The sequence below is a fragment of the Hylobates moloch genome, unplaced genomic scaffold (genome assembly GCF_009828535.3).
Source record: "Hylobates moloch isolate HMO894 unplaced genomic scaffold, HMol_V3 SCAFFOLD_6, whole genome shotgun sequence".
NCBI classification, from domain to species: Eukaryota; Metazoa; Chordata; class Mammalia; order Primates; family Hylobatidae; genus Hylobates; species Hylobates moloch.
The window spans coordinates 97,954,780-98,098,958 of record NW_026652281.1 but is presented as its reverse complement, the minus strand read 5'-3'; positions in this window follow the sequence as shown (position 1 = coordinate 98,098,958).

Sequence of the window (144,179 nt, the reverse complement as noted above, 5' to 3'; positions counted from 1 at the left end):
TTCTTCTGCCTCAGCCTCCCGAGTAGCTGGGACTACAGGCACGCACCACCATGCCCAGCTAATTTTTGTGTTTTTAGTAGAGACGGGATTTCACCATGTTGGCCAGGATGGTCTTGATCTCCTGACCTTGTGATCTGCTCACCTCAGCCTTCCAAAGTGCTGGGATTACAGGCATAAGCCACTGCGCCTGGCCAATTATGTGTCTTTTTGGTGTTATGTCAATAATAACAATAATATAACAATTATCACTATTTGCCATTTTTTAATTTGGCACAAAACTGACAGAGAATTTTTAGTTGCTGAGAATGTCTCAGATGCTGAGCTTTGTATAGACATAGAGACTAACAGATTATATAGTGAGAAATCTGGATATGGCTTGAACTGCTTTGGTTTCAACTCTCACTCTACCAAACACTAACTGTAGGTTGTTTCTTAAAGAATGGCAAGAACTGGAAAACCTGGTAAAGCCGATAGAAAAGGAGCAAGAGATAATAAAGTATCCACCTCATAGAACTTTTCTGAGAATTAAAGTAAACAATACATGGAATATACATAAAATAGTATTTAATATAGAAAGCACTCAATACAGGTTGACTTTCATGATTATTATTATTTAGTTATAACAATTTCATAAAAATTCTCTCACTATTCATATTCTGTAGAAAAGAAAACTGGAGCATAGAGAAAAAATAACTCATGTAAACACAATTTATTTGTAATTATGGCAAGATTAGAATCTGAATCTCTCTAAAATCCATACTTCTCCCAACACACTGACAGTTTCCAAATTGTGTTCTGTACTATTTCATACATTGGAGAATGAGCTTATACATGGAAGAATGAGCTTCAGCTGTCCTCTATGTGTGGGATTCAAAGGAGGTGGATGGGAGGATTCAAAGGAGGTTGAAAGAGAGGGGCTCTTGTGTTGCTTATTCGAAGTTTCCATTTTCTGTTATATAAATTAGGTTCCTACGTAAGATTTCCCATAAGAAGCATTCTGTCGCTAAAAATAAGTTTGTTCATGTAAATACTAACAATAAGCTATATACCCTAAGCCCTTCTTTACCTTCCCCCTCAAAAAATAATTTAAAGTTCAATTAGATGATATTGCCAACTTATCAGTTGAATAGTGTCAGGGTTCTCAGATAAAAATGATGCAAAATCTGCTACAATTTTATCCTCTCTGGGCTATCCTATGACTTCCCTTAAAAAGAAGGAACCCCTCAGCATGTAAAGGGCTAGTTCGGACTCTTACAGTGTAAACAAAGCAAACCCTTTTGAAAATCTAGCCACACGGTGGCCTTCATTGATTTCTCCCTGGTACCATTAGCCAGTCTAGAAATAATATTAAGTGATTTTTGCAAAGCTTTTGGGAAAAAAAAACTGTTAAAATTAGGCTAGATATGTCTCTTTTGTGTGTGTGTTTTGTTTTGAGACAGTGTCTTACTCTGTTGCTCAGGCTGGAGTACGGTGGTTAATTTATTGCAGCCTTGAACCCTGGGCTCAAGTGATTCTCCCACCTCTGCCTCCTGAGTAGCTGGGACTGCAAGCATGTGTAATTACTCCTGCCTAATTGAAAAAAAAAAAAAGATTGTAGAGATAGGGTCTTACTATGTTGCCCAGTCTGGTCTTGAATTCCTGATTCTCAAGCAGTCTTCACACCTCGGCCTCCCAAAGTGCTGGGATTATAGCTGTGAGCCATCATGTCCAGCCAGAATTAGGCTAGATATATCCCCTTAATTTCAATTCTTGTTCACAAGAAATGAGAAATGGTTATAAGGATTAATATGCTGCTCCTTTGTACTCCCAAGCATATTTCTTTTACAATAAGCCTTTTTGTGGTACCTTTTGTGTACAAGGTCCTATGCTACTCAACGAAGTACTTCTTTTAATTCATACTTTGCAAAGTCAGAAAGTTTAGAAATGAACCCCAGAAATCAAAAGCTAATGTGGCATTCAAAACCAGATCTTTTACATCTAAGGTCATTGCTAAGAATCTCCATTCTTGTCATACACTTCCTTCCAGCCCTCTCTCTACTTTCTTCCATGTGGCACTACATTTAGTTCAAGTGCCAGAAAAGCCCAGTATATTTACACATTGTCTTAATTTGAAGCATTACATGTTAAGAATGTTTGTGTAGGTTCATACAAGTTTTCCCGTATGTTAAGCCTCTCCCTACATAGGTGTTTGTGATACCTTGAGTCAGATGAGGGACAGGAGAAGCCACAATGCTATGTATGCCCAACTCTGAGCAGCCGCTTTGCTTAAGATTCTGTATCCTTGTAAAAAGGTAAACAAACAAGCAAACAGGCAACAACAACAAAACCTTGATGTGTATCACTTGTCTCTTCCTTGAATTCTATAACCCACCAAAAGTGCTTCAGGAAGACAAATAAGTAAATAGGTCATCTCAAAAAACTATGATTAAGGAGGTAATAGAGATATTGACAAAGTGAAATAAGAAAAAAAAAAAAAAAAAAGGAGTAACTACAGAATAACCAAGAAGCTCTTCAGAGGAGATGACGTTTAAAACAGGTCTTAAAATTTTAAACTAGTAATTTCCAGAAACGAAAAAAAATGGAGGGAATTTCAGATGGAGAAAAAGCTTATGAAAACCAGCGAGGTACATGTTAGCATATTTTGCTGGGGAACAAATGAGCAATTCTGGAAGAAAAGCAGAGTGGCCTCAAGGTAGGTATGGCAAAAGATAAAGCTGAAAGTATAGCTTAGAATCAAATTTTGAAGAGTCTTAAATGCCGAGTTAAGATGTTTGCACTTCATTCTGTAGGAAGTAGACAACTCTCCTAGTGTTTCAAGCATAAGCCAGCCATGAGTAGATTGATTTGTAAAGATAAATCTGCCTGTGCCTGGAGGATGGAACAGAATAGAAAGAGAAAAGAAGGAAGAGAAAAATGATCAAGTTTTCCTCTTGAAAGTGAAGTGCCATATTCATTGGGTAAAATATTGATTTATCTCCTTTGAGCCCTATCCTATAGCTCTCAACACTCCTCATGTTAGCTTAAATGTGAGCACTTCTTTGAAAATGAAAGGCTTTTAGATTGCTTATGTGTCTTAAAGAAATAAAAGCTAATTTTTAAAAATAAACAGTCTTTAGAATACTTGAAAATTCAAATGCTTTGATGAGACCGATGGATAAATTCATAAACAATGCACAGGAAATTAAAACTGTTAATATCCATAGAGGAGCTTCACAAGCAAACTGTTCCACAATTAAAGTTAAGGATTGATCTGTGTGGGACTGCTAATATAATTTAGCCGCAAGGCAAAGTTATCTACCCAGTATTTTGTATCCAAGCTTCTACTAAATTAAGGCCAAAGATAGACAAAAATGTCAAGAACAGACTTCATAATTATAAATTAGAAGATCCATTAGAAGATAAGCAGCGTTGTCTTTAAAATAGAAGGAATCTGCTGCACATGGTGGCTTACACTTATGATCCTAGCCGCTGGGAGACCAAAACTGGAGCATCATTTGTGGCCAAGAGTTTGAGACCAGCCTGGGCAACATAGCGAGACAGCATTTCTACAAAAAATTTAAAAAGTTAGCTGGGGATGGTGGCGTGTAACTGTAATCCAACCTACTTAGAAGGCTGAGGAGGGAGGATTGCTTAAGCCCAGGAGTTCAAGGCTGCAGTGAGCTATGATAGTGCCAATGTACTCCAGCCTGGGCAACAGAGCAAGGCCTTGTCAATAGAATAGAATAGAATAGAATAGAATAGAATAGAATAGAATAGAATAGAATAGAATAGAATAGAATAGAATAGAATAGAATAGAATAGAATAGAATAGCATAGAATAGGAGTAGAGTAGAGTAGAGTAGAGTAGAGTAGAGTAGAGTAGAGTAGAGTAGAGCAGAGCAGAGCAGAGTAGAGTAGAATAGAATCTTTAAGGTATTAAAATACTCACATGCTATAAGAAGTTATGAGCATGTTTTATTCTGGACCAGAAGGGATATGTATAGGTGTTACCACTTCCCCAGCTTGCTAATTTGTCTGAATTCACTGCTTTCTGTCTGTATAAGGTTTGTGAATATAGGGCTTATTAGCTTAGATTTCTTCTTCGTTCTAGCATTTGCATTGTTTTCACTCCATTCAGCTGAAACATCAAGGGTTTTTGTTTGCATTACTAAAATCGTTCAATTGCATATTGATAACTTTCATGTGTTATGTTTCATGTATGACATGAAGTACCCACCTTTCTCCATGTTATCCCCTTTTGCTGTCTACCTTCTCTATCCATTTTAAGTTCCTGACATCTCTTGGACTTTCTAGAAGACCTCTCACATTCATTCAAGCCCTCTCCAATGAGGCTTTTCTTTGCACCAAAAATAACAACAAATTGATGACCACACAATCCAAATCTGTTTATAATTATTTGATATCTTCTCATCACTCTTAAAAATAATAAATGTAAATGCCCCTTACTTTGAGGAATATTTGTAGGAATTTGCCCCACAAATACATCTTTCTAATTCGACTTTAGTTCTCTCTTCTATGTGATCCAGTTTCATGGATTCTCTTTTTTTAACCATGATACCTTCTGTTACAGGAGCTTTATACATCCTATTTTCTGTCTTAAACATTCTTTTCTTGTTTTTTTTTTTTACCTTACTTGCCTTTTGATATCAGATGAAATGTTATTTTTTTTTCACTAAAAGTATTCTATAATCTCCTGCCATTGTTCAAAGCTCCCTCTATAGATTATACTGACTACATATGCCTCTTCTGGGATGCAACATGTAATTCCTGAAATGTGGTGAATTGGGAAATGTTTGATTTCTCCTCGAGACCATAAATTTCACAAGGGCAGGGAGAGGCTCTGCTTCTGCTCTCATGACATTTTTCCTGTTCATCTACTCAGGGCTAGTACAGTATCTGACATAAATTAAACGTTCATGAAGTCATCGTTGAGTTTTTTAGAAAAAAAAGAATAAATAAATGACTCTAAGGCTGCTAGATTTGAACTCTTAACTGTATTCTGGCTTTACAACTTACCAATTGTGTAACTTTGACCAAGTAAGTGATTTTCTCTGATTTTCACTATCCTTAGATATAAAATAGGAATATAATGCCAATATTTAGTGTAAATGACTAACTATACAGAATAAGATAAAACAAACCAAGAGTAGGGAAGAAAACCAACAACCTAGCTAGCACCTGCAACCCAGTAGTTACTCAGGATGACAGCTCAGGCTCCTCAGAAGAAGGTGTTCCGATGCATTGGGCAAGCAAAATGTTTATTAGGGATTATTACATGTGAAAGGAAGGGGAAGAAAGCAGGATTGGGCAGCAAAAGAAGTCAAACTGTAATGCAAGTCTGACAAAACCTAAACCAACCCAGTGCTGTAATGCAAGAAACTAAAATTGCTTGACTTTTATACCCTGATTCACTCAGTCACTGGACATGGGCAGCCCAGGAAGGGTGTAAGCTCAGTGGATCAGCTTCCAGGAGTGGGGGCTGACCCGGATGGAGCTAAGCATACAGCCGGCTGCTAAGCAGCAAATCCTTCGTTGAAGTAAGGTCTGCCCAGCTCATCTCAGCGTCCACACTCTCACTCAGCACTTTCACTCATGATTCTTGAGTCAGTCAATCAGTCACTCTTATGAAAGGCCCACATGGGCTCCCACAGATCCTGTATTTTACAAGGGCTCAAAATGAGCAATCACAAGTACTGTTATTAAATCTTTCCTGACCAACCTTACAAGTGCCCAGGAGACACGGGAAAAAAAAATGATGGATGCTGAGAAGAAGAAATTAGAGACAAAAGTGTCAATTAATCTCAGGCTGGGACTCACATAGCCTAGTGGGAAATGAATGGGTCTGCTTTTGAGGAGACTGGGAGGCCAATTCAACTGAACTATCACACATGATTTTTTACATTTACCAGGTACTTTCTACAGGTCTGTGCTTCTGAAATTTGACCAATGTATAAATGAACTCATTTAAAAAGAGGGAATAAATACAGAACCCATACTGATTTAAATTAACTTACTATAACTTTACACAATCACATAGAACTAGTGAGAAACTTCACAGGCTTATATCTAATAAGCAACTATAAAACACAACTTTATAATTAAATACACAAAAACTTTACATTAATAAAATTCACATTAACATTCATGAATTTTTCTTGATAAATGATATTGTTTTGTGGAAGTAGAGTCTCTTCTTGCCGTGTGATTGCTACAGCACAGGAGCTTTTGCAATTGAAATTGTCAGTTCTGCCACGTATGCTGTGGGAATTAAATCTGTGATCATTTCTCTCTGAAGGATGTAATTTGACCTTCATTTGGCACATGCATGTTACTAATGTACTATAGAATTTCCACAGTTCTTTCTTCATTAATGATTAACAATTAAAACAGTGTTGTTCCTGACAGTTGTATAAACTGTAATGCAAATGTGAGTCCTAAAGTTTTATGGAAATATTTTGTTTATAACTAGCCGTCCAGATGATCAATAATATACAGACATTAATATTTTCCAAGTTGTCTTTTGAAATGAAAATAATTTTGAATTAATTTCTTGGAATAGTTTCTTTAGAATCTGTGGCATCTATTGCTGGTGGTATATAGTAGCTATTCTCTCTTTCAGCTTTGATTATGGCCATACTTTTCAACTTGGTGCATTGCTGTCCATATAACAGGGTATGTTTCCCAATGGTTCTTGCAGGTAGGTGAGGCCATGTGCTCCCAAGAAAGAGATCTCCAGAAGTTTTGTGAGACACAGCCATCAAGAATATTCAAAAATAAGATGATAGGTATTTCTTTATATTTTTTCCTCCACCTTGCTATCGGGACCTGGAATCTGGTGGCTGGTGTGCTGGAAGCTATTTTGGATTGTAAGGCCAAGAGGTAATGAGAGATGTCTGAGTTGAAAGCTGTGATTCTAATGAACTCTCATGACCATGGAGCATCATGCAAGTCTTGGCTTTAATTTACATGAGAAACAAACACTAATTTATCTCACTAGGCAAATATTTTTCATGTCTCTTTAAGAGCCATAGTTCAGATACAAAAGGATGATATTGACTTGTTCAACTTACATCATATTCTCCATGGTATTCCTCAACACCTGTATTTTCTTCACTTTATTCACATGAAATATGAGGACTTAACGCTATAGACTTGGGGTCAAAAGCCAGGTTTTTGTCATCTATTAGCTGTGAAACCTTGAGGAAACTGCTTAATTTTTCTAAGTATTAGTGTCTTGATCTGTAATATGTGTATAAAGATATCATAGGAATGTTGTGAGGATTAAGTACAATCATGCAAATGAAATGGTCATCAGACCAACTGGCATAAATTAAGTAAATAATGACTTGAAATTCATAATAATATTGATGATGCTGGTGATGATTTCTGATTTCTGAATAAACAGAGTTAATTACCACTCATCACACTTTACATCTATCCCAAAGAAGATGGACAAAATGTGTAAGAAACAAGGTTGACCATTTTTCTTTTTTTGGTGGGGGAGGTAGGGAGTGGAGTTTTGCTCTTGTTGCCCAGGGTGGAGTGCAATGGCATGATCTTGGCTCACCGCAATCTCCGCCTCCCAGGTTCAAGCAATTCTCCTGCCTCAGCCTCTCGAGTAGCTGGGATTACAGGCATGCGCCACTATGCCCGGCTAATTTTGTATTTTTAGTAGAGATGGGAGTTCCAGGTCTCAAACTTCTGACCTCAGGTGATCCACCCGCCTTGGTCTCCCAAAGTGCTGGGATTACAGGCGTGAGCCACCATGCCCGGCCAAGATTGACAATTTTTCAAAGATTTCTAAAGGAATGCTGCAGAAACTCTATACATATTTCAAGAATAAGCCGTTTGAGGTTTTAGTAAATGTTAATACAAACCTATGATCTTTCCATTTGTACAAAAGAAGATATAAATTCCTTTCGGACTATGATGTTCCCATATTATTCCCGCCAAAAGCATGTGTGTTATGAAGCCATCCAATACATATGTTGTTGACGGCCTGGCATGTCCTTAACAAGCACACAAGCCCCTCTCACTGCACCTTGAGGAATTCAGCATATGGCCATCAACATCTCTGGATTGTCCAGAGTGCAATTCGACATGAATCTCTGTTAAATTGAGACCAATTAAACATTATGCTGCAGAATATTGCATCTAATGGAATTAGGATGTTATTTTGTTTTATAGATTTGTGCCTGTTCCTGATCATCATATGACAATCTTTTTTCTTCAACAAAATCCTGTCACTCATTCCTGCCAACATACTGAGTTTTGGAAGCAAGACAAACAGACTTCATTAGGCTTCCAATACACATCTGCTAAAGAAAACACATTGCAAAACTCAATTGAATTTTGTCATTTTGCATCTCTGGTAGTAACAGATTACAGCATGCACTCATTCAAAGTGTTTGTCACTTAACATACAGAGATCAGATGACTTCAGATATTGCCTCAAAACATGCATGTGACAAATTACTTATTTCTACAGTTACAAAAGTTTAAAATTGGAGGGAAAGAGAACTAACCTTTTTTTTTAGATCTTTTAAAGTGCTAAGTGATTTACAAAGGAAATATTGTCCCTTTTGCTATTTAAAATATTTGTGAGGGAAGCCTTATCTTTCAGCTTTGTAAGAAGGCTTACAACTAGTAATTGTGCAGGACGTCACAACTAGTAAATGATACAGGCACAAGTCAAATATATGTTGCTTACATTCAAAATTTTATTTTGTGAACTACGTGCTGGAATAATAACTGAGAGATTACACAGAGTAAACGAAAGTTTTATATTTACTACATTCTATTGAAAATTTGTCATTAAAGTAATAGAAGGTAGATGGGTCTAACAGACCAGTCATGTTACATGTAAGAGTCTGTTAAATATTTTCAGAGGCATTTTCACATATGAATCCCAGTAATCCCCAAACAATGATGTCACTGCCATCCTCAGTTGAAAGAGGAAAACATTGAGATGACATCGCAGTGATACCAGCACATCTATTAACAAATTTGTCCACCTGCAAAAAGTTTCAGGACTAAGTATTCCCCATGTTAGGAAATGGATCACTGGCTATTGTAGGACAGACCTTTGCCATCTCCTGTCTTCCTATGCCTCTTTCATGTCATGAAAAGCATACGCTCTATGTTGTCCATGGTCCCAGAAAGATAAAGCATAACTACAGTCAAACTTTAGCCTGGAGGCCAACTTAGCCAAACTTAGTCTAGATTTGCTGACCCACATTTGATTTACTGACTTCAATTAGATTGCAGAAAAGTGAGCAGAAATCCAGGATTGTGTTTTAAGCTATGTGTTTGAAGCTAAAAACTACTATGAATATGTTTGTGTGTGTGTGTGTGTGTGCGTGTGTGTGTGTGTGTGTGTGTGTATTTCTATCACTAAGTTAGAATTCCCTTCATTCATTGGAATTGCGGAGTTTTGTGGAGGAGAGAATACAACACCTGATATTACCTCTTTCAAGACAAAATGTCTTTCTAGAAATAGAGTTGGCCTTGTGAAAACAAATCACATCCTGAATCCAAGGCATTGAATTGTCAGAGGAAGCCTTAAAAAATCTCTCACTGTTCCCCTTACTAAGGGGAAAGCCAGAGGCTACAGAATTCAGGCCACAACAATCCATTCCTTTAAAATAATGTAATCACTCTTTCTCACAAAACATATTTAATCCCGTGGTGAGCCAAGTAAAATTGTGTTGTTTTATTGTTAGATTACCTAATTACCACCTTCTCTTTTGCTTTTTTTTATTTTAAAGTACATGCTTACACACATACACACAAAATAATAACAATAAAAAAGCCTTATCTTCTGTAACAGTCAAAAAGCCTTGATGAAACACAGCAGTGTTTTCAAAGTCCCCTGCAAGCTTTTGTCGTTGTTAAAAGCCTTACAAAAAAATCGTATTTTTAATTTTTTTTTTCTTTAGCAAAGGAGTTTGAATAATTCAGACAGCTGTTATATGCTGAGTGCCTTTTTTTTGTTTGGTCACTTTTCTTTGTGCCGGCAAAGGTTTGGAGACTTGTAGTTGTTCTTTCTCCCTTTGTTTTGTGATTTATGTGGGACTCTTGTCAACAATAGTAATCCAAGTCTTGGATTTAACTACTTCAAGGGATCAGAGTTTATGCAGCACATGAAGAAAAGGATATCTGGCATACGTGGTCACCCAGATCACAGCTAATGGGTCTCCAGTCAGTCACCATCCCCAGCACAGAGAATAAGACCCCTGTACATTCATTTAAATAGGCCAATTGATTGACTGATTGATCTTATATTTGTTAAGTGATTTTTTTTTTACACATCACTTATGTATCAACAAAGAATCTTGTAAAAATGCCAACTAGGAGTTAACAAATGGAGGGCAGGACCTAAATTTCTGTATTTCTGAGATAATATCAAGGCTGCCTGTCGACAGCCCACATTCTGATAGAATGACCTCAGGCCCCTCCTGCCATTGAGAATTGAAAAGGAGATTCATATTGTCATCCTAAAGACCACCAGGATGATTGAATGGCAGGAAAGAGAGCTTGACTGGTGTTATCGGTTTGCAAACCAGGAAGAGATAGTCTGTGGTGTGAACCAAAGGTGCACTCTCTTTGAAGATGAAAAGGGACAAGTTGGGTTTTATGCCTCACAGGGAGGGCCTATATCACACCACAGAGTCATGCATATTCACCAGGTTTGGGGGGAAAGCTACACTTATTCATGAAGGGGAGTTGGACACATGCACAATAGGTAAACATACATGTAACATACATCGCATGTTTACTTTGGGGCAGACTTTAAGCATTAAAATGGAGATGGAATTTGGCCCTTTACACAAAAAAGTGAAGTATATTACCTGAAGGTAGTAGCACACGCCTGTAATCTTAGCTACTCAGGAAGCTGAGTCTGGGAGGCATAGTTGCAATGAGCTGAGATTATGCCACTGCACTCCAGCCTGGGCAACAGAGTGAGACTCTGCCTCAAAAAATAAAAAAAATAAAAAATAAAAAGTAAACTACGGGACACAGTTTGGGTGCAACCTCTATATGCCAGCTAAAACTGGTCTCCAAAGATAACATAAGTGCTGGGATTTTTCTACATAGGTGTTTATGGAGGACATCCATGAGTCTCTATATCTGTAAATTGAGGATGTCATTTTGTGTTCCATGAGCTAATTATTAAATACCATAACGTATGAAGAGTGATTATTTAACTCGTAAGGCGCATGGCAAGGTCACAAAATCACTAATCTGATTTGGAAATACCCCATATACTACTTATGTTTTTCTTTTGCTTTCTTTTCTTACTCTTTGCTCTTCTTTCTCTTCTTTCTTTCTCTCTCTATTCACATGTCACAGAACTTTAATGGAGTTGTTCTTGTTTGGAAACTGAATATTTCAAAAATTAATCCCCCAGTTGACTTGAAAACAGTCAGGCATATATTTGTCTGTGGCTCATTTTCTCCAAGGCATGGATGGCAGGAATTGTGAGACAGAGTTGCTGCTCAGCGAATATTAGACCCAATTGTATGACACTGTTCTATATGGTCACTTCTGAAAATGATTCTGATTGGAGAACTGCTTCCCAAAACATTATAGCAAAACTGTCTCACCAGAGACTTCAGACTCATTCTACAGTATAACATGAAATTTCCTTCAGTTGCTGTCTTGATTCTAGTCCTTAAGATTAGCTTAATCTTCTCTTTATAGAAATGCAATGAATAGATTCTGCAGTATAATCATTTCGCATGTAGGTATAAAATGTTACTACGGTAATGAGATAAATTTTACAATTCACATACCTTACTCTTACATTAGTAATCCTTTTTTAAAACAAAACTAGAACAAAATAGCTGTGTAATTTAATCATATCCCATACGAATTACTAAAGTTTTTTTGAGCTTTGTTTATTTTCAAATTAGGTACATACACACACCAAACACACACACAGGAACACATACAAACACTGGTATATTTTAAATATTTGAAAAAAATTTCTTTCCTGTTTTCTCCTCCTGCATTTCCTTCTCCTCTTTCTTCCTCTCTTCCCCTTCTTCTTTTCTTTTTTTTTTTGAGACGGAGTCTCGCTCTGTCGCCCAGGCTGGAGTGCAGTGGCGCAATCTCGGCTCACTGCAAGCTCTGCCACCGGGGTTCACGCCATTCTCCTGCCTCAGCCTCCCGAGTAGCTGGGACTACAGGCGCCCGCCACCACGCTCGGCTAATTTTTTGTATTTTTAGTAGAGACGGGGTTTCACAGTGTTAGCCAGGATGGTCTCGATCTCCTGACCTCATGATCCACCTGCCTCGGCCTCCCAAAGTGCTGGGATTACAGGTGTGAGCCACTGCGCCCGGCCTCTTCCCTTCTTCTTCATCTACCTCTTCATCTTCCACATCTTCCTCCTTTATCTGTCTTTCTGCTCCTTCCTTTTAACAGTAGTTTTGGAGAAGTTCTATGTTCGAGGGCTAATAGCAGATGTGCAATGGATGGGAAGCCATTCTTAAACTCTTCACTGTCCAGGAGAAATTAGACCCAAGTCCAGTAACAACCTGCATCTCAAAGAGATTAATGCCATAAGGTAGGCCATGGAAGCTTAAAGGGGTAAGCAATTCCTTCTGACTCAGATAAATGATACAGAATATTTGAGGATTTTAGTAAGCTCTTTGTAATGTGGTGGCAAAAATGCTACTTTTGCTAACTCTGTTACATTTTAATCCACTGCACCCAGGAACACTACATTTTTCCAATCTCCCTTGTAGTTAATAGGATCATTTGACAATATGTGGCCGTTGAAATGTGGCTGGAAGTGTTTTGTGACACCACCTAGACAATAAAACTTCCATGTGATCCTCCAGCCTTTTTGTCTTTCATGTTGGCTGTATTCTGACTCGCTGGGCCATATGTGCACAGCTTTTATTACATGAGACAGTTAGATTTTGAGCTATTCTTTGTTTTTTTACAGAAATCAGATTGTATTGAATAACAGATTGTCCCTTCTAAGCCTTGAAGGTGTTTAACAAGCAGAAAAGAAGAAGGAGTTAAAAGGTTTGGGGGGAAGGAGACCAATTCTTATGTTAAAGTATAAGGCACAGAGAATATCTGGGGGTGTATATTGTCTTGGGGGTATACCCTGAGTGTTGTTGGAGTGTGCTTTACAGAGAGCTAAATCTACAGGGTGAAGATGGCAACCAGAGTGTGGAGAGCCTTGAATGGCAAAAGAAGAAAGACTTTGGGGGACCTAACCAGTGTTTGACCAGGCAAGTAAAAAGATTCCCACTGAAATTGAGAAATATTGGGTTGACACCAGTTCAGAGAGAGAGATCAAAGGAAGGAAAAGCTAAAGAGAACCAAACTGTAGGAATAAGCAATCTGAAAGTTAATAATTGATGAGTGGTGGCAATCCTGATAATTATCAAAATAGCTGTCATTTATTAAATGCTTTCTATGGGCCTATCTTGGCTCTAAGCACTTTAAAGTATCATTTTATCTTCATAACATACCAATGAGATTAATCCTAGTATTTTCTATTTTACAAGGTATTTTAAATGAAATTTTCTGAAAGTTTCCATGAGGTAAGATAACAAAATACAAGCACCAGTCATTGACAGCTTTTCAAAACTTTAAAGAAAACAAAAAAAAATTGATATTCAATTTTGTGATTTTTATATATAGATGCACAATACATATTTTATATATTAACATATGATAATATATTAGATATACATACAACATTATAAGCTCCTACAAAGCATCTCATAATTATTCTATTCAGTTTTCCTACAGATATCTTTTCATCCTCAATTGATAGATGAGAAAAAATGAGAATTTTTGATAAGTTAAGAAAATTTAATAAAAGTTCATGAGGATACAGGAATAAAGTGGGAGTTATATGACGCTAAGATTTCTCACTCTATATTTGTGCTCCTTTGACTACATGAAAAGACGTAAGCATAAGAGAACAATGATAGATGGAGGTTGGGTGAATAGGTAAGGAGAAAATAGACTCTAAGAAACATTTTATATAATTAAATACCTTACGTATTTAACGATGACTGTTTCAATTATATATTATTAGTTTTGTTTTCTTATTTTAAAAGACCTGTGCTTACATTCTTCTGTGAATATTCTTAAGCTGCTTAAGGCACATAGTCTAATTATATTTTTTTAAAATACGTATATGCCTGCCAGCCAAAGTAAAAACATTTCAGTACGTATTTTCCACAATTTTATTTAATAAATCTTGTAAAGTCTAATGCTGTTTCCTCCTTAGAGAAAGGTGAAACTTTGAGAAAGCTTTTTTTTTTTTTTGAGATGGACTTTTGCTCTTGTTGTTGTCCAGGCTGGAGTGCAGTGGTGCGATCTTGGCTCACCAGAAAGTCTGCCTCCTGGGTTCAAGTGATTCTCCTGCCTCAGCCTCCCGAGTAGCTGGGATTACAGGCATGCACCACCACACCTGGCTAATTTTGTATTTTTAGTAGAGATGGGGTTTCTGCATGTTTATCAGTCTGGTCTCGAACTCCCAACCCCAGGTGATCCGCCTGCCTCGGCCTGCCAAAGTGCTGAGATTACAGATGTGAGCCACCGTACCCAGCCGGGAAAGCTTTTAGCCGTTAGGATAATGACCTCTGTAATCTCAGCACTCTGGGAGGCCAAGGTGGGCGGATCACGAAGTCAAGAGATCGAGATAATCCTGACCAACATGGTGAAACCCTGTCTCTACTAAAAATACAAAAATTAGCTGGGCGTGCTGGCACACGCCTGTTGTCCCAGCTACTCGGGAGGCTGAGGCAGGAGAATCGTTTGAACCCAGGAGGCGGAGATTGCAGTGAGTCGAAATCACTCCATTGCACTCCAGTCTGGTGACAGCGAGACTCTGTCTCAAGAAAAAATAAAAATAAAAAAATAATGACCTAAGTTATATCATCACAAGTAACTTACTTTAAACCAATCATCATTAAAGTTTATACAATAGGTCAGATTGTACTTACAACTGTATAATATTAATCACCTGTAAAGTTGCCTAATGACTTACCTACTTGAATGGAAGACAACAGGAGAGGTATTAAATGCAGGATGTGGAAAAATGCCTATAATTTACAGGTCTGGCAAGTCCACAGTGCTTAGAGAACAAGTGTTATACTGTTAATGGCTATTGAAATTTCTAACTGAAGAATTTATTTCCTTGCAAAACTATTTATTAATCATGAGGACTTCATCATGTTTGAAAAGGCAGAAATAATTTTTAAGAGTCTCTGGAACAATTTACCTTCTGTTTCAGAAATCTTCATTTCTATAAGTAAAATGACTTTTTCAAATGTATAGGCCTTATTTTAGTATATTGACATTTTAACGTTAAAGTTTTGTCTAAAAAGACAGAACAATATAAAATCAGAGAAAGATCTAACAGGTACCTTATTTCTTAACCATAAAGCCTCTGTCTGAATGTTTTTCTCATTTAGAAACTGGGGTAACAGATTTTCGAGGCTGGTCCAGTTTATTTCAAGACTGACATCCTACTTTGAAAACGGGGGTTAACATGCCTTTTTTCTTAATCCTTGCATGTCGTTGCATAGATAGCTATGACAAATTACCTTCTCTTTTCTTTACATTTCTATACTTTAGCATGTCTTAAATTATTTTCATTGTGAATTAGGAAATCTTCCTATGTGGCCATCCTGAAGGCCAAGAATGACAACTTATGTTATTCTTGTATAGTAGACTGTTTGTCTACTATGGTACCAATCATGCATGCAGTTTCTCTTAATTAATTTACTCCCCTCCTTCCTCATGGGTTCTTCGAAGTCCTCAAACTTAACCTCAGTTTGCATGGTCAGCAGCACATGCTTTGTCACTGTCACAAACTTTTTCTTTTTTTCCTGATTATATTAATACTCTACTTCTCAAATTATCTCTTCTCCCAAGCTTATCACAGTTCCTTTTTTCTCCATGCATTTATGGCTTTTCACTGGTCTTGATTTAATCTTGTTCTTTGCACCGAATGTGCACTCTGTAATTTGTTTCTCATTTTCTTAAAGTTTGTTAGTAGAATTAAGTCTCAGTCCTTCTTCCATACCTAGCCCACTATACCAGTTCCATGGATGGTATTATAGCTCAATTTGCATCAGCACCAGATGTGGCTGTTAGGTACTCTTTGTTAGTAAAATAAAATAGAATATTTATTCATTAAACAAACATATATCTAGCACATGCTTTCTGTCAAACACCCACACTCTAGCAGCAACAGATTCCCCACTTGTCTTTAATCATAAATTCCCTACTCAGCTCTCAAAACCTCACGTCGTTAAGTTCAAATAAAATCTAACTTTCTAAAATCATGTCTTCTCATTTATGTACTTTAGCCATTGATTCAAGAAATATGCCAATATGAATGAATGCAACTATGAGGTATTAGTTATTTCCCATTGGTTTAAACTTGACAATAAAACTTAGCAATGTCTTATTTATGATATCACCTGATTTTGACACAAGACTTAGTATATGTTCAATATAGCTATGGATGCACAAATTATGGGGGCTTATGAAAAATCAATTTACACAAATTGACTCTACACAGTAGAAAACCCTCTTTTTCACTATCTGAACTATTCTATAATACATATGCATGTACAAAGACATTTAAAGATTTTTTTTCCAACCCCACTTTTCAAGGCACTCAACCGTTGCACTCCAAGACAGCTCCTGGTTTCTTGGGTCTACACAGGTATCATATTTGTAACTATTAATATGCAGACAGGAGATGATTAAGTGCAGGCATGATAAAATGTGACACCCCATAATAAATGAGAATAAAAAATGAATTTGTAACCATAAATCATGTATTAAAATTTATGTCATTGGCTTACATTGATGAAGACAATGTAGAAATAAGAAAATATGAGCTAGAACTATTTTAAAAATTATAATGAAAGATATTTCAATTTTTTTATTTTTTTCAACTCTTTATCTTAGGTTGAAAATTTGACTTCTCGCCCCTGAAGGTAGAATGCTTGAACTTTGTGGTTTAGAATAAGACATCGGACAGTTACCAGTTTCATTGTAATGCAAATTTTTAACTTTAGCATTTTAAATATGAGTGCTCTTACGCATTCAAGGCAATGAGATACTACCATTTTTTTTTAAAAAAAGTAAAATATCTATTTTAAAAGACATAAGATATTGAAGTGTAGTCTTGCCACATACTTTACCTAAAAAGAATTCGACTAAACTATTCTATGCCATTTTGTGTAACGTTTTATAATGATTATAACACTTTAAGTTTGGAGAAAAAATGGAGAGAGAGCAGTACCTCACAAATTAAATAATATGAAATCCTTAATGGAAAAATTACTTGTAAAATCGGAAATTTCCAAGAATCTAAAACATAACCAGAAACCTGATTTGGAAAGCCACAGCATGGCTGGCATTATTATAAAATAGCAGACCCTACATTTCAATAAAGTCACCATAACTTAAATTTCAGATTGTTCTTGTTCCTTCAAAGGTACCCCATTTGGCAGAAAATAAAATTATTCTAATGCTACTGAAACAATTTTAGGAAGTCAGTTCTATAAGTAATACCTGGGTTGTGTTAAGAAAATGAATTTTAGAAAAAATGATTGCCTTGTGATTTGGGGAACATAATTTCTTATCTATTAATACCTGGCCACATCTTCATTGTTTTCAACATTTGCTATTTTAATGGCAGCCTTATGCAGTGAAATAAATGTGGGATTTTTCTAAGAGGCTTTCATAATGTATAGAAATTTTCTGAAGTCATATTTTTTACCTAGTATTAAGAGTTGAAATGTATCCCCCCAAAGATTATATTTAAGTCTTAACCCCCAAAATCTCAGAGTGTGACCTTATTCTCTCCAAATAGAGAAGGTATTTACAAGGCTAATCAAGTTAAAATGCCATAGATTCGTAAGGACTATTGTTTTTATTAGGTGAAAATTTAGACACAGAGACAGACATATAGAGGGAAAATGATGTGAAGAGACAGAAAGAAGACTGTCATCCACAAGCCATGATGAGAGTCCTGGAACAGGTTCTTCCCTCACTGGCCTATGAAGGAACCTACCCTGCAACACCTTGATTTTGGACCTGTACCCTCCAGAACTGTGAGACAATAGATTTCTGTGTTTTAAGCCAGGCAGCATGGTGGCCCCAGGAAACAAATGCACTCACTATCGTGCAGTTATGGTAAACTCTCTCATCATCAAGAAATGGAAGGTAAAAAAATAAAAATAATTAAAAAAATAAACTCCTTTCCCTTGAGTTTTCTGAAATAGTCACAGGCTTAAATGATATCTCTCTGAATGTTATTCACTAGGTCTTATGCACCATACTAGGAAACTAGAAGATGCTCAACAAATAGTGGTTAAACCCAAATGTCAACTAAGTTCAATGCTCTTTGAAAGTCAAATGAATACTATGGTACACAGTATAAACTCCATTCTATTCCTACTGACTATCCAAAGATTTAGGGGTTAGGCTAAAAGAGTGTGGGGGATAGGGGATCTATTCTAACACCCACTTTGCTCCTGAGCTCCCATTTCTGCAAAATTAGCATATCTCCATAGTTAGATTCTATTCCACTTGGTATTGCCAACAACATAACTTCTTTTCCTACAAATATGCTCATGATCTCACTGGAGAGTCAGATGTAATCTTAAGAGTTTGATGTAAAAGAGTTGAGTAGTGTTTTAACATTCCACCATAAAGAGCCCAAAACTGGATATTGGGCATCCCAACCTTTAGAAGATTTTGTTCATTTTAGCCAAGGGGATTATCTTGATTTATCCCTCTCTTTTTTTTTTAATAGATTTCAGGCCCCCATCATCTTGTTAGCCTTCCAATTTCTCCACAGTCCAATGGCTTCTCCTTATTTTTATCCTCGGTCCCCATCTGGTATGGACTAAATGGTGCCCCCCTTCCAATTCACATGTTGAAATTCTGACACCTAATGTAATTATATTTGAAGATGAGGGCTTTGAGGTATAAGTAAGTTTAGGTGAGATAATAAGGGTGGGGGTCACATGGTGGGGTTACTGCCCTTATAAGACACCAGGGAGCACTGTTGCTCACTCACTCTTTCTTTCTCTCTCTCTCCCCCCATGTACACACACTGAGGCAAGTCTGTGTGCACATGCAGTGAGATGGTGGCCATCTACAAGTCAGGAAGAGGGCTCTCTCCAGAACCCACCATGATGGTACCCTGATTTCAGACTTCCAGTCCTGAACTGTGAGAAAATAAGATTTCTGTTGTTTATAAGCAACTCACTCTATGGCATTTTGTTACAGCAACCAGAGTTGACTGAGACAGTTTACCAGCAATTCGATCCTCTTTATTTTGCTAATAGACTTAGCTCTTTCCCCATCGTTATACCAGCCTGTTCAAATTCAGAGGGCCCCAAAATAACAAAGATATCTAAATTTTTGTATCAATTTCTAATATTTTTGCAGGAAAGTTAACTTAGGACAGCATTAAATGTATATCATAATTAATGATATACATTATACCACTCAGAAGTCAAGATGTTACTGTCAAGTGTGGGAAACCTCAGTTTTTGTCCAAGTTGCAAGAAAGAATTCAGCCAAGTGACACATAGCAAGGGTAAAGCAGCAGAGTTTATTAGGAAGATAAAGTACATTCTTACAGAGGAGTGAAAAAACAGCTCCAGGCTGTTCTGGCTGGGAAAATGGTAGTAGCAGTGTTTATTTAAAGAGACAGCACACTCTGAAAGATGAGGCAGAGTGGGCTGCTTAAAAGAATGAACCAGCAGCCACTAGTGCTGGGGAACTCCATGACAATCTTATATACTTATTCATGAGGGGGCATGAGGGGTTGTCACATGCAAGCATGTTTCAGGAGGTCCCTTTGGGCATGAATGTTCCGTGGCTGTACATGCTAGGATACATGTCCCATGTCTCATTAGCATCTAAAATCTCCACTTGGGGGTATGTTTTTTACTATTATAATGAGCAGCAGGCTATGCTCAGGTGAGTTTCTGCTTTCCCTGCTTGTCAGTGGGGAAATTCCCTACCATGTTTATCTCTGGCTAGAGGAGCCCAACCACAAGGCCAGATGTAGCCAATGCAGCCATTGTCATTTTTGCTGTCAGTGGGCAGTGCTGACTATCGATGGGCAGTGTCTCCAGGACTTTTTTCCCCAGGGGGCTTCTTTGCCTGCTCATTTCTGGCTATCTGCCTATTCTAACAAAGAGTGACTAGAGTTAATTTGGATTTTAAATAAAAACTCTATGTTTGCTTATCAAATACACAAAAATGTTACCTTCTCATGAAAAGTCAGAGCCTTGCCAAACTCATTTAGATTTACTTTTAGTGTTAATGCATGCACAGATGTGCACACCCATACACACACACACACACACACACACTGTTTTCTGTCACTATTTTTATGTTTATGCAAGATAAAATGCATTAACTTAAGAGAGATGAAAACTTTAGGAATAATTCAGAACTATGGGCTCATGCTTCAGACTGGTGTGAGGCTCTGGGTGAGCACACATTCATGGAAGTTTGTGAAATAAAAAAAAAACAACAACAAGAAGTCATTATTGTTCTACTGTGCTTACACTTATACTTTCAAAAACAAGATGCTAAAGGTGATATTAGTTGAGCAAAACACTGTTATTTTAGCTACTCTGGAAACTAGTTGACAATAAGTAGTCCCTTGAGGCAAGATCCTTCCCTGCATTGTTCACTACAATATTTGTTCAAAACTGAGGAGTGATTTGTAAGATCTGTCCCTTCAGGAAAAAAAAGTGATATTGATGCCATGTAGCTAATGCAGAACAAAAACAAAAGAAATCAAAAAACCTCAAGCCAGCAAAATGATGAACATAACACCACTTTTCATTTTCCATTTCAGTGAAAGATTCATTTCATAGCATTTGAGGTAATCCCTGGTGTGATCTAGCTGAAATAGAAAAAAAAAAAAGAGAGAAAGAGAATAAGTTTTTAGGTTTTGATAGAAAGAGCTCTGGAGTCTTAGTGACTATTTATTGTTATGTCTTCGGCATTTTGAGTTCTCTTGAGTTCAATCAAACAAATAACTTTATTAAGCACCCACGGCAAGCTGCATGTTAAACAACAAAGAAGCCGTGCCCAACAGTATTTTCTGAGCATCCACAGTACACAATGCCCCTTGGACACTTTGGTGCCATTGTTATTCCTAGGTTACAGAAAGGAGGCCAAGAGTCAGGTCACTTAAATGATCTTCCAATACTAAAACTTCTCATAAGCAGCAGAATTTGGTCTAAAATCTCATCAATGTGTCGCAAGGACCAGAGAGAAGCAGCTAGTGCCTATTTTAAGTATACATGGGCCAAGCTGGGAAGCACAGAAAGATGTTTGTCCTCAGGGTCTCTTAGAGAACCTCACTGAAGGTGCCATAGCATGCTTACCCTGTCCAAGTCACTCTAGGACAAGCAATGCTGTGGGATAGGTAAAAGTGGACAGCCTGGATTAAGACTGTCTGTGCTCACAGCCACTCTTCCACGTATTCACTCTTTAAACTTGAGAATATTTAACCTGCCTGTATTTCTTTTTTTTTTTTTTGAGACGGAGTCTCGCTCTGTCGCCCAGGCTGGAGTGCAGTGGCGCAATCTCGGCTCACTGCAAGCTCCGCCTCCCAGGTTCACGCCATTCTCCTGCCTCAGCCTCTCCGAGTAGCTGGGACTACAGGCGCCCACCACCACGCCCCGGCTAATTTTTTGTATTTTTAGTAGAGACAGGGTTTCACCATGGTCTCGATCTCCTGACCTCATGATCTGCCCGCCTCGGCCTCCCAAAGTGCTGGGATTACAAGTGTGAGCCACCGCGCCCGGCCTAATCTGCCTGTATTTCTACTGCACTGCAGGTAAACTTGGAATAATGAGATAATAATGCAAGCTTGATAGGTATGTGATAAAGCTGATGTAATTTTTTTCTCCTGCCTCAGCCTCCCGAGTAGCTGGAACTACAGGCGCCCGCCACCACGCCTGGCTAATTTTTTGTATTTTTAGTAAAGACAGGGTTTCACAGTGTTCGCCAGGATGGTCTCGATCTCCTGGTCTCGTGATCTGCCCGCCTGGGCCTCCCAAAGTGCTGGGATTACAGGCGTAAGCCACTGTGCCCGGCCACGCTGATGTAATTTTAATAAGTGTTCATGACAGTGCCTGGCACATTGTACATTTTCCAAAAATGTTTCTATTATTTTGAATTATTAATATATTATTTTCATTATTATTTTGAGACAGGGACGACTCACTCTGTTGCCCAGGGTATGGTACAGTCATAGCTCACCACAGCCTTGAACTCTTAGGATCAAGCAGTCCTCCTGCCTCAGACTCCTGAGTAGCTGGGATTACAGGTGTGTGACACTGTGCCTAGTTATTATTTTTTTTTTTTTGGTATAGATGGGGGTCTCACTATGTTGCCTGGGCTGGTCTTGAGTTCCTGGCCTCAAGTGATCCTACTGCTTGGCCTCCCAAAGCTCTAGAATTGCAGGAGTGAGCCACCACACCTGGTCTATTAACTAACATTATTAATATTGTTACTTGAGTCTTCCCTTTCACTCCTGTCTCATGGTGTTAGCTTACTTATGGGTTTTGCTCCCTTATGGCTTTTGCTTATTTCCTTCCCCCTTGTGTCTCTCTGCTTCTGTGGATGTTCTGCATCTCTCTAAATGATTTGTATTCTAATTCCTAAAGAAAAGGAATATGATAGGATTGGCTAATCACTACCCTACATAAACTGTCCTGTTAGAGCAGACTACTTTACTTCTGTAAAACTACATCAGATCCTCGGGTGTCAATCACAGGATAATCAGCTCCCACTAGAATTATGTTGCTTTATGTTAACATTTAGGTGCATAAAGTCAGCAGAAGATGTGTTCCGCCACAGACAGTTTGAGCTTTGATGCTTATCCAGAATATTCTGTCTCCCTGCGCTTTTGCTCTATGGGGCACACTGCAATTAATGTTCTCTCCTGATGGAAATCAGAAGGAGCCAAAGACCTGTTATATTTCAAACCCAACATCAAATAGAAAATTAATAACATAAAGAGAAAAACATCTTACGCCACATAGATACTACATTTCTAAAGCAAGAAGTGAGATACATATATTTGCAGATTAGTGATTGAATTTATCCCATATGGTATTTTAATCCGGAGTAGAGATGGTGGGGATGGTGATTTTATGTATCAGGAATGTTGATGTATTTAGCTTGTCTATGGCAGTGTGGATGACTGTGATGATAAAACAGAGACGTGCCTAATTTCTCTTTCCAAACTGAGAAGGCATTTCTCAAATCTCCTTTTACACATTGGTGTTGCATAAACTCAATCTAGTCCACAAATTAAATGCAACTCCTAACCAAAGCTCACTGCCTGCCCCCCACAGACCCCATGAACATAGAGTTCTGTGTCTCATGCTTCTCAATCTGCGGCTTCTTGAATAACTTTCAAGGTCTCATGACAAAGAGTTGTGTCTTTTATCACTCTCTAGCAGCTCTGAGAGTACTCAGTTGATGTTTTGTTTTGTTTTTGTTCTTTTTGCTTTGTTTGTTTGTTTTGCTCTGCTTATACTTAAATTGCTTGACCAATGTTATATGTTGGAAACAAACTGTGTGTGATTGTTAATATTAAACAGGGATAAAGCTATATGATTCTGTTAAAAGTATTTTCAAAGTAATCGTACATTTTTTATTTTAAAAAATGTATACGTATTTGGAGGGTACAAATGCAGGCTTCTCACATGCGTAGTGGTGAAGTCTGGGCTTTTAGTGTACCCATCACCTAACTAGTGAACATTCACCCAATGGGCAATCTTTCTTGGAGTGGCTCCAACAAAAAGTGGTTTATTTTCTGATTTAACAAAACGTCTGATGGTTTGGACTTTAAATTAAAACTCCATTTGTGTTTGCTTAACAGAGATATAGAGCATTACATGAATGAATGAACAAATAATAATAAAGAAATGCAGATAACCAAATTACACAAGCCTGAATACAAACTTTAATAATGATATTTATCACCTATGTGACCTTTGCAGTGATTTTTATTGACATTTTCCTCATTTGTAAAATTATGTTTAAAGTATTTCTTTCCAAAAGTTGCTGAATGAAATAAAATGTTGCATGAAACACTGTGGCCTGGCTAATTATAGATTCTCAAGAACAAAGAATCAACGTGTTGATATGTTCATTATTTTGCTAGTTTGAGGTCTGGGGTGTTTTTTGTTTTTTTTGGTCTGCTTTAGTTATATGGTTTCAATACCATTTTTTTCTTCCTGAAGGGTCAAATCTTACAAATTACTCCTCAGTTTTGAATTGCTGATAGCAATTGAGAGGTTTACTGATTTATGGGCTGGAAATTCTGGTTTTCTTTGCCTTCCCTTTTGTATTTCATAGTAATAACATGACTCTGGAAGTTCATAGTCAAAGCTAAAAACTTTGAGGAGATGTAGTGATATCAGCCACACGTTACCCATTTTTAGGAAAAGAAAATGACTTTCTAGAAACCCCAACTGATTTCTGCTTACATCTCATTGATAAGGACCGTGTCTTGTGGCTTCTTTCTTATCTGCAAGAGAAACTGAGGAAGTCAGAATCTCTGCTGGAGCTTAGTATGTCATATTCTTGAATCAGATAGGTTTCTGTTTTCAAGAATGTAAATCATAATGGTCGGTGAGTATACAATTAACAATGTCTGCTATGTTATGGTGGAACTTTGTGTAAGAATAACTCATATTTGGCAAAAGTTTAGTGCATAATAAATGCTCAGATTTTCAGTTGCAACTGAAAACACGCTAGAACTTCAGAGAAGGAGTTCATTTGTGATGCCTGAATCATGCAATGAAAACTGTGTTTAAAACATCAAGCTTATACAAATCTATACAGGTGATAAAATTGTCTAGACATTGTGTGTGTTTGTGTGTGTATGGGTGTGCCAGTGTTCATCAATTAGTAGAAGTTGCATGGATCAGTGCATTAATGAGTGTCCTGAATCTCTGTTTGGGCTCAGGGAGAAAGGATGTTGCTATTCATTATCAATGGCAGCCATTGGTGGAGGAGTAATGAGGGATAGATATGTGCACTGTGTCTATGTAATTGAAGAGTTTTTTTTTTGTTTTTTTTAACCTGTCAGGTAACTATTGGCAATGCACTAACTCAACTCTTATGGCCATTTCACTATCCAAGTACCACCATAAAGAATATATTGCATCACAACACAACATAGGACAAATACAATACTGCCATTATCTTGCTCTGGATTGATCTCTTTGATTTGGAAAATGCTGAACATTTTCTCCTCAGGCAAAGATTCAAGGAAAACTACTATTTTCCTGCTTGTGGAAACTGATAGCAAAGGACAAGAGAAGCACCTAGTAACCTTAGTAGACAAAATTTGCAATGCATAGCTATGAAAACTGTTTCGGAACCCTGGAAATACCTTGGAACTTTAAGGAAAGCTGAGAAAGAAGGCATTAGTGTAGGAACATGACTAATTACCATTCTCAAATATTTTTGCTCAAAATTCTACCTTAAAATATGAAAAGATGCTAACCAAATGCTCTTATCTTTGTTCTGCTGATGTTGCAGCTCCGAAGCCCTATTCTGTGATGTTAGTTTCACTTGGTCTGTTCACTGAAATTTGTAATCATCTCTGCAACAAGTGCTTCCTGCCAGGAATGCTGCAAAACAGCCACAAAGCCTGAATCTTTTATGCTGCTGCTATTGTCTTCAATTTGAAGATATCAACATTTATTTAGTACTCAAGGTATACTAGGCTCTGTGCAACACATTTTATAAAGCCTTGCCCGTCTTCAAGCACGAATCTGAATCAAGAACTCTCTGAATCCAAAGCATGTGCTCTTTCTGTTTGACATGAGATTTCAAAACTACACCACACACACACACACACACACACACTCACACAAAATTTTATATCTGTTTACATCTAGGTCTTATTCTCATCTTATTTTCAAACTTTATGACCTATTCATGTTCTCATGTCCTAAAATGCCTAAAAACATGCTCAAAAAATGATCAGTCTTAAAAAATAACTCAATTCTAATGTATTCCAATATGTAATGTAAAAGATCCAAACTCTGTTTGGTTACATGAGTGTTTTGTTTGTAAAAATATATGGTATTATGTCCTTAGGAGGGGTGTGTGTGTGTGTGTGTGTGTGTGTGTGTGTATAGATATATATCTCTTTAAAGGCATTCACTTTCTGAAGTGATTTGTATATTAACAATATAACACACATTGCAAAAAAGACAAATTTCAGATTAAGAAACAAACTTGATATCTACAATGACATATATAGAGAAAAATGACATTGTATACTTCTTAAAATAACACGCTATAAAGCATAACCAAATCTGTACAGTTAGGGGAAATTCACATTCTACAAAAACTGCTGGAGTTGTTTTGCCATAAATATCTATGAATATCTTTAGTAAGACTAATGTAAATATGTCAATGTATCTATTTTTGATTGATATGCCACCTACCGCCTTGGAGAATTTAAGACCATTTACAATATTAATAATTCATCTCTGAGAATCTTAATTGTACTTAGCTTACACTTTAATCAGCAGATTTCAATTTTTTACCATGACCCAGAGTAAATCAAATTTACAACTAAACTCAACACATACACACATGCACACAACAAAAACAAATATGTTCCAAGAATAATGGCTAACACTATGTGATGCACTGTTTTTTTTTTTTTCTCATCTCATCTATGTGTTTCACTTCTTTTTTCCCTAATTCTTTTCTTTATTTTTGAAGATTGCTGATCCAAACCACAAAATTGATTTTATGGCTCACATAATCAAGGGTGAGCAAACATTTTTCTGTAAACAGACAATAAATATTATAAGTTTTGCATGCCATAGAATTGTGTGTGTGTGTGTGTGTGTGTGTGTTTGTCACAACTGCTTAACTTTGCTTCAACTATTCAACTCTGCTATTGTAGTGTGAAAGTAGCCATAAGTCATATGTGACTAAATGGGCATGTTTGTGTTCCAATAAAATTTCATTTATAGAACAGAGGGTTGCCTAGATTGGACCCACAAACTGTAGTTGTCCCAGTCAGAGATCATAGTGACTAATCATAAGACTCATTTTGAGAAATACTGCTCTCAAATAGCTATTATCAAGCATTTTGGCCTCATGACCACTTCATACTCTTAACATTATTAAAGCAAGAAGTAAAATTTTTATGTGGGTTATATCCATCAGTATTTATCTTAATAGAAATTTATACTAAAAAAAGTTTATTCATTTTTCACAATAATTTAATTGCACATTAATGTCAATGCCATATTTATTAAAAAATTGTTTTATAGAACAAAGAAATAATTACCATTGAGAATCATATGCTTTTATATTTTAGCATTTCTCTTAATGTCTGGCTTAACAAAAAAGAGCTAGGTTTTCATTTCTATTTTTCATTTAATCTGGTATATTTCAAAGTTATTGAAAGAGAAGAAAATAACTTTAAAACATCTGGTATAGTACATTATTTAGGTTAAAGTGTATGAAGAGAATCCAGACTATGTATTAAAAAAAGAGGTATTTTACAGACTTATCAGATAATAATGGATATCCCTTTTTGATACTACATCTAAATGTTTTGACTGTGTTCCTACCCAAATCTCATGTTGAATTGTAATTCCCAGTGTCTTGGGAGAGGCCTGGTGGGAGGTGATTGAATCATGGGGGCTGAATTCCCACTTGCTGTTCTCATGATAGGGTTCTCATGAGATCTAGTTCTTAGAAAGTATCTAGCACCTTCTCCTTTCTCTCTCTCTCCTGCTCCGGCCATGTAAAGACCGTGCCTGCTTCCCCTTTACCGTCCACCATGGTTTTAAGTTTACTAAGGCCTCCACAGCCATGCTTCCTGTACAGCCTGAGGAACCATGAGCCAATTAAACCTCTTTTCTTTATAAATTACCTCGTCTCAGGTAGTTCTTTATAGCAATGGGAGAACAAACTAATACAACATCAAAACTTGATAAGTGATAGTTTCTTAAATGTTAATTGTAAATCACAATCTGAAAACCGTATCAGTGAACTTTGTGCTCTCTGTTTTATTAAAATCCATTAATCTTTCTTACACTTCGAATGGATCTCTTACCATTGCATGATGACTTTATAACATCATATATTAGTCATCTGGAAAATATTGATTCATTGAGTTAAGCAGATATTCCATATGTTGACACATTTGGAAATATTTTTTAAATCATGTTTCTAATATTATCACTGATCTTGTTACCAAACAAGGCTTCTTTCCCCAATGCACAGCAAGCCAGTCACTGAGACATTGAGATTTGTGGCAGAAAAAGGATTCATTCATAAGGCAGCCAAGTGAGGAGACATGAGAGCAAGCCTCAAATCCACCTCCCCAGTGAGTCTTGAGTGGGGTGACTTTAAGGATCAAACTAAGGGGGTGGGGAATTGAGTAACGAGGGGTCATCAGTTGATTGGCTGAGATGAAGGAAATTCCAGAGTCCATGGATCAGGCACTGAGTTGCAACTATTTAAGGTACCCCTCATTTCAGAAATGGGTCCATGAGGACATGGTCCTAGCAATTGAGTTTTTAACTTTTTTTTTTTTTTTGGTTCTAGGAGTTAGGTTGGTTGATGATCTTGAGCATTTTGAGCTGGATTCAGGACTGACTTTTGAGTCTCTGAAAACAATTTAGCCAACATCTTATAATCCATACATCAGTGTAAGAGGCTATGTATAGGAAGACTGCAGAAACTATGGTTAGGCTATATGACATTTTAAGAGTAAGAAGGATAGCTAACAATGGGTAAGTGAACAGCTGAAAGTTATAGTTAATAACTACCTAGAGGAACTTCAGTTACTGTCTCTCTAATCTTTAAGGGCTACTTGGCCACCAGTTTCAATCTCTGCAGATAAGTCTTTAAATATTAGAAATATATAACTCATGGTAGTCGATAACATTTTCCAAAATCTAACATTTACTTGTAAGTTGATTTTTTTTCTTCAGTAACACATACTGTCAGTTGTTTACCTTGACGTGACAGAATCATTTTACTCACTTTTGAGAAAAGATTTGCCAAATATCTATGTCTGGTTAATCGTAACTGATTTAGGTGTAGTAAAGAATTTGGGTCCAGCATGGTGGCTCACAGCTGTAATCCAAGCATTTTGGAGGCTGATATGGGAGGATCACTTGAGTTCAGGAATTTGAGACCTGCCTGGGCAACATAGTGAGACCCTGTCTCTACATTAGAACAAAATAGTAGAGTGTGGTGGCATGTGCTTGTAGTCCCAGCTACTCAGGATGCTGAGGTGGAAGGATGACTTGTGCCTGAGAGGTCAAGGCTGCGTTAAGCCAATGATTACACTACTGCACTCCAGAATGGGTGACAGAGCAAGACCTGGGTTCCAAAAAAAAAAGAAGTTGATCTTTCCCAAAAGAGGTTTTAAAAAATTAACCTATGTCCTTAGCTTCTTGGAAGTAATTTCTAGGTTTTTTTAAACATCCTGCCTGAGAGGTGTTTGTTCACCTGGGAGCTTTGGAAGGTGCCAAATAGTTACAATGTGATTTCGAGTGAAGGCTTTCGGCCACACCAGTAATGTGATTCATGGGCTTTGAGTCATGTCCTATCACTTGACTTTCAGAGAAGTTGGAGAAGGAGATTAGCCATGGTGGGGAGCCAATCAAGTTTTCATGATCAAGCCCCAATAAAGGCTCTGGACACTAAGGCTGTGTGAGATTCCCTGGTTGGAAATTTCTTGTGCATATTGTCACACATTGATGCCAGGAAAGCAATGCTGTCCACAGCTCCACAAACAAAAGACAATAGGAAGCTTTTTTTGGTATGGAATTTTCCTATACTCTGTTGCATGTGCCCCTTCTCTTGGCTGATTTCAATCTGTATCTTTCAGCTCTCCTTAACTATAATAGCTTTCAGTGAGTTTTTAGAGTCCTTCTAGTAAATTATTGAACCTAAAAGCGGTCTTAGGGAACCTTGAACCAGAAATCAGTATTAGAAGATGGAGTGGTCTTGGGAACATTGTTTTTTCCAAACTTCACAATTTGTTAACCATTCTTTCAAGCAACAATAGTGTTCCATGACAAAGGCAGCTAGTTCAGCTCACAGACAATTGCAGAATAGTTTTTTCCCTGGGGCAATCACTACACTTCAGGATGTGGCAGAAGTGTTTTATACATCACACAATGTACTAAAAAAGACCTATGTCAAGAGCTATTCTTAAGTGACACTGGCTTTTTTTTTTTTTTTTTGACAGAGTCTCACTCTGTCACCCAGGCTGGAGTGCAGTGGTGCGATCTCGACTCACTGCAAGCTCTGCCTGCCGGGTTCATGCCATTCTCCTGCCTCAGCCTCCCAAGTAGGTGGGACTACAGGCACCTGCCATCACGCCTGGCTAATTTTTTGTATTTTTTAGTAGAGACGGGGTTTCATCATGTTAGCCAAGTTGGTCTCGATCTCCTGACCTCGTTATCCACCTGCCTTGGCCTCCCAAAGTGCTGGGATTACAGGCATGAGCCACCGCGCCCGGCTGACATTGGCTTTTTAAACTGTAAATGCATGAAAATAAAAAAAATACGGTGACTACTGCTATAGTTTGATATTACTGGCTTGATTTTGCTAAGGCTCCAGCAGTGTTACTATTACTTTTGCACCATCACTGCAAGTATCAATGTGTAAAAAAAAAAAAAAAAAGACTAATGTCTCAATTTTATTATGAGTAAAATTCTGAACTCACAGACCTCCTAAAGTATTGCCAGGCACATCTAAGTATCTGTATACTATTTCCATAAAAGTAATTCTACATATATCACATCTTAACACGTCTGAAGAATCCTCTACTTAATAGCCAGGCTTCCATTTAGTTATAAGAGAGAAGCTTAATTGCAAGCTTAATTGGAAGTTCTTTGACTAATTTCATGTTTCTGAATTTCACTGTTGGCCTAGTTCTTTCATTGTCTTTCATTTTAATATTTTTCATTTTACAGAATTTCCTCTCCTGCCCCAAGACTTTGCACTACTGCTTGCAAAACATCCTCTTACCTCCCACACCACACATATTTATTCATTCATGTATAATCTCACATTTACACACATTCATTCATACACAAACACACTTCACATAGCATATCCTCTCACCCTTCCTGACTCCTCTTCATCCTTTAAGTCACTTCTTTAGATACTTCCTCCTCAAAGAGGCCTTCTGTAATTATCCTAATTTCTTTTTTCTTTTATTCTTTGCTGTATTCTCCATTGCCTAGCATAATGTCTGATAGGTAGAATGCATAATATCAAGTGAGCTGAAAAAAGTTAATGATTGAAGGCAAAAATATCTGATAAATTTAGTTATCAATTATCATTTTGCAAGCCGGGTGAAGGATTCTAAGATGGAGCATGCTACCCTCTGATTGAAGCTGTATGTCTTTACTTATCTATATGTATGTGCCGGCTGGCACAAGTGAGTATGCATTACAAACTTGTTCAATGTGTGTGGAAAGAAATGTTACCAATATATTAAAGTATATTCAGCTTTATGCTTCAGCAGAGTTGAACTGTTCTTCTAGAACATTCTTCAGTGCTCCTTGATCTTCTATCTTATAGAAGTACATTTTTCTTAATACACTTTCCTCTTTAAAATAATATTTAGGGTTCTACCTTCTCGCGTAGACTATAGACTTCTTAGACCTAGAGAATTAACTCCTGGTTAGTTAGCAAAGTTTTTGTCTTTATTCTCTCTTGTAATGGGTGTGAGAGGGAGGAGGTGTGGGAAAGTGTGGATTGTTGAAGTGGAAGAGACAAACGAGTGAGATGGTCAAACATTAGATGTCATCAAATCTAGGAAAATAAAAGGGAAAATCAAGGGGGAGTGTCACACAGTACACAGAGGTGGTGATACATGCACAGATGATTTAATCTAAGTCCCCAAATTTACAAAATTTGCAGATGAGGACACTGAGGTCCAAGAGAAAGCAAGTCCCCTACAAAGATCTAGAATCCATTTTCTTGACTCTTATGTAGGGCTAATGCTTAGTATTTACAGACTGTGCTGCATTTGCTATGTAGATTGAATTTAGACATTAATGTTATATCTTTGCTGTGACCGATATTTTTTTTTTTCCTGAGGCCCTCAGTCTCAGTCACTTTGCATTGTTGCACATGAAGACATCTGCTATCCATCTCCTAAGCTTCTTCCTAACCTGACTGCAGTGGAGAAATCTCTCACCATTTGAGATTTGGCATGTGACATAAGGCTTGGCATGTGGCATAAGGCTGCCGTAGGCCCTGTATTTTGTCTGATATTTTGATATAGGACAAAAAGTGGTTAGTACTAAAAGTTAGGATTCCTCTAATAGATCTCAATTTACTCTTGGGGATCTCCTGACATGAAAATAAAATTTAAATCTCCTCTTAAAAAGCAGAAGGAGAGAAGGAAACATAAGAAGTTCCAAGAATCCTGGATAAAGTTAGAAAATATTTCATCCACTCCAAATTTTACTTGCAGATAAGTCATCCAAAGCCCCAAATTATACAGCAGACCCTCTTCACCTGCTCCAAGACTCCATTAACTTTCAGAGTATGATCATTAACTTTCAGAGTATGGTCAAAGACTCTTTCTTCTGCGGAAAAAGAATTTTCCTCAAGTTATTTTCTACTTTTTAAATCTTTAAATGCCTCTGTTAACCAGAAGAGACAGAACCCTGTATTTTGGATAAGGATATTTTAAGTTTAAATAAAACTTTTCATTCTTATCTCAATTTAAAAATTTTAAAAGTATACTTTAAAAATACTTACATGATGATCTACAGCCCTTTGCTTTGTCTATTCCTATCTTGGTTGTGTATGCTGTGGGATTTAGTTATGAACAAATAATACAAATAAGGAAAATATTCTGGCCTGTTTGGAACATTTTTATTTATTTATTTATTTATTTATTTATTTATTTATTTATTTATTTGAGTTCAAGTCTCGCTCTGTCACCCAGTCTGGAATGCAGTGGCACAATCATGGCTTACTGTAGCCTCAAACTCCTGGGCTCAAGTGATCCTCCCACCTCAGCCTCCAAGAAGCCGGGACTACAGGTGTGTGTGTTACCAGGACTAATTTCATGTAGTTTTTTGATTGTTCGGTTTTTTTCTAGAAACAGAGTCTGGCTATGTTGCCTAGGCTGGTTTTGAGCTCCTTACCTCAGGCAATCATTCCACCTTGTCCTCCCAAACCACTGGGATTACAGGTGAGATTCACTGCATTCAGCCCAACTTTTTTTTAGTCTCACATTGCTTCTTTCTCTCTCTCTTGCAATTCAAGTTAGTATCTCTATTCCCCATTGGTTTTACTTGTTTGTAACATTCCTCATCCTCAGCACATTTTCTCAGTAGTGCCTGAAGAGTCTGGGCTTCACCTCCCTGAAAACAAATAAATAAATAAAAACTTAACCTAACACAACCTTCAAATCCTACTTCTTAACTACACTAGAAACTTAAGAGAAATTTCAATGGTCATTTATCTCCTCGAAGGAAAAAATACAAATAATTATCAGGTCTGAGAAAAACAGTGCCAGAAGTAGATGCTGCAATTTGACAAAGATAGTCTCCCTTTTTTAAAGTTAGTTATCTGTTTCTTGAAGAATGACCTCTCAATGTTCTACGTGATTTCTACTTGGCAGGTAAGCATTCTTTCTACAAGTGGTGAGGATTGGGGTTTTTCTCCATAAATAATAACTTGATTAAAACTAATATGTAGAAAGATATTCATTTTATTTTTGCCATGTCTACTTTCAACTTTCATTGTGGATTTGAGACCATTAACAGTATATAACATTTACTCTGTGACCAGGAGAAGACCAAGAAGTCACACATTCACACACACACACACATACTCACAAACACACACACACACTCTCCTCTACCAGCCCCCAGGAAAGCCTGATGCAGCAAAAGGAAAACCCAGGCTATAGTTTGAAAGGCGCCAACAACATTGGCAGAGAGACATCTGAACACCAAGTTTGCAAGTTGGGGTGATATCTACCTCCCAATCCAGTGTCAGGGTTTGCCGACAAGCAGGAGAGGATGAGGTGGAAGAAATAATCCAGGGAGAGTGGCTCAGAACTACATCTATGAACAACACCAAAGGGCTGGTATTCTCCATTGTAATGCATTGCTCGAAGAGGCCAGAAAATTATGTGGGATGGCTGAAAGCCCCTCATTCTGCCTGGGCAAATTATCTGTGAAGGAGTGTTTATGACAAATTATGAAGGAAATGTTAAAAGGATCTCTGATTTCTTTCTTCTTCTTTTTTTTTTTTTTTTTTTTGAGAGGGAGTTTCGCTCTTGTTGCCCAAGCTGGAGTGCAATGGCACAATCTCTGCTCACTGCAACCTCCACCTCCCGGGTTCAAGTGATTCTCCTGTCTCAGCCTCCTGAGTAGCTGGGATTACAGGTGCCTGCCAGCACTCCTGGCTAATTTTGTATTTTCAGTAGAGACAGGGTTTCTCCATGTTGGTCAGGCTGGTCTCAACCTCCCGACCTCAGGTGATCCGCCCTCCTCAGCCTCCCAACGTGCTGAGATTACAGGTGTGAGCCACTGCGCCTGGCCGATCTCTAGCTTCTAAGAACTTGCTGTTATTAAGCCAGCAGGGGATACAATCCTATGGCTTGGCCATCTCTGCTCCTTGTTAAGTGGATTTTTTCTTTGCTTTTTTTTTTATTTTCTTTACTATTGAGCAGCTATTTCACACGGGTTCTATGTGGCTTACAGTCCTTTTCTTCAGCGTTGGCCCACAGATAGACCATGTGACCAGACAGCTTCTCAACTAGTTATCTCCAAATGCTGCTCCACTCTGGTGGGGTATTAATTCTCGTCATGCCTGCTTAGCATACCTTGGGGCCTTCCCAAATCTGTCCACCCATCTGAGCTCTGTGTGGCATAGATCTGGACTGCTGGAAAAGGATGGCTCCTTCGGCAGGCAGACAATTATGTAATATACTGAAATGCAGCTTTGGGGTGGAGGAACTTCTATAACAGTTAATGTGATCATAGAGGGAACAATAAACTGAGCGGTTTAGACTGGATGGTGCATTGTATTGGATCATCTATTCTCTGTTCTCCCACAAGGCCTGTCCCATTAGCTGTGGCCATGAAAGTATAGGGAGTCCTCAATAGTATTATGGTTTTGCATTTATTGCAGCTTGTCTTTATGAATGGCAGTTTGGCAGTTTGCTTGCTAAAAGTGAAAAAAAAAAAAAGCCATTCTAAATGTAAACAAGGTTTACAGTGATCACCTCTGGGGGGTAACATTATAAGTCTTTGTATATTTCCATATTACCTGCCTTTCAAAATTTCTAAAGTGAAAACACATTAACAATCACAAATAAAAGGAATGGAATTCAAAATAAAACTACCTAAGACCATTCTAAACAAAATTCGTGAACTTGATTGGTATTTGAGTAAATTCATCCTTGTCACCTCATTCACCACTTTTCAAACAAATACACCCACAGAGAACATTTGTCTGTTTAACTGGTTTTTAAAGCAGTATCTCACACTATTGTGGGGCTTTTATTAAGTTGTATTGTGTCCTTGTACATGTGCCTTAGCTAACTGCTTATTTTATTGGTTTTTATTTTTTTGAGAGGGTGACTCGCCTTCCCAGTGGTGCCCATTAAGGTCAGGCTGGTCAGGGCTGCCAAGGGGCCTCACATAGGCTTTACATTTGTGTCAAGTCAATTGTCTTGAACTTCCTGTTCATCTTACTTATCAACCCCATATTTTTCAAAGCCTTCTTAATCTCCTTCCACATCAAATTTATCACTTAAAATGGGAAAAAGTATTTGTAATACATATAGCATAAAATTAACACATTTTGGGCCAGGCACAATGTCTCACACCTGTAATCCCAGCACTTTGGGAGGCCAAGGCGGACGGACCATGAGATCAGGAGATCAAGATCACCCTGGCCAACATGGTGAAATCCCATCTCTAGTAAAAATAGAAAAAGTGGCTGTGCGTGGTGGCGGGCGCCTGTAGACCCAGCTACTTGGGAGGCTGAGGCAGGAGAATCATTTGAACCTGGGAGGCGGAGGTTACAGTGAGTTGAGATGGTACCACTGCACTCCCGCCTGGTGACAGAGTGAGACTCTGCCCCCCGCCCCCCCAAAAAAAAACACATTTCCTATATATATCTCTATACAAACATGTATATGTGTATATGTACATATAGACAATTTTAAAAGATGTATCCCTTACTGCCAAAATTTATGAATAAGCAATTCTCAGAAAAAGTAAAACAAAGGTTAACTAAACTGAAAGGATGTTAACTTCCTTGGTATAGATTTCCATGCCACGAAATCCCTCTGCTTCATCCACAAGTAGGACAGATGAGAAATTTGTTGTAACAACTAGATAATTCATTTCTATGACCTTAGAATAATACCTAACATTTAAAAGTGGCTTGAATAAATGATCTGTGATTTTTAGAAGCCTTTGAAAAGAGGCTTCCAAATAGTATTTAGGGGTCGAGGAATTACAAATAGTATTTAGGGGTCCAGGAATTACAGATAGTATTTAGGGGTCCAGGAACTGGGGCCTGACTCCTAAGAAGAGAAGATTAGCAGGGCATAGCCTGGTGGGAGAATATTCCATATTCTGGTTTTCAGGACAAAACTCCTAAGGAAAAAATCACACTCTGAAACCAAAGCAGAAGTCCAGCTTATACAATGATTGATCAAAGTATGAGAACAGTTCCTAGCACCACTTTAGCAAACACTCATTTTCCCTTCAAATCTTTTCTTTTCCTTCATCTTTCCCGATGTCACCCATTATCAATATATTTTTATTATAATTACCATTAATTGACTACCTTATTCTTTGACTTGTACTGCATTAGACGCTTTGCATATTTCAGCTAGTCCTTGCACCAATCTTGCAAGAAATAAAATATCCTAATTTGGGGTAGTTAATAAAATCACAGTCCAGAGTGGCTAATCGGCCTTCTTGAGTTTACCCAGTAAAAAATGTCAGAAAGCCATAATGAAAACATAATTTTTCTGATATCAAAGCAAATTATTTTAGGTTGGGGGAAAATGTGGCTCACCCCAGGAACCCAGTATTTCTACAACATGGCTGTGGGACTCACTGCAGAACTCATAGGTAAGAACAGACCTTTTATTACAGAGGGTTTATTTCAGGAATGGGTTGAGTCAAAGGCAGTCCCTGGGGCAGGGGTACAGAGCAATGGGACCTCTTCAGGCTCAGTGGGGATCTTAGCCCTTCACAAACTGAAGACTTTCCCAGCTTCTGGGGGGAGGTAGGATTTTATTACGTTCTCTTTCAGAGACTTTCCAAATCTTTTTATTCTTTCTTGGCCATATGTAAACTGATTCTTCAAACCTGTAAGCGAGCTGGGTAAATATGGGCAGAGTAGCAAGCAGAAAGTAAAGAAAAGGGGGCAAATGTCAATCCCTTACATATGAAAAATAAATTTTAAAAAATCTTTTAAGACATTCTAAAATGTTGCTGTATTAGCAGCTCTCAAAACTGTGTAGTAATGTTAACCTATGCACGCAGAATTTATACCATGTTTCTTATGGTGCCTTCCTGCTGTACAACAGCAGGTGGAAAGAGGAGAGAGCATCTCACTTGTAAGCTTGCAGAAGGAATTATTTTTAACTTAAAAAAGTATGTTATTGATAAAATTCTAAGTTTTCTTTCATTTTATGCACTCCCCCCACGCACCCTCTGCTGTAGCCACAGACTATTTCTTCCTGTTCCCCAAACACTCCGACTCTTTCATATGCCATGATTTTGCATATGTTTTTTTTTTCTAACGGGGATACCCTTAAAATGAGTTCTGACTGCTCCAAAATTAAGAAGCAGATGACATGTCACTTTCTCTGTAAGGCCTTCCCAAATGGCTTCAGGGAAATGGACACCCTATTTCACTCTGTCTCTACCTTGCCTACAGCACACATCTGTTCATTTTTATACCAGACATATTTCAATAAAATTGTGCCTGTTAATTTGCGTTTCCTGAGTCTAAGAACTGTATCTCCTACAGTACCTCTTTTATGAGGTTGACATTTTACTGCAAACTCAGTATATTTAAGTGCACACGTGCATGCACACACACACACAAATACACAATGTTGAATGCATTTCAACTCCTTTACTGGATCCCCGTTGCTTTCTGTTTAGGAGACTATCACATTTTATGAGGTTTTTATTGCATGGTAAGTTTCTCTATAAAAATTGGGAGGACTCCAAAGTAATGACAAAAAAACTAAGTGATTTCCATATGTTTTCCATCTCACAAAGAGCAGACTCTTGCCATCTATGAAGTGTAATCATTCCATCCTGACACCAAACATTTTTTTTGTATTACTCACAGCCTACAGTTTCAATCCTACCTCTGGTCTTACTGGCTCTAATAGCCTGGCTAATTCACTTCCCTTGTCTGACATCTAATATCTTCATTTATAAATTGAGAATGATTGTACTTATATCACAGGGGTTAATTGAGGATTGATGGGTGCTTGATACATGGCAGTAGCTAGATGTATTGTAGCTCAGACCTTTGCCTCACATAAAAACCTTGGCTTCACCAATGGGTCTTGGAATTGGACATCAGCTGATGAATCCACTCATTAGTGTACCTGGAGAAGAGCAACATTCTCTGCTGCCAATCAAACAACACAGTGGTATAGTTAAAAGAACACTGGATTAGAAGTCAAAAGGTGACTCACTTGATGTGAGGTTGTAACCAGAAAACATGAGTAGAAGGGTCTTGCACAGAGTTTTGCACATATGAGCTTTAGGTTCTTTTAGCTTTTAGGCTTAGCTTTGAGGTCCAACCTCAAAAGTTGTATTTGTGATCTTCAGCAAATGATCTCTTTTTAATGAATGTATTTTCCCAGTTGTTAAATGAGGATTACATATTAAATGTACAGAAATTTTGTGGTCATTAAGATTACAATAGTATTGTTTACTGAATGTTTTCTGTATGTCAGGCACAGGCTTAAACACTATGCACAAATCCTTTCTTTTAATATTGCAAAAATTGTATGAGGTAGATGCTATTTACAAATGTGGAAAGTAAAGCTAGTGGGAAAATGTCCAAAGAAACACAATTAATTTTTTCCTTTTTAAAACTCATACTTGCAGCTGGTTAACTGTGTTGCTTCCTTTTAAATGTAGTTTGTTAAAGAAATATTGACTCTGAGCTTATTAAGTGAAAGATATGAAAGTGAACAGGGACAAAGCAGCTCTGCTTTCTAATACAGAAATGTGTGTGTATGTGACTGTGTATATATAATTTTAGATAATAATACATTATTTTAAAAGACATAGAACAGAATGATGTGATGACCTCATGAGAGGAATAGCCATTTTAGATATTATGGTCAAGGAAGACCTTTCTGAAAAGGTAACATTTACTGAAACCTAAAGAATGAGGACTCTGTATGTTAAAGGCACTCAAAGGCATCTGGGGCATAATTCAGCAAATATATGCTGAGTGTAAGTAGAAATCAATCATGAATCAATCAGTTAGGCTGCCAGTCAGTCTACCGTTAAACTAGGTCTTTTCACCAATTGGCTGTGAAACCTATGCAGTGATCCTTAACCCTCACTGCATCGGAGAAGTTATAAAATCACAGATTTCCCCAGGGATTCTGGTTTTACTGGTCTAGAGTGAGACCTCAGTCTCTTATGTTTCAAACACTCTTCAGGTGATTCTAATAAATAGCCATGGTGAAGAATCACATATAGAAAGATATTGTGTATCTCTTTGAGCTTCATTTTCTTCATTTGAAAAATGAAGAGAAGAACATGAATCATCTTTAGTATGTACTAGACACTTGTTACTCCAAATGTGGTCTTCCAACCGGCAGCATCAGCCTCATTTATTAGAAATTCAGATTTGAGCATCCCACCCCAGACCTACTGAATTAGAATCTGGATTTTGACAAGATTCCCAAGTGATTTTTAAACACATGCAAATTTGAGACTTGCTGGACTAGATAGTGCCATGAATTAAAGCTGCTAGATAGCCAATGAGAGGAAATAAACTATCATAAACTATCATTCTTCAGCCAAGGACAAGCATGGAACACTTCCTTATTGTCAACAGGGAATTCTTCCATGTTAAAGCAAGAATAATTTCAATGAGATATTCTGAGAATCAAATAAGCCCCTTCTTGTTTTCAGAATTCATTCTAAAATGTCTTTAAGAAAAGCTTGGTATAGATTTTTTTTTTTCATGCTTCAAGATACTGCATTGAACTTTAACCAAAACTTTTCCAACTTAAAAAATAAATTATGAGTAAGGTCATAAATCTCATCAAAATCTAATATTCAGTAAAGCTGCCTAGTGTGTATACTATGGAAAATTGGATTTTACTGTAACTGGAGCCTTATGTATAATATTGCAAGTTAATTACAGAAGTTAGTTTTTTTCACATGTAATAATAATTTATACAGACTCAATCTCTGTGCTACCATCAGGATGTAAGTGCTCTTAAGAGACTAAATTTAATAACGGTTCACCTATTCAGGTTCACAAGACTAAATATTTCCTGAGTAAATAGTAAATTTACATCTTTTTGGTACAGATAAAATTAACAGATTAATAAGTCTTACACACACACACACACACACACACACACACACAAACACAGTTATTCCAATACATGTTAAAATTGTCTTGGTTTTAAAATTCTCTCCTATCAAGGTTAGTTGTTGATTTAAAGGGTTGGAAAAATTGCTGTTATTTAGGGACCCAGGTGGTCTTGCAGGGTGTTTGTACACTCTGACTTGCCAATGGTTAGTCAATTCTTATTATTTGATTTCATGATGTAATCACAATACTTTTATCGTTTATGCAGAGTACAATCAAAATGCAAGGGGCCAGGTAGGAAGTATTAACTGACTGTGCTTCTTTTGTCTGTTTCTGAATAGAAGTGAACAGTGTTTTTCTCTTATAAAACAGTACCTGTAATATGATGAACACAGAGAACTACACACAAACACACATTCACAACACAACACATATGTACACATCCTCACACATGCATTCTTTCCTCAGTAGAAAAAGGAGTCACCAAAGCGACAGAGTGCTGTGTCTGTGTTTTGTTTCCTTAGCCAAATAAGTTTTTGGTTCCTGTTAAATCAATATACTAAAGGATAATTTAATGAAAAGAAGACACAAATTACGTTTCCTTGTTTTTCTGAAATAAATTAATTCACAGGGTGCTTTATCTTGTTTAGAAGTTGTCTTACCCCAGGAGATATCACTGAATAATCTTTAATGTAGAAAAATAAACTCAGCACAGTGCAGATATACATTTAAATAGCATTGATAAATCAAATTTAAACATCAATACTTGTTAGCATTCCTTTAAATGTGCTCTCCTTCCAGCTAATGAAAACCAAGGAGAGATTCCAAAAGCCCAGTTGTTATTGATTACAAAGTGTTGTAATTTTCCTCCTGAGAGTGCACTTTGGCTAAAACTTTCACATGCATATTTTCCAACTAAAGAAAGTGATAATTATACATTAATGACATCAATTCTATTGAAATGCAATTATTACAGTCTCTCTGAGGGCGGAAAAAAATCTCAGCTTTAGCAAAGTTTCCATCAACATCTTGATTTCACAAAGCCATTTGTATTCATGCCGAAAATGTACATTGAGCTATTGGAATGGTGCACCTGGCTTTTCTAGTCCACCTGTAGCTTTGCTTATTGGTGGTAGAAATATTAATGGCTTCTTTCTGAAGTCATAACGAGAGATTAGGCAGTTGTTGGCATATATAATAAAGAGCCCAATTTAATGTCATATCCTTAGGCAACTGTGAAAGAAGAGCCAATAATGTATGTGTGTGGGGGGGGGGGTGGGGGAGGGAGGGTGGGTGTGTTTTTAAGATAGGAGGCAGCCAGCTTTGGGACAGAGTACAAGCATCAGGTGTTCTGTTAGAGTCTGGGCTCCATGCATTCTGGCTGTGTCCACTATGCACTTCCCTTTTACAGGAAATGGTAAGCAGTCCTGCAGTGTTTCTAGATCTTTCATATATGCATTCTAAATGGACATTATGAAAAGTCAACACCACTATTTTCAAATCCAAAATTTCATCTGCCATGCTCTTCAGGTACAATTCAAGTTCCTTCCAGCATTTTTAATCTACAAAGAAATTCACTTTATTTAGCCTCAAATCCAATTTTTAAGGATCCTCTAAAGTCGAGATGAATATGCTAATTGAGCTTTATCATCATAACCACATAAGTGCTTATAAATATCTGCAGGATCCACGTGTAAGTATACATATTTTAACATTATCGAAAGCCTTATGAAATTGTCAAGTTCTTAGAATTGATTATAGTTTCCAAAGAACTCCAAATTATCCACAGAAAATACATACTAACAATACATTAAAATCCAACATTATCCAAACTGTGTTTATTATGTTATTAGTTGCAGTTTCTCCATTTAATGTGTGAGGCTAATAATTGTATGAAAATGACACTATATATTATTATAGTATTGTAGATGGCAAATGTTTTATATGATAGCATTTTTCTGAGTGTCAGAAATTTTTTACACCCATTTTAGAATAATTTAGCTTTTTGGATGCATCTGTTATTCAAAGTTTATCTTTTAACAATTTTCCTCATTGAAATAATCAATGTCTTTGAAAATTAAAAGACATTTTAAAACCATCACAGAGGAACTATTTTGCTTTTAAGCAAACCTTATGAAAATTGAGCTAAGAAAACCCAACTCATGCATTTCACTTACACTTTAAAGCATTCTGACTTTCATAACATATGTTTACACTTTAAAATACCATAGCATATCAACTAGAAAACATGCTTATAAAAATGTCCATTTAAAGGAACATTCTTACAATGTACATTGGCTTGTAAATCCCAAGATGCTGACAACATGATATGCCAGATGTAGACAGAGAAACTGATGAAAATGCAGTAATTCTGAATTTTAATATAATATAAACCATGTCAGCAACATTTTTGAAGAGCAGCTGCCAAGATTTCAATCCAACTGAATGGATAATGTTATTTTTATACTCTGTTCTCTTCTAGCAAATTAGACTTTTCCCCCTTTTTCCTAATGATAAGCTTTGCCTTATCAACAACAACAAAACTTCTGACTGAATGTCATGCAATGAATTATCACTCTGTTTAAGATGAAAGACTAATTATAGTGACGAAAAATATATAGACCACAACACTGCCAAAGAGAGAAACTGCAACAAAATATTATTTGTTATTTGAAATCTGATACATTCCATTGCAGAGATAAGTAACATTAAAAGAAAATCTATTCATCGTTCAAATTCAAATTGCAATACATGGCATGTTGCTAACTAACCCAATTTCTTATAAACCCAAGTGAAAAACAAACTGACGGTATATTTTGTGTTAAGTCAGATTTCCCTCGTGTTAAGACAGTCTCCTGGGAATGTCTAAAAATTGCAAAATAAATGGACGATGGCACCATAGTTCTGGCTAAAATGATTTTCTCAAGATATCAGGACACCCTGCGGCTCAGGGATTCTACAAGCTGATCTGAACTTAGGACTTTCAGCAGTTCTCCACCTCATTCCCCACAAGCAGAGCTGACAAGCCCTGCTAGGTGGTGATTATTTATGATGATTATGTTCATCCTTATGCCCCCACTCTACCTTCTATGCTGCTGCTAGTATGATCTCCCTAAAACACAGAAAGAGGCAACATACCTGTATAAAGCTATTCAATAACTTTTATAGACTTTGGAATAAAATAAGAATCACATAGCTCTTCATAGTCTGGCCTCAACCCACCCTTCATTTCATTTTTTGCTACACTCCCATGAATTTCCCACAAACTTTACTCTTATCATAAGGATTAGTTTTAAATTCCTGAAATTCGCTTTTTTTTTCACTTGCTTCTCTATATCCTTGCACACACCTCTCTCCAAAAACAAAACAAAGCAAAAAAAATTCTTCTTTTGGTTGCTTAGGCAGCCTCTCCTCTAGCAAGACTGCCTGGGATCCCAGGCTTGGTCAATTTGTCTTTCCCATGGAATCCCACAGGCTCCTTAATTATGGCGCCGCCACACTGTGTCGTTCCTATTGGTTACTATAATCAGTAATTGGTTATACTATAGGATAATAAGTGATTATTATACTATAATTGGTTTTACTATGTGGAAGATCTATGGTTTAAAACAGAGGTCAGCGTTTCAAATTGTCTGTACTGCATTCCAGACCTGTAGCTTTGGGTAACTTACTTAAACTCTCTAAGCCATAGTTTCCTTATTAGCAAAAAAGATAAAAAAAAAAAAAAAAGAGGTTAAAACTAACTTGCTGTGCTTGATAGAATTATTGGAAGCAAAGATTGAGGTAATTCCTGTAAAGCCTCGCACCAACTGGAAGACTGTGCAATCCATAATTTTGGTTCAGAATGGCCTTTTTAAATAAAGTCTTCAATTCCATCTAAGAATAATTTTGTACATCTTAAAAATCAGATCAATTCAAGAGAATATTTTTCTTGAAATTGGCATGAATTGAAAATACAAAGAATAATTATATGTGGCGGGCATACAGATACAATTACCCACAGTCAAACACACAAACAAAAACGCAATACCAGCATGAAGTTTAAGTAATGACTAATATATGGGCCACGTGACTTCAGGCAAATTATTTTACTTTATGAACTTCAGTGTTATCATCTTTAAATGAATGGTCAATCTACTGATAATTTAGCTCTGTTTCAACTCTGTTATGAGACCAGAAACATGAATTCAATAATATTTCTCTACAGACTTTCCAGCTACTGAGCTTAAAAACTGTAAATTTCTTCCTATTTAATTTGTAAAGGGGAAAAAATATTGTGAAGGGGAAAAAAATCTTCAGCTTTTGCCATGGGAAAATTTATTTGACAAAAATAAAGCATTCTTTCTATCCTTAAGAAGGGTGCATTTGAGCAGAGCAACAAAAATCTGTTAAGTGGAATCATGAGAACAGCAACATGTTGGATCTATAAGCGGGCAGTTTTCAGAATCCATGGAATTGTGTCTCTCAACAGCTTTCATCTTGGCTGTTTTGCCCTTCAGAAAACTGGTTTTCAATGTAATTCAAGCCAACTTAGAATAACAGATTGGGTGTTTTGAAGGACATTTATTGTGCCTGTAGCACCGAGCAGGAAGGCCAATTTTGAAGAGCCTTGTATTATGCTCCAGATCCATATGCCCTTAAAGAGACTCAGACTCTCTTCTGTGTATCCAACATTCGCCTTAAGAGACAAATCGTTCAAAATAGCATTTTAAGATGCAGTACGAGCTTCTACTGATAGGTGTTTTTCCTGTGGAGCCCATGCTCTCTAATTTCACTCTCTGATGTTCAGTCACACATCAATCACTTACAATGAACAACTTAAACAGGGCTGGCTTTGAGTCTCCTTCAACCTGAGGAGTTGCCTCTATATCAAGCTCAAATCAAGCCTTTCAATGAGTGAATTAGGGGGTTTAAAGGTTTTGAATTGAGATACTTTCACTTAATTGACAAGAAAAGGATCATATTTTATCTTTTTCTCTTTGGAAAACAGATAACACACATTACCTACAAAGAAAATAACATACACATATAATTTGATTACACTACGACATTTTAATATAAAGTTTTTATAATAGATTCTGTAAGAAAATACAGAGATGAGAAATTAATGCGAACTGACATTTCCATATATTCAAATGGGGACTTAAAGCAAGCAGAATTTGCTTCAGTAAAGATGCCATGAGATGGCACTTGCCTACCTTTTCATCCTCATCTCCTGCCCTGACTTGCACTCTGTGCTGTTGTCATTAGAAAACTTTTAGAGTTCTCTGAAGTTGCCATATTTTTAATACCATGAAGTCTTTGTAACTATCTCTTCCTCTAATGGAATACATACTGTTAGTCATATATTAGACATACTCCTACACAAACTCCAAAACCCAGTTTAGATATCTTTTTAGTTGATACACAGGTATGCCTCCCACTAAACTTAAGAGTCATATTTTATTCATTTCTATGATTCTGATGCCCAATATATTGCCAGGGATAAGGTATGTATACATGTAATTTAAAAATGAATGAATGAATGGATGAATGGCACTGCTTAAAGGAAAGAAGGCAAGGACATTCAATAAAGGTGTGATAGTTGTAGGAAGTGGCTTAGGAGTAGGTTGATTTTATGTTCAGAAATATGTGGAGACATGGTTGAAAGAATTAGTGTGCAAAGTTAAAACACAGTGGATGATACATCTGCATGGGTCTTTGAAGTAATGAAGTTGCATCCAGGATTAATGTGTCAGGTTCTAGATAGTCAAAGATCATGAGCAGATAAAAGAAATAGTAAAAAACCAAAATTTCTGAATAATTCATTTTTCTTCTTTAATAAAGGCTTTGCCCCTACAAAGTAAATCAGTCTTGTTTAATAAAATCTGAAATGGGACAATAAGAAAATGGTAGGGTTGCTATCACATGACACCTCAGTTCTACTGCATACAGATGGTGACTCCTGCTTTGAAGTGGTAATTTATAAAATGCTGACCTTGAGGCCTGGGCAAGTGAATGTCATTTGCAGGGCAGGGAGGCTGCACTCTGAAACTCTGTCTCATTATGGCAAATAACAGAGCAAAGAAGGAAACAGAGACATTCGACTAGCAGAGGTCAAAGTACACAAGCAAATTGCCTCCATGTGTTTGTCACTACACATTTGCATATTATATATCATTTTATTTTCCACTGTGCTTTAATAATCATTTTAGCTATTTACCTTTACACATGCAAAATTCTCAATTTGCATCTGCAAATATCTACTCCTAGATACATCTGCCCACCTGCAGCATAATTAACTAACTGAAATTCTTTGACATTCTAAGATGTAAACAGTTTTCTAGCCCTGATATTGGTAAGTCTGCAAATATTAAAAGTTGATGCATGATTCTTTCTTTCTTTACTTTCTTTTTTTAAGATACAGCATTAGTTCTGCCACTTGTATATTCCAGAACAATCTCTTCTGGTTGTGCAAATCTAGAAATATTTTGGAAGTGCATCGGGTGCTCTGATGCTTAGCCCAGATCTTCCCCTCATCAGGAGAGCGCGCATTCCATCAGCTGATGACAGTGTTGCTGACTGAAGTCTTGTAGCTCGGTCTCCTCTGAAGACTCCTCCCAGCTGAGGAAAGAAGACTCACCCAAGTTCATGACATCTTGTCAAAGTCATGCTTCTTTCTTGGGATCACCCTGCATCCTTCATGCAGTGGATAAAGGCTTTGCTCCCTTTGCCCCAATTCAGGATAATTCTACAAGGCCACCCAGCTCCAGAGCTTCCCATAGGATACACTGAGGCCTTTTGTAACTTGGCATTGCCATTGAAATTCTTGCTTTGCCCAATCCTCGTTACCTTACTCTCACATTTGTAGGGAAATGAGAAAGCACTCCCTAAAATGTTCTGTATACTAATCTCTGTCTCAGAGTTTGTGTCCAAATAGACTTGAACTCCTACAAAAAATCAGTAGAAATATGGTAAGTTAACCTAAGGATCTTTGAATTTTAAAAATCTTGAAGGCAATTTTAATATCATTTGAAATTGGAAGGGAAGATGGTCCAATAGAAGCCTCCAGCAATTGTCTCCCTATAGGAACATTAAATTGAACAACTATCCACACAAAAAAGCACCTACATAAGTACCAAAAAAATTAGGTGAATAAAGCACCAAGTTTTAACACTATATTAAGAAAAGAGGAACTGCAGAGGTAGGAAAGACAGTCTTGAATTGCCTACACCACCACCCACCCTCATCCCCCCAGCAGCAGCCACGTGGCACAGAGAGAGAATCTGTGCACTTGTGTGAGGGAGAGTGCAGTAGTGATTGTGGGACTTTGCCAGGGAACTCAGCACTTCCCTGTCACAGTGGAAAGTAACAAGGGGCAGAACTCAGCTGGCACTCATGAGGGAGCATTTAGACCATCCCTAGCCAGAGGCAAATCACCAACCCTAGTGGTCAGAACCTGAGTTTCAGCAAGCCCCACCATCACAGGCTAATGTGCTCTGAGGTCCTAAATAAACTTGAAAGCCAGTATAGGACACAAGGATTACAATTTCTGGGAAAGTCCTGGTGCTGTCTGGGCTTGGTGCCAGTGGACTTGGGGTACATACAACCTACAGAGACACTAACCAGGGCAGGCAAGGGAGTGCTTATGCTACCCTTCCCTCAACCACAGATAGCACAGTTTGCAGATCAGAGAAACATCATTCCCTCTGCTTAAGGAGAGAAGAGGGGAGAGTAAAGAGGGTTTTGTCTTGCAACTTAGTTACCAGCTCAGCCACAGTAGAATGGGAAACCAGGCAGAGAACAGAGGCCCTCATTGCAGGCCCTAGATCCTGAATGACATTTCTAGACACATCCTGGGCCAGAGGGCACCTACTGCCTTGAAGGAGAGGACCCAGTCCTGGAAGGATTCATCACCTGCTGACTAAAGAGTGCTTGGGGCTTGAATAATCAGCGATGGTAGCCAGGCAATACTCACCATGGGCCTCAGGTGAGACTCAGAAATGTACTGGCTTCAAGTGAGACCCAGTACATTCCCAGGTGTGGTAGCTAAGGGGAGAGAATCCTGAGGAAAGGAGAGAGAAGAGTAATGTGGACTTTGTCTTGCAGCTTAGGTATCATTTTGTCCACAGTATATAGAGCACCAAGTGAGCTCCTGGGGTCCCCAGTTCCAGACCTAAGCTCCGGGGTGGCATATATGGACCTACTCTGGGACAGAGGGAAGCCCATTTCCCTGAAAGGACAGACTGAGAACTGACGGCACTAACCACAAGCTGAATGAAGAGCGCTTAGGCCTTGAGCCTTGAGTGAACATTGGCAGTAGCCAGGTAGTACATACCACAGGCCTGGGGCAGTGGTAGTGACAGGGAGAAATCCCTCTGTTTGAGAAAAGGGGAGAGAAGGGTGGCAAGAATTTTGTCTTGGAGCTTGGGTATGAGCTCAGCAGCAGTAACATAAAGAACCAGGTTGATTTCTAAGGTTTCTGACTCTAGGCCCTGGCTCCCAGATGGCATCTCTGGACCCACTTGGGGCCAAAGGAAATCACTGCCCTGAAAGGAACAACACAAGCCTTCCTGGACTTGGTACTGCTGATTTTAGATCCCCTGGGCCTCGAGTGAACATAGATGTTATCCAGGCAGTGGTCACAGCAGGCCTTATACGAGAGCCAGTGCTGTGCTGGCTTCAGATCTGACCTGGTGCAGACCCAGGGGTGGTCTTAGGGATGCTTGTGTCACCCCCAGCTTCATGCAGCTCAGGACACAGAGAGAGATTCCATTTCTTTGGGGGAAATTAAGGAAAGAAAACAAGAATCTCTGCCTGATATTCCAAGGGATTCTTCAGAATCTTACCCAAGACCACCAGGGTGGTACCTCTACCAGTCTGCAAGAGCCACAGCATTATTGGGGTTGGGTTGCCCCCTAAAGCAGTTATGGCTGCAGTGACTAAGGACTTAGATCACAAAACCCAAGTACCTTTGAATAACTGGAAAGCCTTCCGAAGAAGGATGGGTGTAAACAATCTCAGACTGTGAAGACTACAATAAATACCTAACACTTCAATGCCAAGACACTGATGAACACCCACAAGCATCACAACAATTCAGGAAAACATGACATCACCAAACAAACTAAGTAAGGCACCAGTGACCAATCTTGGGGAGATAGGGATATGAGACCTTTCAGAGAGAATTCAAAATATCTGCTTTGAGGAAGTCAATGAAATTCAAGACAACACAGAAAAAGAATTCAGAATATTATCAAACAAATCTAACAAAGAGGTTAAAATCATTAAAAAGAATCAAGCAGAAATTCTGGAGCTGAAAAATGCAGTTGACATACTGAAGAATGCATCAGAGTCTTAATAGCAGAATTGATCCAGCAGAAGAAAGAATCAGTGAGTTGAAGACAGGCTATTTGAAAACACAGTCAGAGGAGACAAAAGAAAAAAGAATTAAAAAGCATGAAACATGTCTAAATAATCTAGAAAATAGCCCCCAAAAGGGTAACTGTAGGAGTTATTGACATTAAAGAGGAGTAGAGACAGAGAGCAGGGTAGAAAGTTTATTCAATGAGATAATAACAGAAAACTTACAAACCTAGAGAACGATATAAATATTCAAGTACAAGAAGGTTATAGCATGCCAAGCAGATTTAATCAAAACACGACTACCTTAACATATTTAATAATCAAAACTCCAAAGGTAAAAGATAAAGAAAAGATCTTAATAGCAGCAAAAGGAATAAATAACATAGAAAGGAGTTCCAATACATCTGGCAGCAGACTTCTCTGTGGAAATCTTAAAGGCCAAGAGAGAGTGGCATGATATGTTTAAAGTGCTAAGGAAACAAAACTTTTATCCTAGAATAGTATATCCAGTGAAAATATCTTTCAAATCTAAAGGATAAATAGATATTGTAAGACAAACAAAACCTGAGGGTTTTTATGAACACAAGACCTGTTATATAATAAATGCTAAAGGGAGTTTTTCAATCTAAGAAAAAAGGATGATAATGAGCAATAAAAAATTATCTGATGGTACAAAACTTGCTGGCAATAGTAAGTGCACAGAAAAATAGAATATTATAACACTGTAACTGCAGTTTGTAAACTACTCACACTTTGAGTAGAAAGAATAAAAATAAACCTATAAAAATAGCTATTAATACAATAACTTTTCAAGACATGGATAGTATAATCATCAGTTTAAAATAGCAGTTTATAAGATATTATTGGCAAGCGTCGTGGTAACTTCAAATCAAAAATCATACAAAAAATACACAAAAAAATAGGAAGCAAGAAATTAAAATATACTACCTGAGAAAATTGCCTTCACTAAAAGAAAGGCAAGAAGGAGGGAGAAAAAAAAGAGAAGACCAAAAAGTAACCAGAAAATAGAAAACAAAATGACAGGAATAAGTCCTTGCTTATCAATAATAACATTGAATTTACATACACTAAATGCACCAATTGAAAGACACAGAGTGGCTGAATGACTCAACAATCTGTTACCTACAAGAAATACACTTCATGTATGAAGACATAGATAGACTAAAAATAAAAGGATGTAAAAAATATTCTATGCAAATGGAAACTGAATAAACAGGAGTAGTTATATCAGACAAATTAGACTTCAAGACAAAAACTATAAAAAGTTACAAAGAATGTTATTAGATAATGACAAAGTGGTCAATTCGGCAAGAGAATATAAAAAATTGTAAATACATATGTACCCAACACTGGAGCACCCAGATACATAAAGCAAATATTATTAGGCTAAAGGGATAGATAGATTCCAATACAATAATAGACGGAGACTTCAACACCCCACTTTCAGCATTGCATATATCATCCATATGAAAAATCAACAAAGAAACATCAGATTTGGTCTGCACTATAGACCAAATGGGCCTAATAAATATTTACAAAACATTTCATCCAACAGCTACACAATATGCATTCTTTTTCTCAGCAAATGAATTTTTCTTAAGGATAGACCAATGAAAACTATAAATCATTGCTGAAAGAAATTGAAGGGAACACATAAAAATGTAAAGATATTTTATGTTCATGGATTGAAAGAATCAATATTGTTAAAATGTCCATGCCATCCAAAGCAATCTATAGATTAAATGCAATCTCTATCAAAATACTATTGGCATTCTTCATAGAAATAGAAAAATAATTTGAAAATTTTTATGGAACCATGAAAGACCCAGAATAGCCAAAACCATCCTAAGCAGAAAGAACACAACCAAAGAAATCACATTACCTGACATCAAATTATACCACAGAGCTTTCTACATATGGCTAGCCAGTTTTCCCAGCACCATTTATTAAATAGGGAATACTTTCCCCATTTCTTGTTTTTGTTGGGTTTGTCAAAGATCAGATGGTTGTAGATGTGTGGTATTATTTTGGAGGGCTCTGTTCTGTTCCATTGGTCTATATCTCTGTTTTGGAACCAGTACCATGCTGTTTTGATTACTGTAGCCTTGTAGTATAGTTTGAAGTCAGGTAGTGTGATGCCTCCAGCTTTGTTCTTTTGGCTTGGGATTGACTTGGCAATGTGGGCTCTTCTTTGGTTCCATATGAACTTTAAAATAGTTTTTTCCAATTCTGTGAAGAAAGTCATTGTTAGCTTGATGGGGATGGCATTGAATCTATAAATTACCTGGGGCAGTATGGCCATTTTCACGATATTGATTCTTCCCATCCATGTGCATGGAATGTTCTTCCATTTGTGTCCTCTTTTATTTCGTTGAGCAGTGGTTTGTAGTTCTCCTTGAAGAGGTCCTTCACATCCCTTGTAAGTTGGATTCCTAGGTATTTTATTCTCTTTGAAGCAATTGTGAATGGGAGTTCACTCATGATTTGGCTCTCCGTTTGTCTGTTATTGGTGTATAAGAATGCTTGTGATTTTTGCACATTGATTTTGTATCCTGAGACTTTGCTGAAGTTGCTTATCAGCTTAAGGAGATTTTGGGCTGAGACGATGGGGTTTTCTAAATATACAATTGTGTCGTCTGCAAACAGGGACAATTTGACTTCCTCTTTTCCTAATTGAATACCCTTTATTTCTTTCTCCTGCCTGATTGCCCTGGCCAGAACTTCCAACACTATTTTGAATAGGAGTGGTGAGAGAGGGCACCCCTGCCTCGTGCCAGTTTTCAAAGGGAATGCTTCCAGTTTTTGCCCATTCAGTATGATATTGGCTGTGGGTTTGAAATAGCTCTTATTATTTTGAGATACGTCCCATCAATACCTAATTTATTGAGAGTTTTTAGCATGAAGGCTGCTGAATTTTTTCAAAGGCCTTTTCTGCATCTATTGAAATAATCATGTGGTTTTTGTCTTTGGTTCTGTTTATATGCTGGATTACGTTTATTGATTTGCATATGTTGAACTAGCCATGCATCCCAGGGATGAAGCCCACTTGATCATGGTGGATAAGCTTTTATATGTGCTGCTGGATTCGGTGTGCCAGTATTTTATTGAGGATTTTTGCATTGTTGTTCATCAGGGATATTGGTCTAAATTTCTCTTTTTTTGTTGTGTCTCTGCCAGGCTTTGGTATCAGGATGATGCTGGCCTCACAAAATGAGTTAGGGAGGATTCCCTCTTTTTCTACTGATTGGAATAGTTTCAGAAGGAATGGTACCAGCTCCTCCTTGTACCTCTGGTAGAATTAGGCTGTGAATCCGTCTGGTCCTGGACTTTTTTTGGTTGGCAGGCTATTAATTATTGCCTCAATTTCAGAGCCTGTTGTTGGTCTATTCAGGGATTCAATTTCTTCCTGGTTTAGTCTTGGGAGGGTGTATGTGTCGAGGAATTTATCCATTTCTTCTAGATTTTCTAGTTTATTTGTGTAGAGGTGTTTGTAGTATTCTCTGATGGTAGTTTGTATTTCTGTGGGATTGGTGGTGATATTCCTTTTACCATTTTTTTATTGTGTCTTTTTGATTCTTCTCTCTTTTCTTCTTTATTAGTCTTGCTAGCAGTCTATCAATTTTGTTGATCTTTTAAAAAAAAAACCAGCTCCTGGATTCATTGATTTTTTGAAGGGGTTTTTGTGTCTCTATTTCCTTCAGTTCTGCTCTGATCTTAGTTATTTCTTGTCTTCTGCTAGCTTTTGAATGTGTTTGCTCTTGCTTCTCTAGTTCTTTTAATTGTGATGTTAAGGTGTCAATTTGGGATCTTTCCTGCTTTCTCTTGTGGGCATTTAGTGCTATAAATTTCCCTCTACACACTGCCTTCCTTACACGTTATACAAAAATTAATTCAAGATGGATTAAAGACATACATGTTAGACCTAAAACCATAAAAACCCTAGAAGAAAACCTAGGCAATACCATTCAGGACATAGGCATGGGCAAAGACTTCATGTCTAAAATACCAAAAGCAATGGCAACAAAACCCAAAATTGACAAATGGGATCTAATTAAACTAAAGAGCTTCTGCACAGCAAAAGAAACTACTGTCAGAGTGAACAGGCAACCTACAGAAGGGAGAAAATTTTTGCAATCTACTCATCTGACAAAGGGCTAATATCCAGAATCTACAAAGAACTCAAACAAACTTATAAGAAAAAACAACCCCATCAAAAAGTGGGCAAAGGACATGAACAGACACTTCTCAAAAGAAGACATTTATGCAGCCAACAGACACATGAAAAAATGCTCATCATCACTGGCCATCAGAGAAATGCAAATCAAAACCACAATGAGATACCATCTCACATCAGTTAGAATGGCGATCATTAAAAAGTCAGGAAACAACAGGTGCTGGAGAGGATGTGGAGAAATAGGAACACTTTTGCACTGTTGATGGGACTGTAAACTAGTTCAACCATTGTGGAAGACAGTGTGGCGATTCCTCAAGGATCTAGAACTAGAAATACCATTTGACCCAGCCATCCCATTACTGGGTATATACCCAAAGGATTATAAACCATGCTGCTATAAAGACACATGCGCACGTATGTTTAGTGCGGTACTATTCACAATAGCAAAGACTTGGAACCAACCCAAATATGCATCAATGATAGACTGGATTAAGAAAGTGTGGCACTTATACACCATGGAATACCATGCAGCCATAAAAAATGATGAGTTCATGTCCTTTGTAGGGACGCGGATGAAGCTGGAAACCATCATTCTCAGCAAACTATCACACGGACAAAAAACCAAATACCGCATATTCTCACTCATAGCTGGGAATTGAACAGTGAGAACACTTGGACACAGGAAGTGGAATATCACACACCGGGGCCTGTCATGGGGTCGGGGGAGGGGGTAGGGACAGCATTAGGAGATATATCTAATGTAAATGATGAGTTAATGGGTGCAGCACACCAACATGGCACATGTATACATATGTAACAAACCTGCATGTTGTGCACATGTACCCTAGAACTTAAAGTATAATAATAAAAAAAATTATACCACAGAGCTACAGTAACCAAAACAGCATGGTACTGGCATAAAAACAGACACATAGACAAATGAAACAGAATAGAGAACCTATAAATAAATCCATACATCTACAGTAAACTTATTTTTAACAAAGTTGCCAAGAACACATATTAAGGAAAATACAGCCTCTTCAATAAATGGTGCTGGCAAAACTGGATATCCACATACAGAAGAATGAAACTAGATTCGTATCTCTCTTCATATGCAAAATTTAAACAAAAATGTATTAAATACTTAAATTTAAGTCGTCAAACTATGAAACTACTTAAAGAAAACATTGAGGAAACTCTACAGGACATGGAACTGGGCAAAGATCTCTTGAGTACTACCCCACAAACACAGGCAATCAAAGCAAAAACTGGCAAATGAGATCACATCAAATTTAAAGGCTTCTAAATAGCAAAGAAAACAATCAACAAAGTGAAGGCACAACCCACAGAATGTAAAAAAAATTTTCAAACTATTAATCTGACAAGGGATTAATAAACAATTCAGGATTTCTAACAACTCAATATGAAAAAATCTAATAATCTGATTAAAAATGGGCAAAATATCTGAATAGACATTTCTCAAAAGAAGATGTACAAATTGGAAAGAGATATATGAAAAGTGTTCAATATCACTGATAATCAGAGAAGTGTAAATCAAAAGGAAATGGAAGATGAAGGGAAGTGAAGGGAAGGGGAGAAGAAGGGAGGGGAGGGGATGGCAGGGGAAGGAAGGGAAAGGAGTGGAGTGGAGGAAATTGAAGGAGAAAAAGGAAAGGGAAGTAAAAATGAACGAGGAAAGGAAAGGGAGAAGGGAAGGGGGAAGGGAAGGAAAAGGAAAGAAAGGGAAGGGGAGGGGAAGGGAAGGGAGGGGAGGGAAGGGAAGGGAATGGAGGGGAGGGAAGGCAAGGGAAGGGACAGGAGAAGAGAAGAAAAAAGGGGAGGGGAGGGGAGGGAAGGACAGGGGAGGGAAGGACAGGGAGGGAGAAGGAGAGGAGGGGAGAGAAGGGTAGGGTAAGAGAGGGAGAAAGAAAGAGAAGAAAAGAAATAAAAGATAAGAAAAGAAAAGAAAAAGGGAGGAAGAGAAGGAAGGAAGGAAGGAAGGAAGGAAGGAAGGAAGGGAGGGAGGGAGGGATGGAGGGAGGGGAAGGAGGGGAAGGGAGGGAGGGGAGGGAGGAAGGGGGAGGAAGGGAGGAAGGGGGAGGAAGGGAGGGAGGGGGAGGAAGGGAGGGAGGGAGGAAGGAAGAGAAAGAAGCTGGTTAAGAGTGAGGTAACCACTTTTGTGTTATGGTACCAAGTTTTCCAAAGATTAAAAAGGCACCGTACATGTTTGAAGAAAAAAAATAGAAAAGCAGAATGAACAGACTGCAGTCCCTCTAACTCTCTCACATTTTACTATAGACATTTCTCATACAGAGAAATAGAGGTTAAATTATACAACCTCTCTAATTATTGATTTTTCTTTCTATTTCATGGGGGCAAAATTACTACATATCAGCTTAGTCATGGTCAGCCAGGAAAAGACTAACCACAGTTAAGTATTTTAAACAGAAAAATTTAATCCAGAAAGATGAATAGAGGAAACCCTAAGACTATGAGAGACCCAGGACTTGCTGGACATTTGGATTATTTCATTTTTCTTCTCTTTTATAAAGCATGTTATTGTAGATATAGAGGTTCACAGAATATGTTTTGTTCTGGTTTTATTTTTTTTTAACTCTAAAGAAGTATTATTTAGAACGTTTGAAATTGTATTAGTTCTAGTGTCAGCTTTTCCTGCATAGAAAACAACCAAAGAATCTCTGTGGCATACAATAATATGCACTTATTTCTCACTCATGGTCTAAAGATTGGCAGGAACTTTCTTTCAGGCTGTTGGTTGAGTTCAGGTTGGCTGCACCTGTCTGATTTTGGGGTCTGCACTAGAGAGTCTGCAGCTACTTGGTGCATATTATTCTCCTGATAAAGCAAGCAGCACCCAGAGGGGCAAGCAGAAACAAGCAAGCAGGGAGGGAAGAAGGAAGGAAGGGAGGGTGAGAGGGAGAGAGGGAGAGAGGGAGGGAGGGAGAGGGAGGGAGGGAGGGAGGGAGGAAGGAAGGAAGGAAGGAAGGGCGAGAGGGAGGAAGGGAAGGAGAGAAAAGAGAGGAAGAGAGCCAAAAGGGAGGGAGAAAGGGATGTAGAAAGGAAGGAAAGGAAAAAGGAAGGAAGGAAGTGTTGGGGCTGAAAATGTCTGCTATAACCTACCTTCCCTATTTAATTCAATGCTACTCCAATCAATCTCTCTCTTTCTTACTTCTCCTGGACACACATTTGCATAAAATACATTTCTTTTGGGGTCCCCTCCGATATTTGAGCACCTTCAAGGAAAGACAGGTTCGAACTTCAAAGGATCCCACATGTTTAGACAAAATATTGTCAATGGAATCAGAAATCCTCAGCTTAGGCCTTTCTCCAAACAATTGCTGCCTTTCCATTGCCTGTTTTTTTCTAACAATTCCTTTCAGTTCTTAACTAAGAACACCCTTATTGTTTCTCTCAGTGACTATTTGGCCCTGTAATTCCAATTCTTGGTCCAACATTGAGTTCCATTTTCTCTGCATTTTTAGAATCCTGTAGCTCCTTTTTAGATCTGTCCATCTGCCCCAGAAGCAACTGTTAGGCTCCATATGCTACCTTGTAGGGCTTAAAGTGAACACCAGAAATAAGAATAAACAAAATCAAAATTAGTGCTATTGAACAATAAACAAGATGTTTGTGAGTGTTCTATTTTATTTAGTTGAAAATTCTAGGAGCTAACTCATTTGCAATAAATGAATTGCCAAAAATGTTCTAAATTTAAACAAATATTATCTGTAAAATATTATACTCAAAGTAATAAGAACAATAAGAAGTATACATTATTGGTGGAACTCTACTTATACCTTAGGTACATAAGCATAGTTAATCTTTAGAGTTATATCTTCTTGTGTGGTGGTGATTACAATCTTTATTTAAATGATACCGTAACTTAACTCTAGGGTAAGTTAAACAACCTATCCAATCTAGTAGGCAGCAGAGACAAGAACACATGGGTGCTTAATAATTGCTTGGGTTTAGCAGATGCTTGAATAAATGAACAGATGAGTACTTGAGACTGGATGAAATAAAAGGCTTAAATGGGCAAGTACTGGCATGCATAAATGAAGATACTGGGGGTCTTGAATGCCATGCTAAAAAGTTTAAATCTATTATAATTGATAGAGGTTATACTTAGAGGTCTTTTGAGCAGTCAAATGACACTCCCAATATTTATTACTGAGTAATCAGAGAGTATCATGTTTTTTGTGCTGAGAAAGAGAGAGACTAGTCAGCGAAGTCAGCCTTCAGAATTTTGCAAAAATGTATATGTGGGTAAAGGATCTGAATTGCAATGGCATGAGTGGGACTAGAAAGAATAGAATTAACATGAGAAATTGTGCACAACATCACTCATTTCCAGAACTGAGAAACTGATTGGACACAGCCTCTAAGGGTGACGAAGGAGTTAACAGCACTAAAACTGCCTGTAGTTTACAAGGCATTTTGAGATATTCAGTTGCTTTAGGGCCATAATTTTAAATATTAATTGTATTTGTCAAACTGTAAGGCATTTGCTTATCAGGAAAGAAAATAATCCAAATGCCTGTAAACTCTTGATTTGACTAGGGCTAACTTTTTTTAAATACAGTTTTTGGGGAAAAAAAAAAGTCGTCTTAATTATAGTGCTATATAAGCATTAGTTATTTTCACTACTCTGTACCACAACCTAGTGAATTTCCTGACAGGGTATACTCAATAAATAATTCTTAAGTGAATGAATGAGGAAATGTCATCAGGCACACAGAATAGCTCTTTGAGGTAGGTAGAAACTTGAATTTCCTTTTATAGGTAAGGAAATAGCTGGAACAACTTGCTTCGGTTTTCCCATCCAGCATGTGACCTGCGAAGACTTGAACTCTGGTAGGTTTCTCTGAGTTAAAAGCTCATTTAACTATACCATGATGCTTGATTTAACATAATGGATACCTCCACCAACCCCCCAATAAAGATTAACTATGTTTATAAAAGCTAGGGTAAAATGAGGAAGAAAGAAAGTAATACTCTCATGGCTCAATATTGCAAGTATTCATCTCGGGTAGATGTGAAATACGCTGCTCTATCTCCTGCTATCAGGTTGGAATGAGAACGGTGGGAGATGCGCCCCCCCTTAACTATGACATACCACAGCAGATGTTCAGCTGAGTGCTCTCCAGGTGAGAACCTTAATCACCTGCAGGCTGAGTAAGAGGCAGAGCCCCCAGCTGAGAATTACAACTGCTTCTCCAGTCTGAGGGAACTACTGCCTACATATCGGATCAGAAGCACATAGGCAACACAGAAGCCACTGTTGGAGAGGTAGCTGCCCAAAGCAAAGGATCTTTTCTGGAAAGTAAAATTATTAGAATTAATAGGTACGCCCATAATCCACAGCCTGTACTAAATGCTGTTTTTAACTACTGTTTGAAATTGATATGCTACCAAAAAAAAAAAGAAAAAAAAAGAGAGAGAGAAAGAGAGAGAAAGAAACTGGCATTTCTAGAGCCATAGAGATAGAGTACAAAGTAGATGCAAACCCTGTAGACCTGGATTTAGAGCTGATTATTTCTGCCACCAACAGCCCTGCAGTTTGGTCATATCTCAATATTTCTGAGCCACAACATCCGTATTTGTAAATTGAGGGGAGTGAAACAAGATTACTTCTACTCATTCCATTTCTAAGATACTCAGATTCTGATTTAAGTATTAACTAATTATTTACTGTATCTTATCAAGAGCTCGGCACTGCATACAAGGGGAGAAAGGATGCTGTGCAGAGAAAGTGCTAATTCTGTTTGTGGAATTGAAATAAATTGAATGAGCATTATCTCAAGGTCAACTAGGGATTAAAGAGGTGTTGCTTCTTTAAATATCTCATTTTCTTGCTGGTCCCCACCTAGTAGACACCACACACACACACACACACACACACACACACACACACACACACACTCACCATGGCTGGGTCAGGCTTAGAGGAGGAAGAAGAGCAACAATACAACTACAAAGTCATCAAATTGCCTGTTTATACTAGAGTGTAAATAAGTATTTATTGCACAACTTGGAAGAATATTAACAGAATCAAAACACAGTCTCTACCCTCAAGTTGTTCCCAAACCAGAAAGATATAAAAAGATGTGAGCAATGCTGACAGGAAAGGTAAGGCCTGAAAATTTAGAAATCATGTCATTCTAGAATCAGTTTCATTATAACACCAAAATGAAGGAGCTCCATTGCCCGGCCAATTATAATTGTCCTTTTGTAGTTAGATAGATTCTAATTTACTTGAAAAGTAGTCAATATGGTCATACTAGCCAGAAGAAAGAATACAGGAAATCAGAGAATTTTAGTTAACTAGTGCAGCTTGTAACTAACAGAGTCAAACTCCAAACCCCATGCTTGTCACCATTAGACACAACTGTCACAGACTCAGCTGTTCCAAGAGTTAGCATATATCACAGAGCATCTCTGACCTTACCACTTTAAAATTGGTACCATTTAACCAATGTGGTGTGAAAACACCACAGTGCTGAAATTTTCAAATACAATACTAGCATTGCCTGGGCTGTTGTTGCTTTAGAAAATGCTCTGCAATCAAGGCAATTAAGCAGATAGCCCAACTGGCATGGCTGGCCACCCTGGAGTGCTTCTCCTATGGAGCTTATAATAAAATCAGAATCACTTAACTAAACTCCAACATGCTTGGACACTTTTAAATAGAGAAAAGTAATTAGGCCAACCTTTCTAACAGCTTGTTAGATAAAAGATTTGAAAGTGTAGACCTATATTGTTCCCAGTGCATATCAACTTTTTCTAATTTACCAATTGGTGAATTGTAAAGAAAAAGAAAACATGAGCTTTTAATAAACTCCACAAACGCTGAACTTCTGTAATGTTCCTTACTTGGAATATATCAGTTAGTATTAAGCTGGGGCACTTTCTGAAACATAATCCTTTGAATATGTATGAGTTTTGTATAAGTGGATAAAGGCTTTGTTAGAAACAATATCCCTGGAAAATTTGTCTAATTGTTGTGATTTTAATAATCCCCCCAAATCTTAAGCATGCCATTTAGGTATAATAATAAGCCTGTTGTAAGAAAATAAAATGAGAGTTTGAAAGACTTCACTCAAGGTCACCTGGTTCTAAGTATTGCATAATGAATCTCACAGCTTTAAGGGAAGATGTGATTTCTAGATTAAAATTAAGGCTTTGTCTTCTTGGCCTGAAACTATAATAAAGGGAATTTGGAATACAATATAGAAGGTTCAGGGATAAAGTAGAGTCAGATAGAATATTACAGGGTAAACAAATGTTCAGATTATAATTTCATTCCTCTATATTTCTAATTGAATATATTCATCAAAGCTTTCTTCTCAAGTTCCAACAGACTCTTTTTAAAATAGTACTGTGGATGTTTTTTACCAGTAATAATAGTTCTTGCATTTACTGAATATTTACTATGTAACAGGAACGTGCTCAGATCTGTGATCATATTGTCCTATCTATGACAATATTGAGTGGATATTCTGATTTTATTGGCTTTATAGTTTTGAGGGATTAAATTTCCCGAAGTCTTAGTTCCAGTAAATGGTGAAGTGAGTGACTGAAATTCATTCTGGTCTCCTTCAAATACCATGCAGTTATTCACAATCCTGCCTATCACAACCTCATAATTAAATTATGTTTTGCGTTTCCCTCCTAGAAGGAATTGATTTGGTGTTGATCTCTACCATCAGAGAAAGCTTAACTTGTTTTTCTGACCTAATAAATCACTTTACACGCGAAGGTATGAGTGAGGTAAAGAGCCACCAAAATGCCCCAATACGTCTTCAGGCCATTGCAAAGTCCTTAGGGCTCTAAGATAACTACCTCTCCTCCACTGTGCTGTTGCACCCCCTTGTCAAGAGTTAGATTTTCTTTAGTAGAACAATGCGAAGAATGAGACTGAACATGCAAATATTTCTCTGTGAAATGGGCTCTGGTTTAGCATTCAGGCTACCTGGGTTCTAATTCCAGACTAATAACCAGATGATCTTGAACATTTCCATTTTTTCTCAGGCTTTCAGTGGTGTTCTGGAAAAGGCTTTTAATGCTCTTCAGTGCCAATTAGGTTGCACTTCTCAGCTCTGCATTCAAAGATGTCATGTTACTAGCTTAGGATCTGCCACCATGGGAGTATTTTAACACCACAAAAATAGCTAAATGATACAAATCAGAGCCCACCATCCCTGACCAGGACCAGGTAGCAGAGGAGGTAAGTCATCAAATTCTGGATATATTTTGAAGCTAGAGCAGCAGGAAAGTAAGAAAGAAAGGAATCAAGGATGACTCTACCTCCTAACACTGAGGCCTTCATTCTTTTTATAACCATAAAGCATTTATCATAAAGCTACTGATAGAGCCAAAGTTCTATGACCAAATAAAAAAAAAAAACACTTTTTGCATATGATGTTCTTGCTGCTAAAGTAGTTGGCATCATTTCCTTCTGATGTCTACTGAAACTAAGCTTCCTATCTTGCTACTTCATCAGAGTGGAAGACACTGATCTGAACTGTGCAAACATCTATGTTTATTCTGTGCTCCAACAAATCTGTCAAATGATAGTGTCCATTATCCATCCTCAACAAGTAGCACAGTGCTACCCAAACCACGATATTGTTTCTTTAAAAAAGAAGGCTTCAACATCTGAGATATCTTGGTTCAGATTCTGATGCTATTACTTACTATGAATTTGAGCCTGGACAATTTAATTAACATTTATAAACCTCAATTCATTACTCGCTCATAGCTTGAAAATGATATTATTGACTCTATGTGTATCTGGGGAATATTAAATAAAGTAATTCCTGAGGATGCTTAGCAATGTCTGCTACTCTAAAATTATTTTTGTAATTATTATTTTGTTATGAAATTTTTATTTTTCACATTTCATGAAAATATATTCATAGTAAAGAGGAATTTATGAAGGTGAAAATGGATGAGAGAGTTCATAACATACATGTCTAAAATTCAGTATCAAGGTTTCACCTGGTTTTATTTTTATCCTGTAATCTCCATTGTTACACCAAACCTTTAGCAAAGTTCTTCTACCTACCACAATTTATGTTAATGCCATATTAGAAAATAAAGGAGGAGATTTTGGAATATTTTTGGAGGGCAAAGTGGTCAGAAAGTAGATAGGCAACCACTAGAGGTGAGCCATGTGTGTGATGACATCAGAAGAAACCCTTAAAATGCATTCGTCACACTGAGAGACCCTTAGAAATCTTGATTAGTAAATAGACTTCCCACAGCAAATGGCATGGAGTTATGAGCCATTTTAACTGACGATTAAAGCAAATGCTGATTGCCAAAAGCTGAAGTACTTAGGGTAACCCACACACCAGCCACCTTGGCTAAAAAGCTCTCTACATAAATGCCAGAATTGTACAGTCAATACAGATGAGACCTTACTTCACATGAAGAATAGAGCACACATTTTTTCCAGATCACAGACTTCAATAGTGGGAAAGAAAGAAAGAAGTAGGAGCAATAAAGCTGGACTTCAAACTTTTGCCCAGAGTTCACCCTGTTTGTTTTCTTAATAATATTTGACCATTTGCTATTTCTTTTCCTTCCTGTCCCAAATTGGGTCAATAGTTCTTGATGATTAGTTTTTCTGAGAAATGGCAAAAGGACAAAATGACCTAGATGACCAGAGTGAGGCTGGGCAGTGAGTTAGTGGCTTTTTGATAAGATAAAGATAATTATAGAAGCTTAATGATTTGTTCAGGTTGTAAGTGTGGGGGATGCACTTTGCTGACCTTGCCATTTTATTTTGGATTTATGAATAATGAATAATTTGTTTTAGGGCATTCAAAGGGTTTAAATGTCACATCCAAGACTCTGACCTTGTCATTTTTAAGTGCCTGGTTAGATAGAATAATCATTGTCAAGACCAATGGGTGCTTTCCCTAAATTAAAAGGTTTTTAGAATGTGGTTGAACTTGATAATATTTCCATAATTGTCTTGCGAAAAATATGTTAAAGAATTATTACTTTAATAAATGTGTAAAATGTGTGTTATTATGCAAAATGAGCACTGTGGTAAACTTTGTCTTATAAATGTCACCTTTAATGGACTCTTCTGTTGAAAAAATCGTAATTTTTTTATTACATAAGTACTCTAGTTGCAAAGGTATTACATTTATCCATATTTGCTTCATGCCATTGGATTAATAGATTTCCCTATTTTTGGTTGTTTACTATTTATGTAGTCTACTTACAGAAAGAATTTGAAATGACTCACAACAAAACAAAACAAAAAAGTAAACTCAAACCTTTGAAATAATGATAAAAGAGCAAAAGACATATACTTGGAGAACTGGAAAATTGAGGAGAATAATTGTACCCCAAACCTTTTCTAAAGAAGGCTGCAGCTAAGAAAATAGCAAAAAAAAAAAAAAAAGGGCAGTCTTTGCAAAAAGAGAGATGTGATAAGTATCATATTTTGTTCTTATATTCTAGTAATAAAAAGACATAATTATCAAACAGGACTTTTCCATGTTCTGAGCACTGAAAGTTTTTATTACAGAAATTCTTATTTAAGGCATATATTGGTTAATGTTGACATCCCATCTAGATCCCATTTACTTACTAGGCTGGTGCACCCAAGCCAGAGCTCCTTTCATCTTCACCTTTCTCTGGAGGAGTTCCCTTGACTAATAGGAACCACCTAGCTGAGAGTTGCATGAGAGCTTGCTAACCTCTTCCTAGGATGGCTTGTGGAAAATGACAGACTGACATAATACATAAAAGCCAGGTCCCCTTCCTCTTAGTGGGCAACCTTGTAGAACAATTCACACTCCTGAGGCCCTCATGAAACCCAGCTGAGGCTGGGACTACTTCTGCTGAAACTACATTTTTGCTTACCTCCTTTCCTCTGTCCAGTCCTATTTTACTTACTTTCTCTGCAGATTTCTCTTGCGAATATGCCCCCAATAAATCATTTGCTCAAGAATCGTCCCACAACAAGGCAAAATACATTAAAAAAAAGGTAAATCACTTTTAATCAAATGTTTTGTACAAAATTTATAGAGGCATTGTCTTTAGACAGCTATGCCTTAACTCTTTCCTTAGTTAAACCTGAGGAAATAAGATTAATTCATTTTTTTAAAGTATGGTGTCAAATGCCATTTATCTTGTTTTTAATTCTTCTTTAGATTTGCTCTAAAAACAAGTAGATTTACTTCATTTTCTTTTTTTTTTTTTTCATTGTGTGGACCCCAGATGACACTTTCTGTCTTTGAACAATGGGAAGATTGTTTTGTATTTGGCCAGGAGGAAAAAACAGTCTAAATACAGATATCCAATCAAAGTGAGAAAGAATGAGACTAAAACAGTTTGGTAGCCAGTTTGAGGCAGGAAGGGGATTCTGATCAGAAAACGTACACTCTAAACCTGTGTTTAATCATAGGAATCACCTCCATGTGACCCATGATTTTCAGCAAGTAAAATAATCTTCATGTATATCACTTTCTTCGTCATAAAATGAAGTGATAATAGTATCTGCCTGCTAGGATTGCAGTAAAGATTCAGATGTATTTGGACACTCTCATAAAGTGAGCACTAAAATGGCTGATTAATAAATATTAGCTTTGGCTGGGTGTGGTGGTGCATGCCTATAATCCCAGCATAGGAGGCTGAAGTGAAAGGATCACTTGAATCCAAGAGTTGAAGACCAGCCTGGGCAACAGAGCAAGACCCCATTGCTACTAAAGCAAAACAAAAAAATTCAGCCAGGCATGGTGGTATGCACCTGTGATCCCAGCTATTTGGGAGGCTGGGGTGGGAGAATCATTTAAGCCCAGGAGGTTGAGGCCACAGTGAGCTGTAATTGCACTACTGCACTTCAGCTTGGGCAATAGAACAAGACAATGTTTCAAAATAAACAAATAAATAAACATGAATAAATAGATATTAGCTTAATCATTTTCTAACACACCTCCTCTTCAAGTAAACACTTGTAATATTAAAGAATATAGGGGCCATTACAGGAGTGCTTTTGAAATGAAAACCTGTACATGGGAGATATGTCTTTGAGGAAGGAAAAGTGTGTGTGTGTGTGTGTGTGTGTGTATGTGTGTGTGTGTGCATCTACCTTGCACCTGTGTGAAATATATATTTGGTCTTCATTCCTGTTTTTTGGAAAAAAACTCTCGCAATTTCCAGAATAAGTGTTTTCTTTATGCTAATTATATGACTGGTGGATAGGGTTTCCTCGGTAGCTTCAAGATGGGTGCTGGTCACCACAAAGACCAAGAGAGGACTAGAAGGTTGGGACTGTCAGCTCCATCTCCCTAATCTTTGGGGAGAAGACAGTGTCTGAAAGTTATGTGGACCACCAATGGTCAATGATTGAATCAATCATGCCTACACAATGAAGCCTCCATAGAAACCTAAAAGGACTGAGTTTAGGGAGCTTCCTTGTTGGCTACCAAAAACATGCAGCTGCCAGGAGGTGGTGTGCCTCAACTCCTGGGGACAGAAGTTCCCATGCCCAGAACCCTTCCAGACCTTGCCTTGTGTATTTTCTCATCCGGATGTTCATTTGCATCCTTTAAAATATATTTTGTAATAAATGAGTAAATATGAGTAAAGTGTTACCCTGAGTTCTTTAGCAAATTAAACTCCAGAAGGGAGTCAATGGAGCCCCAATTTATAGCCAGTCAGTCAGAAGTTCTGGAAGCACAGACTTGCAACTGATATCTGAAGTGGGGAACAGTCTCGTGGGACTGAGCTTTCAACCTGTGGGATCTGGTGCTATGCCCATGTAGATACTGTCAGAATTGAATTGAATTAGACACTCACCCAGTGCTCACTGCTGAACTAGTTGCTTGCATCATGAATAGGGAAAAAAAATCCCCACACATTTGGTCACAGAAGTATTCTGTTATGATAGTATACCAGGAAAGATGCCAAGATTTTTTCCTAGAGAGAGAGAGAGAGAAGAGGGAGACAGAGATAGAGAGAGAGAGAGAGTGTGTGTGAGAGAGAGAGAGAGGAAGAGAGAAAGGAAAGAAGGAGGAGGAGGAAGAAGAGGAAGAGAAGGAGGAGACATTTGGTCTAGAATAAGTTGATAAGATCCCTGAATTATATGTGCCTAAGAATTCAGAAATAGGAGCAACTAATCCAATAAGGTAAGTATTTTTCCCTATCCCTTCTGTATTATTTAATAAAAATATTCCACATAGAAGGGAGAAGGTCATGTTCTCTCCCTATAAAATATACCCAAGGGACACAGAAGTTAACTAATATGGGTCTCTAAAATGCATGTTGTTGGTTTTAAAAGCTGTTTCCTAAGTTAACAATTGAAACAATTCTCTTATGAGCTGTTTTTAGTGAGATAGTTGCTAAACTGTTCAGCAAAGGAAACTATTTCTATCTAGTTCTAAGTGAAAAGGTTATGGAGAAAGGAACCTCAGTAATTTAATATCAATGAGAAAGATGGGGAACGAATAGATTTTAGTTTAAACCACAGCAGCAGCCCAGACAATCGCTGTGGGTAAAAATACTTCACAGCCTCACCAATGGCTTATGGAGAAAGAATTATGAATTCATCACTTCTCAAAGTGTGTTTCATGTAATGCTTTTTTTTTTTTTTTAAAAAAAAAAAAACAAGGCCTCTATGATGAAATACTTGGAAATACGGCATACTTTATATTTGGATATTTGCAATGTATGTTAGCATATGTAAAGCTCTGAAAAACATCCCTGTATTAAAGATAAATTCTAACTGGAGGCTTTTTGTTTGTTTAGGTTATAGTTTGGGGTGAAAGTGATATATTATCATCAGTCTTAAATTGGCAGTGATGGCAGATTACTTCCTTTTTCATTGTGTGCCTAAGATTTTTGAAAGCCTATGAATTCCCAATAAGGAGAAGAATTCAGTGTGGCTCATTTCAATCACACTATAAAATCTATAATGAGATTGAAGACACTGTAGACTTTATAATGAGATTGAAGACACTATATTGAGACACTATAGACTCTATAGACGCTGAAGGGAGTCTTCTTGGAAAGTAGAGCCCAAAGGTAAGAAAATGAGTGAATTTCTGGCTCCCATAGCAGCCACGGTGTTTGTTAAGGGTAGGTAGCCTATTCTCATAAAGGCTGGTAGCATCATCCACTGAGGTTTAAAAACTTGTCAACTAACCACTATAGAGGCCAAGGTAAAAACTTCCCCTTTGACCCCTGAGGATGTGCTAAAAAATCAACTCAGTAAACTCAGGTTAATTGGAGAAAAGGCATACACATTTATTAATATTACACAGGGAGAATCACAGAGTGATTGCCCTGTATCCCAAAGGGGTGTAAATGCTTATTTACCCTCCTTCTTAGGGAAAGGGTAATGGGGAAGTGTAGATGATTTTTAGGGGAATTCAATGGGCTTGGAGAACATACAAGGGCCTGGGACAAAGTCTGTTGGGTCAGCAGAGTGGACAACAGTTTGTGACAAAAGTCTGTCCAGGTGTGTTGACAGATTTTAAAATTTCTTCCTGTAACATGAGTTCAATTAATGAAAACTCGAGGAAGGAACTTGATGTAATTATTTTCTTCTTTGTCAGGTTTGGATTTGAAGTGGATAAGGAACTACAGAGAACTTAATCCTGTGTTTTGTGAGACACAGGGGATTGAGACAAGAGGTTGGGGAGAAGGTCAGAGAGAACTTGTGGCTTCTTCATTTCAGCATGTCAAAGTGCCATATTTTGGGGTATTAATTTCTGAGCCCTAACACTGCTTAAGCTCTTTCAACTCCCTTCATCAGTATTTCCAAAGGTCTATTTGCTGGCCTGTCATAATACAGCCAGTTTTATGTCTGTTGTCCTCTAGATTATGATGTTATGGGAATGTTTGTTGCATCAGGTCAGTACTGTAGAGTGCTGAAATCCTCACTATGGGATCGGGGTGACCTCAGAAAGCCAGGGGCAGTTGAATATTTCTGTTGGAACAGACAGAGCTACTTGGTCAAGTGGCAATGAACAGACTCCAGTATAAATTACAGTCCATTAAGAACTGAAGATCTGACCATACCTATGAAGTCATTTCTGAATAGCTGGCTGAAGGGAGGAGACAGAGGCTGAGTGCTTCTTTGGGTACCATAGTGGAGCCCTTTCAGTGGTAATTAGAGGAAGATGGCAACATCACTTAAAGGGGCTTTGTGCACAAAGGGCTGAACTCTAAAAGTATAGTTCTTTGCACTCAGCACATTGAGTTCTCATGTCAAACTACTACTTCGGGTGCCAGTCAACCCTGGTACCACCACTCCATCTGGTAACTTACACACCCAAAACATCCCCACCCCACCATCATATACACACATATGCACATTTCTTGTTCCCTGATGACCAAGCTCCGTAAGGTTAGAGTTATGCTTTAATTGTGTTGTTTATTGTCTTAAAAAATTAGGTTTGGGCATGTTAATCTCAAGTAACTGAAGCCAGCTAAACTTATGCTTAAATATTAAAGAAAAGCCATTCAACTTTTTATTTGCAAAAGCAGGAAAACAGGAAATATATTTCAAGGTTATTTTCTGTTCTTGCCTCTCTGTGATGCTTTGCCAACTCCTCTAGCTAAGAAAGATAAAAAGCAATTCAGTCTAGCATATCATTTCAGGACCCCCATATTAGAGTTTAATTATATTTAAACTGGAGTTTTCCAAACTTATTTGGCCCGTTTAATATCACCTCAAAATGGGGTTCTGCAGAGCAGAATCTTTTAAGTGCAGGTGCGTTATTTGGTATTTGCATCTTATAAAACTATGTAAAGTAGAAAAATGAGAACAGATAACTAAACTTTCCCATGCCTCATTTCCCCCATCTCCTAAATTGAATTAATAGGATCTGTCATGGTCCTTTCTGTCTGTGACCTTGGGGAGTTTCAAGTAGAGATGACCTGTAAAAAAGTTTTTATATTTTGTATATTCAGTTACTGCTTCAGACAGGGAAGTTAAGTTAAAGAAAAAAAAAGGTATATTCTCTTTGTAAAGTTTTATTTAATCCTTATCAAATCCTGAGTAATTATTCAGCTTTCTATCAGCATGATTTTGTCAGGGAAATTGAGGTAGAGTGTATTTGCATGCTCAACCCAAACTCATAGTCATTAAAGGACAAATTGATATAAGAAATTAGATGATCTCCTAAGGCTATTAGTGAATTCCAAGAGTCGGTATAATTTGAAGTATGTCCAAAACTGAAAACAAAAACAAAAATGAACAGATTTGTCAAAGCAATCCTTTAAGAATTTTTTTGTTTACCTAGTTTTACCGCCACCCCACCCCACTCCCTTTAAGTAGCAGAATTGTCACCACAAAAACATTTATTTATCCAGATCTCTACACATAAAGTAGCTTGGTGAACTCAAATCTTTATGTGTATCATACACACATCCTATTTTGTCTCAAGGAATAAGGAGGGCTGAGAAGAGGAAGAGAGAAAGGGGAATGACCGGTTAGTGGAGCAGTCAGAACACACATAATGTTTATTGATTAACCTTGCCATCTTATATGGGAGCAGCTCATGGTGCCCCAAAACTAGTACAATAGTAACATCAAAGATCATGTGTATGATCTATGCTGCATGCCCTAAAACATTGCTCTTCCTTCAAAGTTCCTAATAGTATTGGGGAGGATATGAATGTATTTTCCTTGCAGTAGAATAAATAATTTCTTGATTGAAATTAATAATCATGTTATTATTTAATAATCATAATATTTTTCTCTTCAGAATGCAGCCTGAGTACTGAAACACAGCTTTGAGTAATCAAACTTTCTGACAACAAATTCAAGTCGCAGGGGCATTTCTGTTACTCAAATGAGTGCTTGCTTACATGGACCTCTGTACATATTTTATTAAGACTCAATGCATCACCCTTTGGCTCACATTTCAACAAACCAACTTTAAGTTGGCAGTTGTTGCTTTTAAAGGATAGAACACAATGGATTTTAAATAAATATTTGCTTAATCTGAAGTTTTATCCAGTTGCTTTTCTAGAGGAGAACAAGAAAAGAAAAAATGTGGAGGAGAAAGAGCTCTGAAGATAAAGATTTTCTGATTTAGAATAAAGCTCCTCCAAAGGCCTGAACTTAGTTAAGATTATGGAAGATGCCCACCATGAGGACCTCGTCTACCCATTCAGTTCATAACAAGCACCATCCTCTGTATTCACTTTCAAAATTGTAGATAACTCTAAGTTCAAAACTTGAAAAATTGTGGAAACCATTTAAGGCAGTGACAACATGCTGATTCCTCACAACTGCAGCATCACCCGGGAAGGTTAGGTTCTGGAATCATACATGGGCATACCTTGTTTCATTGTGCTTCACAGACATTGTGTTTTTAACAAATTGAAGTTGGGTGGCAACTCTGCATCAAGCAGGTCAATTAGCACGATTTTCCTAACAGCGAGTGTTCACTTCATGTCTCTGTGTCACATTTTGGTAATTCTTGCAACATTTCAGACTTTTTCATTATTATTTCATCTGTTTTGGTGAACTGTGACCAGTGATATTTGATGTTACTATTGTACTAGTTTTGGGGCACCATGAGCTGCTCCCATATAAGACGGCAAGGTTAATCAATAAACATTATGTGTGTTCTGACTGCTCCACTAACCAGTCATTCCTCTTTCTCTCTGCCTCTTCTCAGTCCTCCTTATTCCTTGAGACAAAATAGGATTAAAATTAGTCCAATTAATAATTTTGTAGTGGCCTGTACATATACAAGTGTAAGGAAGGGTCACATGTCTCTCACTTTAAATCAAAAACTAGAAATGATTTAGCTTGGTGAAGAAGGCACCTAAAGCTGAAATAGGCTGAAAGCTAGGCTTCTTGTGCCAAAGAGTTAGCCAAGTTGTGTATGCAAAGGAAAAGATCTTAAAGGAAATTAAAAGTGCTACTGCAGTGAATACACAAATGACAGAAAAGCAAAACAGACTCATTGCTAATATTGATAAAGTGAGTGGTCTGGATGAAAGATCGAACTGGCCACAACATTCCCTGAAAAAGTTAACCTTATACCTACAAATAAGATCGTGAAGTGAATTTTAGCTCAAGTTGAGTTTAGTAAGCCAAGTCCTAACTTCCTGTAATTCTCTAAGGGCTGAGAGAGGTGAGGATGCTGAAGAAGTAAAGTTTGAAGCTAGCAAAGGTTGGTTCATTCGATTTAAGAAAATGAGTCATCTGCATAGCATAAAAGTGCAAGGTGAAGCACCAAGTGCTGAGATAGAAGCAACAACAAGTTTTCCAGAAGATCTAGCTAAGATTTAGCAAGAGACTTTCCATCAAAATAAAACAGCCTTCCGTTGAAAGAAGACACCATCTTCTTTCAGTTCTAGAGGGAAGAAGTCAATGCTTGGCTTTAAAGCTTCAAAGGACAGGCTGAATCTCTTGTTACATATCAGTCAGTACAGCTGGCGACTTTAGGTTGAAGCCAATGACCGTTTATCATTTTGAAAATTTGAGGACCCTTAAGAATTATACTAAATTTACTCTGCCTGTGCTCTATAAATAGAACAATAAAACCTGCATGACAGCACATCTGTTTGCAGGATGGTTTACTGAATATTTGAAGCCGACTGTAGAGACCTACTGCTCAGGAAAAAAAATATCCTTCAAAATATTATTGTACATTGACAATGCACCTGGTCACCCAAGAGCTCTGATGGGGATATACAAGATTAATGCCGTCTTCATATTTGATAACACAACTTCCATTTTGCAGCTCATGAATTAAAGAGTAATTCAGTTTTCAAGTCTCATTATTAAAGAAAGACATTTCTTAAGGCTGTAGTCACCACAGAGAGTGCTTCCTCTGATGGATCTGAGCAAAGTCAATTGAAAATCTCGTGGTAAGGATTCTCTATTCTAAATTCTATTAGGAGCACTTGTGATTCATGGAAGAAAGTTATTATACCAACAATAAGAGGTGTTTGGAAAAAGTTGATTCCAATCCTCATGGATGACTTTAAGGGGTTCAAGACTTCAGTGGAAGAAGTAACTGCACATGTGTGGAAATATTAAGAGAACTAGAATCAGAGGTGGACTCTGAAGATGTGACTAAATTGCTGCAAGCTCATGATCAATCCAATATGAATAGATAAGGAATTGCTGCTTACGAATGAGCTGAGAAAGTGGTTTCTTGAAATGGAAGCTACTCCTAGTGAAGATGTTGTGAACATTGTTGAAAAGATAACAAAGTAGAATATTACATAAACTTAGTTCATAATGTAGTGGCAGGGTTTTGAAAAAATTGATTTTGATTTTTAAAGAAGTTATATCAAGGTAACATGCTATCAAACAGCATCACACACTGCAAATAAATCTTGTGTGAAAGGAAGAGTCAATCAATGTGGCAAGCATCATTGCAGTCTTATTTTAAGAAATTGCCACAGCCACCCCAACCTTCAGCAACCACCACCCTGATTAGTCACCAGCCATCAACATTTAGGTGATAACTTCTACCAGCAAAAAGATATGACTTGCTGAAGGCTCAGATAATTATTAACATTTTTTTAGTAACCACATATCTTTACATTAAGGTATGTACTTTGTTTTTTAAACGTGATGCTATTATGCTATTGCACACCCAATAGACTACAGTAAACATAACTTTTATATGCACTGGGAAACCAAAAAAAATTGGTGAGTTGTGTTATTGTAGGATTTGCTTTATTGTGGTGGTCTGGAACCAAAGCTACAATATCTCCAAGATCTGCCTATAATCTTGAGTTTGTATTTTAACTGCATTACCTCTTAGCTGTGTAACATTGAAGTTTGTAGGTGCTGACTACTTTTTCCACTCTCCTCATTTATAATGTGGAAAATAATAGACCACATACAGTTATTTTACATTCAAATGATATATTGTACATAATGAAATTAGCACAGTGCCCAGTAAAGTGTAGGTATGATTATCCTCCTTGGGTTTTCGACCTCATTAAAATGTCACTTTCTGTGTAATTGTACATGAAAGAAAAAACATTTTACAAAATTCAGATTTTGAGCAAGTCACACTCTACATAAATTTTCTAAATACTCTGTTATATTCTCCTGAAAATATGAAATTTTAGGGTCTGAATTTACTGTTTACATTTTTTCAGCCTTAACTTGTTATTGATGAGTTTCTTTAATTGAAATAGCTATTTTAATTTCAAAATGGCAAAGCATTTGCTTTTTGCCAAAATAGAAGATGCAAGAGTATTTTTTAAGTTCATGAAATGAGAAGCAATATGAAAAACATTCCATTTTTCTCTTATTCTCTGACTTTAAGGTATAGATCATTCAGTTTATAATAAATGTCATCCTGTGGTGGGATTTATGACAAGTAGTTCCCCACTTATAAGGGAACTACTGTTATCTTCAGACAAAGCTTTAAAAGGTGAAACTCCAGCAATTTGTCTGACTTGATGCATTTTCATTCTTTGGAAATGTATGCTGAAAGTTATGGTCCTTTACTTGAAAATTCCCATTTTCCTAGAGATTATTCTTATTTTACTTCAAGAATGACACCTCACCCCACAGAATTCTATCCTCCTTAAGAAAAAATTCTGTCTCCTTCTGAGTTTCTTGAAATTTGTAACTCAAATTTCTCTAATTATCTCTGCCTATTGACTTATATAAACTCTACCGGGAAGCATAGCATCTGTTAAAAGGAAGTGATCAGTGGGCTGGGCTAGAGCACTATTCAGGCTATTGTATTGATTTCCCAAATGTTGAGTATATTTGACATTAACATGGTAGAGTCCTTTCTTCTGAAGTCCCTATCTCTGTGTTCAATCAATCCAGGAGGAGACATGAAAGATCTGAGCAGGGTCAATTCTCTCATTTGGGTGTTTGGCAGCAAAATGGTTCTGAGACTCCTCACTGTTTCAAAGACCATAGTTTTGTTAACAAGTAAAGATTAAACAACAATTTGAGATTCTAGTCAAGAGGTTTGGACTCAAGTCAGAACCTTGGGGAAAGAAAAAGAAATAAGGGTACCTGGATTGCAAGGAGTAAACAAAGGCAAATACAACTGCAAAGAAAGGAAAGATGATAGAGGATAGGTAGCAGCTTATTGTGTAAATACTCCTTTTAACCAGAAATATTTTACCCCATGGTTGAGACACAGATCCAACCTACGGATTTTCCACTGTTGATCAGGAATAACTCAAGTTCTGTATGGAAGTGAGGTTCATAGTACTTGTAATTATTTAGAATTCAGGCATCAATTCTTATCATTGCAAAGAGTCATTTTAGTAACATACAAACATTCTAATAACATACAATTATTAAAGCAATGTGAATAAACTCTTTCTTTTCATAATAGTTTTTCGCTACTTATTTTTTCTATGCTTCTGCAAGGCTATCTTGTTGAGAAAGAATAAAGAGTATAGTATTTAAATGATTGATTAAACTTTTATTGCCTTAAAAGTTTAATATTTTGGTTGTTATTTTCCTCGGTTGTTACCATTTGTGTTGAGTAGTACAAGTTAGTCTGTATCAAAATGAGGAACACAACTCATTCTCTGTATCTACACAAAATATAGTGAATATCTTAGAGATGGTGCATGGATCATGTTTTTAAATAGTAAGATTCTTTGAACAGTATACATAACTATCATGTCTTTGGACCTCTTAATTTTAGTCTTTATTCTCTTTTGCCTTGTCCTTAAGCACTTATAACCCCCTAGTAATTAAGATATCTATGTTAATGACTTTTATGTTCCTACATCTCCAAGCTAAAATTCCTATTACCACCCACAATTGTTTCCTTTCCTAACTCAGCACAGACAGGTAAGGCTACAATCAGCAGTTTGGCTCTGAAATAAGGCTTTTCCCTGTGATGCAGTGTCTGGTGTGGTGGGAGAGATCCTTGTACACCTGCATGCCTTCCAATCATGACTTTTCTGTTTATTTCCCCAACATTCATTTGATTAAACCTAGCATTCCCCTTTTTGGTTTGAACATTCTTTATTCTGGGCCATGCTCAGCTGCTTTGAATGGGAGTCTAACTTTGGATTTGCCATTAAAAGTTTCTGGAGTGAACTCTCTGCATCTTCTTTCACTATTCTTTGGCTGAGACATTACAAATCATCTTAGATCTTCTGCTGCACAGATGGATCTTATAAACAGTCTGAGCTGGAGAAATAGGTAGAGACAAGACTACGCTATCTTTAAAGAATTTGCTAAAGGGACAATCCATAAGAAAGCAGTCACATGGTTTGGATGTCATATTAGACCAAACTACTACTGTTATGAATAAAAAAGACTGTTACATAAGAAAAAGCCTCAGTGGGCATCTACAGTCCTGCACACTCAGCACTCCTCCCTCAGTCTCTGGAAATAGTATTCCATTTTAATAAAACTGTCACCCTTCCCATCCCATATTTGAGAATCTGCAGCTATAGTTTAATCTTGGAGTAATTGTATTGATTTGTTTTTTAGCAAGTAGAGTTCTGGTTCCACAAAAATAATAAAGGGGAACTTATTATTATTTCACTCATAAAAGAGTATCCTGTGTCCACTGAGTTCTCCAAGGACCCCTCTAGACAGGGGTCCCCATCCATCCCGACTCAAAAATAAATGTTCCCCTATTTAGTAAAAATGTATCATATTCTATTTTTCAGTATGTATAAATGCATCTTCCTTGGGCACAAGTCCCCAAGAAATGGCAAATATTTGAGAGCAAAGATTGGGAGGCACAACTTTATATTTTTCTATAGCATTATATGTATAGCCAGGCTCCATTATATTATTAACAATATGAATTTAAGGAAAAGCTTACTTTTACTTTAGGTCTCCAAATTAGATTTGTAATTGTCACGTAAATTATGCTTCCTACTGGAAAACATTACATTTTCTTTTCTTTTTCAGAAAACAATTAGTCATTAAGAATATCAAACCCCCAAGGGCAGGAAAAAATTATTTAAACCTCACCACATGTGGTTTGAAACAGGATTTTCTGACTGAGGAGACTAATCAGGCACACTGAATGCTCTAAATGTATTTTTTATTAAACAGGGACTGCTGTAAGGCCAACTGCTTCACATCCGTGTCTTTAGGCTCATTAATTAACTAGCTGCTGTGCAAAATTCATTCTAAAGAAATAAGTTAACTCATGATAATCCAAAAATAAATTACCTTTAGGACTACAGCCTGTCCCCTTATCATATGTCTACATTGTAAACTGGTAGTAAAACTGTAAAGTTAGTGTTTTGTAAAGGGAATAATAATGAAAGAGAATGTGTGTCTTCTAGAATGTTGACTTCATGTACATAGATTTTGCCTTCTTGCTTGAACTGTCTGGTTACTTCAATCAAATTTTCCAATTTTTTTCATTTCAATTGATGACTAAATCATTTAGAATTTTGAATTTAATTAGGTAATATGAACTTGAGTAATTTCAAAGAAAAATATAAACAGAACCTGAGATTTTCTTTATATTTCTCCTTGTAAAATATTCTAGTTCTTAGTTTTCTAACCCTTTTCATTATAAAACTGCAGTTGGGTTTGCTAGCAAACATTCCTTCTCACACAGACATATACATACAGAAACCAATTCTTATGTCAAATCTGATCAGAATAGGACATTCAGCAGTAGTCTTTTTTTTTTACCATCTAGAGTATTTGAAAACTAAGGTTACTATACCCATCTGCCCATTGGCAGAACTGGGATACTTTGCCCCAGGGGATCTGTCTTACTGCTTGTGTGATTCGAAAGTCACAGCATCTATTCTCTTTCTTTCTCCACCCTCCATATTATTTTAATCTATAATGTTTCTTGATCCTGGGATCATGCCCTAAACTCTCTTGTCTGACTTTGGTAACTGAAATTTTAATAGCTCTTATTAGAGTCCTATTCTCGCATGTTCATTTGTGTGTGGGTGTGTGTGTGTGAAAGAGAGAGAGAGAGAGATTGATTGATTGATTGATTGATTAGGAGATCAGAGACTGAATTTGACTCCTTTTTGTTCAGCCATTCCTGGAGTCTTACTGGGAGAGAATCTAAGACCTATATGCTGGAACTTCGTGTTGGTATGTTCTGATGATATCTGTAATAAAGCAAGCAGCATGTTGGTGCTATTTCTGTGAACTCAAACAGCTGCCAACATGCATGGCTGCCTTTACCAGGCTACTACCTACAATTGTGTGTATTATATATCTACGAGAATCAATGTGTCAGCTAGCCTTGAAATCACCATATTTCCTTTCCTTGGACCACAGTTGCTAATACTGAGGCCATTTAAAATCATACTATTGAACAGAAAGAAAAGCAAAAGTCACAACAGCACATGTAGATGCAATAGCTGATGGAATGCACCTTCCAGGCTGGTGGGATTTTTTTCTCATTCTTTGTCTCTACAGTGGCATTTAACTCTCCTAGACACAGAGGTATGAATCACCATCACCGTGTGTTATCTGCCCAAGAAATGTCTGAGCTGCTTTACATACATTAATTCCTTTATATTAGACTCTACAAAGCATTATGCTGGATGTTTTTGCATTATTATCTCATTTATCTGGAAATGTACAAAGCCTGAATGGTAGAAAATCTTGCTCCCCAGACTTATCTGTTTATTTTAAATGTGTCACTACCACTGTGGAGAGTACCAAAATGGAGTTGGAATGACAGAAAGGCAAAGGTTCACTCATACACCATATACAATGACATTTTGTGCAGCAAAAGACTGCTTATATGATGGTGGTCCCATAAAAGCACAATGGAGCTGAAAAATGTCCATTGCCTAGTGATGTTGTGGCCTTCCTGTCATAGCACAATGCATTGTTCACATGTTTCTGGTGATGCTGGTGTAAACAAACCTACTGCATTGCCAGACATATAAAAGTCTAGCACATGCAGTTATGTACAGTACATAACACTTGATAATGATAATAAATTGCTGTGTCATTCATTTTTGTATTTACTATATGTTTCATCATTATTTTAGGGTGTATTCTTTCTACTTATAAAAAAATGTTAACCGTGAAACAGCCTTAGGCAGGTCTTTCAGGAGGTATTCCAGAAGAAGACATTGTTATCATAGGAGATAACGGCTCCATGCATGATATTGTCCCTGAAGACCTTCCAGTGGGACAAGATGTGGGGGTGAAAGACAGTGATATGGATGATCCTGATCCTGTGGAGACCTAGGCTCATGTTGTCTTAGTTTTTCAGAAAAACTTTGAAAATTAAAAAAAAAAGAAGAAGAAGAAGAAAGCTTTTAGAGTAAGGATATAAAGAAAGAAAATATTTTTGTACAGCTGTACAATGTGTGTTACGCTGTGTCATTATAAAAGAGTCAAAAAAGTTAAAGCACAGTTTATAAAGTGAAAAAGTTACAGTAAGCTAAGGTTAATTTATTATTAAAGAAAAAAATATATATATACATATATATGTATATATACATATTTGTGTATATATATGTATATATACATATTTGTGTATATATATGTATATATACATATTTGTGTATATATATGTATATATACATATTTGTGTATATATATGTATATATACATATTTGTGTGTATATATATGTATATATACATATTTGTGTGTATATATATTTTTTTCAGACAGAGTTTCGCTCTTGTTGCCCAGGCTGGAGTGCAGTGGCATGATCTCAGCTCACCGCAACATCTGCCTTCCAGGTTCAAGCAATTCTCCTACCTCAGCCTCCTGAGTAGCTGGGATTACAGGCATGCCCCGACAGCCAGCTAATTTTTTGTATCTTTAGTAGAGATGGAGTTTCTCCACGTTGGTCAGGCTTGTCTCGAACTCCCAACCTCAGGTAATCCACCTGCCTCGGCCTCCCAAACTGCTGGGATTACAGGCGTGAGCCACAGCGTCCGGCCCCAGAAATAAAAATATTTTAAAATAAATGTTACGTTGCCGAAGCGTACAGTGTTTATAATGCCTACAGTCATGTACCATGAATGTCTTAGGTCTTCACATTCACCCACCATTCACTCACTGACTCACCTGGAGCAACTTCCAGTCCTGCAAGCTCCATTTGTGGTTAGTGTCCTATGCGAGTCTATCATTTTTTATCTTTTATTTCCTATTTTTGCTGCACTTTTTCTATGTTTAGATACACAAATACCATTGTGTTATAATTACTTACAATATTCAATGCAGTAGCATGCTGTACAGGTTTGTAGCCTAGAAGCAATAGACTATACCAGATAGCCTAGGTGTGCAGTAAGCTGTACCCTCTCTGGATAAGTACACTCCGTGATGCTTGCACATTGACAAAATTGCCTAACAATGCATTTTTCAGAATGTATTTTCATCAAGTGATATATGACTGTATTTGGGGTAAAGGAAAGAGCCAGAAAGCTTGAGAATAAGTGGGAGAAAAAGATAAGTGATTTTGGAAGCAAGTGCTAATTTTTTCTTACTTTTCCAGATAGGGTTAAACAAAGCTAAGATTAATATGCTTAGATCAAAATGTTTTATTCATATGAAGAATATATGAAAATTTACTCTTTATTGTTGCTCATCTAAATAATCTAAGACAAAAGTAAGTAAAATCAAGAAAATAATATATTCCATATGAATATCAGCCTAACTCCTGGTCATATAAGTGTGTGTGTGCATGTGTATGTGTACCTGTGTGTACACACAATATGTGCTACATATAAATAATTTAGTTTTTATATTCAAGATATTTTACAAGTCTATTATAGAAAGATTTCAATGGCAGCTTTTATATATTTGGAGAGTGATAATGTCCCCTTTTTTACCCCGAACTCTTCAGTGGCTACCAACTGAAAGTATTTAAGCTTCAAAATCCGTCCTACCGAGTTTTTCTTGATCTGCTCTCTCGCTATTTATCCAGCCTCATCTTCTTCTCGTGGACCTCATCTCAAACACCAGTATTTGGCAATGCTGATCCATTTCTAGGTAATTAAACATACTGAAGTCCACCCATCTACCCACACATACACTTTTAATATTTTTTCTCTGCCTAAAATTACTTCTTCTTTCTTGCACAATTGGAAAATTTCTTCAAATTTTTCAATACTCAAAATACTACTTCTACTTGAAATCTTTCCTTGATACCATCAAAATGATTGAGGTTATTCTATGTTTATAGTGCACAACAGGTCCATTTCGATCAATTACCTGGTGTGCAGTGGTTATAATATTTGTAAGTCTTTCTATTAAAGCTCAATTGTGAAGCATGAATACCACCTTCCTACCTTCGCATCTCTAGTGCCTAATTCTGTCCCTGGTATAAGTGCTTCCTGACTTATTAATTATCTAAACAAATGAAGAATGTATGTATGTATGTATGTATGTATGTATGGTGGATGGAGGGATGGATGGATGGGAGATGGGTGAATGGATAGATTGATGGATGGGTGCATACATAAATCAAGAAAAAAGTGGATGGATGAGTGGGTAGATGGAGGGTTTGCATTTATAAAGCAAATTAATCTTTCTAGTAAGAGAGTTTTTTATGTAAGATAATTATATTTATCAAGAATACATGAACCTTTAGTATAGTAATAAAATTTATGTTTGTTCATATTGCAAAAATCATAGATTTCATAATTATGAGAAAAAGAAGAAGAAACAAGGATGAGAGTATTTTCTGTCATAACAGTCCCTTGTAATTAAACTTAATGCTAGAAAATTCCATCATCCTGGAAGAGAAGCTATTGGACACAAATTTTAATTTTAAATTATTTTAAATTATTTTTTTCTATAACTGAACTGACAGCAAGTCTCCTCACCAAAAGTCTTTTTAAAGCAGTATCCTAAAAACTGTTAAATAACATATGGTTCTTTTCTTGGAATTGGTAATAGATCTTAAAAATGCAATTGGTAAGTGAAAATTGTGGTAGAGATGTTCATTTCAATAATGCAAATATACACTGCAAATAGTTTTCTCATGCACTTTTTTCTCTCTCAAAAAATAGTTTTATTGCCTCTTAAAAAAGTGCTCATTTTTCCCATGATTCTTAATGAATTTGCTTTGAAAAATCTTTTTAAAAAAAAAAATTTTAGCTGTTTGCAATAATTACACACAGAAAACTGATGTGAAGGTCATTCTCTAACATCTGGAAATGGAAACAGAGTTTCCTGTTAATTAGGATAACAGAGATGAAGCAAAATCTACTTTGTAAGCAGGTATTTGATGGTAGTGAGGGAGCAGGGGAAGATTAGAATGCAGAAACAGGGCAGGATATGAGGGCATAGGCAAAAAGGGAAGAAGAGTTTCTAAATCTGAATGCCTTACCAAAAATAAAAACAAGGCAATCTCCAACACCACTGCTGTGGACAAAGCAGAAAATGCTTGCTAAATATGCTATCCTCCAAAATGACTCTTTCCTTTAAAATAGATGAGCTACATCTGCAGTGATAGCAATGAATATCCAGGAGGATTTGGGTTGGCTGCAGACTGTCATGCTGATGTGTAGAGCATCAGTCAACCCTTTCGCAGCAGATTTGAAGTAACATCCCACCCGTTTTTCTTCTTCGGTCCATGACTTTGTCCAAGGTCCGAGGCAAGCCCACATTCCCAGTCACTAACAGAGGTGTTTGTCACTCCTGGGGTGCACTCTGTCTCTAGCCCAGCAGCTGTTGTTTAGTGATAGATCAGTGAAGCAAAACATTATGCAGCAATGAAAAATAGATCTTGAGCCATCACTTGCGTTCTTACCCCTTTGTTCTACATTAGTGGCAAACCTCTGGGATTCATTTAACGGTGATCATTTGTTACTGAGGGGCAACTGTCTTTCAGACAATGGTGATGGAGTCACCTTTGAAATGAGTGCAAATGAGGAGAAATCATTTTCCAATATACCCTCTTAGGATTGCTTTTGATAAAACGGTGCTTGCTCAGAGAGGCTGCCCAGAATGCAGATTATATTCATCAATAACAAATGAGGAGCTTCTTTTTTATTTTATTTTATTTTTCTCCACAGGAAGTTAATTGGTTTATCTTCTGGAATTTCTAATAGGATTCAATTCAGGAGATAAAGGGGTTTGAAATAAAAAACAAATGCTTAAAGTTTCAAGGGGTTCTCTGTGTAATTATATCCCAATATATTTTATCACATCTTATTTTATGTTGTGTTACTTTAGTTATATTAGGAAAATGTACTCATTAAATCTTATGCACTCTCCTGAAAATACAAGTTTGGACTGCAGATTTCTAATTCCCTAAGGTAAATTGTTTGCACATTTAATAGGATTATTTTTTCTATGCTCACTCAACTCCCTCTGAAGTCAATGACTTTGGTACAGTCTTTCAGATCTCAATATAGGTAATTTCCATCTCAACCTTGGAATGACGATCAATACTTTGTGATTTCTTCCACATAATTTAATCCATTAAATTTATTGGCAATGCCAATGCCAAACATCAAATCGTTAATGAAAATGAAGATTAATATTTGGCCAAGTAACCTCAAATCAGCAAATGTCTGAAGCATTTGTGTTGCTTACATTGAACATTGATTTCTTTCTCCTGGAAAGCAATCTCTCACAGTGGAGAATATTTGCCTGATCATACTCCTTTCCACAAGAGTAAGAGCAAAGTGCTTTGCAACGGGCATCAGGGAACAGGGTCTCTTTTAATCTCAGCTATGTCTTTGCCTAACAAAGCAAGCCCATGTAAAAAAGATACTTTGCATTTCATATACATAGTCCATTTTTCTCTCATATCATCTTATTGAGTTACAGCAGGCATTTTGTTTTAATTTACTTTATTGCGGTGATATATATATATATATAGAGAGAGAGAGAGAGAGAGAGAGAGAGCAAATTTCACCAATTTAAAGTATAGAATTAGAAGAGTTTTGATAAACGTATATAGTGGTATAACCACCACAAAAACCAAGATACAGAGATTATTTCCATCATTTCAAAATGTTTCATACTATCTCTTTGTAGTCAGTTCCTCTCACCATCCCCTGAGCTGACAAATATCACTATTCTTTATATCATTATAGTTTCACCCTTTTTAGAATTTCATAGAAATGGATTCATATGGTATTTAGTATTTGTGCCTGGCTTCTTCCTCTTAGTATGATACCCTTGAGATTTATCCATATAGTTGCACACATCACTAGTTCCTTGTTTTTTTATCACTCAGTAGAATTCCTTTGTATAGATATACCACAGTATTTTTATGCATTTACCAGTTGATACAAATTTACATTTTATCCAGGCTTTAGCTATTATAAAGAAAGCTGCCATGAATATTTGAAAACAAATCTTCATAGATTTTTACTTCTCTTGGGTAACTACCTAGGTGTGAAATTGCTGATTATAGTTAGGTGAATATTCAGCTTTATAATAAAAAAAATTGAATTCCAAACTTGTTGCAGTTTTTCATTACCATCAGCAATGCATGGAGCAGATGTTCACTTACTCTACAGTTTTGCCAAAACTCCATTAGTCTTTAATTTTAGGTATCTATTGGATATATATTACTATCTTATTTTAGTCTTTGTTTGCATTTCACAAATAACAAATATACTTTTCTGTGTTTAATTGGTTTGCTATTTGATATATCCTTTGGTAAAATGTCTCTAAGTCTTTGCCATTAAAAAAAAACAGATGTTTTGCTATTAGTAAGTTGTAAGAATTTTTACAAATTCTGGATACACATTCTTTATCAGATTTCTTCCTGTCTATAGTTTGCATTTACATTTTCCTAACAATGTTTTCTGAAGAACTAAATTTTTAATGAAGTTTAATATATGATTTTGTATTCTTCATGCTTTTTCTCATTTTAAAGTGTTTTCCCTAATTCAAGGTCACTTGTATTTTCTCCTATATTTTCTTTTTTGAAGTTTCATAGTTTTCAAAATAACAATTAGGTTTATGATCAATTTTGAGATAATTTTTATGTGAAAGAAGTAAGGGTTGAGGTTCACTTCTTCTGCATAAAAAGATCCAAATGTTACAGCAACATTGTTGAAACAATTATTCTTTCCCATTAAATTGCCTCTGTGTCTTTGTTGAAAGTCAATTAACTATAAATGCATGGGTCTGTTTTTGAACTCTCTATCCTGTTACATCATCTGCATGTCTCTATTAATGCAAACAGTACACTGCCTATACTAACTTCATGTATGCCATCATATTAGATAGTGAAAACCCTGAAGTATGAGAATCAACTGGTTAATCAGATTTAACTTATAAACTCTCTTTTGGGCTTAAGCTGGGGCAACTTTAGGGTGTGTCTTTTTGACAAGAATATTGTCTTTATCTCAACATCCTGCTAGGATATTGAGTGTGATTCAGTTGAATCTATAGCTTAGTTTGGGAATAATAGGCATCTTAAGATATTGAAACTTCTTATCGTGAATCTTCTGATTTATTCATGTGTATTTTAATTTTTACCCTAACATTTTGTAGTGTTCAGTGTACAAGACTTGCACATATTTTGGTAAATTTTCCTTTAATATTTCATAAATCTTAAGTCATTATAAATAGCATTGTTTTAATTTAAATTTCTATTTGTTCATTGCTAGTATATTGAAATACAATTGACTTTTTTCAAAACTTTCTATATAGGCTTGCTAAATTATAAATTCTAGTACAATTTTTAGATTATTTAGGATTTTTGACATAAACATATTATTTGTAAATAAAAATAGTTTTTATGCTGGATTTTCAGTCTTTATACTTTTTAATTTTGTGCTTTCTAAGAAATCCAATGCAATGTTAAACAGAATTTATATAAAGGCACACCCACCATGTTTGTGATCATAGAAGAAAACAATGAAGCCTTCCACCATTAAGATGACATTAGCTTTTGATTTTTTATGGATACCTTTAACACCTTTTGAAGAATGCTCCTATTTTTATGTTGAACTTTGTCTAATCTTTTTTAATTTATTAAGATAATCATATTTTAGCATATGAATGTGGTGAATTATATTAATTTTGAATATTAACCAACTTTTCTTTCTAGGATAGAATTCACTTGGTCATGATTTATCTTTATACATTGTTAGATTTGGTTTGCTTATATCTTATTAAATAATTCTTGTTTTATATTCATCTGAGACATTGATCTGAAGTTTTTTTGAACTGGCTTTGCCTAATTTAGACTTCAGAGTGATGCTGGTGTCATAAAAGGAGTGGAGAACTGTTTTTTCCTCTTCCATATTCTGGAAGAGTTTGTGTAGAATCAGTATTATTCATTGCTTATATGCATAGCAGAATTTATCAATAAAACCATGTGAACCACGTATTTTATTTGTGAAAAAGGTATAAGTAGAAATTTAATTTATTATTTGCCTTATTTGAACACAGTTTGAACATTTAGCAGTCTATGAGTGGTTGGAGGATGGCCTCTGGGATTGGCCAACTTTCAGCTGTTATTACAGATGCATATTACTAAGTTAGATTTTCAATTTTGTCTGCCTCTTAAGCTAGGTTACAGTTCATCCATCCACAAGGACTCAAATATAGAAATACAGAGTCCTTCTCAGGCCATATTTAGTTCGCTTTAACAATTCCTCCTTTTGGTCAGCCCCTCAATTTAGAGAGATTGGCCAAAACTTTAGGCATTGACACTGCTCTCTGTCACTATCATTAAGACTTATTTGGTCTCTGTGGAATTCACAAGTCGTGTTTAGTTTCATTATGGAGTCTCGCAAGTCTTCTTTGGTGTTTATATGGAATTCACAAGTTGCAGCTTTGTACCAGCTAAATGATTCTTTATGTTCTTGCTGATCCAGTTGGAGTGACACCATTCAACTCTCAATGTATAGCTGCATACAAAACATTTAAGACTTGAGAGGATATATCGTGTCAAGGGGACTATTATTATGACTATCAAGAGGATACCATCAAAATGCCAAGGCATACTCCTTAATAAAAGTTCTTATGAAACGAACCAAACCAAATTAGCCAAGTTCAGGTTCAGACAATATAAGCAGTTCAACAGTATTAGAGTCTAATTGGTCAGAGTCTTCGTTTGGATTATGATAGTGATTAAGCACCACAGTTCGCTGTAAAGTAGCTTGACTTAAAGAAGCACTCATTTTCATTGTCACCCTGGTAATACAAGTCATAATAACTTGGAAATTTACTAGAAGAAATTTCTCTACAATTTTTTTACACTTGTTCTCTTTCTTTTGTTTGCAAAAGAAAGAAGAAAATTAAGAGACTGTTTCTCTTCCTTCTTCGGATCAATGCAAACAGAATCTTTTAAATTCTGTTTTATCTCTGCTAGTGACTTTTTAGCTATAATGTTTTGTTTATTTTAATGGTTTCTCTAGGCTTCGTAAGATATATCTGAACACAAACAGTTTTCCCTCAGACATTATTGTGCCACTTGGTAGTAGCATAAAAACCTACTTGAGCATAATTCAGGGTTTACTCACAAGCATGTAAAGATGAATGCTCAGCCAAAACCTCCTCGGCTCCCTTCTCATGGGTCTCACGGGCTTTCATTCTGGTCAGGGCTCTCCTAGTCTATATTTTGCCTTCCCACAGCACTCACCTCTGCATCCTCAACTCAATGAAGTCTCTTAACTTTGACCATGTTTACCATCGCTGTCCTTTGACCTATAAACTCTCCTTTGTACTTAAGCTGGAACAACTGTAGGGCTTACCTTTTTGTTTCCCTTCTCTGAGTGATCATTGTCCAATGCTACGTGTTATACAGTGTCTAAAATCTTTGTTCCATGTTATGTTAACTATGTTTCTAGCTTCTATAAATCTGATGCTTTAACATTTGCCCTACATGCATATGCTGGGCATGCCTTATTATCGACAACCTGATAGTATACCTGAGTCAACTTGCCTTGACCTCCTGCACCCTTTGTCACTCCTTACCCTCTTGAGAAGATTCTCCTCCTAAGGGACAAACTTCTCAAATACAAACTAACCAATCCATAGACCACACTCCAACTACCTTCTAGGTCCAGCTTTCACTCTCTGGTATTATCCACTTGCCCTAGTCACCCAGGGCCAGGTACTAGAAAACTAGGGACAGTTCCTGTACCTGAGAGACCACAGTAATTATTCAAAATGGCTAATCCTAAGCCTGCTTACCTCACCTGGCTCATGCCTTCCTGCAGAAACCACAAGGCTCTTGCCTGCAGTTTTCTGCCCCTGAGCAGACCCCACTGCTTCCCCATGTGCCTCCTTCTATAATAGTGAAGCACTTAATTTTGTTATTTACCCAGTCATCATTCAGGAGCAGGTTGTTCAATTTCCATGTAGTTGTTCAGCTTTGAGTGAGTTTCTTAATCCTAAGTTCTAATTTGATTGCACTGTGGTCTGAGAGACTGTTATGATTTCCATTCTTTTGCATTTGCTGAGGAGTGTTTTACTGCCAATTATGTGGTTGATTTTAGAATAAGTGCTATGTGGTACTGAGAAGAATGTATATTCTGTTGATTTGGGGTGCAGAGTTCTGTATATGTCTATTAGGTCTGCTTGGTCCAGAGCTGAGTTCAAGTCCTGAATGTCCTTGTTAATTTTCTGTCTCGTTGATCTAATATTGACAGTGGGGTATTAAAGTCTCCCACTACTATTGTGTGGGAGCGTAAGTCTCTTTGTAGGTCTCTAAGAACTTGTTTTATGAATCTGGGTGCGCCTGTATTGGGTGCATATGTATTTAGGATCGTTAGCTCTTCTCGTTGCATTGATCCCTTTACCATTATGTAATGCCCCTCTTTGTCTTTTTTTATCTTTGTTTTTTAAAGTCTGTTTTATCAGAGACTAGGATTGTAACCCCTGCTTTTTGAAGCTGAAAGCCATCATTCTCAGCAAACTAACACGGGAAGAGAAAACCAAACACTGCATGTTCTCACTTACAAGTGGGAGTTGAACAATGAGAACACATGGACACAGGGAGGGGAACATCATACACAGGAGCCTGTCGGGGACTGGGGTCAAGGTGAGGGAGAGCGTTAGGACCAATACCTAATGCATGTGGGGCTTAAAACCTAGATGATGGGTTGATCGGTGCAGCAAACCACCATGGCACATGTATACCTATGTAACAAACCTGCACGTTCTACACATGTATCCCAGAATTTAAAGTAAAAAAAAAAAAATAGTGAGGCACACCCCCTACTCTTGGAAAATGTAATAAATTATCTTTTCAATGAGAATTGTCTACTAATGTGTTGGCTTTACTATACTTCAAGTTTTCTATTAAAACATTATATTGTAAAATACGTATATTTGGAGTTTTCTAGTTTCTAAGGTGAGAATGTAAAGCCAGTTCTCCCTCATGGCTGAAAGGAAGAAAAAGTACTACATCACCAGCATTTTAAAGTTAAAGAAAGGAATGCTCAAGAATTTGTCAACTATCAAAGTCACAGACTTCTAGCCAATCACCAATTAACTCCGTGTGTTTTCTCAGTGTTCTTATTAAAAGGAAATTTATCTAACACAGGTTAGGTCATATTACTGTATTAATTTTCTGAGGCTGCTCTAACAAAATACCACAACCTTGTGATGTAAAATAACGCACATTGTTCTCTTGCAGTTCTGGATGCCAGAAGTATGAAATTAACATCACTGGACCAACATCAAGGTGTGGCAGGGCCCAGCACACTCCAACTGGAGGCTCTAGGGGAAAATCTATTTATTGCCTCTTTCGGGTTCTGGTGGCTGCTGACATTTTCTTGGTTGTGGTTGCTTCACCCTCATCTTCAAGGTTAGCACTTTCAATTTTCTGTCTACTCTGTCTCCTCTGTACATCTATCAAATATCCTTCTGCCTCATTTTTATAACAATATTTGTGATTAAAGTTAAGGCTCACCCTGTAATCCAGGATAATCTCTTCACTTAAAGTTCTTTAACTTAATTACACTTACAAAGACTCTATTTAAAAGATAACAATTCACAGGTTCCAGGCCCTAGGACACGGATATCTTTTGGGGAGGCCATTTTCAATCTAACACAATTGCCTTGTTTTTACGTTTTGTTATTCTTTGTTTCTGTCAACACTTCACCTTGCCCAATGTTACCATTAACTGCAGAATAAAACTTATCGTCCCTCTGAAAAGGCATAATACTCAGTAGGTAAATCTCTAGAGATTTGAGAAAGACATGGTAATGACTGAAAATATTAATAATTTCCCAATTGACTAGAATGAAATGCAATTCAAATCCCTTTGGCATTAATTTCTGTTTTCTGTGGTTCAAATTTGCTGCTTCCTACCTTCAGCACTCTAAGTTGTGAGGGAAAGGGCCAAGGGGAAAATGTAAGTTCAGATTAAAAACAATGACAATAACAAAACATATTTCTCTCTCAAATGTGGAAAGCACTACACGAAGGACAGACTTTCTTAAAACTATCTACTGATGCCATTAAGTTTTCAATAATATGGGAGCCTGGTAATAGTAAGTACTTACAAAAGTAAAATGATAAAGAAAGAATGCAGTGATGAATGAATGAAGGAGTTGTATGAATGAATGAAGGAGTTGTATAAATGACCAAAGTGAGACATTGCTGCCTTTAAAGTAAAAAGATCATCTGCCATTCACAGGCATATTTAGGTACTTATATAACAAATATTTTCCTAAAAAATGATTCTAGAATGTGATTACAACATTTTCATGGTAAACTCATATTTTACCCACAACATTTTCAAAGTGTCTGCAAATAGATTTATGATTTACTTTTAAAAAGAAATATTCTTGAAGGGAATATACAAATGCTTCCCAACTAATATTCAGTTTTCATTCAATAAGGTTACAGCCATATAACAGAAATGTATATCATTTAGAATAAATCTAACCATTTGCACCAAAGTTCTAACATTGTCATATAACTAACTGTGCATTTTGATATTTACAGATTCCAGGAACCAGACAAAAATGAACTGAAATATTAGTCAATCTATGCTGTTAATCATTACGTGATAGAAATATGTTCCTTGACTTCTTGTTGTCTGGAGATAAGTTTGGGTGGTGGGCTCTAGGATCTGGTCTCTGGCTATCCTGAGCAGCGATTTATTGGACATGTGATCTTGAACCAGTTGCTTAACCTTTTTATCAGTCTACGCGGTGATGAAAATCCAAGTCTTACATAGCTCAGAGAGTTGTTTCTAAAACAAGTGGAGATCAATAGATTATCTGACTTTAATGAATTAAATCTTGATTATTTCTGTATCCTGTATCCTGGGAATATTGCACAGTACTTGAAAAGATTATAGGTATGCAACATGTTGTAAATAGAGGTATTCTTAAGGTATACTAATATAAGGTATAATTTTCACTGACTCCAAGGAAGATGAGAAGAAAAAAAAGAAACACTGATTGATCTAATGGATTCTCTAGTGTGAAAGTCCATTTAGTGATAACCAGATAGATGAAGACTGAGTCTTTGATGAGGAAGCAAGAGTGAAGACATGAGGGGATAAGATGCAGATAATAAATCAAAAAGTCAAAAGCCCATACTGTAAATGGCATATGGAAGAAAAAGCCAGAAATCAGATGAAAGCTAGCTGAAACAGAAACAGGAAAATACAATTAAGGAGTGACACAGAATTTAGATATTGGTTATAGCTAATTTGCAAGGGCTGACAAGTCTGGTATTTCTGTAATTCTATTGGGCTGGACTGAAAGAATATAACATCAACCCGGCTAATGTCATAGATTAACAACAAACATGAAAATCTGTTTTGCTAGATTGTTATCTGAAGGACTAGAGTGATTAGAGTTTTGGAAAGAACGGAAGTATGGCATTCCTTTCGAAGTTCAAGTAGCCACAGGATAAAATGTTTGACAGGGTGATATTGTAATAGAAAGTAATACTTCCTTTAAGAGAAGTTTCCCTTTTTTTCCCCGTATATTCAATCTCCTTTACAACTTGAAATAGATAACCCCTTGTAGAGACATTTTGAGTGGCAGGTTTTGTGGTGCTATTGTAGACCTGGAAAAAACACACACAAAAAAACTATAGCCAATTCAGGTAATATTTGGTTAGCACATAATGGCTGTGCAGGTGAGCAAAGAGTGGGAGATCAATAAGATACCCTGTCATTGCAAAAACTAGGATAAAGAATAAATTTATTTTCTTCACCACATGGATTTCAAGTTCAATTCTAAGATGTATTTAAAAAATCATGGTGCAATAGCTTTCACGGTATGTGCATTCTGAAGGGGGCAAACTTACCAAGAAAATGAACAGTTTCCAAATTTAACAAATCGCTGATTGTGAATAGGCTATATTTCCAAAGATGAAAATGTCAAAAAATTTTAGTGCTCAATTACTGAAATAAGAGACCATTTTTCATAATTTTTTTTAAAAAGACTGTTTTTTTCCCAGAAAACATCAAAAACTCATAGAAATACATATACAGCAAAGACTTCGAACCAACCCAAATGCCCATCAATGATAGACTGGATAAAGAGAATGTGGCACGTATACACCATGTAATACTATGACACCATAAAAAAGGATGAGTTCATGTCCTTTGCAGGGACATGGATGAAGCTGGAAACCATCATTCTCAGGAAACTAACACAGGAACAGAAAACCAAACACCACATGTTCTCAGTCATAAGCAGGAGTTGAACAATGAGAACACATGGATGCAGGGAGGGGAATATCACACACCAGGGCCCATATGGGGGTGGAGAGCTAGAGGAGGGTTAGCATTAGGAGAAATACCTAAAGTAGATGATGGGTTGTTGGGTGCAGCAAACCACCATGGCACGTGTATACCAATGTAACAAACCTGCATGTTCTGCACATGGATCCCAGAACTTAAAGTATAATTAAACAAACAAACAAAAGTAATACATATACAAATATGTATCTATGGGCATATATGCATTTGTGTATAAGGGTATGGATAAGCAGATTTTATTAAGTATCCTGTGATTAGATGACCCTATGCTGAAGCTAATTTATTTATTCTTAGATTATTAAGTGAAAAAAATTATCACCATGCCAATTAATATTCTAGAAAGAGGAGTTGAATTTTTTTTAACAACTAAAGTTTAGTTTTAACAACTCAAGTTTTCACCTAAAACTAATATTGAGGTTATTTATATTTTCATTAACTCAGTTGAAAAACATGAACATTTTGAAAGCCACTTAAGAGACAGCAAAGGTGTCCAAGATATATTCTCCAGGCTTATCAATTATGGTGGGGTGCTCAGGTATACATGGAAAGCTGTTTGTGTGAAACAGAACATATGCTATAAAATTTCACAAACAGTATGGCAACTTTGTAGAATGAGCAGGAAAAAAAATGCTTTATAATACAGAGGTCAGAGGTGTGGAGCCAAGATGGCCGAATAGGAACAGCTCCGGTCTACAGCTCCCAGCATAAGTGACACAGAAAACGGGTGATTTCTGCATTTCCATTTGAGGTACCAGGTTCATCTCACTAGGGAGTGCCAAACAGTGGGTGCAGGACAGTCGGTGCAGCGCACTGTGCACAAGCCGAAGCAGGGCGAGGCATTGCCTCACTCGGGAAGCACAAGGGATCAGGGAGTTCCCTTTCCTAGTCAGAGAAAGGGGTAACAGACGGCACCTGGAAAATCGGGTCAGTCCCACCCTAATACTGCGCTTTTCCAATGGGCTTGGAAAACGGCACACCAGGAGATTGTGTCCCGCACCTGGCTTGGAGGGTCCTATGCCCACGAAGTCTCGCTGATTGCTAGCACAGCAGTCTGAGATCAAACTGCAAGGCGGCAGCGAGGCTGGGGGAGGGGCGCCCGCCATTGCCCAGGCTTGCTTAGGTAAACAAAGCAGCCAGGAAGCTCGAACTGGGTGGAGCCCGCCACAGCTCAAGGAGGCCTGCCTGCCTCTGTAGGCTCCACCTCTGGAGGCAGGGCACAGACAAACAAAAAGTCAGCAGGAACCTCTACAGACTTAAATGTCCCTGTCTGACAGCTTTGAAGAGAGTAGTGGTTCTCCTAGCACGCAGCTGGAGATTTGAGAACGGGCAGACTGCTTCCTAAAGTGGGTCCCTGACCCCCGAGCAGCCTAACTGGGAGGCACCGCCCAGTAGGGACAGACTGATACCTCACTCGGCCAGGTACTCCTCTGAGACAAAACTTCCAGAGGAACTATCAGACAGCTGAATTTGCGGTCTCACGAAAATCTGCTGTTCTGTAGCCACCACTGCTGACACCCAGCAAAACAGGGTCTGGAGTGGACCTCTAGCAAACTCCAACAGACCTGCAGCTGAGGGTCCTGTCTGTTAGAAGGAAAACTAACAAACAGAAAGGACACCCACACCAAAAACCCATCTGTACATCACCATGATCAAAGACCAAAAGTAGAACAACCTACAAAGATGGGGAGAAAACAGAGCAGAAAAACTGGAAACTCTAAAAAGCAGAGCACCTCGCCTCCTCCAAAGGAACGCAGTTCCTCACCAGCAAGGGAACAAAGCTGGATGGAGAATGACTATGACGAGTTGAGAGAAGAAGGCTTCAGATGATTCAAACTACTCTGAGCTACGGGAGGAAATTCAAAACAATAGCAAAGAAGTTAAAAACTTTGAAAAAAAATTAGATGAATGGATAACTAGAATAAACAATGAAGAGAAGGGCTTAAAGGAGCTGATGGAGCTGAAAGCCAAATTTCGAGAACTACAGGAAGATTGCAGAAGCCTCGGTAGCCAATGCGATCAACTGGAAGAAAGGGTATCAGTGATGGAAGATGAAATGAATGAAATGAAGCGAGAAGAGAAGTTCAGAGAAAAAAGAATAAAAAGAAACAAACAAAGCCTCCAAGAAATACGGGACTATGTGAAAAGACCAAACCTATGTCTGATTGGTGTACCTGAAAGTGACGGGGAGAATGGAACCAAGTTGGAAAACACTCTGCGAGATACTATCCAGGAGAACTTCCCCAGTCTAGCAAGGCAGGCCAACATTCAGATTCAGGAAATACAGAGAATGCCACAAAGATACTCCTTGAGAATAGCAACTCCAAGACACATAATTGTCAGATTCACCAAAGTTGAAATGAAGGAAAAAATGTTAAGGGTGGCCAGAGAGAAAGGTCGGGTTACCCACAAAGGGAAGCCCATCAGACTAACAGCTGATCTCTCGGCAGAAACTCTACAAGCCAGAAGAGAGCGGGGGCCGATATTCAACATTCTTAAAGAAAAGAATTTTCTTTTTTTTTTTTTTTATTATACTTTAGGTTATAGGGTACATGTGCACAATGTGCAGGTTTGTTACATATGTATCCACGTGCCACGTTGTTTTGCTGCACCCATTAACTCGTCATTTAGCATTAGGTATATCTCCTAATGCTGTCCCTCCCACCTCCCCCCACCCCACAACAGTCCCTGGAGTGTGATGTTCCCCTTCCTGTGTCCATGAGTTCTCATTGTTCAGTTCCCACCTATGAGTGAGAACATGCGGTGTTTGGTTTTTTGTCCTTGCAATAGTTTAGTGAGAACGATGTTTTCCAGTTTCATCCATGTCCCTACAAAGGACATGAACTCATCATTTTTTATGGCTGCATAGTATTACATGGTGTATATGTGCCACATTTTCTTAATCCAGTCTATCGTCATTGGACATTTGGGTTGGTTCCAAGTCTTTGCTATTGTGAATAGTGCCGCAATAAACATACGTGTGCATGTGTCTTTATAGCAGCATGATTTAAAGTCCTTTGGGTACATACCCAGTAATGGGATGGCTGGGTCAAATGGTATTTCCAGTTCTAGATACCTGAGGAATGGCCACACTGACTTCCACAATGGTTGAACTAGTTTACAGTCCCACCAACAGTGTAAAAGTGTTCCTATTTCTCCACATCCTCTCCAGCACCTGTTGTTTCCTGACTTTTTAATGATGGCCATTCTAACTGGTGTGACATGGTATCTCATTGTGGTTTTGATTTGCATTTCTCTGATGGCCAGTGATGATGAGCATTTTTTCATGTGTTTTTTGGCTGCATAAATGTCTTCTTTTGAGAAGTGTCTGTTCATGTCCTTCGCCCACTTTTTGATGGGGTTGTTTGTTTTTTTCTTGTAAATTTGTTTGAGTTCATTGTGGATTCTGGATATTAGCCCTTTGTCAGATGAGTAGGTTGCAAAAATTTTCTCCATCGCCAAGTCAATCCTAAGCCAAAAGAACAAAGCTGGAGGCATCACGATACCTGACTTCAAACTATACTACAAGGCTACAGTAACCAAAACAGCATGGTACTGGTACCACAACAGAGACGTAGATCAATGGAACAGAACAGAGCCCTCAGAAATAATGCCGCATACCTACAACTATCTGATCTTTGACAAATCTGACAAAAACAAGCAATGGGGAAAGGATTCCCTATTTAATAAATGGTGCTGGGAAAACTGGCTAGCCATAAGTAGAAAACGGAACCTGGATCCCTTCCTTACACCTTATACAAAAATTAATTCAAGATGGATTAAAGACTTAAATGTTAGACCCAAAACCATAAAAACCCTAGAAGGAAACCTAGGCAATACCATTCAGGACATAGGCGTGGGCAAGGACTTCATGTCTAAAACACCAAAAGCAATGGCAACAAAAGCCAAAATTGACAAATGGGATCTAATTAAACTAAAGAGCTTCTGCATCAGCAAAAGAAACTACCATCAGAGTGAACAGGCAACCTACAGAATGGGAGAAAATTTTTGCAACCTACTCATCTGACAAAGGGCTAATATCCACAATCTACAATGAACTCAAACAAATTTACAAGAAAAAAAACAAACAACCCCATCAAAAAGTGGGACAGAATGGGAGAAAAATTTTGCAACCTACTCATCTGACAAAGGGCTAATATCCACAATCTACAATGAACTCAAACAAATTTACAAGAAAAAAACAAACAACCCCATCAAAAAGTGGGTGAAGGATATGAACAGACACTTCTCAGAAGAAGACATTTATGCAGCCAAAAAACACATGAAAAAATGCTCATCATCACTGGCCATCAGAGAAATGCAAATCAAAACCACAGTGAGATACCATCTCACACCAGTTAGAATGGCCATCATTAAAAAGTCAGGAAACAACAGGTGCTGGAGAGGATGTGGAGAAATAGGAACACTTTTACACTGTTGGGGGGACTGTTAACTAGTTCAACCATTGTGGAAGTCAGTGTGGCCATTCCTCAGGGAGCTAGAACTGGAAATACCATTTGACCCAGCTATCCCATTACTGGGTATATACCCAAAGGACTATAAATCATGCTGTTATAAAGACACATGCACACATATGTTTATTGTGGCACTATTCACAATAGCAAAGACTTGGAACCAACCCAAATGTCCCATGACGATAGACTGGATTAAGAAAATGTGGCACATATACACCATGTAATACTATGCAGCCATAAAAAAATGATGAGTTCATGTCCTTTGTAGGGACATGGATGAAACTGGAAAACATCATTCTCAGTAAACTATTGCAAGGACAAAAAACCAAACACCGCATGTTCTCACTCATAGGTGGGAATTGAACAATGAGAACTCATGGACACAGGAAGGGGAACATCACACTCCAGGGACTGTTGTGGGGGGGGAGGAGGGGGGAGGGACAGCATTAGGAGATATACCTAATGCTAAATGACGAGTTAATGGGTGCAGCAAACCAAAATGGCACATGGATACATATGTAACTAACCTGCACATTGTGCACATGTACCCTAATACCTGAAGTATAATAATATAAAAAAAAAAATAATACAGAGGTCAGGTAGAACTGAGTCTTCAGAAACTGGAAAGATGTTTTCTGACACTACTCCATGGGAATTATATATCACTTGACATAATATTTAACCTGAAAGCAACCAACGGGAAAAAAATCAGACAAATCTTGATTGTGAGACATCCTACAAGAAAACTGTCCTAAACTATTTCAAATTGTCAAAGCCACAAGGAAAAAGAAAAAAGACGGAGGAGAGGTGTTTTAACTTAAAATACAACCAAATAGAATGTGTGATTTTTAATTGAATTCTGGATTGGGGAGAAAAACATTTTTGGACAATTAAATGAATCTTAATATAAATAGAATATTAAATAATAATACTGAATCAGTGTTAGATTTGTTTGTTATGGTATTAGATTTGATTTTCCTAAAATAAGAGCTGGAGACAACAGCTTATATTTGCATAATTTATTTTGAAGGTGATTCCAGAAAGAAGAATTGGCATGCAGAGAGTGAGACAGGGAAGCAGATTCCTTCTATAAATGGTACAGCTTTAGTGGAACTGTTTAAGGTAGATATCTGGGTATCTATTCCTCTAGGAATTCTCTGAAAACCTGCATAGAATGTACACCAGAAACATTAACTGAAAGACAAAGGACTGGGGTATTTATCCACTGAAAGTAGCTTCCTGTGAGTGTTATTTTACCTATATTTCCAAGTGCATTTGCTAAGGTAAGTTCTGATGGGGAAGAAATGTTCATATATATGGCAAGGTACATAAAATATAGTAATCTTTCAGTGTAAATAAGAATTACCTACCATTGCAGCAGCTGAAATCAAAACTAGGTAGACAAGTAGGTAGACAGGGGTCTACCTTGTTTGGGGGTAATATAATTCCCTGTTTTCTAACATAAATACTGAAGTATTTAAGGATAAAGTATGAAGATGTTGATCACTCAATATCAAATGGATCTAGTGTATATTTGTACATGTAAGTGGGTGTTTATGTGTGTTGATAAGGTCAGAGAATTAAAGCTTCTCTAGTAAAGTCCTTTGAACCATTCTTTTTTTTTTGAGACAGGGTTTCACTGTTGTTGCCCAGGCAGGCTGGAGTGCAATGGTGCAAACTCAACTCACTGCAACCTCTGCCTCCCGGGTTTCAAGCAATTCTCCTGCCTTAGCCTCGAAAATAGCTGGGATTACAGCTGTGTGCTACCACACCCAGCTAATTTGTATTTTTAGTAGAGACAGGGTTTCACCATGTAGGTAAGGTTGGAGAGTAAGTTTAAAATTTTTCAGAATCAAATATTAGAAAAAATTAAAAAGGATTTTAATGGATGGATTTAGAAAAAGAAAGGGCATTGTTGGTTCAAGAAAGCCTAAGAATCAAGAGAGTTAAAAGCTAGTAATTTACAAAGTAGTAAAACATAATGTTAGATGGGTGGAGTGTTTGGAATTAATAGCATTACAACAAAATTTCAATTTTATTCTATAATTGATGATAACTACTGGGTGTTTTTAAGAACAGAAAAAATGAGTTTATATAAGATACTCTTTCTCCTTCTGTCTTTCTATCTGTGGTCAGAAATGCCAGAAGTCCATTTCTATTATGGAAACTAAGTGGAAGCTACTGAAATATCCATAAAGAAAAAATAGAGTCCTGAACTTGGGTAACAATACAAATTAAAAACAAACAAACAAAAAAATAAGACGAATATTAGTAAGAAAAGATAAAAGCATGGAAAGTTGATGGCTTCCGTCTAATTAGATTTCAAAGCTGCAAAAAAAAGGAAGCAATGGTAACTAAAGTTACCAATGTTTTAATCTTTTTGTCCTCTGGTAACCTTGCATAATTGGTGATCAGAAATTGATAAATGAATAAAATGTATGTTTGATTATAAGAAAGAGCTTTGCAGCTTCAACAAAAATATGAGAATAAAAGGGATTTCTGGGGAAAGGAGAAAGTCAATGAGGTGTTGAATTTTAGGCAGTTTTGGGGGTGATACCAGTGCACTTGAATTTATTTTAGATTTGGTGTCTTCATAAAGCCTTTTGAAAGAGGAATGACATGCAAAAATAAGAAGATAGGAATTAAACAATATTTTTAATGGACCAAGAGATTTGGTGGTGGTGCTCCCGGAAATTTATTGGATCACTGAACTGATGACATGACAGACACTGGATGTAATACACACACCTTTATTAGTACCCAGCAGAAAAGTATCTGAATTGAAGAGACTTCTCCACAAGTGGGGTCTGAGGCAAAAAAGGAAACAAGCTGGTGTAGTTCGGCTATCTATTCCTTCCCAATCTCGCGTAGAAATTTAATTCCCAGTGTTGGAAGTGGGGCCTAGCGGAAGGTGTTTGGGTCATGGGGGCAGATCTCTGATGAACATCTTGGTGCTGTCCTCATGGTAATAATGAGTGACTTCCCTATTAGTTCCCATAAGATCTGATTTGTTAAAAAGAGCCTGGCACTCCCCCCTGCTCCTTTTTCTTCCTCTCTCTTGCTTCCTTCCCCTGGCCTTGTGATGTCAACTCCCCTTCAACCATGACTGGAAGCTCCCTGAGACCCTCACCAGAAGCAGATGCCAATGCCATGCTTCTTGCACAGCCTGCAGAACCGTGAGCTAAATAAATCTCTTTTCCTTATAAACCACCCAGCTTCAGGTAATCCTTTCTAGCAACGCAAAACAGACTAATACATAAGCCAACCACAGAAACAAAATTACACCTAGGGCTAGGAAGAAAGGCAGGCAAGTTGAATCAGATTGCAGGTGGATTGGTTTATGTGAATTGCATTTGCACACATAGGTTTTTGGCAGTTACTACCTGTCACACACACACTTTTTACACATGCCATTGGGACCTCTTAAGGAACACGCTGAGGGGCTAGACAGCAGAGATGATCAGGGAGAATTTGAGGGAAAGGAAAGTGGGAGGGATTTGGGGGAAAGTTGAAGACATTCATGTTACCATTAATGTAAGCAAAATGGAGTTTATTTACTTCTAACATGAACATAACAATTACATGGTTTCCTCTTATTATAAATAGGAAAGAGCTTTTCCTAATAATGGCCACAAAATGTTAGCAGAACAAAAGCAGTTAAAACAAGGGAGTTTAGCATGAAAACCCAAAGAACCAACAGAAAAAAAGTGGGTGTCTAGCGCTGAGTAAGACACCAAATAGGGAACATTTTCTTCACTATATCCCTTACTACGTAGGCGAGCGGATTTCAGAAGTTTATGACATCAAGCTCATTCTCCACTTTAAAAGTTAGATACGGTAGCCTGCCAGCTTCCCGTATGGAATTGTGGTTAAGCAGTTGAGTTTTCAGGTCACTACATTTGTGTTTGATTCCTGAATCATGTACTTAGCAGTGTTCTGGTATCAGCTACATCACTTAACTTCTATAAACCTGAGTTTACTAATCTATAAAATGGGAACAACAATAGAACCAAAACAGAGAACCACACTATTTTACTCATTCCAAAAAAACAAACCAATGAATCAGGCAGGCATGGCTATTAAAAATATTTTACATACAAGAAACTCAAATACCAATTGTTAAGTTATTTTTTCAATGTGATATATTTGTAGTTAGCAGAGCCAGAGTGTAATAGGTCTGCTTTATTTCAAATTTTACTTTTTAAATTAACACCTAGCATCCTTTATTAAAGAAAAACTGTTAATCAGAGGATAGTTGCTTAGGAAGGAAGCAAATAATAAATAATCAAGGATATCAAGGTACACAGTACATATTCAAAGATAGGGTCTTGGACAACGCAATGCAAATATTTTAGTTCTATTTCAAGGCAATTTTTTTTTTGCAGAAGCAGCTGAACTGGGTTTTCTTACCCAGCTGTCATGAAACATAAGAACAGGAACACATAACATATCCTCTTCCTGCCCCTAATTTCTAATCCACCAAACCGCCTTCTGGTCATGATTTTGTCTCTTAAAATAGGTTTGCCATTATTAGGAAAAGTATTCAATTTTCTAGGCATTTATATATCTCAGTATATATAAAAGCACAGATATTCAGTTCTACATATTCATCTCTTCTGAGCATTTTTTTTTTTGAGTTTGAAATACTAAATCCATCCACACTGATTCACTGGTAGAATAATGTTTCTGAGTCAGTAAGGCTTCAGGTCAGGCTCTAGAGAGAAATAAAATCCATAATTTTGCTCCCTTTTGGGAGGCTTTTACTCAGCCACTCAGCAACTGGATGTATTTTTCCTCATTTATCCTTACAGAAGGTATTATCCCACTTTGCAGATGAATATGTTATGGCTAAGATGGTAAAGGAACTTGCTGATTGTCACTCAGTTGTTCAGTTGGAAGGGTCACACTTTGATCACACTACTTTGGTGAAAGTCCACCTTCTACTTATCACAAGAGGACCTCTAAGAAGGTGGAGGTTCTCAAGCTAACTTTGGAGAGGGCATTCATTGCTTTCTCTTTGAGGCAACACTGATAAAGGCAGATGAAAAGGGATTGGTACATAGCCTAATTATTTTGTTATAATTAGAGAATATTCACATGGAATCTAAATTTCTGCTATTATGTCATCTCTTTGGGCTATTAACTGCCTGACTTGGATGTGAGAAAAAAACAAGGCCATTCTAAGACACACTACTGATGTGTCTACACTGATGTTAAGTGATCCAATTAAATATGCAGCTATGAGTTGGGCTGTGATCTTGGTGAAAGGTCAGATGTTACAGGTTTCATGCTAAATGCACTCATCTTTTCACTTTCCTCCGCATAGTCTCTTTCCTCTCCATGCATTCATTTCTCTTAAGGTGGTCTTCCTCTGCCACCTTGATCTTCCTCTTGGAACAATGTTTCTTTTAGATTCTTCACGTTTTGGGTTCTTTTGACTGTAGTGAAATGTTCGGGTACAAATATAAACAAGTATTTTAGAAATGTGAACTTATTTATCTGCATCAGACACCTTCTAACTCCTCTTTTACAATTAAGAAATCATGAAACATTCATGGAGAGTCCCAAATTTTCATTAATTAAAACTACTTTTAGTGAGATGATTACCTCCTATATTTCTTAAACACTGAATTGTTTTGTGTTCCAATGACGTTCAACTTAAAAATTGTAACAAGATACCTCTGCAACACCTGTTTCCATGTATACCCTAATGCATACGTGAGTAGTCTTAACTGTTACTTGAGTAGTTCCAGAGACAAATCACTCCTAATCATATTAAGCAGTTGCTTTTTTCTTGTACTTTTTTGCAGTTTTCAAAGAGTTTAATTTATGATTAAGAGCATCAGGGCAATGAGTCTAAACTTTCTACCAACTAAAAGCCTTGAGATACTACTCTTTTGTGTTAAAAGAGTTAGAAAGCCTTTACTTTTCTCCATATGATTGTTCTTGAAGTCCACCAACCATTGTGTCTTATTAAATCAAGTTGCTGTTATATTTTCTCCTTCTTTTCTTTCTTCTTGCTTGACTTCCTTCCTTTCTCCTTTCCTTTTTCTCTTTCTTTCTAATGCCCTTTTATTTCCATCTCCACAATAGCAATATACACTCCCTTAAGATGAATATCAGCTTGTTGGATTTAGGCAATAATTTCTGCTTGCCATAGTGTATATAGTTTTTAGTTCAAGATCATTGCATATGCTTATTCTTCTGTTTTAGGATCATTGTCACCTGTTTCAACTTGGAGGCATCTGCCTGCATTCTGTCTGGTTCTTATGCCCCTCTAAGGAAGACTAATGCTGGGATACTAAAAACATATTTAGATTCAGGGCCTACGGTTGGTTAAAGTAGGAGAATTTGAATAACCAAATGGTCCTCACCCATATCACCTGGAGGGCTTGCTATAAGACGTATTATTGTGACCCATCCCCACAATATCCTAGTTGATTCAGTAGGTATAGTATGTAGCCACAGGATTTCCCTTTCTAATGAATCCCACTGGGTGTTGGTTCATTGATATAACCAGAATCTTACCAGTCCTAAGTAAGTAACAACATTCTAGGAGATGAGTCAAGGATCTTTATATTTTAATTTTAATTAAAATTTAAGACTGCCTGCCAAATCTGATGAAAAAGTTAAAACCCTGAAAAAAAGGCGAATATAAGAGATCAAAAGTCTGGTCAACCCAAGAGAGCTCACATGGGGGAAGAGCAGAGAGCAGGCAAAATGGGCCACAGAAGCAAATCTTTAGGACTTGCATTATTGGAGCTTAGTCTTACTTTTAGATGGTCAATTAGAAATAACCTACTTTGCTCCAAGAATGTATTTAAATTAACTAACAGTCACATAACATAGCCAAGCAGAAGAAGTTAAAATCAACTAAAAAAAAAGAGAATGATAGAAATAGCAGCAGCAGCCCAGAGCAAGTGAGTGAACTTTGTCTCATGGATGTTGACCATGTGTGCCTGAAAGTGTCACCTGGCGATATGAGCCCAGCATGGGCAAGGACATCTCAACTAACTGCTCTCTGTGGAGCCTGGCAGCTTTGGCAGTTGCTGGAAACTAAGTATTCATGAGCTCCTCTGCATCTCCGTGGCACAGGCAAGCGACAGAGCTCATGCAGTGTGTTAGCCTCACTTGTGTAACTCCTGCAGAAAAGCCCTCACAGACTGTTCTGCTCTGTGACAGAAACTATTATCTTTATGTCTTTCCCTTGGTGCCTACGGCAGTGAGCGTTCTCTGGGCCACCTCTCTTTCTTACATTTCTTGGAGGTGCTGAAAAATGAGAGAAAAAATGTCTTGACTGCTACTTGCAGAGTAGTTTAAGGAGAATTGCCTTCCAATATATTTCTCTGGGTCTGGCTTCCCACATGATTGTTAAAACCTCTTGGTGTCCATTTTTGGGAATTTACTCAGTGTGAGAACTCACAGAGTGTCCTAAATGCTGAGGAAATTGGTGATCCTGCTCAGAAAGATATCAGAGAATGTGGAGGGACAGTGATCTTGAAAGCAGTGCAACATTCACAATGCCCAGCTGATATAAAACATTTCTCAAGTAACCTCTAAAGTGTTGACTTTTTTCTTCTCCTTGGACAAAAATGAGAAATGGAAGAAAGGCCTGGAAAGAAATTCAGTATGGCAGCAGAGATCAAAAACAAAATGTACCAAATTCTACACTGCATGTGAATACTTAGTGCTCCAATTCTGCCTAGAATAGGAACAACTATTACCAGAACATTTTATACCTGTGCGGCATAAAATAGTATATGGCATACTATAGCATCCATTGTGGGAGGCCAAAATATACCACCCAGAAAATAATTATTTGACATAATTGAGTTGGTTATTTAGAGAAACCGTAAATGAAATTAGCTCTGAAAACCTCTCCTTTTGTAAAGGAAATTTACATCTCTCTACTTTTGTAGGTTAAACAGCAGATACAAACATGTATTTTCTCTGAGGCCCCTTTACCTACCTAATCATGAAAAAAAGTCTGACATTTTCCCAGACAGACATGACCACAGGCAATCACTTATACGTTCTGAGGGCTGTTATCTGGGAGACTTTTTATCTGCATGACAAGACGGACATTGCTCATCATGCCTTTCCTCCCCTCATCCTCCCATAATTTGTTACCACCTCCAAAGAAGCCCCAAGCCTCTACTCCTTTCTGTTTGGTATAAAAACTTCAGTCATCTGGCCCTTCCTTGAGTCTTACACTTTGTGTGTGGCTTCTGTGTCTATGCACGTAATACATTGTATTTTCTTTCTTCCCTCTGGTTAATCTGTCTACTGTCAGTTCACTTGATGATAGACTAACATTATTGAAACTTCAGAGAGAAAAGAGAAAATATAAAACTTCCCTATAGCTTCTTGTGACTTCAAATGTTTATGGTCTGATATATGTGACTTCTCTTTGTTCAAGAATAATATTTCCCTTCTTTGCCAATCTCTTTTCAGATACCATGCAACAGCACCTTTGGGGTATGAACAAAATAGGTAAACAGATACCTTTCATCTTGTAATGATGCCATTTTATAGAAAGGGTAATTTACAAAATTTCAGGCCATAAAATGCTCTCTTGTGTTCTGTGTTTTGCCTAGCTTATGCTATCTAAACCATGCTCTTTCCTTGAGTCTTCCAGCAGCTATTTCACACTTTAAGTGTGAATATTAGAGTAACTACAGATTTTTCTCTAATTTTACCTTTGTAAAACTTGGAATAAAGTCACCAGTCAAGACATGCTTTGAGAAATCACTAGTATTTCTAAAGCACTGTGGTATCTTGGGGAAAAAAGTATTGTAAGAGGACAGTGAAATTTTTGAGATGCTTTAAACTGAGAGTCAGTTGTTATATTTAATCTTGAGTTAGCATGATTATTAAAAGGACAATTGTTGAGTTGTGAGCAGAAAAAAATGTGTAAAATTATAAATAATATTGAAATCAACTGTAAAAAAATACATGCATGCAATCTGGTCATAGCTTTAGGATTTATGTTTAATCTACTTCTGAAGTTCTCTCACCCAGGACAGCTACAAATTTAGGGGTTTCCACAATCCATATTCAATTTTAATAATTCACTAAGATGACTCACAGAACTTAGAAAAGTGTTAGCAATTATTGTTTTATCAGAAGTCTAAAGTCAAGGTGCCAGTAGATCCAGTGTCTTTTGAAGGCACACTTCCTGGTTTGCAGACAATCAATTTCTCGTTGTATCCTCACATGGTGGAAAGAGAGCCTGCTAGCCCTCAGGTCTCTTTTTATAACCCCATTCATGAGAACTCCACTCTTATTTCCCAAAGGCCCCACCTCCAAATGCCATCATATTGGGATCAGGGTTTCAACATATGAATTTCAGGAAAAAAAAATTTACTCCATTGTCTTCTGCTTCTGGCCTCATAAAATTCATATTCTTCTCACATGCAAAATCTATTCCATTCAAAAAGCCCCCAAAGTCTTAGCTTATCCCACCATAAACTCTGAAGTCTAAGTGAAAAATCTCCTGAAAATACCTAAATCAGGTATGACTGAGACTAGAAGTACAATTTATCCTTATGCAAAATTCCTTTCCAGCTGTGAATCTGTATGTTTGTGGGTCAGGGAGGGGGAAATCCTGTCTTTTCTGTTCTTTCAGTCAATACAGCAATCATTAACACAGGAGAATTCTGCGATGAAATGTAGGGGTTGAACACCACCAAGTGAGCAATCAATTCTGCAGCAGACATTGACTGGGTGCTCTTCAATTCAATTCTGCCACTATCTACCTGGAGATATGTCAGATCCCACAAGTTTGGGGCTCAGAACCCAAAATACCCCCACCAAAATCCAGGACCTCCAGAAATTCTTTTTTTTTTTTTTTTTTTTTTTTTTTTGTGAGACAGAGTCTTGCTCTGTCGCCCAAGTGGGAGTACAGTGGCACGATCTCTGCTCACTGCAAGCTCCGCCTCCTGGGTTCACGCCATTCTCCTGCCTCAGCCTCCCGAGTAGCAGGGACGACAGGCGCCTGCCACCACGCCCAACGTGTTAGCCAGGATGGTGTCAAACTCTTGACCTCATTGTCCACCCGCCTCAGCCTCCCAAAGTGCTGGGATTACAGGTGTGAGCCAACGCACCCGGCCCAGGGCCTCCAGAAATTCTGACTGACCAGCTTCAAGATGGAGTTCTCACAATCCCCTCTTTGAGTTTTATTAATTTGCTGGAGCAGTTCACAGAACTCGGGGAAATACATTTACTGGTCTATTGTAATGAATATTTCAAAGGATACAGATAAAGAGATGCATAGGGCAAGGCATATGAGAAGGGTGTGGAGATTCCCTCCCACGGCACATGACCCTCCAGGACATCACTTTGGAGTCTCTAAGAATTTTAGGAGTTGTATGCCAGGAAAGAGTGTTGAAGATAAACTGTATATTTCACAGTATCAACTGTAAAACCAAACAACTATGTACTTCCTCATATAATGGTGGGATAGGCATAGGATAGACATTTCCATTTCAAAAGAGAAAAATAAGGAAGAAAGACGTAATGGGTACCAAGCAAGTTCCAGATCTAGAAGGGCAAACTCCACAAGATGATAAGGCTTGAGAATAATCCCCTTTGGCTCCATTCTCAGCTCTCCAGGACTACTGGAGAAGGTGGTTCTGATCCCACCTTCCATACTCACTGGAGAAGTGGCCCCATATCCACAGCTCAGCTTGGTAGGGGTCCTGTTTCTCATGTTCTGTCAGGCAGGGTTTGAGCCCCATAGTTTTGGTTAGCACCACCCTCCTGGCTTTAGGCAGAGGTTATCTAGCCTGCTGAAAGCAAGGCAATTTCACCCTCCCCGCTACTGAAACCCAAAAGGCAGGCCAGATAATTTCTGAGTTGTCCTCGAGGTTATTCTTCTATTGCTTTGCAGAATAGAACATGTCCACAGTTGAATAGCTCTATGGTCCTGCTCTATAAATCGAGGAAGTACAACAACCTCAAAAACCTTCCTTGATTTTTCCCAGTCTCCTTCCCCTTTAGTTCAAACTAGCAGTGTTCCTGCTGGGATAGTGGATAATCTAAGTCCATAGCTCACATCCACACTAAACTCCTTATCAAACTGTTGCTTGGTCACAGCCTTAGTGTTCTCTTCTGGACACGTTTTCTAACTTTTGCCAATACAGACAGGCTGATAAATGTCTAAATTGTTAAGTTCTGGTTTCTTTTGCTTAATAATTCCAACTTCAAATCATTTCCGTCTCCTTGCATTTTACCCTAGTCAGCCAGGAGGAACCAAGCTGTTCCTAAAACACTTTGCTTAGAATGTTGTTAAGATAAATATGCAATTTTTCTGCTGGCAAGTTCTACCTGCCACAGCACTAGAAGACAAATGCAATTCAGACAAGTTATGTGCCACATTATAACAAGGATCACCTTTCCTTCATTGTTTAATAGTATGTTCCTCATTTCTGTCTGAAATGGCCTTCACCGTCCACATTTCTACCAGCATTCTGTGCATGACTATTTCTGTATTCTCTACAAACACATAAGCTTTTCCTACAGATCTCTCTTCCATTTCTGAGCCCTTTCCAGAATTGCTTTTAAAATTCCCTTCATGACAATCTCAGCTTCTTCTATCATTTATTTCAAAACTCTTCCAGTCTCTATCCATTCCTAGTCCCAAAGCCACTTCCACATTTTTAGGTATTTGTTGCAGTAGCACCCCATGGCTCAGTAGCAATTTCTGTCTTAGTCAGTTTAGCCTGCTATAACAAAGTGCTACAGACTGGGTAACTTAAACAGCATACATCTATTTCTCACAATTCTGGAGGCTGTAAAGTCCAAGAACTTCAAGATCAAGGTGCTAGTAGAACTAGTATCTGGTGAGGGCCCACTTCCTGATTTGCAGACAGCCAACTTCTCATTCTATTCTCACATGGCAGAAAGAAAGCTAGCTACCTCTCTGTCCTCTCCTTAGAAAACTGCTAATCCCATTTATGAGGGTCCCATCCTCATGACCAAATTAGATCCCAAAAGCTCCATGTCCAAATACTGCTGCATTAGAATTAGAGTTGCCACATATAAATTTTTGGTGATAATAGTACTATGAAATCTCTCTATTCACAAAAGGCATAGGACATCAAATGTATAGGGGTTATTTCCCTACACTAATCAATTTTGCAACAGTAGCTGGTGTCCTACAACTTAATTCAATTCTGAAAATATCTACCTGGAAATTATGAAAATGAAATATTTCAAATTAAATTGAAATATAAAATTTTGATTCTGAAATTACAGAGCCTATAATTTTTCTAACTAATCATACTTCCAACATTGTTAGCCCAGAATTTATTTATACAAGTCTGCATTCTCTGTAAACCAGCTGGAAGGAGGAGAACAAATATAATGCATGTTGGAATGACTTGTCCCATGCTGAGCTGAATGTGATTTGTCTTCAAAAGAAATGCAAAAGGCAACAAATATCAAAAAGAGACAAATGACACCTTTACTTAAATTACGTTTTGATAAACAAAAATCAAGTTAAAACACATGTGATGTTATATCTCAAATCCCATGTTTACTTATTAAAAATTATTTGTAATTATTACATATTGTTGTCTACTATGCTTTCTTATTTAAGTGTTTCCAACATACTGATCAAAGGGGAGTCAAAATTCAATCAGGAATTCTCCGTGGGGAAAACAAATTGTATTTTTGTACAGATACATTATGTGGAGAAAATTCTTAATGTAATATATTATTTCTATGAAATTTAAGTGTAGACTTTAAAATTCCATATTTGAGTTCCATTAACCTGCCAATTAATATAATAATTAACTCATTAGCTTAATGGTACTATAATTATCTGTTAGCTTTGATTGTATTATAATTCTTTCAAAGTCAATGCATAATGGTTTTATCTGTGCTCCCTATAAGTAATTTTCTTTCTATGCCCTTTTTACCCCATAGGTTATGAGTACAACACAAAAAATTCCAATGACTAATTATCTAATCCCTCCCACACCTAGGGTAGTCAGTTTTCTACAGCTAGGGTACCTCTAATAAGACAACACAAGAAAATGTGAAAGAAGAATCCTCAAAGTGGTTTCCTATTGGATTATATCTTTTTCCTGACCTGGAGTGGAACTCCACACTTTCTCTTGGGGGTTCTCAGCTTCCCAGATGATGTTGCTATGCAGTTTAAACGGCAGTGTCATGAATAAAATATGATGGGTTAATAGGCTTCTGTCAACTTTCTGGATATATCTCTCACCTGCTTTTTTGATGCACTAAGCATGTTTACTTAACTGGTTTGGTAAACTAATACTGGTTTTTGGACAAGAAAAAAATGCTAAAGATTGATTCACCACATTTTTCCCCTTTTACTTTTAGTTGCCATGTAAGGATTGTACATAGTTATGAAATACAGAATATTTTGATACATGCATACAATGTGTAATGATCAAATTGGGATAATTAGCATATCCATCACCTCAAACATTTATAACTTTGTGTTGTGAACATTCAAAATCCTTTCTTCTAGCTTTTCAAAAATGTACACTCAATTATTGTTAACCATATTCACCCAAAAGTGTTACAAAACACTAGAAATACTTCCCATATAACTGTAATTGTGTATCCATTAACCAATCTCTTTCAGTCCTCTCCAATCCCCCTTTCCCAATCTCCCATAATCACAATTCTACTTTCTACTTATATGAGCTCAATTTTTAGCTCTCACATATGAGTGAGAACATGTGATATTTATCTTTCTGTACCTGACTTATTTCATTTAATATAATATCCTCCAGGCTCATCCGTGTTGTTGAGAATGACAGAACTTCATTCTTTTACAGATTAATAATATCCATTCTGTATACACATGTATCATTTTCATTCATCTGTTGACATACACTTAGTTTATTCCATATCCTGGCTAATGTGAATAGAGTGGTTCAGCACATCTTAACATAAAGAAAAGCTTCACATAGGTACTTGGGGACAAGGCTAAACTGTCAGCAAAGGGTCCAGCCTGTTATCTCTTAAGAAGCAGTGCAGACATCCCTATTCCCAGTAACTATTTATTGAGTAAGTTTAAATGCTTACTGCTAAATATTTATCTTGTTTAACCCTCTGATCTCACAATAACTTTCCAATTTAGGTATGATTATTTATTTCAATATTACAGATGAGACTTGGAAAGGTGATATAGTTTTCCCAAAATCATAGAGCTAGTTAGATAGACATCTGGAAAGAATTACGGATTTTAGGTTTCTGTCTATGTATTGATATCTATGTCCTATCAAGTTCACATTGAGGAGAATCAAGTCTTTCTAATTTCAAAGTCCATATTTTTTTCCAAAGACCATCTTTCTTTCCTGTCTACACATACACACACACACACACACACACACACACACACACACACACACACACAATGCATTACTTAAAAGATCAATAATCATAGAGGGGCCATTTTTCTTTGTAGTCAAGATGGAGACAGTGGCATTAGAAGAGTAAATTTATTTTTGACAATTTAATCATAAATATATAATTGGTACAAGGGGCCTTAGACCAGCAAGGAATAGCCAAACTAACTCTTTTATTTTATATTTCACAGACCTAGAGACAAATTTCTACAGTGTTAGGTCCTCAGCAGTAAATTTGCAGACTCTTTAGCTTTGCCCTGATTTGACGTCTTGATTTTAAAAATAAGAGGATATTAGCTAATTAATTCAGTTGGCTGGATACCAGTGAGTGTATCATCTTCATATTTGGCCACTGTAACAGGCTACATTATTAAAGACCTAAAGAGATGCACCTGAAATTGAGATGACTTGGAGCAGACCAGTAGAGACCATATTTATAGGACAAATTCAGAATACCTTGATTTATCTAAGCTTCCTCCGCTTCCAGATATAACTTGATTACAGATTGTCTTGGTGAAGAGTACTCTGGTAGACCTCACTCTTAGTTCCATACAAGAGGAAACTCAAATGCAAAAAAACCTAAATAGCATATTTTTATCATTCTGAGCAACAAAAGTAAAAAGTATCTCTGCTGGACAGAGCTAGTGAGTCCTTCCAGGGATGAAATGGTGACATTCTTACTACCATCAATGCTCATGACCCCAGGCATTAGCAGTTGTGACATTGATGGGTCCCAGCTGCAGGGGTGCCTTCAAATTGCATCAGAGATATAGCTTCTATGTTTAGCATTGACAGTGATTTTTTAACAAAAAGTCATTGTGGATAATCAGAACATAAATGAGAAACAGGTTAGCCAAAAGGAATGGTCTGTGTACAGCAGGAAAGTATAAAGCTGAGACTCACATTTTTGTGTATTTGACTGCAAAATGCAAGCCATGCTAAGGATTTTAGACAAGTTACCAAACTGTTCTTTCTCTCAGTATTCTCACCTTTGTATCATCATATACATAGGGCACTAGTGAAGACTGTGAAATCTCGGCCGCTGGGCTGTGTGCTTTATTAACTAGTGCTCTAAAGATAGTAGCTGTATTACTAATATTACAATAATATGTCTTATAGCCTTGAGATAAACTAGAGAAAGGCTAGAATTCCCTAGAATGGAGGGAGCCACAGAACACCAATCTGTGAATATAATTGAGTTGTCATTATTTACTCCAATTTAGATAAGCTAAGACCTACCTTTAAATAAATTGGCCTGTTTCTGCTAAAATAAGAGTTTACTCCATTGGGTTTTTCCTAGATGGTATGTCTCCAATGTCTTTTCGTTGTTGCTGTTATGCTTAATCAGGTCTGTATTCTGGGTCCTCTAATGTGAGTTAACATTTCTAGTGACTCAAACAAGGTATCTCAGTGTCAGTTAGAAACCATTATGGTCTAACAGCAGTTAAGTGTAGGTTTTTTAATGAAGTGAAACTGTTTCTCCTGTTCATTAAGTGCCAAGTGAAATGGCTCTTGGCTAACCTCAAGTTAATGAAGTAGTACCCACATGATTACATAAGTGCTAATAAAATATGTATGTCAGTGAAAAACAGAAATGCTGTGAAATCCTATAGAATGCCATTGATAAGATAGGTTGAATGGATTCCTTCCTTGGAATCAAGTTTCCTATAAAGCACGAGGTCATAGTGCTCACGTGGCCTAACAGCTTGTAAAGACAAGTTTGTGATAGAAACTTGTATTAGAAAAAGCTGTGGGAAGCTTAGCGTCTGCAAACCACAGGTGGATAGAAATTTTAAATCATCGGTTACAGTGTCATTTGAAAGAAAAAAAAAATGAGAAATCAAGAAGCAGTTAAGTCAACACCAAAGCAAATTTCTGCAGTTGCCCATAAAAACACACTGCTGTGCTAACTCTTCCAAAAATGGTTACATTCAGTATTTAGCAGTGACCTCTGGGTATGTCGATGAGCTAATAGCAATTTCCTTCACAAAACACTTCACACTTGCAAGTCTAAGTGATGTCAGAGAAGCAACACAGATATATCATAAAAAGCTATCATCCTATCAGTTGCAATTACCTCTTCAGGAGAGAAAAAGCACTCAAAGGCAATGTTTCATCTCTGAACTCTCTCTTTTTCCTTACTAAGAAATAGAAGATCAAACATACACTATCTGCTTTTTAGGGGGTTGATTCTTTATGTGTTCCTGTGTGTGTGTAAATAGAAGTTGCAGTATTTATCAAGTCTAAATTTAAGGCAAAACTTAAACAATTCTCTCTTCTCCATAGCCTTTTACAATCTCCTTTTCCTAATAAGAACAGTCAAACACCTCTCCTTATATGCTGGACCATCTCGATCTGCTGTCTGGAATTTAAAATTAATTTCTCAGCTTCTAGGAGTGCTAAGTGAAGATGTCTGTCAGTTGTCAGCACTCGCTGGAGGGTCGACTTAGTTTAAAGACAAAAATTCTGCCCGTATTTATGCCTCCTTTCAGAGGCAGCCTGCATCAAAAGACTGTAATAGTCCATTTTCATACTTTTATAAAGAACTGCCTGAGAGTGAGTAATATATAAAGGAAAGAGGTTTAATTGACTCACAGTTCAGCGTGGCTGGGGAGGCCTCAGGAAACTTACAATCTGGTGGAATGTGAAGGGGAAGCAAGACACCTTCTTTACGAGGTGGCAGGAAGGAAAAGTGCAGAGCGAAGGGGGAAGAGCCCCATATAAAACTATCAGATCTCGTGAGAACTCGCTCACTATCACGAGAACAGCATGGGGGAAACTGCCCCCATAATCCAATTACTCTCCACCTGGTCTCTCCCTTGACACATGGGGATTATGGAGATTATGAGGATTACAATTCAAGATGAGATTTTGGGTGGGGACACCATATTAACAACCAACCAAAATGTGGGTATAAAAAGCACCTCCTGGCCGGGCGTGGGCTCACACCTGCAATCCCAGCACTTTTGGAGGCCAAGGTGGGTGGATCACAAGGTCAAGAGATCGAGACCATCCTGACCAACATGGTGAAACCCCCATCTCTACTAAAAATACAAAAAAAAATTAGCCGGGTGTGGCAGTGCACACCTGTAGTCCCAGCCACTCGGGAGGCTGAGGCAGGAGAATTGCTTGAATCCAGGAGGCGGAGGTTGCAATGAGCCGAGATCATGCCGCTGCACTCTAGCCTGCCAATACAGCGAGACTCTGTCTCAAAAAAAAAAAAAAAGCACCTCCTCACCCCAACTCCAGACTTCCCTATGAGTTTGGTCTATGTTGGGGATGCATTGCAGCCCAGCAGCTTTAACCTGATCTGGCTTTTGCACTTTCCTTTCCACAGTCATTAATCTTCAAAACACTCCTTAGTAAATATCCTGGGTGCTAATCTCCATCTTGTAGGCTGTCTCCTGGGAAAACTACATGAATCTGCAACACCTTCTTCGGACTTTCACAGAATTTTATGTGTATTTGTGTTTCTATCACAATAATCCCCTGCATTTTTATAATGATTTGTGTTTTCCTATATGTTGACCAGTTTAATTTTCCTAAAGGCTCTGTGAAGTATGACTATTCTTCTCACATGCCAAATGAAACTTACAGAGGTTGAGAGCTTGTACGCTGGCAGAATTCAAACCTAATGTAGTATTATTCTATGCACAATGAAATCACTCGTATCCCACAATATTTGACCTTCTGCACATCCATTTCTCCCCTTAGGAAAAAGACCACACCTTTTTCATTTTTTGTATACCCACTGCTGTGTTCAGTACCTGACCAAGATTAGGTTTCTCTCTTTCTGAATTTTGAGAACTTGGGAAAGTTAATAACCTTGTTCATTGAAAGTATGAAAATTAAATTTTATTAAGATTAAAAAACTACCTCAAGGTTACATACTGGGTAATTTATGAAGTGGTTGTTCGAAACCAGGGTATCAACAACAGAGATGGAAGAGAGAAAAAAAAGGCAGAAAAAAATAAATAAAAATAAATGAGAGGAGAAATAATTTATAAAATATATATGTTTGAAAACATATCAAACCAATCTCTAAATCTTCAAACAAAAGAGAATCTTCAATCTTTAGTTGATCAAACTTCACAGAATCTTCATCACTTCAATTCTTTACCTCTTTTTGCTGAAGACGTTCATCTGTCTGGAAAATATGTTTCTTCTTGGATTTCAAGATACAAGTGTTGTGGTCTCCACTGATTGATTAAGGACACCAGAATCCAATTTGCAGGAGAGTTCTTACTTCCTCATTAAGTACACATCACCATTAAATGCTCACTGTCAAGAATTCTTATCAGGCTTTTAGAGCTTTTCTGCACTGCCTGTGAGGTACTCACAATGTTGGAGATTAACAATAAAGGCACTTTTATGTCTACAGGAGTAGTTATGGCCAACAGTAGAAATGTACTTTCCGGAATAATTAAGACAATTATCCATGAGATCAATTCTAGGTAACATAAAGGTCATTCCCATTGCAGGTTTTCCCAGTGAGGTACCCTACGCACTCCAAGTGGGGATAAGGGACCTAATGGAAGGATTATATATCAGATCTGAAGTATCATTTATGCAGCCTTCACGGAGATAATAAACGTTGGTCATTCATTAGAGATGTTTAGTTGATGAATACTGCTACTGTCTCTGCAGTATTTCCTATTCATGTATTCTTATTCTGCACACAGACTTTAAAGTGTGCCTACCTCCTCAAGATAATGACTAAAATGACAACTGAAATTTCAATTGTACTTAGATTACTCTGAAAGAGGATTTGAGAAAAAGTTGCAATTCCCCTCACCAGGTGTTTTCAGCAAACCAAGAATAAGTCTTTCTAAAGAGAAATACTACATTTGATATTGTGAGTCCTCGTATTTAATCCCTAAACATCTCAAAGAATAGTGCTTGAGCATGAACACTTATTGAGAATTCCTTAATACTCTTTCAAAAACAACAATCTACAACATCAAGAGAGTTAAACCTATATTATTACATTGAATGGATTACCAGCAAAGAAATTCATTGTTGGTGTGCTTAGGAAAGGCTCACTGAGCAAGTCAATACATATCAGCAATGTCAAGTTTTATGTACAGTACGGGATTAACAAGTTCATTTTCTTATTAAGCAAGCATATATTATGAGCCTTCAAAATAACAGAAACTATACTAAGCTTCAGTAATTCACAAATGGTAAGAAAGAAACTCATTCCTCGCATATACTCATTCACACACTCATATATTAACCATTTTGTTTAGAATGAATTGAGTGACTGCTACTACAGAGGCAGGCACTATTTTGGTGAGCAAGACAAAAAGTATTACTGGAAATAGAGTTTCATTCTAATAAAAGGGGCTATAAATGAAAAATAAATACATGAAGTAAAAGTGTCTCCTTCATAGTGAATGACAATAGTTTTAATAATTATAACAACAATAATAATATATAGTTGGCTCTCTGTGGCTTCATACCCACAGATTCAACCAACAGTGAATCAAAAATATTTTTTAAATAATAGATGATGGCTGGGTGTGGTGACTCACGCCTGTAATCCCGCCACTTTGGGAGGCCGAGGTGGGTGGATCACCTGAGGTCAGGAGTTCAAGACCAGCCTGGCCAACATGGCGAAACCCTGTCTCTACCAAAAATACAAAAATTAGCTAGGCATGGCGATGAGCACCTGTAATCCCAGCTACTGGGGAGGCTGAGGCAGGAGAATCATTTGAACCCAGGAGGCGAATATTGCAGTGAGCCGATATTGTGCCACCACACTCCAGCCTGGGCAACAAGAATGAGACACCATTTAAAAAAATAAATTAATTAATTAAAATAATAATAATAATGGATGGTTGCATCTGTACTGAACATGTACACACGTTTTTCTTATTGCTAGTCTCTAAACATAGACTATAACAATTATTTACATTGTTTTAGGTATTATAAGTACTATATATATGATTTAAAGCTTACAGGAGGTATACATGGATTGTATGCAAATACGATGCCTTGTTACATAAGGGACTTAAGCATTCATGGATTTTGGTATCCTCAGGATGTGCTGGAACTAATGACCCAGAAATACTGAGAGTGAGGATATAATTATAATTAACATTGACTGTGTATAAGAAATATATACATAATGTGATAATTCCAATGAATTTTTATTATAAATGTTGTGATGAAGGAAACACAAGAGGCTGTGGGACTATAGAAAAGCAAACAAAGAAATTGTGACATTTAACCTGAGTCTTTAAGCACCACTTTTTCAAAGAAACAAGGAATTATTGCAAGGAGAAATAAATAGCAAGATTAAAGCTAAGAGGTTCAGAAAAACTGGAGAGTGGAAGTCCTAGTAGCTCAGTAAGATCTGTCATTGTATCTACTCCTTCACAAACACGTTAACCCCTTTGACTTGCTTTCTTTCTGTTATACTCATTTGGTAAATATCCCTACCTAGAATGCACCTCATGACTGCACTAAGCAATGATTTTCCCTGCAGAGAAGCACAAGTGTGATAAATAGTCTTTAATTTTGTGATTATAAATGCCAAATGAATACAATATCGCTCAGCAATCCGACTATACACTTCTATTATTTTTTCTCATCCCGCTCTCCTTAATTACTTCAAACATTTCCATCACTCCTCAAAACTCCTACACCAATCTTCTTATCCTAACTCTCAGCTAACCATTTAAGTCATAATCCACTAATAAAATAGAAACAAAGAGAAATTCCCTTCTATTTGCACCCATAAACAACCAACAAGTTCTGTACTGGAATTTGTTGCCCTCCCTTCTGTTTCTTTGAATGGAAGATCTCCATTGAAAACTTCATCAAAAGCCAACCCCTCCACGATGCTCTGAGTTTTATATTCTCATGGATTCGAAGATAAACTCTTTATACCAAGTTGGGTGAAAAGGTACTGAATATTTGCCAAATATCAGGAACCGGGCACTCAGCAGTAGTCCAAATCAACTTATAAAGAAAAAAAATTAGACGTGTCTAGTTGTGTGGGGGTATTTCTGGGTGTGTGTGTGTTTGTGCATCTGTGTATTGTAATTAGTTTTCTTAATTTCCTGTATGTTACGTTTTAACGTCTTAAAAAACCTTTCTGGATGGAGAGAAACTGCCATTCCTGTGGCTAATCAGTTCTTAGGGATAGCAACAGGTCCAGCTGGGAGCATGTCTCTGATGTGCAAACTAACCAATGCAGAGACACGGATCTTCTATTTGTCTCCTACACTTTAGGAAGCAATATTTCTCTGTCTTAATCATCCCAGGGCCAGGTGCCAGGCAACTAGAGGTTACCCTTAAAGCTCAAATTCTGCCAAAATTATTCATACTAGCCAATCCTATCCCATTCATCCCATCCTCATTGCCTTTTCCACAAGCACCCCAATAAGGGCAGTTGCCTGAACCTTCCCCTCTCTGCTGTCTTCTGCCTCAGAACCATCCCGTTATCTTTTTCATGATGCCCTCTGTGTTAGTCTGTTTTGCATTGCTATAAAGGAATATCTGAGACTGGAGAATTTATAAAGAAAAGAGGTTTATTTGGCTCACATTTCTGCAGGCTATACAAGCCTGACACCAGCATTTGCTCAGCTTCTGGTGAGGCCTCAGGAAGTTTTCAATCATGGCAGAAGGCAAAGGAAGAACAGACACATCACCTGGCAAGAGAGAGGGAGCAAGAGAGATGCCAGGCTCCTTTAAACTATCAGATCTTGTGGTAACTAATACAGTGAGGGGAGGGCGCCCAGCCATTCATGAGTCATTCACCCCCATGACCCAAACACCTACCACCAGGTCCCACCTCCAAGATCATGGATCACAGTTCAACATGAGACTTGAAGGGGACAGACATCCACACTGTATCACCCTTCGTGGTATGGAGTGCCTCACGTCTCTAGGACCTGTGAGTTTCATAAACTTTGTTTTCCTGAGACTCTTCTCCTGTGGCCACACCTGATGGCTGGCCATTTTATAAAAGAATACAAAAAAGTTATGAAGAGACATACTAACAAAAAGTAGGAATATCAATCATTTTCTCTAATACTAATGTTCTTCTCACCCTCACACCTTTGTACAAATCCCTATTAGAGCAGCTTCACTTGTAGAGGTATATTTACCATTATGCTAGTGAAGATGAAGCTTCAGGAACTCTCACATGCACAGACCTTACTAGCACCCAATGGACCCTAACCTATGTACAAATTTAAATTTCTATTTACAGCTTTTCATTCATTTTTTAAAGGCAATCCCTCAAAGTGCATAAGCCTCAGGTCCTACAAACCAGGATTTGCATGTTTTTGTGATATACATGCTTATGTATCCACAAACTTATAACTTTGATTGAAATCAGATTGCACCGTGATATTGCAATATCTGACTGGTTCAGTTATTCTCTTGTGATCTGAAATAGAGACATGCTGACTTAATTAGAAAGTGTTGAATACTGGAATATTTTTAACAAAATGTAATTGTTAGAACAAGTTTGCATTTACAGAAAAATTGTAAAGATAAGTACAGATACAGTTTCCCTCAAGCCCACACCTTATTTTCTGTATTATTAAAATCTTACAATAATATGGTATATTTATTACAATTAATGAACCAATATTGATTAATTAATGTTAACTGTAGTCCATACCTTATTTAACTTTCCTTTGTTTTTACTTAATGTCCATTTGCTGTTTCAGGATCCTATTTAGGATACAACATCCCATTAGTTGTCATGCATCCTTAGGCTTCTCTTGGCTATGAGAGTTTCTTAGATTTTTCTTGTGTATGATAACCTTGATATTTTTGAGGTAGCACTGGCCAAGTATTTTGTGGAACGTCACTCTACTGGGATTTGTCTGATGCTTTTCTCATTAGATTGGGGTTATGGATTTTCTTTGCAGGGGAAAGACCACAGAGATAAATTGCTATTTTCATCACTTCATATCAAGAGTACATACTAGCAACGTGACTTATCACTGTTGATATTGAACTTGATCAGCTGGTTGAGACAGTGTGTGTCAGGGTTTTTCACTGTAAAGTTATTCACTCTTGCCCCTTTCTGTGCTGTACTTTTTGGAAGAAAGACACTCTCTGAAGCTCACATCTAGGAGGTATGCTTTCTTTCCTTGAGGGTAGAGTAACTACGTGCACTATTCTTCTGCATTGCAATTCTCTGCATGGGATATTTGCCTCTTTCTTCCATTTGTGTATGTAATCATTTATTTATATCAGTATGGGCTCATGAATATCGATTTGATGCTTTATGTTATAATATAATACTTCTTTATTTTGTTGCCCAAATTGTTCCAGCTTTGCCCAAATTATTTTATTGCCCAAATTGTTCCTGCTTTCAATTGGTGCCTATGTCCTGGTGGTGTACCCGCAACATTGAGTGTTGTTGGTTGGTTGGTTGGCTGGTTGGTTTTGAACACATCCTTATTTCCTGACACCACAGGATGCTCTATCTTGTATATTCCCTGCCATAATTCCAGAGTCAGCCATTTCTTCAAGGATCTACGATTCCTTTTCTTGAAGAGACCAGAGTTAGTAACCACAATCCGGGCCCTAGATGGGCCCATTGTTACTGGGGTATAGTTTATTTTAGGCCCTCCCTGCTGAGAGAGAAAGGAGATATATGTGTGTATACTAATTCATATATACAAATATCTACAAATATTTCTATATGTATCTGTTCCTATATTCAGCTAAAAATGAGTTTATACTGACGTCTCCAGTGAAAAACATGGCTCTTACCATCTACCATCTGTTTGTTTAATTATTTAGCTCTAGTATGTAAGCATAGCAATTTCAGAATTGTTGCCCACATCCCTGTGGGGAAATAATTTTTATAAAGTAGGTTACAATGCTTAAGTTTGCTTTATCTTTAGTTTTAGAAATTCCAGTCATTTCCAAAGTTACTCAGGTAAGCACCATTTTTTCCCAATCCACTTAATTAGGTTGTTTTATACATTTGAAATACTGTTAGATTGTTTTGTCATATTGTGCATTCTATCTATTTTTCAACCCCTTGTATTTTTAAAAATTGCATATATTACATTTCACTCTTTGTATTGTAAAGTTCAGTGGGTTATGAGAGATGCATTGTGTCATGTATGCATAAATTAAGTATAATTCAGAATAATTGCACTATCCTAAAATATCCACAGTGCTTTACCTTTTATCCTTTCTCTCCTCCCAATGAACCAATAGAACCCACTAATATTTTTGCTCTCTCTTAGATTATTCCTTTTCCAGGAGGTCATATAATAGGAATTATATAGTATGTAGCTTCTTCTTACTGCCTTTTTTTCACATAGCAATATGCATTTTAGATTAATCCAGGCTTTTTTGTAACTTGAAAGCTTACATCTTTATCACTGAATAATATTCCACTATATGAGTGTTCCAAAGTTGGTTTACTGACCAATCACCTATTGAAAAATATCTTAGTTACCTCCAAGTGTTGGCAATAATGAATAAAGATACTCTAAACATTTGTGTGCAGGTGTTTGTGGGGACATAAATTTTTTAACTACGTGGGTAAATAACTAGGAGTGTGATTGCTGGACTGTGTCATATAATTATTTAGTGTTGTAAGAAACTGACAACTACCTTCTAAGTGGCTGTATCCAGCAACAATGAATGAGAGTTCCCGTTGCCTCACATCCTCACCAGCAATTAATTGATAAGGTCATTTTTTTTAAATTCTAGGCATTCTAATTGTTATATAATTTTATTTCATTGTTTGTCTTAAAATCCCCTAATGACAAATCATGTTGAACATCTTTTCACATTACTCATTTGCCACTTGCATATCTTTTTTGCTGAAATATCCGTTCAGATCTTTTGCTCATTTTTAAAATGGGTTGTTTTCTTATTGTTGAGTTTTAACTGTTCTTATATCTTTTGATACAATTTTTATTGCCTTTAAACTGTCTTTTCATTGTCTTAAAAATGTCTTTCACAACATAGAAGTTTTAAATTTTAATAAATTGCTACTTATCCCTTTTTATCATGGATTGTGCTTTTGGTATCGCATCTGAAAATATCACCAAACAAATGGTCATGTAGATTTTCTCCTATACTGTCTTCTAAAAGTGTCATTATTTCATATATTTAAGTATATGATTCATTTTATGTTAATTTTTCTGAAAAGTGTAAATCTCTGTCTGGTTAAAATTTTTGGCATTTAGACATCAATTGGTCCAACACAATTTGTTGAAAAGACTTTTATTAGTCACAGTTCTCCAGAGGGACAGAACCATTAGGATATATGTATAAATAAAAGGGATTTTATTAGGAAGAACTGGCTCACAGTATTACAAGGTGAATTCCCACAATAGGCCATCTGCAGGCTGGGGAAAGAGAGAAGCCAGTAATGGCTCAGTCCAAGTCGAAAGCCTCAAAACCAGGGAAGCCGAGAGTGCAGCCCTCAGTCTGAGGCCAAAGGTCTGAGAGCCCCCAGGAGGCTGCTGGTGCAAGTCCCAGAGTACAAAGTCTGAAGCTATGAGTCTGATATCCAAGGCAGAAGAAGAAGCAAGGCTCAGGCATAGGAAAAGAGAGAGCTAGAGAAGACTCAGCAAGCAAACTTACAGCCTTTCTCATCCTTGCTTTGTTCCAGCTGTGATGGCAGCCAATTGGATGGTGCCCACACACACTGGGTGGTGAGGGTGGGTCTTCCTCTCCCAGTCCACTGACTCAAATGTCAAAGTCCTCTGGCAACACCCTAACAGACATGTCCAGAAACAATACTTTACCAGCCATCTGCACTGCCATCTAGGCATCCCTCAATCCAGTCAAGTCGACACCTAATATTAACCATCACAGCTATCCTTTCTCTACTGCATTACCTTTGTCCTTTGTCAAAGGTAAGTTGACTATATATGTGTGAGTCTATTTCTCAGCTCTCTGTTCTGTTCCATTGATGTTTTTTTCTCTTATTTTGCCAATTACCACAGTGTCTTGATTTCTATAGTTTGATAACACCTCTTGAAATTGGGTGTGTATTCTAAGTTTTTTTATCCTTCAGTATTGTGCTGGATATTCTTGGTTTTTTGCCTTTCCATATAAATGTTAGAATTAGTTTATCTACAATTTACTTTTCAGGATTTTCCTTAGGATTGCAAGGACTCTATAAATAAAGTTGAGAAAAATTGATACCTTAAAAATATCTAGTCATCCAATCCTGGAACACAGAATATCTTGTCTCTTTATTTTGCTCTCATTTTATTTATTTCTTCAGAGTTTTGTAGTTTTCAAAATGTTAGTATTGGTCATATTTTGTTATATTTATACCTATTTCAATTTTGTGGTACAATTTTAAATGCTATTATTATTTTTATTTTAAATTTCAAATTATAATGATCAACTCATGCCATGCAAAAGAGGAATTAACTATTGTATATTGACCATATATTTTGTGACCTTACTATCTTCACTCATTAGTTTCAGGATTTTGCTGTTGTTGTTCTTGTAGATCCATTGGTGTGTTCTACACAGATACTTATGCCATTTTGCTAAAGAGACAGTTTTACTTCTTCATTTTATTTACATACCGTTTTTTTTAATGGACTATTTAGTCATTGTTTTCTTACTTTCCAATCTCAGGCAGAAATATCCAGTTTCTCATCATCGAGTATGATGTTAACTGTAGAGTTTTGTTTAGATGTTCTTATCAATTGAACAAATTCTTTTCTATTCTTTATTTGCTGAGAGTTTTTATCATGGGTGGGTGTCATATTTGTGAAATGTGTCTTCTGCATCAATTAATACAACCGTATGATTTTCTTCTTTAGCCTGTAAATGCGGCAGATTACATTGATTGACTTTTGAATTTTGAACTAGTCTTACATATGTGAAATAAATCCCATTTGGTTGTGGTATATAATTATAATTCTATTTATAAATATGTGGATTTGATTTGTCAATATGAGGAGATTTGTTTTATGTTCATGAGAGATATTGGTCGGTAATGTTTCTTTCTTATAATGCCTGTATCTGGTTTTGACATTAGGATAATCTTGGCTACATAAAATGAGTTAGGAAGTGTCCCCTCTGCTTCTGTTTCCTGGAACAATGATAGAGAATTGACATTATTTCTTTCTTGTGTGTTTGGTAAAATTCATAAGTATTAGTACAACCATATGGACCCAGTATTTTCCTTTTTGGGAGGTTATTAATTATTGATAGGTGGTGAAAATTTAAATATCAGAGAGTTAGGACCAGAGTCAGCAACATAGTACCAAGACATATTCCATAAATTGTTATAGAGAAGAGAAAATAAAGCATCTCACATCGCGATATGTTCTCCAAATAGGAGACTAGGGCATATATGCAGAAATAACGTATCATGGAGGGATGGGAGGAAGAAAAGGGAGAGAATGGCAGCTAAAGAGAGCGTGCTACCTTATCCTTTTACAAGATCAGATAATAAGTTAAAGCGAAAAAGAAAGTGAGTGAGAGAAAATCCTAGACCTGAATCCCTTTTTTTTCCAGTTTCAACAAATTTGAGTTTGTTTCTTTTCCTTTCTTCATAAAAACAGAATAAAAATAATTATTTCATGGATTTTTGATGAAGAGTAAATGCATATATATATATATATATAGAGAGAGAGAGAGAGAGAAATAACACTGAATATACTACCAGTATAAATTTTCCATGTTTGGTACCATTAAATGATGCTTTTTTGAAGAGATATTTATCAAATTTACTCTAAAAGAGATAGATGTAACTTCTTAGAATATGTTTTCAATATTCTCAGTCAAATGTCATATAATCGTGTATATGAAAAAATGTAGGCACAGTAAAATCTAAAATCAGTACTTCCAGGCAACTGTTTAGGTTCTCTGAAAGCATACCAGTGTCGTTTTATTTAAAAAACAGTTTTTGTATGGATTAGCTAGTCAAATAACAGTACAGATTACATGCAATGCTTTAAAATTTTTTTAATGCATTACACATGTTTCAATTTCTAACAGTATTATTCATCAAAATCTATCGCCTAAAACTCCTATGTGTTTTGATTTTACATGCTACATCTGGAATATTCAAAACTTCCCCATTTTAAAAGCTACTTATTTATTTTGGGGGAGGGGGTTAACTATTTATAATCTAGGCAATTATGAGGATAAAGCACGAATGTATTCATATATAGAGAGAGTCTTGCTCTGTCACTAGGCTGGAGTGCAGTGGTGTGATCTCGGCTCACTGCAACCTGCGCCTCCCTGGTTCAAGCAATTCCACTGCCTCAGCCTTCTGAGTAGCTGGGACTACAGGCGCACACCACCACATCCAGCTAATTAGTGTATTTTTAGTAGAGAGGGGGTTTCACCATGTTGGTCAGGATGGTCTCAATCTCCTGACCTCATGATCCACCCACCTCAGCCTCCCAAAGTGCTGGGATTACAGGCGTGAGCCACTGCACCCAGCCAGTATTCAGTTATTTAAGGTTTTTACTGTAACCTTGCATCCTAATGGTCTGATGCCCACTTAAACATTTTAAAATGGTTTGTTTGTTTGTTTATAATTTCTATTTATATTTTAGATTCAGAAGGTGCATGTGCAGGTTTGTTTGTGGGTATATTGTATGATGTTGAGGTCTGATGTACAATTGATTCTGTTACCCAGGTACTGAGCATAGTACCCAATAGTTAGTTTTTCAACCTTTACCCTCTTCCCTGTCTCCTTCTTCTAGTAGCCCCCGATGTCTATTGTTGTCATCTTTATGTCTGTATCAGCACTCAATGTTTAGCTCCCACTTATAAGAGAGAATATGCAGTATTTGGTTTTCTGTGCCTGCATTAATTCACTCAGGATAATGGCCTCCAGGGGCATCTATGAGGTGATGGTCTGTTAATCATGTCTTCCTCTCTGTATTAATCCTAATTATATTCTCAGCATGTATTACCTCTGACTCCTAAATAACTTCAAGAGAGAATTTCCAAAGAATGATCAATAGTGAATTCAATCAATTTGTAAGAGTTTTATATGAAGACACTATTTAGAACTGCTTTCCCTCATTAGGCAGTAGTTATTGATAATGTATTTTTTACATATGATTAAATTTGCTATGTGATAAGCAGTATCATAGCTACAGAATGTATTTTTTTCTTCAGAAGTACCTGTGATCCTATTACTATTCATTGGGAGAAGTTTTGAGTAAAGGCTATTAGCCTCTTTGTAGCATGAAAATGTAGGATTATTGAGGAAGGATGACTCGTTTATGAATCCTGCTACTCAACAGATATATATTTTTACAACACTAACATCTATTATAACAGCTGCTCAGTAATTAAGACATGGGCTTTGCTCTCATAGAGCTTTAAGATTGCTAGGTGAATGTGGCATAATAAATATATATTTGGTCTCCGCCCCTGTTACTGACATGGAGGTCTTACATTCCTCAGAATTTCTTGGGTAATAAGGAGGATGTTTTGTTCTAGTGATGCAACTCTTGGTGAGTTCCTGGATAGCTTCAGAATGGGAGCTAGTTACCAGAAGGTTCAAGCCATGCTCAGACTGGAACTTTTGGCCTCATCTGCCACTGCCCTTTCCAGGGAGGGAAGGGGGCTGGATATTGAGTTCATAATCTATGGTGCCTAGATGATGAAACCTCCATAAAAATCCCTAAACTATTATGGGATCCAGAGATCTTCCAGCTTGGTGAACACATCCGTGTGCTAGGAGGATGCACAACCCAGTTTCATAGGGACAGAAGCTGTTGTGCTTGGGGCTCTTCTGGACCTTACTTTATGTCCCCCTTTACTGGCTATGTCTTTGTATGCTTTGTAATATCCTTTATAACAAGCCAGAAAAATGTTTCCCTGAGATGTATGAGCCATTACAGCAAGTTACGGAACCTGGAGAAGAGGAATTACTAGAATTGCCAATTCGTAGCAATTTGGTCAAAAGTATACTTGACAACCTGGGACTTGTGATTGACATCTGAAGTAGGAGGGGGGCAGTCTTATGGGATTGAGCCTTTAACTTACAGGATCTGCACTGACTCAACATGTAGTGTCAGAATTTAGTTAAATTGTAGGACACTCACTTGGTGTCCATTGAAATTTGGAGAATTGGTTAGTGTGGGAGTCTATCACACTTTGATGTCAGAAGTAAAGTGATACAAAGAATATGTATGAAAAAGAGTTTTATTTTTTTCTTTAGTGAGACTCATGCATGAACAGGAAACTTTGTAATAATATCAAATAAAATGAAAAAAAAAAAAGCAGTGAAATTTACTCAGAACCACGGTGAATAAATTTCACCAGCTTAGGGGAAAAAGTTATGGAGGTTTTCCTAGAAGAGATGACATTTTAGTTGAATCTTGAAGGATAAGAAATAGAAAATAAAGAGAAAAGGACAAAAATGGAAAAGAGTTAGTGAATACGGAAGCAAAAAAATGCACAGTGTGCTCAGAGTTTTTACACAGAATGTGTGAAGCAGAATTTGGTCAATACATGTATGTGGGAAGCAGTCAAAATAAGAACGTTTGATACTTGACTGTATTATTTAGGAAATGCGTACCAGCCCAGGGTTTTCAGGAGTTGGTTAGCTTAGGGAGATTTTTGTTTTTAAATTTTCAGACTTGAGGGAAATCATAAGAGAATAATGTCAAAGAATATTATAGAGTATCCAGCATGAAATAGCTCTACCTAATGACTGGACAGAGAATACATAGAACCTTGTGTTGTTCAAGAAAAAAAAAACAAAAAAAACTTCAGGCCAATATTCCTGATGAACATAGATGCAAAAATCATCAACAAAATAATGGCAAATCAAATCCAACAGCATATCAAAAAGCTAGTCTACCTTGCTCAAGTAGCTTTTACTTCTGGGACACAAGATTGGTTCAACATATGCAAATCAATAAATGTGATTCATCACATAAACAGAACTAAAAACAAAAACCACATGACTATCTCAATACATGCAGACAGGCTTTGATAAAATTCAATAATGTTTCATGTTAAAAATCCTCAAAAAACTAGGCATCAAAGGTATGTACCTCAAAATAATAAGAGCCATCTATGACAAACCCACAGCCAACGTCATACTGAATGAGCAAAAGCTGGAAGCATTCCCCTTGAAAACGGGAACAAGGCAAGCATGCCCACTCTCAATCCTTCTATGCAACACAGTCCTGAAAGTCCTAGCAAGAGCCATCAGGCAAGAGAAAGAAATAAAAAGCATCCAAATACGAAGAGAAAAGGTCAAACTCTCTCTCTTCACAGACAGTATAATTCTATATCTAGGAAAACACTAAGAATGTCCAAGCTGAGAGCCAAATCAAGAATGCAATCCTGTTCACAGTAGCCACAAAACAAATAAAATACCTAGAAATACAACTAACTATGGAGGTGAAAGACCCCTACAACAAAAATTACAAAACACTGCTGAAAAAAAAATCAGAGATAACACAAACAAGCGGAAATACATCCCATGCTCATGAATAGGAAGAATCAATATTGTTAAAATGCCCATAGTGCCCAAAGCAATTTATAGATTCATTGCAAACCACCAACCAAACCAAATGTTTGATATTCCTATGACCAATGACATTTTTCATGGAATTGAAAAAAAAGTTCTAAAATTTATTTGAAACCAAAAAGAGTCCTAATAGCCAAAGCAATCCTAAGCAAAAAGAACAAAGCTAGAGGCATCACACTACCCAACTTCAAACAATATTACAAGGCAAAAGTAACTAAAACAGCATGGTATTGGTACAAAAATAGAAACATATACCAATTGAACAGGTTAGATAACCCAGAAATAAACCTGCAGATCTACAACAATCTGTTGCCTGAGAAAGCTGGAAATAACAAACAATAAGGAAAGAACTTCCTTTTCAATAAATGGTGCTGGGATAACTGGCTAGCCATATACAGAACATTGAAACTGGACCTCTGCCTTTCAACATATGCAAAAATCAACTTAAGATGGATAAAAGATTTATGTAAAGCCCAAAACTAGAAAAAACACTAGAAAAAAACCTGGGAAATACCATTCTGGACATTGGTCCTAGCAAAGTCTTCACAATGAAGACTCCAAAAGCAATTGCCACAAAACAAAAAAATAACAGATTAACCCCAATTAAACTAAAGAGTTTCTGGACAACAAAAGAAACTATCAACAGAGTAAACAGACAACCTACAGAATGAGAGAAAATATTTGCAAACTATGCATCCAGCAAAAGCTGAATAGCCGGAATCTGTAAGGACCTCAAGAAGAAATAACAACCCCATTAATAAACTGGATAAAGAACATGAAGAGACACTTCTCAAAAGGAGACATACATGAGGCCAACAAACATATAAAAAAATGCTCAATATCACTCATCATGAGGGAAATTCAAATCAAAACCACAGCAAGATACCATCTCACACCAGTCAGAATGGCTATTGTGAAAAAGTAAAAATAACAGAGGCTGGTGAGGTTGAAGAGAAAAAGGAATGCTTATACACAGTTGGTAAGAATGTAAATTAGTTCTGCTGCTGTGGAAAGCAGTCTAGAGATTTCTCAAAGAACTTAAAATAGAACTACCATTTGACACAGCAATCCCATTACTGAGCATATACCCAAAGGAATATACATCGTTTGACCATAAAGACACATACATGTGTATATTTATTACGGCAATATCACAACAGCAAAGGCATGAAATTGATATGGGAGCCTTAGGATGTCCCTTTGCCAGCTGGAAACCTCTGTGGCTGGCAGCACTTCTGCTTGAATTTTGCTTGCACCCACTGAGCTCCTTCCACCTACTCAGCCCAGCAGGTTGCATTTGGCTTGTGCTACTAGTCCCAATCCCACGCTTGCCCAGGAAAAGCCAGGCATGGAATGGCAAGGGATGTGAGAGTGAGTGAGCATGGGGCCTGGCCACTGTGCACAGCCAAGAACTCCGGCTGCTGTGGCAGAGTGGGCAGCTTCCACGTGCCACCATGAACCCCCACTGCCATCAATCTCCCCTCAGAAGAGATACATCTAACTGCCATTAAGACAGGGATGATGACTGCTCTTAACTGCCTCATGCTGACAGGGGCACACTGTTTTGGGAAAAAGACGGTCAGATCTCTTTCAGAGGCCTGTCAAGGGTCTCCATTAAAAGGGAGCCATTGTCCAAGGCTCTATTTGCAATACCATTTGGAGTTTGATGGCCTGAAGTCCAGAAGAGAAGACAGCAGGTTCTTAAAAGACATGTATCAAAACAAAACAAAGGGGTAAAGACAGCTTAAAAACCCTGAGGCTGCTGACACACTCAGATAACTGGTGACTATAGTTATGCCTGCTAATACTTGGATGCGTGGGGCTTGGCTTTCGTTAGCTCCCTTGATCTTCTTTTTCCAAATAAGGAACCTCTGGGTTATTGGCACCACGTTTACCCCCATAACCTGACAGGATTTGCAGGATAATTGCTCAGAACTGAAATATTGATCCAAATTTTTGTATTATTTTTATTTTGACAATCCTATGTAACTTAACATGCCAAATAATCTTCTTTACCTCTCTTTTGGATGCTTTGGGGGCCCTCTGTAGCATCCTAAAGTTAGGGGTCAGAAAAGACAATTTTTAGGCTGCAATTTGATTTTGGAAAGCCTATCAAATATGTTAAAGGTTTAAAACACTAGATACTATGAAAAATAATTCCAGGCTACCATAAGTTATTTATTTAGCTAAAATGATGACTCAATTAAAAAAAAATAAAAAACCTTAACTCATTAAGAGGGAAGACTTAACTTTCCAAACAACCAGTCTTTTGCTTCTTTTTTCAGTAGCTTATTCAAAAGGCAAACAAAAATCTTTCATTATCCTTTACTATGATATGAAAACCTTATTCAAGAAGAAAGAAAGCAAAATTTCAACCATGCATTAGTCTGCTATTAATATCAACCCCAATTTTTAATAAAATCTTATAGAAAAATCTGTCCAACCTTAATCAGTTTGACCATGAAGTGAGATTCTTATAACACTTTTATAGCCCTTTACAAATTTTTATCAAATAGAAGATCAGTGCCTTATGAAAACTCTGTTGTGCTTTTATTTCAATGTTCAATTTATGGAAAAACCAAATAATACCCATTTGAATTTAGTCAGTATGTGCACATATAGAATTTGTTTTACAAGATTAATTTCTACAAACCTTCCAGAACTTATTTAAACCTTTAGCTTTACCTTATCTAATTTAAAACAATTATTTAATCCTCTAAACAAGGCAAAAATTTACATCCCATTGCCTTCTTATAAATTATGCAGGTCAAATATTAGGCTGGCTAAATGCTTTAAGGTCATAAACTGCTTCTTTGGCTTTTGAAAATTGTTCAACACGCCCACTTTACAGTTTGGTAAGTCTTGGAGACATATGGAGTTAACCACAATCTTAACTGTGCTGGAAAAAGTGAGACCTTATCTGCATCTAGTACAAATTAAAATAACTTACCAGGGTTTACACCAAAATTAAAAATTGCTAAGAGTTACCATTATAACGTGTAATTGAGATGACTGAAAATAAGTGTACTTGCAAGGTGTGTAAGGAAAGTAAAATGTGTTTTTGGTAAAAGATTTTAAGAAGGCATGGGAATGGAAATATTGGCTTTGTTCCAATCCAGTTTCCTTTCATGGAGATCTAGCTGTTGCACAGGATTGGAATAAGGTCCTAGGGTAACTGAAGGCATCTGGCTGAGGCCACACCTTGGCATTGCCTGAAGGCTCCTAGACTGGCTCCAGTCCCCACAACCCCATTATGGTGTAATATTATCTCTGTACTTTGCAACAACATCCTTAACATTGTATGTAAAGACAGGATAACACCACCATAGTCTTGAAAGAGAGAAAGAAAGTGCAACGGGAAGGACTGGAGGTCCAAGTACCAACTGGATTGGAACAAAGCCAACAGTTCCAACACCCAAGGGTGATGGAGGATTGTCAGTTTCCTCCCCAGAAAGCCTATTCTCTGTGTCTTAAGTTCAGCAGCTGAGATAGTTCTTTTAACAGGATGACAGAGGCCCGGTGTTTTTCTTTCATTTTGACGATTGTGGAGTTTAGGGACTCTGAAAAAAGGACAGAGAGCAGGAAGTCTGCTTTAATTCACCCTTCTGCAGATCCCCGACAAGTCCCTCCAAATGTCACAGGACACTTAGGTTGTGGCTTTGCCAGCCAGAAACCTCTGTGGCCAGCAGAGCCTCTGCTTGAGTTTTGCTCACACCCACTGGGATCATTCCGCTCACTCAGTCCAGCAGGCTGCCTTCGGCTTACACTATCAACCGCAAGCTTATGCCTGCCAGTGCAAGCCAGGTGCAGAGTGGCAAGGGGTGTGTGAGTGAGCGAGCATGGGGTCTGGCCACAGCACACAGTGAGGCACACCGGCTGCTGTGGCAGGGCAGGCAGCTCCAGATGCCAACACAGGTGCCAGCTTCATGCAAGGCTGTGGCTGGACTAGATGTAACACAAGTGGCTTTCGCTGTGGCCACCAGCATCTAGATGAGGTGAACACAGTGACACCCAAAAGTACAGAGATGCCAGGAACTGCATAACCCCAAAGAAGGTGTTAGAGTGTGTCACAGCCATGGCTTGGGGAGTCCCAAGGTCTAGGCTCCCAGAAGGGCCACAGCTCTTCTCTCCTTCTCATTGCCCACAGTGCTGTGAGAGTTTGGGGAGTGTTTTAGGGGGTCATGTTTCAGCCCATTTGTGTTAAGCTCCTTCAGTCCCACCACCCTGCTCCAGCCTGCAGCTCCTGGGTTGGCCCAGCCATACCACTGCTCCTGTCACATGGGGCAGCTGTCTAGCACTGGAAAAGGGCAGGAGGGCTATGGTGTTAGAGCAGCTCTGGCTTGGGAAAGCCCAAGGTCTGGTGCCCCAGCAGGGTTGACACTCTTTGCTCCCACCGTGGAGTGTGTCACGACCTGCAGGTTGGCAAGCTGGCCAGGAACATGTTACAGCTCCTTTCACTCCTGCCATTTGGTGGATCCAAAGTTCTTGTCCCACGTTGAGGAAGAATGAGATTATGTGGACAACTGCAGGGTGAGCAAGGCGGAGAGGTGCTTTACTGAGTGACAAAATGGCTCTCAGGAGACCTGAAGTTGGTAGTTACTATCTGCAGGCAAGTGTCTAAATCTGGCTGAGTCAGGGGTTTTTATGGGCTCAGAAGGGAGGAAGTGCATGCTGACTGGTCCATAGGCATCCATGGGCAGACCTGAAAAAAGCACCATACAACTGGCCAAAAGGCATCAGTGAAGTTCTTACTCCAGGTTGCAGACTCCACACGGAAGAGACAGCCCAGCCCCAAAGGCAGGGCTGGCTTAAAGGTGTGGTTTCACCAGGAACTCATCCCTTCTTGCCCAGGGACCTGTCTGTCTCCCACCACCATCAACATGCCATCCATGGTGACCAGACTGTATCTGTGCCAAGGGGCACCTGCATGTTCATGCAAAGCCACCCTCAGCCCCAGGGCCTCCCTTCTGCACTTGTCAGTGCCCGAAGTCTAGAGGGGGCCAAGGAGGCAGGGGGCTGGCATATCAGCACTACCTTGAACATGTACACACCCAACCAAATCACAACAGCATCTGGGCTCAGCCACAACTTTGCTCCACACCAGAGCTGGCACCAGGAGCAGGGAAAGTCCAGGGAGCAGGAGCAGGCATTTACAAGCCTGTAGGGCTTCCTGATCCCCCGAGAGCATAGGGATGCCTGGATCTGGAGCCCCAGCTGGGCAGCTGCAGCTACAATCAGGAGCATAGGCTCCTGTCCCACCCAACTCAGTAGGGTGTGGGGCTCCCACTAGGATTACCTGTTTCTAGCCCCCATCAGCTCCACAGAGTGCATAGTCCTGGACACACCTACCCTGCTGCAACTGGCATCATGGCAGCAGCCACTCCAGATAGTTAGCCACTCCCATTGGAATCAACCTAGATGCCTATCAATGGTGGACTGGTTAAAGAAAATGTGGTACATATACACCATGAAATACTAGGCAGCTGGGCTGGGCATGGTAGCTCATGCTTGTAATCTCAGAACTTTGGGAGGCCAAGGCAGGCAGATCACCTTAGGTCAGGAGTTCAAGGCCAGCCTGGCTAACATGGTGAAACCCTGTTTCTACTAAAAATACAAAAAAATAATTGGGTGCGTTGGCGGTCACCTGTAATCCCAGCTGCTCAGGAGGATGAGGCAGGAGAATCACTTGAACCCAGGAGGCAGAGGTTGCAGTGAGCCAAGGTGGCGCCATTGCACTCCAGCCTGGACAACAAGAGCAAAACTCTGTCTCAAAAAAAAAAAAAAAAAAAGAAAAGAAAAGAAAAGAAAAGAAATACTATGCAGCCATAAAAAAGAACGATATTGGGAATTGACAAAGATAGTCAGCTAGAAGCAGATACTGTGCCCACTTTCACAGAGAGAAATAGAGAGGGCAAGTATATACAGCACCTTCAACTGAAACATCCAGGTATGCACATTGAGATTCATCAAAAAAACAGTTCAACCCACACAGCATGAAGAAAAGCAAGGCAGAATGACCACCCACTCAGGAGTGACATGGAGCTAGGGGAGCCTCTCCTGCCCAGGGAAGTGGTGAGTGAGTGAGCAACCCTGGGACTCACACTTCTCCCACAAATCTTTGAAACTCTCTGGTCAGAAAATTTCCTTGTGAATTCACCCCACCAGGGCCTGCAGTCTGACATGCAGAGAGCTATGTGGAGTCTTGGCAGAGCACCCACTCAGGCACATGTGGAGCCCCAGGAGCTTTAGATACCTAGGCTTCCTGGCAAAAGCAACTGCAACTTTGGCAAAGCAGGAGGTTAGACCTGTATACATACCCCTAAGAAAAGGAATCCAGGGGGCTTAGAAGGGACAGTCTGCAGGCCCTGCTTCCATGGCACCTTGCAGAATAAGTCCCACTGGCTTGGAAATCCAGCCAGCTACGAGTAGCAGCATTACATCTCCCTGGAATGGAGCTTCTAGAGGGAGGGGCAGGCTGCCATCTTTGCTGTTTCACAGCCTTAGCCTTTGTTGCCAACAGTCTTTGGAGAGTGCAAAGGGACCTGGGGCTGGATTGGACACCCAACACAGCACAGCTGCTCTATAAAAGAGTGGCCAGACTGCTTTTCTAATGCAGATCCCTGATCTTGCTCCTCATAACTAGGCCAAACTTCCCAACTAGGGTCACCAGCCACCCATGCTGGTGTTTTCCTGCAGGCAGAAGTTTCAAACCTCCCTTAAATAGAGCACCAAGAGGGAGGGTCAGGCTGCTGTTTTTGCTGTTTAGCAGTCTTCACTGTTGATACCTTCAGGTACTGACAAATCTGGGGTAACTAGGGACTGGAGCAGGCACCCAACATACTGCAGCAGCCCTATAGAAGAGTGACCAGACTGTTTGTTATGTGGGTCCCCTTATCTCCTCACTGAGTGAGTACTCCGGCTCTTGGTCTCCAGCCAACCCCTGCTATGGCTATCAACCCAGTAGCAGCTCTGCAACTCCCTGGGACAGAGCTCCCAGTGGGAGGAGTGGGATGCTCTCTTTGCTGTCTCACAGCCCATGCTGTTGCTGTCTCCAGGCTCTGGAAAGTATGCAGGGACCAGGGCTGGTCAGGATTCCCAGCACAGAGCACTCACCTCATGAAAAAGTGGCCAGGCTATTCTCCACACAGGTCCTGGTAGTCACTCCTCCTCACTGGGCATAGCTGCCTGACTTGAGACTTCAGCACAACCACCCTGTCCCTACCTGACTACTTCAATAACAATCAGTCCAGCATTACCCTGAGAAGGAATTCCAAGAGTCAACCCACAACCCTTTTGTCACTGCAGTTGCAATGGTACCACCCTGTATTAGTCCATTCTTGCACTGCTACAAAGACCTGAGACTGGGTAACGTGTGAAGAAAAGAGGCTTAATTGACTCACAGTTCTGCAGGCTTAACAGGAAGAATGACTGGGAGGCCTCCGGAAACTTACAATTATGGCAGAAAGCAAAGGAGAAGCAAGCAACTTCTTCACATGGTGGCAGGAGACAGAGAGAGAAAGGGGAGAAGGGTCACACTCTTTTAAGCAACCAGATATTGTGAGAAAACATTCACTATCACAAGAACAGAAAAGCGGAAATCTGCCCCCATGATCCAATCACTTCCCACCAGGATTCTGCCCTGACACATGGGAATTATAATTTGATATGAGATTTGGGTCGGCACCCAGAGGCAAACCATGTCAGTCTGCCTTTGACCCCTCCGAAATGTCATCTAATTCTCACATTTTAAAGCCAATCATGCCTTGCCACAGAACACCCCAAAGTCTTAACTTATTACTACATTAACTCAAAAGTTCAAGTCCAAAGTCTCATCTGTGACAAGGCAAGTCCCTTCCACCTATGAGCCTGTAAAATCAAAAACAAGTTAGTTACTCCCAAGATACAACGGGAATATAGACATTGGGTAAATGTTTCCATTGCAAAAGGAAGAAATTGGCCAAAACTAAGGGTCCACACACCCATGCAAGTCTGAAACCCAGCAAGGCAGGCATTAAATCTTTTTTTTTTTTTTTTTTTTTGGGACAGAGAGAGACGGAGTCTTTCTCTGTCCCCCAGGCTGGAGTGCAGTGGCACGATCTCGGCTCACTGCAACCTCCACCTCCTGGGTTCACACCATTCTCCTGCCTCAGCCTCCCGAGTAGCTGGGAATACAGGCGCCCGCCAACACGCCCAGCTAATTTTTTGTGTTTTTAGTAGAGACAGGGTTTCACCGTGTTAGCCAGGATGGTCTCGATCTCCTGACCTCGTGATCCGCCCGCCTCAGCCTCCCAAAGTGCTGGGATTACAGGCTTGAGCCACCGCGCCCGGCTAGGCATTAAATCTTAAGGTTCCAAAATAATCTTCTTTGGCTCCATGTTTCATATTCAGGGCATGCTGATGCAAGAGGTGGACTCCTAAGGCCTTGTACAGTTCTGTCTCTGTGGTTCTGCTGGAAACAGTCCCCACAGCTACTTTCACAGGCTAGTGTTGAGTGCCTGCCACTTTTCAAGGTGCCCGGTGCAACCTGTTAGTGGATCTACAGTTCTGGGATCTGGAGGATGGTGGCCTTCTTCTCACAGCTCTGTAACACATTCCTGTCCAGCTTGCCAAGCTGCAGGTGGTGACACACTCCTGGAGCCTCAGTGGGGACTCTGTGTGGGGTCTCCAACCCCACATTTCCCCTTTGCACTGTCCTAGTAGATGTTCTCCATGAGGGGTGCACCCCTGCAGCAGACTTTTCCCTGGACATCCAGGCATTTCCATACATCCTCTGAAATCTAGGCAAAGGTTCCCAAACCTCAATTCTCGACTTTTGTGCACCTGCAGGCCCAACACCATATGAAAGTTGCCAAGGCTATGGCTTGCACCCTCTGAAGCCATGGCTTGAGCTGTAACTCGGCCCCTTTTAAAGCCACAGTTGGAGCTGAAGCAGCTGGGATGCACAGCCTCATCTCTTGAGGCTGCACAGAGCAGCTGGGCCCTGGACCTGGCCCTCAGAACCATTTTTCTCTCCCTAGACCTCCAGGCCTGTGATGGGAGGGACTGCCATGAAGGTCTCTGACATGCCCTAGAGACATTTTCCCCATTGTCTTGTCTTTAACATTTGGATTCTCTTTACTTGTGCAAATTTCTTCAGCCAGCTTGAATTTCTCCATAGAAAATGGTTTTTCTCTTGTATCACATGGTTGGGCTACAAATTTCCTTTTTTCTTTTTTTTTTTTTTTTTTGAGATGGAGTCTCACCCTGTTGCCAGGATGGAGTACAGTGGCACAATCTCAGCTCACTGCAATATCTGCCTCTCGAGTTCAAGCAATTCTCCTGCCTCAGCCTCCTAAGTAGCTGGGACCACAGGTGCATGCCACCACGTCCAGCTAATTTTTTGTATTTTCAGTAGAGACAGAGTTTTACCATGTTGGCCAGGATGGTCTCGATCCCTTGACCTCGTGTTCTGCCCCCCTTGGCCTCCCAAAGTGCTGGGATTACAGGTGTGAGCAATGTGCCCAGCCTTTTCTAAACTTTTATACTCTACTTCCCTTTTAAATATAAGTTCCAACTTCAGACCACCTCTTCATTCATGAATATGAGTGTATACTTTTATAAACATACAGGTCACATTTTGAATGTTTTACTGCTAGAAATTTCTTCCGTAATATACACTAAATTATCACTCTCAAATTTAAAGTTCCACAGATCTCTACATCAAGGGCAAAATTCTGCTAGTCTCTTTGCTACAGAATAGCAAGAGCAACCTTTATTCCATTCCTCATAAATTCCTCATCTCCATCTAAGGCCACCTCAGCCTGGACTTCATTATCTATATCACTATCAGCATTTTGGTAAAAACCATTCAACAAGTCTCTAGGAAGTTCCAAAGTTTCCCACCTTTCTGTCTTCTTCTGAGCCCTCCAAACTGTTACATCTGCCCATTACCTAGTTTCAAAGTTGCTTCCAAATTTTCAGGTATCTTTGTAACAGTACTCCACTTCTGGTACCAGTTTTCTGTATTAGTTCATTCTAACACTGCTATAAAGAACTACCTGAGACTCAGTAATTTATGAAGAAAAGAGGTTTAGTTGACTCACACTTCCATAAGCTTAACAGGAAGCATGGCTGGGAGGGCTCAGGAAACTTACAATCATTGTGGAAGGTGAAGTGGGAGAAAGAACCTTCTGTACATGGTGGCAGGGAGTGGGGAGTGTAGTGTGCCACACACTTTTAAACAACCAGGTCTTGTGAGAACACACTCACTATCACGAGAACAGCAAGGGAGAAATCTGCCCCCCATGATCCAATCACCTCATACCACATCCCTCCCCTGACACATGGGGATTACAACTTGACATGAAATTTGGGTTGAAACACAGAGCCAAATCATATCATGCCCTAACAGCACTTGAGCTATGGAACGACAAAGGGCCTAGTTGCTATACTGGCACTTCCAGCACACTGCAGTCACCATACAGAGAAGAGTCCAACCCCTCTTTCCTGGGAATACCCTTCCCTCCATCTTCACCAGGCAGGGCCTCCAGCCATGACTGCAGAACAGTTGCCCCACCCACTGCTGAGCATATTCATTGATAGTGGCTCAGAGTCTCTCTGGAGAGAGGCTTCCAGAGGCATCTGACAGCTCCTCTGCCACTACATCAGCAGTGATTCTATCCCTGCTGTTCTTGGCCTGGGGATAAAACAAAGAGCTTGAGGGCTATGCCCAAGCTTACAACATGCCACAGTCACCATCCAAAGAGAAAACCAGTCTGTCCTCCCAGTGAGCCTTTGACCCCACCTCCCCAACAAGGTGAGCTCCAAGCTCACACCAGCAGTGCAGCAACCCCACCACACTGGCTGAACACTCCTCATAGCAGCTGTTCCACATTTCTTGGAGGTGGAGCCCCAAGGGGCAATTGAAAGTCACTCCGCCACTGCCATTGCAGTGGTACTACCCCTGCTACCTTTGGACTAACAAAGGAGCAAAGACCCTAAGTGCCTCATTTACATCTTCAGTAAGCAGCAGTCAACCCAAGGAGAAGAGGCCAAGCTGTCTCCCATAGGTCTCACTCACCCCCTCTGCTCATCAGCAGGCAGCAAACCACTGTCTTGGGGCCACAGCACAGATATCCCATCCCAGGAGTGATCATACTGAGCAATTGCTGACCTGCACCTCTCTTGAGTAGAACCTCCAGTAGACAAGTAAAAGACCCTTGGCCACAGGTACTGCTAAGTTTCCTTCCTCTGCTGCCTCCAACTTGTGGGGAAAACATAAACCTGGAGATTATCCCAAAGCTGTGGTGAGCAATCCAGGAGTGCCAAGCCATGGTCTGTAGCCAACAATCAAGTGGGAGAGGAGGCCACTCTTTGAGAGCATTGACAGGGAGCACAGCTGCAAATTTGAGAAAAATAAGGGGATTCACATGACTGAGCAAGAGCCTACCAACTGACCACTACACCTAAGCACCTCCTAATAGATCACACCCCAAAGCTTCAACACCAAAATACCTCACTTACATGCCTTCCTGTGAAACCAAAGACTAGAAGTCAGCTACAAATGAAGACCCTGCACAAAGCCTCAGCCTTGTGAAAACATCTAGAAAAGAAGACTACTGACTGTACTCAATCTACATCACAGTTAAAGGAACACTAACACACAGAGATTAGAAAGAAGCAATGCAAGAACTACAGCAATTCAAATGGCCAGTGTCTTATATTTTCAACGTGATACCACGTTGAACAAGAGTTCTTAACCAGGCTGAGCTGGCTGAAATGACAGAAATAGAATTCACAATATGTATAGAAAAGAAAATCATGAAGATTCAGGAGAATGGCAAAACTCAATCCAAGGAAACTAGGAATCACAATATAACAATTCAGAAAAAAATAGCCAGTATGAAAAAAGAACCTAACTGATATGATAGCGATGAAAAACACACTATAATAATTTTACAATGCAATCACAAGTATTAGCAGCAGAATAGAGCAAACTGAAGAAATAATCTCAGAACTTGAACTGGCTCTGAAATAAGACAATGACAAAAATTAAGAAAAAAGAATAGAAAGAAATGAACAAAACCTTTGAAAAATGTGGGATTATATGAAGAGGCCAAATCTATGAATCACTGGCATCCCTGAAAGGGACAGAGAGTAAGCAAACAACTTGGGAGATATATTTCAGGATATTGTTCATGAAAAATTTCCCCAACCTCACTAGAAAGGCCAATAATCAAATTCAGAAATACAGAGAACTCCTGCAAGATTCTACACAAGATCATCTACAAGACACATAGTCATCAGAGTTTTCAAGGCCTAAATGAAAGGAAGAATGTTAAAGGCAGCTAAAGAGAAAGAGCAGGTAACCTATAAAGGGAACCCCATCAGGCCAACAGTGGACCTCCCAGCAGAAACCCTACATGCCAGAAAAGATTGGAGGCTTATATTCAACATTCTTAAAGAAAAAAATCTTCAACCAAGAATTTCATATCTAGCCAAACTAAGCTTCCTAGCAGAAGGAGAAATAACCTTTCAGGTAACTATATGTTGAAGGAATTCATTACCACCAGACCCACCTTACAAGAGCTCTTGAAAGGAGGACTAAAGATGGAAAGTCATTATAAGAACACACTTAAGTACACAGATCAGTGACACTATAAAGTAACCACACAAACACTCTGGCATTATAAACAGCTAACAACAAAGTGACAGGATTAAATCCACACATATCAATACTAACCTTTAAGGTAAACAGGCTAAATGTTCCCATTAAAAGGCACAAAGTGGTAATCTGGATAAAAAGAAAGACCCAATGATATGCTGTCTTCAAGAGACTTGTCTCATGTTCAGTGACACCTATAGGCTCAAAATAAAGAGATGGAGGAAAATCAGCCAAACAAATGGAAATCCAAAGAAGCAGGAGTTGCAGTCCTAATTTTACACAAAGCAGACTTTAAACCAAAGCATATCAAAAAAGACAAAGTATTTACATACAGAATACATTACATAATAGTAAAGGGTTAAAATCAACAAGAAGACTTCATTATCCGAAATGTATATGCACTCAACACAGGAGCATTCAGAATCATAAAGCAAGTTCTTAGAGACCTACAAACAGACTTGACTCCCATACAATGGTACTGGGAAACTTCAACACCCCACTTACAGTATTAGACAGTTCATCAAGGCAAAAATTAACAAAGATATCAAACTTGAACTCAACATTGGACCAAATTGATCTTATAGACCACTACAGAACTCTTCACCCTAAAACAGAATATACATTCTTCTCATCATCACATGGGACATACTTTAAAATCAGCCATATAATTGTACATAAAAAAAATCCTTAGCAAATGCAAAAAAGGAAGAAAAACCAAATTCCCAAACCATAGCAAAGTTAAAATAGAAATCAAGATTTAAAAAATCACTCAAAACCATGCAATGCCATAAAAATTAAACAAACTGCTCCGGAATGACTTTTGGGTAAATAATGAAATTAAAGCAGAAATCAAGAAGTTCATTGAAACTAATGAGAATAAAGACAAAATATGCCAGAATCCTTGGGACACAGCTAAGGCAGTATTAAGAGGGAAATTTATAGCATTAAAAGGCCACAACAAAAGGTTAGAAAGATCTCAAATTAACAACCTAACATCACAACTAAAATAATGAGAGAAGCAAGAGCAAACCAACTCTAAAGCTAATAGAAGACAAAAATAACAAAAATCCAAGCTGAACTGCAGGAGATCAAAACATGAAATTATTCAAAAAATCAACAAATCCAGCAGTTTGTTTCCAAAAAATAAATAAATCAGATGGATAGACTACTAGCTAGTCTAATAAAGAAGAAAAGAGAGATGATCCAAATAAAAACAATTATAAATGACAAAGAGGATGTCACCACTACCCCACAGAAATATAAATAACAATCAGAGACTACAATTAACACATCCATGTACACAGACTAGAAAACCTAAAAGAAATGGATAAGAGATGGATGCATTCCTGGACTCGTACACCCTTCCCAGACTGAACCAGTAAGAAATTGATCCCCTGAACAGACCAATAAGGAACTCAAATTGAGTCAGTAATAGCCTGCCAACCAAAAAAAATGCCCAGGAACAGACAGATTCATAGTCAAATTCTACCAGATGTACAAATAAGTGCTGGTACCATCGCTGCTGAAACTATTTCAAAAAATTGAGGAGGAAAATATTTTATCTAACTCATTCTATGAGGCCAGTGTCATCCTGATAACAAAACCTGGCAGAGACGCAACAAAAAAAGAAAACTTTGGGCCAAATATCCCTGATGAACATTGATGTAAAAAGTCCTCAACAAAATACTGGCCAACTAAATCCAGAAGTACATCAAAAAACCTATCCATCACAATTAAGCAGGATTCATTCCTAGGATGTAAAGTTGGCTCAAATATAAATGTGATTCATCACATAAACAGAATGAAAGACAAAAACCACATGATTATCTCAATAGATTCAAAAAAGGCTTTTGATAAAATTCAACATTTATGTTAAAAACTCTTAATAAACTAGGTATTGAAAGAAATACCTCAAGATCATAAGAGTCATCTATTGCAAACCCAAAGCCAACATCATACAGAATGGGCAAAACCTGAAAGCACTCCCCTTCAACATAGTATTGGAAGTTCAGGCCAGAGCAATCAGGCAAGAGAGAAAAATAAAGTACATTCAAATAGGAAAAGAGGAAGTCAAACTACCCCTATTTGCAAGTGACATAAGTCTATATCTACAAAACCCCATAGTCTCTATTCAAAAGCTCCTAAGCTGATAAAAAAACTTAACCAAAGTCTCAGAATACAGAACCATTGTACAAAAATCACTAGTATTCCTATACACCAACGAAAGTGAAACCAAGAGCTAAATCAGAAACACAATCCATTTACAACTGTCACAAAATTAATAAAATAATTAAGAATATGGTTGACCAGATAGGTAAAAAATTTCTACAATGAGAATTACAAAACACTGCTCAAAGAAATCAGAGATGACACAAACAAATGGAAAAGCATTGCAAGCCCATAGACAGGAAGAATTAATA